Source organism: Ambystoma mexicanum, chromosome 13, assembly GCF_040938575.1.
Source record: "Ambystoma mexicanum isolate Mex_15411 chromosome 13, UKY_AmexF1_1, whole genome shotgun sequence".
NCBI lineage: Eukaryota > Metazoa > Chordata > Amphibia > Caudata > Ambystomatidae > Ambystoma > Ambystoma mexicanum.
The window spans coordinates 255,081,327-255,225,505 of record NC_090938.1 but is presented as its reverse complement, the minus strand read 5'-3'; the positions used below and the strand labels follow the sequence as shown (position 1 = coordinate 255,225,505).

At 46.0% G+C, this 144,179-nt stretch overlaps 1 long non-coding RNA gene across 1 annotated transcript; it reads right to left on the bottom strand.

Moving 5' to 3' along the window:
* Nucleotides 1–66,013: 66,013 nt before the first annotated feature.
* LOC138521158 (uncharacterized) lies at nt 66,014–133,507 on the bottom strand. Its single transcript, XR_011282955.1, has 3 exons — nt 133,424–133,507; nt 132,468–132,509; nt 66,014–69,367 (listed from the first exon to the last, which is right to left on the bottom strand). It is a non-coding gene; the product is annotated as an uncharacterized lncRNA (long non-coding RNA).
* Nucleotides 133,508–144,179: the final 10,672 nt, after the last annotated feature.

Here is a 144,179-nt window from a genome sequence, read left to right as displayed (position 1 = left end):
TGTGGATCTGTTGGAGGTGCATGCAGATCGCTGTGGAGTGGCTGCACATCTTGGATTCTCTCATGTGGAAGTGCACTGGCATGGAGTGCGTGGAATGAAGTGGGTGGATTTGGTAACCTCTCTGTGCTTCTTTGGTGACACAGAGTGACCCAGACATTATTATTAATTGTGAAGGGAACAGTTTAGGACATGTGTCTGGAATCTCTTTGCAATTTGCAATGAAAGAAGGACTTGGGAAAGTCATGGTCATGTATCCAAACTCCAGAGTCATTTGTTCCCGTATTGCGCAGACAAATGTGGCTGCGTTCTTTTTCATTTGGTCCACAAATGGAGAAAGCAAGGCGCAATGTTAACAAGGTTGTTTGTGTCTCTTTGAGAGATATTAGTATGTCCTCTTTTCAGAATGAAAACATTATATTTTGTAGCACACACATTTTTTCGTAGACTTGGAGTACATCTTACTTATACTGGCAATCAGATTTTTCTGCAAAATATACAAAATGCATTGCGACCTTTTTGGAATTACAGTAATCCATTTTGTAGTAGGTGTTGGCCATTTGAAGTTTTTGAAACACAAAAAAACACCACAAAAAGGCACTTTTCAGAGCCACCACTTCCTCCCAGAGAAGAGTGCAATGGTTGTGACAGGGCAGCACTGCACAGATTTTAGATGTCCGCGGACTGTCCACGGAGTTCTAAAAATGCATAGGGCCTTGCACTATTTATTTGTCACTTCTATTTTTAAACTGTGAAAGGCGGCTCTGAAAAGAGCCTTTGTTTTCTTTTTTAATATTTTTTTGTTTTTTTAAACACGACACACAAGGAAAGGAGGGGAAAATTGGGTAAGGAAGGGACACCAACCACAGGGATAAGAAAGGGCAGGCGGAGAGAGGAAGATGTAGGCTAGGCCTTATTCAGGTAGGTCGCAGACCTTCTCATATTCCTTGACCGCAGTCTCGAAAGCAGTCAAAGGTTATCTCCCCTGCAGAGTACTGCGTCGCAGTACATGCACAATATTGTGACCCTCAAAAGGTAAGGTCAACAGCATCATGAATGGCCTGTTAGGCAGCTGGAGGGATGCACTGTCCCACAGGAGTGTCTTTTGTGGTGAGAGGAGCGGAAACAGAGGATGCTGCAGAGGAATTCAACCTACTACGTTTATTGCAAGATGCAACCTTACGAATAGCCCCACCGTGGAATTACTTTAGGTGTCGTTTCATTGATGTAGTACCAAAGCTATACAAACCAGGCTTGCCACGACTCAGCACTATGCCGCACTGAGTGCAGATCACCTTGTTTGCATGAGCTTTTGACTTTCTATCAACAGTGGTAAATAACCACCACACCCAAGAGTCACGATGAGTGCTAGTTTTTTTATTTATTTGTATTTATTTGTTAATATAGCGCTTTACGCCAAAGCGCTGCACAATTGAACAACTTAGTACAAAAATCATAAACAATATAACAGTGGAAGCAAATTACAGTATGAATCAATCAATCAATAAATCAGTAAGAAGAGCAATTAAACTGGAGGGAATAGGGAGAGAAAAGCAGTGGGAATGTGAGGGAGAGGAGAGAAGGGGAGGAGATTCAGGAGAGAGGGGAAAGGGTGAGAGTGGGGTAGTAGGGAGTGGAGGGAGGGAATCAAGGAAAGGAGAAAGAAAGGAGGGGGAGCAAGAAGGAGAGGGAGTTTCAAGGCGGGAGTGGAGAAGGAGAGATTTAAGGGGGTACAAAATGAGGAGAAAGTAGGAATAGAACGAATTGAGAGAGGTAGGGAGTTCCAGTGCAGGGGAGCTAGGAGCTGGAAGGAGGGGGCACAAGGGGACGGAGGCACAGTCAGAAGGAAGTGATCAGGTGACCGAAGGGAGCGGGAGGGAGTGTAGAAAGAGAGGAGGGAGGAGAGGTAGGGGGGAGCGAGTCCATGGAGAGATTTGAAGACAAGGCAGAGAAAGTGAAATTTAAGTTGAGAGTGAAATGGAAGCCATCCAAGGGAGCAGAGGGAAGCTGAGATAGAGTTGCGGGAGGTAAGGAGACAGAGGGTACGGATAGCAGAGTGGTAGATAGACTTGAGGGGATCGAAATGAGAAGTAGGTAGGCCAAAGAGTAAGGAGGAGCAGTAGAAGAGGCGAGAGAAGATAAGAGAGGAGATTAGAAGTTTAATAGCATGAAAGGTGAGAGAAGGGCAGATTTTGCGAATATTAAAGAGGTGGTAGCGACAGGCACGAGAAGTGAGAGAGATATGGTGGGAGAAAGAGAGAGAGGAGTCAAAGTGAACGCCTAAGTTACGAGTGTGGTGAGAGATAGGAAGATTAGTGGGAGGGAAGAGAATGAAAGGGGGGAGAGGGAAGAGAGTTGGAGGGGAAAAAGATGACTTCAGTCTTGTCAGTGTTGAGGGAGAGAAAGCGGGAAGACATCCAGTTCTTTATGGCAGTGAGGCAGGAAGAGAGTTTCAGGTGGAGGTCGGATGAGAAGGAAGAGAAAGACCACAACATCCCTTTAACAACATTTCTTTCACTGAATTTCATAGGTTTTTAGTAGCGCATTTTAACCATAAAGTCCCTTTAACAAAGTTTTTTTCACTGAATATATATATAAACTCTTCATGAAACAATACACTTGAAAAAATCTCAGTTAATTTTAAAAGTTGATCCCCATCCTTAATCCTACAAATAATCTTTGAGAAAATGAGGCAAATGGTAGTTGTTCCAAACCTAAATTCAAAACGATAGGTACTGAGACATATCATTTATATGTTCAGATGTAGTAGTAGAAGATAGTCATATAATTGAATGGGGAAACTCAGAATCTAAAATACACCCATCCAGCTCCTCTATAAATGACCTATATTCAATTTATTTGATACATTACACTCATAGAGAAGTCCATATTTATGTTTCCACAGTGATACAATCAAAACAACATCATAAACATTGTAACACAGGTATACAAAGTGTGGTACATTACATGCCGGTCAAGTGGCACAGCGAGTAGAGCGCTCGCTTTGACATCAGTGCAGAGCCTGCGAACGCAGGTTCGAATCCCGGCAGCGCCAAACTCAGCGTTTCATCCTTCCGAGGTCGATAAATGAGCACCACACACCGTGGGTAATAATAAGCAGCGCTCAGATACCTGAGGGTTCGTAGCGCTATATAAATGCCAAATTATTATTATTAATTATTATTATTTATGTGTGCTCAAAAAATAAAACAGAGTAGGTATCTATGTCTCTAAGCCCTATCACTGAGTCAGAGCTAGCTAAATTTATATGCCTGATTCACTAAGCTATTGACGTACTGCACATCTGACACTACTGGTATTCTTGGTTTGTCGTTGACACATCTCTGTTTCCAGTGGCACAGCACAGAAAATCACAGACACGCCCTGGTTACCAGCACAGGTGTTTGTGGCTGTTAATTACTTGCCCCAAAAATGCATCACACAGCCTGCGGGACCGTACACGCAGATTAAGATATGTGAAAATAAATACACAGTAACAGAAGCCATAGCAGAAATTCTACGGAGCACAGATACAAATGCCTTGCTGCCCAATTAGAAGTGCACATGGTCTAGAGCACTTGCACGACTACAGACAATGAACACAGGAACCCTATCCAAGGGAATTCCATCACTTTTAAGTCCTGATGAAGACCGACTCAACTAGAGAATTTACCAATCACTCCAGAGGTCAAAACACAGATGTGTACAGGTAAAACCGAGAGTACTGGTCCTGTCAGATGTGCACCGTGTCAATAGTCTAGTCAATCAGTCACATACATTTAGCTAGCCCCGACTCAGTGATAGAGGTTAGAGACGTGGATTCCTACTCTGTTTTTTTAACCTATTTTGAGCACACATATAATGTACCACAATTTGTGTACCTGTGTTACAGTGATTGTGATGTTGTTTTGATTGTATCACTGTGAAACATGAATATGGACTTCTCTATGAGTGTAATGTATGAATAAATTGAATACAAGACATTTATAGGGGAGCTAAATGGGTGTATTTTAGATTCATAGCCTCCCTGTTCAATTATATGACTATATAGTATTGATACCTGGACCGAACAGGGAAAAGCCAGGCACCCCTTTTGTATAAAATAGTAGTAGAAGAGCTTGCATTCCCTAAAAGTGACCCTTTACATTGCAAAGCATTTCTGTTTTGTGTGATTGGTACTCTACCTAATGCTGCACACACAGACAATCAATTTTACAATCTTTAAAAAGTGTGACCTTACCCCGAACATTATTTTAATCTGGTTTCATATGAAGAGATTCTGCTCATAGGTGAGAGGACAATTTTATTAGACTTTTGCATGTGCTGCCTGGCCCAGCCGCATGCAAAGTTTATAGTTTTTAGATAATACTAGCCATGTCTCCTACTGTTGACTTACACTTCCAAATTACAGAGGGAATAGATATTACTGTACCAGATTAGGTCCATCATTTTGTGCGCTGTGAGTTTAGCAATATTAGGGTTAAGTATGTCTCTAATATTGTGTCTTAGTTGCTTTTTAGCCGCATTGATCGCATTGTCATATTTTTAACGCTTTTCAGAAGGACAATTCCAACGTTCATGTGCACTTTTGTAGGTTCTGCGTTGTTGGTTAGCTTCTTTTATAACATTTGTTACTAATATAAAGTCTTTACTGATCTCATAGGGGCTGATTAGGGCAGTAAATGTCAGAAATGTAGTTGCAACCACAGTTTTAGCCTTATCTAGGATGACTGCATTCCCTTGGATGTAGTTTTTGCTATTGTTAACATAGATATCGCCATTTTGGGTTTAGGCTCCAGGTCTCATCAGGTCAGGCATAGGAATCCTTGCAACACAAAGTGGCATATGGTCCCTTTCCTCCCAGGTGAGGACAGCCATGTCCTCCACCATCAGCAATGAGGCTGAATTGCCAAAAATATAGTTGATCTTAGAAGCACTTTTCCCACTTATACGTGTGTGGGCTCTATGGGCATCACCTTGACATAGACCTTCAAGCCTGGTCATAGGGTATGAATAAAGCATGGTTGCCCAGGAATTGCCCTGTCTGTCTTGCATTGTGAGCTTAACCGGGGAGGATCCCCTCAGCCCAAGCAGATCTGCATTGGTTGTAGGGATGTTCGCATTAAAATCACCCACAATCCAAAGTGGAGCATGCATATCCAGTCTATCTATTATTGCTTTGATGGTTCAGATATTTTGTCTAGTTGCAGCCATAGTAGGGGATCATAGATATTAATTAGAGTCACATCACACATCATATGACTAACTTTACCCGCTAAAACCATTGAGTTAGAGTTAGGTAGAAGGCTCACCACCCATGGGTGGCGTACAGACACCAAAAGACCACCTTTAGAGCGACCGATAGGCCCTTTGGACCCGGGAAGCTGTATGGTACTCCGACTTTCAAACTCACAAACATCTATCATCCAAGCTTCTTGTAAAGCTATCAGACTAAATATGTGCATGCAGTTCAGCAGACCATCATCGGCCGATAAATGGCCAAAGCCACTCGAATTGCAGGAAAGCATGATATTAATGTCATCGACATATTGTCGAAAAGTGGGTCTTGAAAATCTTAGGTAGCCACTGCCAATAACCATCACCATTTTCATCTTCCTCTCTGTTATTGGCTAACTTGGTTAACCTGCCATGATTACTTATCTGAGTAGACATTGGGCCTCATTACGACCCTGGCGGAAATCGCGGTGCAAAATGCACCATGGAGCACGGCGGAAAGCTGCCGATAGCGCCATGGGGGTTGGCGGATTTTCGGCCCCATTCCGACCTTGGCGGGGCGGTAAATCCCCAATCCCCATTTTACCCTTCCCCATTCCCATTTTTGCCCCATAGGGTATAATGGGAGTGGGGAAGGCGTTAATTACGCCACCGTAAAATACGGTGGCGTAATTAACATCAAGGTCCCGTAGCGCCATGGATTTCTCCGCCCGGAAAAACCAGGCGGAAAACGGCTCCATGGCGCTACGGGAACTCGTAGTAGGGCGGACGGGTCCGCCGCGAATAACGCTGGCGTAAACCCACTCCGCCAGGGTCGTAATGAGGGCCATTGACTTTTTAGCTCCTATTTCAGTCTCAGTTGATTTCACCAAATTATTCTGTGATGCTTTTATCAAGATACTTTGCGTTTTTATGGGTCTATCCGTACATGTAGGCATAGTAGTAATCTTACAGCTGTAACCAATTCTATTCAGTTCGTTTTCATATTTCATGACATACTCGAGTGTAGCTTCGGAAGAGAACCATATGTTTGACACATCATTCAGAGAATGTTGCTTTATCTGTTTGAACATTTCAGTCTGAGATGAAGTACTAACCCTTGCACCGTCACATAATGCACTGGTAGGTACGTTTACATTACTGATAGCAGATACACTGTCAGCCACTATACAACAGTCATTGGGCCTCATTCCGAGTTCGGAGGTAACCACGCCGCTATTTGCGGCATGGCTCCCTACGAACTCGTCCAAACTCCGGCATGGTGTATGGAGTAATTACCGGTCAGTTCTGAGGTCAGAGGAACCGGTAATTCCCCATTCACCAGGGCCATTCCCCATTCCCATTTGAGCCCCCTCAATGGGAAGGCGGCAATAACGGTACTGTAAATTACAGTACCGTTATTGACCCCGGAGTCCCTTTGCAGGTCCCGTCTAAGGAAGGACCCGCAAAGGGAACTCGTATTAGGGCGGTAAGGGTTTAACGGCACCAGTCTCGTTACCGGTGACCATTAACCCTTACCGCCCTACTCGGAATGAGGCCTGGAACACCATGCTTTAATATCTTTCCTAACATATGCCTCACAATCTTCTGAACCTTGGGAGGGTCAATGTACGGGAGGTCAATTATCCCATATTAGGACCACAAAGGCATTTTTAACACTATTGTTCGCTGTTTAGCACATGAGCCATACCCATAAAATGTAATTGACGCATTCATCTGTCATTCATGTTGTATTAGTGTCTGTCACGCGCTCATTGTCTACACGCCTTCCCTAACAGTTCACTTGAAATAGTTAATTATGCCTCGAAGGACAACATAACCATGTCGTGACATGTATCTTCACCCAGCTGGAATGTATGCTCCCATCAGAATACAGTCGAATTACTGAAGGCTTCTGTTGAAGGTGGACGTTTATTTACACATAACATACGTTTGTACAGTAACATGAGTCTCCCTGATACAACCCCCTGCACCAAGTATCATCTAGTAAATCTGTGCTTCGAAGCACTAGGAACACATGATAACAACAATGCCCACCTCAAATGTCTTCTTTTTTTCGGACCACACATTCCCTGTATACGTCTGTGAATTGTGAAGACCTGAGGTTCGTCCATGCACGTCACCTCACTGGCTATGCTGCACAGACCCGTCTATGCCTTAAATACTTTTTTTGTGTGGCCTAGCCTTTGAGAGTAATTAATAAATACTCAAAGGAATAGTTCCCTCTTATGAATTAACAAGAAAATAATCACTCCTTTACGCTTCCAAGGGATAAGGAAATGTATACAGTATTTTGACGGTTCTATGTTCTGTTGACGCCAGGTTTTTTTCTATTCGTTTTTTACGCAAATATTTCATTGAAAAAATCTCATCGACATTTGTTTTTCATATTTGAGGGGGTTCGGGGGTCCCCGACAAGTCCTTCCTTCCCTATTATTTACTACCTATTGCTAACGCCCTCCAACCCCTTTTATCCACTTATGCACCCACTTTTATTTTTTGATGAGTTTTTTTATTAAAAAGCTAATTGAAGAAAACCTGTTGGCAAAACAACTTCATACCGTTTTGAAACCTTTCTCCATCACAAATATACATACTCTAGCATTTGCAGTGTCATGTCATTATATGCTGAGGAGTCACCTCATGCCACTTATTGCCATCAAATGCAAGGTGCACACATCATATGTGTGATACTGCCATTGTGTGCCAGGAATTCCAAGCAGATGCTAGTAACCAATGGTAATCCAGACGTGGACCCCTTGCTCACTGTGCTGTAAAGAGGCTCAGCTTCACCTTACTGAGGAGGCCCAATACGTCTGGAACACGTGTCTGGGGTTGCTGTTGGTACTCTTGTTCAGAGGAGAATTGCCTAGCATTTTGGTGCTGGACTACAATTGTGGGTGGGACAAAGACTGATATGCAAATAGTTATTTCTCCTCTGTGAACGGTGCAATGAGCTAATATGTGGCTGTAGTGAGTGGAAGAAATTCCATAGAACAGGGTATTTGACCCATGTTTGTTCTCAATAGAGGGGCTCCCACACTCCTTTTCAATTCTGAATAAGGACCACTTTGCTGCTAGACACTATATCAGGCATTAGTGTGAGTAATGAAAAGAACCACTGGAGGTGGTGATGGGTGGTGATGTATATCACATGGGTAGGCCATGTGGAATTGTACAGGCCTTTAATGGTGTTGTAAAGGCATGCCCTCCAAGGTCGGTGGATGCTCTGTTAAATGTTTCTTGTTAACATAACTTACTAAATGCTGACGTTTATGTATAAGGCTTTTTGTGAAAAACCCTATAAAAGCCATGAGGTTTATGTGTGCCGCGGCCACATTTTAGGAATGGGATAATATGCCAGTTTCCATAACATTTTCTGCACACCTGTATGGAAATAAATCTTTCTCTACCTGTACTGCCCAAGGTTGCTTGGGTTACTTGGTGATGGACATGGGTTACAACTGTGCAGTGAAGTGGCAGTGTGTATTTAGGATCATTGGATGATTACAGAGGACTAATTTCAATTGTTTGCTATTGTGGCCACAGAATATGCACCTGCAGTGAAAAGATGGATGACTGTTACAAGGCAGCGCATCAGATTAGATAGTACCCTCTATATAGATGAACAGCCATTCATATTATTTTTTGACACAGGCAGTGAGAGACATAATTGAGATTGGGATGGTAGCTCCACATAGCTTAACGACCTTTCCATTTAAGCTGTGCCAATCTCAGTGAGATCTGTTTTTCCGTTATTTGCCAACAGTCCCTATACCACATTGAGGAAAGGTCTTCAATACATGGCAGTTAAAGCCATGACCTGTCTCAGATATGGGTTTGTTCATTTGCCTTGCAACTGGTCATCAGTGATTCTGTAAGATGGAGTAATGAGCAGGTTGACCCTTAACAGAAAAAAGCATATTCAACATTGGGACAAGGATGGTAGCAGTCACTGCCATGCCTGCCACACCATGAGAGGGAATACAATGTTATCAAGTTACCCCTTGTACATGCTACAGGGCTATGACTGGAGTCTTGAAGCTGGAACCTGCGTACCCAGATAGTTTTTGCAATTCTCTGCCCTTTCCCCTTTAAGGTGATACTCAACATCCTGGACAAAGTCCACGCAGGCCATTGTTGAAGCCTGTCACTTGTTCTCCTAGCAGTTCAGATGGATGTATTATACTACCTCAGTGAGACGCCTTGCTTTTTGTTAGTTATTTTGTGGTCAACACTGCTAGTTGCTTAGAACGTAGAGTAACCTAGTGTGTGTGCGTGTGCGTGTGCGTGTGCGTGTGAGTGTGTGTGTGTGTGTGTGTGTGTGTGTGTGTGTGCGTGTGCGTGTGAGTGTGTGTGTGTGTGTGTGTGTGTGTGTGTGTGTGTGACCCACCTTATGCCAATGAAGGGGTTCCCTATATATTCATAAACAGCTAGGACTGTCAACCATACTCCCCTTTTTTGTTTGAATGGCTAATATAACTGGTCCCCTCCACCCTCATGTTTCTGATGCATGGACACTCTCAGCCTGTGTATGATAACCAACTAATGAACTAGGAAGGTGGGGACTTGTTGAGAAAATACATGATCACAGTTACAGCGCATGCATACAGCATTGCCTTCAGAGCATAAGAGTAAATCCAGAGCACAGCATAGAATCCCGTTGCTATCTGCACATTGGAAAATCAATGCAGGCAATGTTACATGATAAAGCAATATTCCAAAGAGATTATGTTAAGCAATGTTGTTTAACATAATGCATCGATCATCCCTACTTTGTACAAATGATAAAAGCCACCATGTGTGAACACTGGTATGACCAAGACACAGTGCACTGTTAAGACTTCTTTGGCAAATACAAATATGTATAACATGTAAACACAGGAAGAATCAAAGCACAGTGCAATCCTGGCTTAAAGCAATGGAAATATGCATACCATGTTAAAACAGGTAAACTCAAAATGGAGTATAATTCTACCCTTTCTTTTATTAAATGCCCCTGAGATTAGAACAGCAATGACAATGATGTTTGGACAATGTAGTACCTCAGGATGAAAATCTGAGTTGTGTGACTTATAACAACAGTTAGACACAGATAAGAGCTACCTTTCTTTCCTTCTTTCTGCCTTTACTCTATGCTCAATCCCATGATCACCTTCAGACATCAAGTAATTGCTGAGAAGGTGTAATGTTGCACACATTATCAGGTGGCCCTTGAGAAATCAATATTCACTCTATGGACTCTGGAAGCTCCACCCCATCAATATCTGATCACCTCTTCGCTTCTACCTTTCAGGAAGGAGCCCAAGACCCTAATCTTCAAGAAATGGCTTCTCCCTAGGATCTAGCTCCATACACCATACACTCACCAGCATAAATGAGACTGGGTGATCTGCTCCCCACTGTTTCCTCCACTGGTTACTTGTACACCCTTTGCTGACAATTGCCCTCCCTCCTGTGTTGTCAGAGCCCCACTCCCTTGTTTCTCTTATTCCTTAACCTTGTTCTTCCCCCTTTGATTGTAAAGCGCTCTGTTGCTTCCTGCGGCTAGGTATGCACTCAATAAATACCCTAATAATAATAATAATAATAATAATGATAATTATAATAATTATAATTATAGTACTCTAAGGGGCGATTCATGGAACAAATGTGCGCCGAAAATCTTGGCGCAAGCGTGAAAAAGCAAGCGCACGTGCACCCGTGCGATTCAAGGAAGGGCCTGTGCGTGTTTTCCCCGGGATGTGCGCCAAATCCGTGCATGGCGCACACGGGCACACACGTCATTGCAACATCCTGAACGCCATGCGCAACGCGCACAGGGAAAGCGCACAACGTCGGTGCACACACCAAAAAGGGGGCGGGACACGGGCATAACACGCGGAATGGGGAACAACGCGTGAAAAAGAAGGCATAACTGGGGAAGTACTGCAGGAAATACACGGAACGCCCACACGCACGCAAAGAACATGTATTAATGGAATGGAATAGGGGAAACCTGAGCATGGCAAAAGACACGCACAGACCAAAACACGTCGACCACATGAAGGCAGGCGGTAGAGCCCCTTCGCATTACAAAAGTGTGCGCAAACAACAAACATGTACATTCAGCTACGATGAATGTCCCATTCTGTGACCCACTAGGAGAAATGACGTGTCATGCAATGCACAGGCATCCCATAAAAGCAAGAAAAAGAGATAAGCAACCCCTGTAGCCCAAGTGCGTGTAAAAATACACACGCAGTACGCTGTGGCAGCCAGGAACCCAAAAAATACGTACGTGATCAACACGCAGGTTAGTATGGGTGGAATAAAAGGGGTACGCGACAAACAGGGACACCCACAGTGGGAAAACTAGCGTGTGTGACTCACCATCTGCCTTGCGTGTAGAAGAAGAACGCGTAGCCAACACCCACCCGCTGTGAAGTAATCGCGTGTGAACCCCAAAGCCTGGAAAACACACGCACCGCTTTCCACGAAAAGCACGTACAGAGTGATGGAAACCCACGTGGACCCCCAACCCGTGTCAGGGAAACGGCCGTGCGTGTTACGTCACATACGCGCTTACGCGCTAAGGGCCTTTCCTCAAATTACACGCTGACGTGCAGTTTTTTCACGTGCCAAATCGCTCCGTATCAAGCTGGCCACACGACAACACACGGAAGACCAAGCTCCTGCCCAGAAAGCCAAATTACTGAGCCCCGAGAAGCCTCCCACAAGCCAACTGCTGCTGCCTGCCTGCCTGCTGCCACCGTGCCGTGCCATTTGGTGCCTGCACATCCACCATCTGCAGGGGTCCAGTTGCTGTGACCACCTCTGCTGGAACAGAAGACTCCCGACTGATGTTCCATCACTCCACAGCCCAGCCCCAGGACCAAGTTGCCCACCCACACCTGCCTCGGGGGTCGCCATGTTGGGGCAAACACCATCAATGACCATTGCAGACCCCCAGCCAGAGAGGCAGAGGACTACCAGCTGCAGTGACAAGGAAGTTGGTATACTGGTGGAGCAAGTTCTGGGCATTATGATGCCCTCTTCACACCATTGCGTGCCGACAAGGAATGATGGGAGAGGATCTGGGAGGACATAGTGGGTGCCATCAACGCAGAGGGGTGGCACCCCGCGACATGAAACACGTCTGGAAGCGCTGGGAGGACTACAAATCCAGGACCCTCAAGAAGGCCCGGTGTCTCTTGGAGGCAGCAGATGCAGTGGGGCACCGGGCCCATCTTACCACCTAGCAGATGAGGGTCCTGGAGTGCATTCGCCCAGTGCTTCACCACCAGATCCTCAGGATGCAGGCCCGTCTGGAGTCGAGCAGTAAGTGCCCATGCATTCATGTTTCAAACATTGCATGTTGAAGCGTGGTGGTAGTTAGCTACTCGGCTGCATGTGTGACATGGGTCATGTATGGATGTGTGTGTGCAGGGAAATGATGGTGCTACATGTGAGTCTAGTCAGGCATGACCCACATGGATGGTGTATGTGTTACAATGCATGATGCTGAGTAGCATGTGGAATGCACACATGTATGCATGCCTGTGTCTGTACCTTGACAGGTGTGTGGTGTGATAGATGTGTGCTGCTGTCATGGACATGCATGATGTACATGTCCATGTGTCAGAGTAGTGTGTGTGCCATGGATGCATGGCACATGTCCGTGACGATGTGTTGAATCACTGATACAGCCTACTCATCCTTGTATCCACTGTGTCTGTGGGCATATGGGGCCAGATGCATGACCCTCTGGTGATGCGTGTGCATGTGATCAGCATGTCCCATGATGCATGTGAGTTTCAGCCCACCATTGGATGTATCTACGGTGTGGTGGACATGGATGCAAATTTTCGTTGCATGTTCCATGCCGGATCCTGCATGTGTGTTGCCTGCACTGACCCATGTGTTGTTGGGAGACATGATGGAAGTGACGTTTGACAGTGCCACTCCTGTGCTATTGCTTTCTGTCTAGGGGACTATTGTACAGTACCCTGATGCTTGTGTTCAATGTCTCCCTTTACACAGCGGCGAGTGAAGAGGAGGGTGGAGACGGCGCTATGGAGGAAAGCGGCAAGGATGCCTCCACCGGCCGGCGACGCAAGGCCCAGTCACCCTCCCAGGAAATTCCATCATCCAGGAGCGATGGGACTGGTGCCGCGTCTGCCAATACGGCTGCAGCGGAAGGGATGGATGAGCCCCCACAGGGGATTGCTACGGCGGAATCAGGTGTGGAGCCATCCAGGTTGGTGGTGTGTATAGAGCAGGAGGAGGCTGCTACAGAGCCGCAAATGTGGCCTGGTGGGGGTGGTACCACTGGTGCAAGTGGTGCAGTCCAGGGGCGGGCAAGAGGCAGCACAGGTCGCTGCAGAGGTGCCTGTGCATGTCTCTATCCCTGACACTGTGACTGCATCGCCATGCACCAGCAGGGATGCCCTGTCCCAGGCCTGTCCCAGGTAGGGGGGAGGTCCACGTCATCTGGCACTCCTCTACCTGCGGACGAGGGGACCTGTAACCGGATGGAGTTTGTCCTGATTGGTGTTGTGTTGCGCACTCATGACATTCGTGATGACGTGCATGGTTCCTGGGGGGACCACGCACGTCATCACGAAGAGCTGTGTGCCATGGTCGGGGGTTTCCTCCATGTGTTGGCCAGTCTTGCGGCCCTCTCCTCCTCTGTGCACACTATACGCCAGTCGTTCTCCGTGCCGTCTTCCAGCCCAGATGCCACCAGGGCCCCCTGTGGATCTACCCCAACCAACGCAGCCAGCCAGGTGGAAATCACATCCCTGCCACAGTCGGGAGTCAGAGGTCCAGCAGGGGTGGCCACCCCACCAACTGGACCCCAGCGGATAGAGGATGTGCCAGCATCATCGGGCAGGGCACGTGCACGACGGCACCAGGGGATTCCATCAGCCCGGATGCCGTCATGGTGGCAGAGGCAGTTGTGTTGGAGGCAGCAGCAGGCTCAGAGTGGGGGGCATCATGGCTCGGGACCATCAACACCCCAGGGGCAGGCATCGGCCGAGGGGCAGGAGGACCCCGGACTGGGAGTGTCTTCCGTGTGGCAGCGGTTGGGCCGGCAAATAGATGTGGAGAGACGTCGGGCAGAGAGGGCACGGCTCAGGATGGTCAGGGTGGAGAACTCCATGCACCGGGCTTTGAGGCAGGCAGAGGGCCTCGAGGAAACTCACAGGGATTTGAGGGATTCCATGGCTACATCCCTGTGAGACCTCGAGTCCAGGGAACAGGCCCGCGTCCGGAACATCGACATGGAGTTCGATGATGCCCTGGGCCGGAACATAGAACAGTGAGCCGTGGGACTAGCCCACCGCCTTTGTAAATAGTTATGTAGTTGTAGATTTCATTTATTATTTTTTTCCTTTGGGGCGCATGGACTATGCTCCACCTTTTTGTTAATAGTTATTCATTAGGTAGGTTTTTTTCTTCGGTTTCCTTTGGATTGTTGGGCACATGGACCTTTGATTTTGACATTGTATACAGTTATGGACCTGATTTGACATATTTTTTTTACCATGGAGGAATGGTTTTGTATTTTTTTTACTTTGGATTTGGTGCTATGGAACGACACTTTGGGGGCATTTTTCTTTGTGTTTTATTCTATTCACCATTAATGATTTTCCTTGATTTCAGACATCCTTTTATTTATAATTTTATTGTTGTGTAATTTTGTTTCATTCATTCATTTTTGTATATAATACATTTTTATTTTTTACTTCATTTGTGTGGTCTTCTCTCATTTGTTTCGTGCATGTCACAATGTGGGTTTTCTCAGTCATGTGTCGCCATTGTGTGCGTCTGACGGACTTGTACTCATGCGCATACTGGTTATTTGGCATCTATCATGACATGGGGATTTCAATTTGGAGTGGATGGAATGCTTGGGTGTTTGGACTGGGGTGGCGTGGGATTTGGGTTGCCATAAGGGCCATGGATCTGGATTGTGATGACATGTTCGGTGGGGGACATAGTTCGGGGCCTGCTGGCAGGTGGCTGTCACTGGGGAGGTGGGGGGCATGAGTCGGGGCCTGCTGGCAGGTGCCCGTCACTGGGGGAGACATGAGTCGGGGCCTGCTGGCAGGTGCCTGTCACTGGGGTGTGTGGGGGACATGAGTCGGGGCTCCCAAGTGCATGGTACCATGTGGCCTGCCTGAGGGGCATGCCCAGGGGTGAAGGGCTGCCTGCGGGGCATGCCCAGGGGTGAAGGGCTGCCTGCGGGGCATGCCCAGGGGTGTGGGGTGGTCACCTGTGGTGTTGGCTGCCTGAGGGGCATGGGGGGTGGGTACAATGGGAGGGAACACACTGCCAAATCACATGTAATACTTCACACGCACCCCTCGGAATACACGTACCCCGCTCGCGCCAGGCCAATAGCGTGTAAAACTTAACACGCACCCCTCGGATTACATGTACCCCGCTCGTGCAAGGCCAATAGCGTGTAAAACTCCCTACGCACCCCTCGGAATACACGTATCCCGCTCGTGCCAGGCCAATAGCGTGTAAAACTTTACACGCACCACTCGGAATACACGCAGACAGCCCATCCACCCTGGGCATGCCCCGTAGGCAGCCCTTCACCCCTGGGCATGCCCTGCAGGCAGCCCTTCACCCCTGGGCATGCCCTGCAGGCAGCCCTTCACCCCTGGGCATGCCCTGCAGACATCCCACTCCACAGGGGATACTTTTTCTACATTTTACATGCGTTTTCGCTGGCGCGAGCAGGGTCTGTGTATTCCGAGGGGTGCGTGTGAAGTTTTACATGCTATTGGCCTAGCACGAGCGGGGTACGTGTATTCCAAGGGGTGCGTGTGAAGTTTTACACGCTATTGGCCTGGCGCGAGTAGGGTACGTGGATTCCGAGGGGTGCATGTGAAGTTTTACATGCTATTGGCCTGGCGCAAGCAGGGTACGTGTATTCTGAGGGGTGCGTGTGAAGTTTTACACGCTATTGGCCTAGCGCGAGCGGGGTACGTGTATTCTGAGGGGTGCGTGTGATGTTTTACACGCTATTGGCCTGGCACGAGCGGGGTACGTGTATTCCGAGGGGTGCGCAGGGATTTTTACACATGATTGGCTTGGCGCGAGTGGGGTAAGTGTATTCTGGGGCATGCGCGGGAAGTTTTACACACGTTTTCACTGGCGCGAGCAGGGTACGTGTGTTCTGGGGCATGCGCAGGGAGTTTTACACACCTTTTTGTGGTTGGGGGCTGTATGCTGGTCCACTGGCCTTTGCGCCTGGTACTGGATTTGTGCGATTTCTTTGGCGCATGGGGTGGGGTTGGGGCGTAACTGGCGCTGCTGCAGGGTCGCTTCGCCACTCTGCACCACGGCTGGTTATGGATGTATAAATCCATGAATACGCTGTGCGCCTAAATGGGATTTTGGCGCACGCCGCTGGCACAGACTGCCGCACGCACACTCTGTGCGCCAGCCGCGTGCTGTGTGCCGAATTCTATGAATTACCCCCATAACGTAGACAAATGAGAACTGTGTCATTCTCCAAATCCTTTGATTCTGTGATATTGAACTTTTGGGAAAACAAAGAGGTAATGGCTGGAAGTTTTAGAATACATCTTAACCTCTGTCATTGCTCTGAGCAACCCTCCAGACCATCGTTCTTCACCTGCCAAGCCGTTACAAAAGGGGTGTGCACTAGGACCCCAACCGGCCCATATAGCTGGTAGGTAGCCAATAGCACTTTAAGATGAGTAGCAGCACCCGTGAGAAGGATGGGGATGCAGATTAATACTGTCGCATCAAATCAATAATGACAACTCAATAGTTTGACAAAGGGAGTCAGTTTAATGACAAGTACAAAAAATGGGGAGTTAATGAACATCAGCAATCACTCAATCTTCCTTCTCGCTTCAACTCCAATTAATTTCACAAAAAACACATCTTTTATACTAAAAACTCATCATCACTGACGTGTAACACTTAAAATGTTGCATGCAATTCTATATGAAGGTAACTTTAATATAGGTACTATATCGGTATATGCTAACGAAGTGAGGGGATTGGATAAACAGTGTTGGGTGGGGCATCTAAGCCCTTCCTTCAAAATGGCTACTGTAGACATCAATAAAAGTATGACGTCTCATTGATTCTACTAACTATAGAACCCTAGATTACTTAGTCCACTATGATTGGGTTGGCAACAACCCCACTCATACGTTTGTCTGCTCCCCCAGCCTCCCTCCAATTATTGCAACAATCAATCATCACTTCAGTGGTCATGTGTCAATTATTTCTTTGTGGTTGGTCCCGAGACTGCTTCTTGGTCTGGAAAAGTTAAGACATCTGTGCATGGCACAGGTCCATGCGCAGGTGTGAAAGTTTCATCCCTTCTCACTCGTCTGGTCACGTGATTCTGACACCGTGAAATCGTCTTAGTCTTCATGCAATTTGTGTATTTGTTTTAATTCTGCCAGCCATCTGCCGCCTGTGGCTTATCTTGACCTTTCAGAATAGGATACTCTGTTCTTCTCTTCATTAATTGTATCCACTGTTGGGCTATTTCAGCTGGTACGACCTTGGCTTCTTGGCATGACTTGCCTTCGTCTGAGTTTCTCTCTGTCCTTAATTCTTGATTTTCCTGCTGGAAGCTCTCCTTTCCTTAAGTAGCCTTTGGTCGGTTCTGCTCTTGTGCATAGTGGAAGTACACTTATATAAAGTTCTTTTCTTGAGGTAGATATGTATAGGTGGCACTTGCCGCAATGTATCTTACTTCTAAGCCTCACGATTTTCTTAGCTTCTTGCAGTTCCATGCATATGTAGACGTGTAAACTAACTGAATATCTTCATCGTGCTCATGGCTAAGCTTCTAACATTTGACATCATTATTTCACCTTAAGGGTCCAAGATGTCCCTTATCCATGTTATTTTGTCTCTTTTCATCATTCGCAGGTCGTCACATCTTTTATCTGTGAGCCAGTCCGGGTTCTTGTGATGTCGCCACTCGTCTTCTTTTAGGACTTTCTTGGCTTCTTCAGGCATTGTGTTTTTGTCAATCGTCATTCTGTCTCACTTATCGATATGGTTTTCTCACTGGATACCTTACTATCCAGGTTTTCCTAGGTGTCGGTACTTCAATAGGTGCTGTCAGTCTGATAGGTACTGGGCAGAGCCCCACTGCGGCTCTATGCTGGTTTATTTGCTCATTATACATCACATATTTCGGCATGAACGTTCCTGGTACTTCAAAATGAGCGGTAGGGGTGCGAATCGTGCTTGGGACCTCCTCTACACTCCCCCTCTGGGCGATTCATCGACCACTTTCACTTCTTCTTTTGTATCCATCATTTCTGCATCCTCTATATTCACTTTTACTTCATTGTCTGGGTCCATACATGAAGGTCTGAAGAAATGTCTCTTTGGGGTCCATATTTTTATGACTCCCTTCAAACTTCCTGCTGTTCTCACGTGTTGGGCTTTATTCCATGTCATTAGTTGACATTGGCCATGTGGGCTACAATAGATCCATCTTCCCACATCGTTTCTGTGTTTCCTTGGATACCGAAACTTGGTTCCTTCTAGTTCATTAATGCTAGCTTTCACAAAGTTTCTTATTTCTTCATCAGTCAGGTCTTTGGGCTTCCATCCCGGTTCAATATCACTCATGATCTTCATCCCTTCACAGTTTTCTGGTACTGAGACATTATTATCTTGATAACACAGAATCTGAGCAATATCATCACTAGTGGGGCTCCTAGGAACTTGAATGCATCTGAAATCCATTGTGCAACCTATGAAAATAGTGATCCGAACCAGCGTCGTCCACTTCGTCAGCTTCATCGATCATCTGATTCTGTAATTTCGTCAGCATACCTATGGCCTCTGTTAAAGTTCCATTTTCTTCGTCGTGAGATGGTATAAATGTGCAACATGATGCTGCAATTTTTGCACAAACTCCTCCATCCATAGCTGTGATCATGTCAAGGACATATCTGTTCTGTAGAGTCATTAGTCGAATTGCCCTCAGTTCTTCTCTGATCGCATTAAATCCTTTTATGGTCGTGTTCATGGTCTACAGTAACTCCCATCTGGTTATCTGCAACCATTTAGTATTTGCACCAACCTGAATTCTTGGCATGAAAATTGTCGTGAACACGCAAGAAGTCTGACTGAACAGTCTATGTTCATATGGGATAGCATCAAAAGCTTCTATGGATTTGGCAGAAAAGTAATTCTCTCGCTTCATTTGGCTCATCAGTTCCACAGATCTTCTTTTCCTCAGGTGAGCATCTGCTTTCGGGAAACTGTCAATATTCAGATCACTTTTTGTGATCACTTGTGCTGGAACATGGACATTCACTATTGTGCATATACCTCCCCAATTCTTCGGCAGTCTGATATATGCTTTGGATCCACATGCCCAATAATGATCCATGATCGCTGCAGTACCGTGTGCCCTTCCTGCAGCGTCAAAGACTCTGCAACAATTCTGATTCTCTCCCATTTTTCTTGTACCATTATTCCTGAAGCAGAATTTTGGATTCTCCAATGGCACTATCTGTAAGGGTCCTCCTCTGTCTTCGACCCATGTCAATAGTTTAGCAAGTTTTGGCCATAATGGCTTGCATCTATTTCGTACTATGTTGATAGTGGGCTCGTAGTGACCGAAGACCATCCATGCTCTGAAGATTACTACTCCTTTTTCCCATCCGGAAAGCACTGTTCCACAAATTTGCATTTGGCCTCTGTTCTTCCACTTTCAAGATTCTTCTGGCATTTTTCCTTGAACGTTCAGTTTGTGATTTGCTTCTCTTCTGATCTCTGCGCCTTTAACGCCAGGCTTCTCATACCTGATCACAATGTGTTTTGTTTTCCCATTGTTTCTTGCCTTTATGTCTTGGACATAATCATCTTCATTTGGATCTGTTGCTTCAGTTGCCCATTTGAGTGAAGCATCACTTCCCATGAACTAGCCTCTGGTCATGCACATTGCTACATGTGATATACAGTGTGCTGTCTGGACATCAATTTCCACAGCTATGAAGATCTTTGACTTCCCCATGCTGTAAGGTAGGAGTGCACAAACAAAGCATTCCCCCTCTGAATTTCGTCGTCCAACTTCTTTCATATGTTGGTACCATATGTTATTTCCCAAGTGTGCTGTGCTGTCCAGGTAGTCGTTTAGTCCATTGTCATCTCCTTGTATGCTTCTCTTTATTTTCAAGGTTTTCATGTAGTTTGCTATTATCACATCCTTGATAGCATCCATGTAGCTTCTTCTCACTGGAGGATTCTCAGGTAGCTCAATCCATGGTGCAGGCCACTTCATCTGTACCAGTGGAGTAGGCAAAAGTCTGGCAATTCTTTCCTCCTCCTCTTGCATCTTTTTTCTTCTGGATATAAATGTCCATATCCATTCTGCCATTGGTCCAGTATATGGCTGTAGGGTAGAGCTTGTACTTGTCCCCTTCATTGGATCATATGTGCTTGTCAATGTGTCTCTGTTGGTTTATTCTCCAACTCATTTTGTCTCTTTAAAGGTTCAGCTTTCTCCATTTGTCTTTTCACTTCACTTGTAGTAGAGCTTCTCATCGTTGGTTGTCCAAACTTCTCCCCTTCTTTGGCCTGTGGTTCTGTAGTTATTGACACTAGACCTGGTGTATGTGTACTCATCATTTGTATGTGTGTGGTTGTCAGTAATCTTTTTTCATTCTTACTCTGCTGACCCTGTCTCCGCTTTTCAACTTGCTTGTCAATACATGTGTGTCATTGCTAATCACATTCATTTCAAGCTCACTCACTCCTTTGTCAGACCTTCTAGGAACTGAAATCACTATAAAGGGTCTGGGTGCTTTTGTGGGTCTCATGTGTGCTTCATTAGGTGGGTGCACTGGAATCGGAATACTTTGTGCACCAATAAAAAATGCAGTTCGAATTGTCAGTGACAGTAGAACAATGATAAATATAATGCATAGATACAGTATGCCTCTGTAGGTTAGGCAGCAGCATTTAGTTCTGGAGAAGTATGATCGCCTCTCCTCTTGAGGGATGACAACGTTACTGTTTAAATTGCCAATCTCTATCATTTAAGGACAACAATTAACAGTTTAATACAATTTAGATAATATTGTTATCTCTGTACTCTGCTGTTTCTGCTCGTAGGTTGCAGGAACTGGAACGATTATTCTTCTTTTGCCTGTCGACTGGATTGTCTCTTTTAAATGTACACAGTTCTCTTTTCTGGATAAGAAAATGTCAATGTATGGTAATAAGCTCAGTAAGTCCCTTAGTGTGCGTGTTCAAAATAAAGAAGCTCCCAATCGATGCCCCTTATCTGTTTCACTCACAAAGACATGTTGTTTCTCTGTCAGTAAAAGTGTTTTCTTTGTCAACCCTTCTTCGATCTGTCCCTCGCTAGAAAATTTACATTCTCCTCCGGAAATTCTGATGATGATTAGAAAGTTAAACCTTCATCACAATACCATGCAGGTGTATGCTCATCTGTGTAGAGTTTGCTGGGTCTCTGATGAAAGTGAGGACGTCAACACCGGCAGGCCGCCCCATAAATTCTGGAAAGTCTTCAATTAGGCGAAAGAAGACATTGCTTGCCAATCTGCTATCTTCTGGTGACAGGGACATTGGTCTTGTCCTTGCTGCACTGTGGGCAGATTCTGTGATTTCGGTGAGCTTCAAGAGCAACCTGGGTTATGATTCATTCAGGATTATGCTGAAACGTTCTGTGTTTGCAGGGTCTCGAAGAAATGTCAAGACGTCGGTTTGTCTCCCGACAAGATCTGGGCAGACTTCAATTAAGCGAAAGAATAGCACGCTGACAAGCCTATTTGCTTCTTCTTCTGCTTAGGACATTTGTCTTGTCCTCCCTGTATTCCGGAAGCAGGAGGAACTGCACAGCGATTCCGATGAGTAGCCTCCTTATTGTCTTTTCGTTTTCAGGGTCTTGAAGAAATTCAGTGATGCTAGTGAACCTTCCCAGTAGTGACGTGTACGACCTCAAGACTAAGTAAAAATAGTTCAGAATGTCTTTAGTGATGTCGCTGCTGTGGGACACCATAAGTGAGTCCAAACAATTCTCCTGTTTGTAACGAGTCTGGATACTGTATTTTCTTCCAATTTGTGTGCCCTCGATCAAAATTTGGCATATCCTTTTCTTATCAAGGCTTCAGTGTGCCTCAGTCCAAAGTTCAAAGTCAACAGAATATGTTGTGGCCTATCCGTGCAATTCTCTTCTTCACCCTGCAACTAGGATGCACAGAGTGTCCGTATTTTTTATGTCCTCATCCCCTTTTTTGCTATGAGGAAATGTCCAATTTTAACCCACAAGTTGCACAAGAGTTCCTTATCTTTGTTTTGCTGGTCATGCGTCCTTCTTCCTCGTCATGGATCTCGTCTGCACGTGTTGTGGTTCTTCCCCGTTGTCTGTAATCTCTACACATTGGGGTGCAGACAGGGGGCCTTCTCCAATATATGGCTTGATGTCACCCAAAAATAGCCAAGCTCTTCTTCCTTCTAGCTTGTCTGCAGAGGGAGTAACGTTCTCCCCTCAGAATGGACCGTTGAACTTTGGCTCGTCCCACTTCTTTCTCGTGTGGTTTCTCACCAGGACCGTGTCCCCAGAAAAAACTGGTGGTAGACATAGACCTTGAATTGGGTCTGTTGTAGTATCCCCTTCTGCGTTCTGTGCTGCCCTGCACCCTTTTCGTCGTCACTGCAGCTGTCCTGAAATTACAGTACGACAAGATGTCATGCAATTCAAATAGTTTTGCATTTCAGACCCAAAGATTTCTCCTGTTGGCTGGGCATCACATCTAGCTCTATATCAGGGTGTCAGTGGGGTGCACATCCTTCTGCTTGTTATGATCTCGTGTGGCGTAAGGTGATGGTCAGAACCAGGCTGGTTTCTGAGTGCATACAGTGCCAGTGGAAGGCAGTGTAGCCATCCCTTCTTAGTGTATGCCCAGCCATGAACTGTTGTCAGATTATACAGTTCACCATAATAAATGCAACATGCTCCGCCAAGTTCGTTATGAACCAGTCTTCAGCGATCGTTGCTGCTAGATTCTCTTTTGTCATAGGTGCTGGATAATGCAACTGTTCCATTGCTATCTTCAATAGGGCTATAGGCATCACCGGTTTACCAGTGCTGTCTTGTCACCACAAGCTCACAGAGGGGTTCAAAGAACACCCTTGCTGTTTCCAGAGGTTCTTTTCCTCCTGTGGTGCTTCCCCTTGGAGTTCCATTAACTGGGTTTGCCCCATGTTACTATACACCTCAGGTTCACTTTGTGCAACAATCATTTTTTCATGTACATCAGTTATTTCTACATCCACTATAACTTCGTCTTTGGTTGACACACGCTTGTCCTCTGTGTCTGCTGCTTGGTTTCCTCGTGAGATACAATCTGTCCTTTCATGTGGACGGCGCATTTCATGATCGCTATGCCCACTGGGAGCTGTAGTGCCTTAATCAGCCTGTCCAATAGGGCTGCTTGCTGCACTGGCGTACCATCCGCTCGGAGGTAGCTCCTCCTTTTCCAGCACGCTAAGCCTGCATGCACTGTTGATGTCAAATAGGCGGAGTCACTGTACACCGTCACTTCCTGGTCTACGTGATTCTCGCCAATAATTCTGCAGCTTGTGCTGAATAATGAGATGGTAATCGTGCACTAATGAGTACTCAAAATTCTCTATTTGACGTGTGCTTCATCACAGACGTGCCTGTATATCTTTGCTCATCATTTTGATCGATTCTTGAAGAACGGTCAACAAAGACAATTTCTCCTTCTGCCAATGCGTTCTCTTTCACTCTGGGAATCTCATCATAGAATTCCTCATAATTTTCACAGTCATGGATCAGCTCTCCTTCAGTGACTGGCTCTGCTATGAACATAGCTGGGTTCACTATTTTGCATCAAACTATCTTAATCGATGGATTCGATATGATCACTTCATATGCAGAAGCTCTCTGAGATGTCAATGTGCCATTTGGTTTCTCTAGAATAGCAAATAGTGCATGCTCGACATACAGTGTCTTTGAGCATCCAATCACAATGGTTGTAGCCTTCTCTATGGCGAACGCTGCGACAGCTAAACTTTGTTCGCAAGGGAAATTACCTCTCATTACTCGGTCCAAATTCCCACTGTAGTACGCCAGGGGCTTGTACCCCAACATGGTTGTCTGTGTGAGTAGTGCCATCATGACACTGCCATTCGTGTGCGAAAACAGGTAGAATTCCTCCACATAATTGGGAATTCCTAAAACTGGTGCCATGCAAATGCCCTTTTTTAGTTCGACAAATCTTTCCTCCATGGTGTCGGTCCATAAAACATGTTCTTACGTCCCCTGTGCCTTCTTTAGGGCTTGTAACAAGGGCTTTGTATATGAGCTGTAGGCAAAGACCCATGCTCTGACATAATTGCACAATCCAAGGAAACTCTGCATCTGTTTTATCGTGTGTGGCTTGGCTGTGTTCAATATGGCTTCAGCCCTTTCAGGGTGACTCTTTTCACCACATGTGAGATTAGCTGGCCTATGTATAGCACTTCTTGCTGACAATATTGTAACTTCTTTTTGTCAACTTTATATTCCTTTTCAGCCAGTATAGTCAATAGCTGGATGAAATCGTGTCTGCACGTTCCTTCTGTTGTGCTGCAAATTACGATGTCGTCCACATATTGCAAGACAACACTCTCTAATGCAATATTGCTTAGGTCCATCTGCAGGACTCTGTTGAAAATGGAAGGAGACTCAAAGTACCCCTGGGGTAACCTCGTGCTTTTCAGATGCATCTTTCTGAATATAAATGACGTCAAATCTTGCGAGTCTTTGTGCAATGGGATTGAGAAAAATGTATTTTTCAAGTTAATCACCATGAAATATTGAGCCTCAACAGGTATGTTACATAGGATCGTGGACGGGTTAGGGACTAGAGAGAACTCGGCCTCTACAATATCATTTATTGGCGTCAAATCCTGAATTAAACACCAAGAGCCTCCCTTTGATTTTTTGATAGGGTGCACCGCAATATTGCATTACGACTCTGACGTTACTAAGATACCTTGCTCCATCATACCAGAAATTGTCTTAAAAATCCCATAATCTGCTTCCCTAGACATGGGATACTGTCGTGCTCTTGGCAAAATTGCTCCTGGTTTCAATTGAATCTTTACTTCTCCTACTCCTTTTAACAAGCCCACGTCATAGGGACCTGTGGTCCGCACTGAGACAGGCACCTGGGCCATGTCGTCATCAAAATATTCAGGACGGTTCTGTGCCAGCATCATTCTCTGGGGCATCTCTGTTGTGATCATTCTCACCCAAAAAATGAGATTTACCTCAGCTGATGTTTCATCTACAGCTGTTTGTTTGTCAAATAGAGTGTCATCAGTGACATCAGTCAATCTGTACCCTTCCTCAATGGCGATTACTGTGCACCATTGTCTGTCTTTGTCATCACAACCATCGATATACGCCATCTTTCCTCGCACTATGGCTGTGTGTATTGCCAATGGAAATACTTGTCCCTTTTCCTCATGCATAGGTATTCTTGGTCTGAATAGAAACTCATTGTGATTTTGCTTGCAAGGCCTGGTAGCCATGCCATTAACACACGTACTCCACACGCGAATATTTCTGGCTCCAATGGGACAGCCCTCATAGTTGTTTGTCCCGCTTATGCTCTGATCATCTCGCATACGTTCAGATAATGCATTCCTGCAGTTGAACCTGCTATGCCCTTCTCTGTGAACGAGATTGTCATGTTTAACTTCATCATTAGGTCCCGTCCCAATATATTTACTGGGGTTAGTCTCAAATATAGCAGTGGCACATTCATGGCACATTCTTCTATAGAGACTGGAAGTTCATTTGTAAAAGGAACACAACTTGTTGCTCCTGTGAAGCCCTGAGTATTCATGGCATCGCCGGACAAGGAAAACTTGCCTTCACGTATACATAAGCGTGTTGCACCTGTGTCAACTAGGAAGGCATATTCTTCATCCCCTATACCGACCTCTACCCTTGGTTCCTCATGAGGGTCTGGTGTCACTGATAGGATAGAACACATCAGGTTTCCCAGTGAGCTGTACTAGTCATATATAACCTGTGCCATGCTGCATGAATGGACTTCCTCCATCACCAGTGTCGGCTCTCATTCCAGAGTTCAATGCCTGTCCTGCACTTGTTGTCTGAGACAGTTTCATCGGCGACTGTTGAGACTGTCCTTGTGGAAAACGTATCAAGTTCTGCGGTTGCAAGCTTTGCTGTGCTCCTGGCGCTTGCTGTTGAACCGTATGATTCTGTGCAACTCCATTTACACCCTGCTGTAAAAATAAAGGTGGATTCACCATTCCTCCTCTGATTCCTTGGTCTGTTTGCACCATGCCTTGACTTCTGCATGTGCACGCTAAATGCTGTGTCATCCCACACACCAAAATATAGGCGGTGATATGATTATTTGCCCATTTGACATATCCTGATTGCCATTTTGCATGTTTTGAAAACCTCCCTGCTTATCTTGGGAACCTCCCTGATTACTCTGCCATCCTCTTCCTCGAAAGCCTCTCCCTCTGGGGTAAAAGCCATTACTGCCCTGATTAACTTGCTGTTGATTATTGACCTCCTGTATGTTTGATCCGTCTCTGCTAGTTATCGTTGCTGCTTCAATGCCATATTTCGACAATTTGTTCAGCACTTGTTTTGCCCCTTCAGCTTTTCATGCAGTCTCTTTCTTGTGATTCTTTTCTTGCAGAAGCCTGCAATAATGAACTATGGTCAATTGTATCTCGGACCATGGCTTGGCCTCGATTTCTACCAATTTCTTGAGCTGCTTCTGTACCTGATCTGGCAGCCCCTGGCATAAGATGTGGTAAAACACAGGTATAGATTTTCCCCAATAGTCCCACGTTTCCAATACCCAAGCGTTTTGGAAATGTTGAATGTAAAGCAAAGGATCCTCTGTCTTCTTCATTTTTCGTGTCATTATGACTCCCATGTCAGATGTATAAGGGTATAGCAATCCTAATGCTTTCCATACCGCAGCTCTGCAATTTTTAAATGGAGTGTTAACTGTAGTCATGCCAGGGTAACCTGCACGTGTCCGCACATCGTCAGTTCGATCACCAAGTATGGCAATTAAAAGACCCTTAATATCCTCAATAGCCAACGTGTTCCCTCCTGTCATTTTTTCCAGTTCATTTATCCATTTTCCAGCTCCCGATGTTAACATTGGAAGTTTATTTTTCAGATTTTCTCGATCCATGTGTGGCCATGGAATATACTGTGGCCTCGTTACTCCTTTCTCGAGCAATGGGAATTTTAATACATGGCACTCCTTTTCCTCTCTCATCATTTTTCAATCCATTGCATGGGTGATAGTCCTGCATCGCTGTCTACCTGGCAATGTCCTTAGTCGGCTCACATAGGGTGGTGGAGACACCCCCTCTGATCGCAAGATACTCCTTCGTGTCAGTCTGACTGTGTGGCTTACTCTGATGCCTTAGGTGCAGACTCGCTAGAATCTAACCATCTTCACCCTTTTCCTCTGGAGAAGCATTTTTCGCATCTTCTCTCTTCTTCCTTTTCCTCATATTCCTCTTTTTCTGCATCTGATATTATCTGTGCCCAACTCGTGCAACTTCTCTTATCCTACTCATTCCTGTTTAGCGTCAGCCTATCTAAGGACAGTTCTCTGTTTATGCTACTTCGAGAGGCATCCTCAGTATCGTACAGCTGAGTGCTCTCAAGCCTCTCGTCTTCTCCGCTTCCTTGAGGCACTTGTTCTAGCCCCATTTCATCATATATTCTATCGATCGTCTCTCCGATGCTTCTGGTGTCGAAGTCATCTTCGATATTTGCCCTAGACGTGCCTGGTACTGAATCATACTCAGGAAAGAATTGTTCTATGTCTTCCCAATCTACTACTGCATCAGGTGTTTTTACCTCTATTTCCAGATATTCAAGATCGATGTCTTTGCTTGCATTCTATGTCATCATCGAATTCTCTGCACTTCCTCGCTTCCTCTCTGACCCTATCTTTTTCCCGTTTCTTTGCATCTCTACGTTCATTTGCCCTTTGTATTTCCTCATCCCTTTGTCTTTTTATTCTCTTCTCCCTTATCTTTTGTTCTTCTATTCTCAGTTGTTCCTTCCTGCTCTGATCATTAGCTATTCTCTGCTTATGATCCTGTTTCCATTCTTGCTCCTCACGATACAACTGCTCTCGTCTCTGTCTATCTTTTTTCTTGATCCTTTCATCTCTCAATCCTTTTTTCTTTTCCTTCTCTTTTCTTAAATCATCTGGCTCTCCCTTTTGTCTCACGTCCTCAATGCCTTTACCATTGAGTTTCAATAGAATCTGACCTCACATCCACTTGTTCTGTGTGAATGCTATCTCATCAGTTCTATCCTCATCTCCTTTCCATCTTTTTCCCTCTCTATTCGTATCTAGAGATGTACTTGCTTGTGCTTGATCTCCTTTTTCTTTCTCGTGCCTCTCCCTGTCCCTCAGGACTTTAGAGGTGATATCTCTATCTCTGTCTTTGTCTGTGTTTTCGTCACTGCTTTGCGTAGGTGACTCATATGCCGGGTTGCTATATCCCATGGCTGCTTTAAGCTCCCTCAACGGGTATAATCCTTCATCTTTAATGGCTTCACTTTTTGTTTCAGACGGGTGGGTGGTGCTGAAGATGTTTCACCCCCCTCTGTGCATATGTTAAGTATCCAATCTAACGGCGGCTCCTCCTCCTTATCCTCTTGGTACATCTTGCAAAGCTCTAAACTAGCTAGGCGTTTAGCAAACTTTTTCCCAGTATATATGCCGTGCAAATATGTCATCATGTGTTGCAGGACTGCTTTAGATAGCGTTCCACCCTGGGGCCATGGCATAAACATTTTGTGGGTAATTCCTTTGACCCATTCTGCACTATACTTTTTGCACTTAGGTTCATGTTTCGGCAAAAGTTTGTAAAAGTGTATTAACGGTGTAATGTCTTCGATACTTTTTTACGTTTTGCGTTACTTAAACAAAATTAGCAATATGAGCGAGCACCAATCGTCGCAAGCTCCAATCCCGTTTTTTCCACAAAAAATAATTTTTATCTTTTCAAACAACAACCGTCAATTCATGCCTTACAACATCCTAGTTATTCAATCGTGTAATTTTCATGCTGTTTCCCCCAAGAATGTCCTATTTTTATGACTTCAGAGAGAGAAAGAAAAAAAAACATAAGACAGACGTCACAGACTGGACAGACTCCAGACGGCTACACAGATCTCCTGCCCCTATGATTTACCCCGACATGGAGTGTAAGCCCATTCCTTTGATAAATGTCTTTAACCGTTTTGGTCTCCTAATGCCCTATTTTATTCAGGACTTTGAATGCAGGCTTCTTCTAACCGCTATATTAAACCGTAGGTATTTGAGAGTATCCTCTCTCTGCTCAGGTATCCTTCTGGTATCCTCTCTCTAGCTCGTGTAACCTCCTGGTATCCTCTATGCTCGGGTATCCTCCCGTTATCCTCTATGCATTGCTCGGTCACCCTCGAGTCAATATTTCCTTCCCCTTATATATATACATTCTACTCTACCTCTGACTTTATGTTTGTCCCGCCTCCCTCCGTTACCTTTCCCTTACTTGTTCTAAGGTACGCAACTTTTTGCCAAAGCATTTAGTCTTTTTCACTCACCGTTCGCATGTTTTCCTTTCTGGATCCTTGGGATCACCGCCTTCGTCACCACCTCTCCTGCCTTTCGCTCGATCGGCTGCTCGTAGAAGTGGGAATGGGTTTGTGGGTGAAAACACAGGTTCCTTCAGACCTCAACCTGCAGGTTTTACAATTTAATCTAGCCACTATCTACGGGGAGCTTCTCGGTCTACTTAGCCAGATGGCAAAGGACTTGTGATATTGCAGAGGACTTAGAGTTACTTTATGTCAACGGTCAATAGGTGTCTTATCTAATCGATAATCGATAAACCAACTTCTCTCTGCTACAAAGTGTGCACTACTACCCCAACCAGCCCATATAGCTGGGGGTTACCCAATAGCACTTTAAGATTAATAGGAGCACCTGTGAGATGGATGGGGATGCAGATTAATACTCTTGCATCAAATCAATAATGACAACTCAATAGTTTGGCAAAGGGTGACTGTTTAATGACAAGTACAAAAAACAGGGAGTTAATGAACATCAGCAATCGCTCGATCTTCTTTCTCGCTTCGACTCCAATTCATTTAACAAAAAACACACCTTTTATACTAAAGAACTCATCATCACTGACGTGTAACGCTTAAAATGTTGCATGCAATTCTATTGGTTATAGGAAGGTAACTTTAATATAGGTACTATATCTGTAAATGGTAACGAAGTTAGGGGATTGGATAAACAGTGTGAGGTGGGGCATCTAAGCCCTTCCTTCAAAATGGCTACTGTAGATGGCACTAAAAGTATGACGTCTCATTGGTTCTACTAACTATAGGACCCTAGATTACTGTGGTCCACTATGATTGGGTTGGCATCAACCCCACTCATACTTGTCCACCAGCCTAGCAGCGTGCATAGTAGTCGCCAGGTGCAGGGAGCTTGTCTGCTCCCCCAGCCTCCCTCCAATTATTGCAACAATTAATCATGTGTCAATTATTTCTTTGTATTTTGGCCGCCAGACTGCTTCTTGGTCTTGAAAAGTGAAGGCGCCTGGGCATGACACAACTCCATGCGTAGGTGTGAAATGTTCATCCCTTCTACTTGCTCGGTCAAGTGATTCCGACACCGTGAAATTGTCTTATTTTTCATGCAATTTGTGTATTTGATTTAATTTTGCCAGCCATCTGCCTCCTGTGGCTTATCCTGACCTTTAAGAATAGGATACTCTGTTGTTCTCTTCATTAATTGTATCCACTGTTGAGCTATTTCAGCTGGTACGACCTTGGCTTCTTGGCATGACTTGCCTTTGTCTGAGTTTCTCTCTGTCCTTAATTCTCGATTTTCCTGCTGCAAAGCTCTCCTCGTGCGACCTTAAGTAACCTTTGGTCGATTCTGCTCTTGTGCATAGTGGAAGTATACTTATATAAAGTTCTTTTCTTAAGGTAGATATGTATAGGTGGCGCTTGCCGCAATTTATCTTACTACTAAGCTTAGCAAGCCTCACAATTTTCTTAGCTTCTTGTGGTTCCATGCATATGTACACGTGTAAACTAACTGAATATCTTCATCATGCTCATAGCATAAGCTTCTAACATTTGACATTGTTATTTCACCTTTAGGTTCAAGATGTCCCTTATCCATATTGTTTCGTCTCTTTTCGTCATTTGCAGGTCGTCATATCTTCTATCTGTGAGTCAGTCTGGGTTCATGTGACATCACCATTCGTCTGCTTTTAGGACTTTCTTGGCTTCTTCAGGCTTTGCGTTTTGACAATTGTCCTTCTGTCTAACTTGTCGAAATGGTTTTCTCAATGGGTACCTTACTGTCCAGCTTTTCTTTGGTATCGTTACTTCAATAGGTGCTGTCAGTCTGATAGGTACTGGGCAGAGCCCCACTGTGGCTCTCTGCTGGTTTATTTGCTCATCATACGCCACATATTTCGGCGTGAACATTCCTGGTACTTCAAAATAAGTGGTAGGGGTGCGAATCGTGCTTGGGACCTCCTCTACAGGGGAAAGGCCATATGGAAATCAGGCTTGGTCCCACCCCCAAAGGGGCAGTGCAGCCCTGACTGCTTGGTCACATCCCTTCTGCACAAGACCACAAGCATCCCAGACATGTTTCGGCGTCATTGGGCATCATCAGTGAGGAGTAGCTTGGGTCTCTAGGCCGAGCAGGCACGGGACATATGTCTGGGTTTATGCCTCCCACTCGGGGTGACAATAGCAAAACAAAAGAGGTGATAGCTGGAAGGTTTAGAATAAATCTTAACCTCTGGCATTGCTCTGGGCAGCCCTCCAGACCATCACCTTCACCTGCCAAGCCATCACAAAAGGGGAAAGAGCATATGCAAATCAGGCTTGGTCCTACCCCCTTAGGGGCAGTCCACCCCGAACTGCTTGGTCCTTGTGTTTCAATTTAACAAATCCTTCTCGTTCTCATTTGTGTTGTGTTGGCGCACTTCTGAAATTGTGATTGAAATTAGATGCCCCCTGGTAACACTTGACTTAGGATCTGATTACAGACTGCCACTACAATCTACCTGCATCGTCCTCTGTCTCTGCTGACTTTTGAATTCCGCATTCACCAGTTCCTCTTCTATAGCCCTGCCAGGGTGTTAGAATGTTTGCTTCAATGTGCTTGAAAGAGCAAAATAATTCTGTGCTCAGACAAAATATGCCTGCGCCCAAAGCAAAAAAACAAAGAAAGATTGAAAAATACGTCAGCAACTCAATCCTAGAGCAGCTTTTGAAAACTACTTGTATGGTACCTCCAAACCTTCAATCTAGACATTCTGCTATATGTTCCAGAGACTACCCACATTTATCATGTGATATCAACACCCCATTCCCCACAACACATTTCCTATGCTCCATGTCTCCCCTTATTTTCCATACACCAGAAGCCTTTGCTCTATGAACAATGCTTACTAACAGACTCAGAAAAGTAACGATACATCTATTCACTACATAGGCTGTTTCTACTGTAAATAATTATGTAAAGATCAGTTACAAACTGCACACTGTAGCCTGAATATTTTTTCTTCTGCCAACACGAACACCACCATAGCTGTTTGTTATGATGTTTCTTACTTGGTAAGGAGGGTGCTGCTGGAAACACTTCATATAGAATGTTCTATATAGAATGTATCATATATTTTGGGTTCCAAGCACAGCAGTTGGTGGAGAGTGGCCAAAGGAGAAGCTGTGCTGGGGGTCTGTTCCAGTTTAACTTGAATAAAGAAGATATAAACCCGCTTACTTGCCTGTGGCTTATATTCTAGCATTGGTGGCAAGGGTCCTGAAGTTTCAGACCCCTGGCATCACCCAAGAGAAACAGCAAGCAGCATCTTCTCCCTTTTGTTTCCAACAAAAAAAAACGTTGCATGCTGATGTCCAGTGAGGCAGCAACAGAGGACCAGCAAGCTCAAGGTGGAAGTATAAACATCCAGTGACAGCTGCTTAACCCACCCGGGTGTGGACGCGGCCAACGAGGGAGCAGTGGGTGTGATCCCACACCTGCCAAAAGCCGCTCTGCCCTCCCAGGCATTGATGTGGCCAGCGTGGGACAATCTGTTGCCTGAGGACCCCTGCCACTTTCCAAGAAAGTGATGTTGACCTACCTCATGCACCGAGATGGCCGCTAACACTGTGACGTGTGCCCACGCCCTGCATTTACCCAGTAAGTGTCCCGAGCAGTAAGGACAGGCAGTTTCGCGCGTGCGCTAAGGAGAATTGCAAGAAAGCAGTCAGCAGCATCACTGTGTGTTTCCTGGACTCTAGTTTGTTAACTGTTAACTGCACAAAATAAAGAGAGAGTGTTAAGGAAGGAGTGCTAGAGAAAAGGGAACAAGAAGGACAAACAAAGGACAAACAAAGGAGAAATTGTTATATTGCAGTAAAGGAAATAAGCAAAATAAACAAGGACAAGTTTTAATTGTTTTCCTATCCTGCAAACAAAACGATAGAAAGAAATAAAAGAAAGAAAGAAAGAAAATGTAGAAGTACAAAATCTTTTTTAAAAGTGCGAAAGGAAAAGATATTTTCAACAAACCTTTTGGCAGGAAACAGAAATGGCGATGCCAGGTGTAGCTGGTCCACCTGTGTTTATGGCATCTCGAGGACCTGCAAAAGTAAAATGGGCACAATGGAAGATAGGATTAATTTACTACATAAAAGCTGCATGTGGAAATTCCTACTCAAATGATAGAAAACATTCACTATTAATGCATTTTTTAGGATATGAGGGTCAATGCATTTTTGACACTTTACCTCCTCTAGCCAATGACGGGAGTGCGGACAGTGCAAACAAACTAGAGAATGCGTTGCTCAAATTGGATTGCATTTTAACCCCAAAACAAGTCCATATTAGAGCGCTATCATTTTGGCGTCCATCTACAAGAGCAGGGCGAGAGTGTTGAGGAGTATGCGATGGCACTACGACATTTAGCACTGTGATGTAAATTCAGAGATGCATTTGATGAACACATACGCAATCAATTTATGATTCACTACAATTGCAATAAAATCAGAGAAGAACTATGGTTAAAAGACAAACCAACATTGGATGAAGTACCAGAAATTGCCAAGCAGGTTGAACATTCATTAGCGTGCGTTGCGAAACTGTCAGAAAAGGAGAGCGCTGAAGTGATAGTGGAGGTGCTGATTGTAGAGGGTGTAAAGCAAAAGAAGAAAACGAAGTAAAAGCCGGTGGCGAAAGGATTCAGTATTACCAAGAACAATAGAGCAAGAGGAGAGACAAGAGAAGAATGCTTATGCTTCCGGTGTGCTAGCAATTCTCACTTTGCCGGATCAATGGCATGCCCTGGAAGAAGGGTTACGTGTGCAAAATGCAAAAGACGTGGACATTTTGCAAACTATTGCAAGAACTTTCAGTTTAATAAAAAGAAAGTGTTATATGTGAATGAAGAAGAAGGGCATAGATTTTCTGAAGAGGAAGAAAGATGCCACGTTCCAAATGTTACTGTTAATATTATTAACATGGTCCAGGGTGTGGATGAAGAGAAGTGTGAGCACCCATATGCGAGTGTGAGGAAGAATGAAAGGGAGATATCAATGATGGTGGATTCAGGTTCAAAAATATCACTCATGTCTAGGTTGGATTTTGTGCAAGATATGGAAGGTGATATTCGGAATTTATTGGAGCCTGATGTATAACCAAGATAAGATAGAGCTTCTTGGTTACTTTGAAGCTAAGTTTGAGTTCAAAGGGAGATGTTCACAAGGGAAAGTGTTTGTGACCAAGAAAGGGTTCACGCTATTGGGATGGCGCGTTCAGAAAAAGCTTATGATATGGTTGGACCCCACTACCGACAACCAAGTTCTTCATATGTGGTCCACGGTGAGCGAGAAATTCAGAAATGTGTTCAAGAAGGGAGTGGGGAAAGTGAGTGGCATGCAACATCAAATTGTGTTAGTTAAAGAAAGGGAGTGTGCCTGTTTCAGCAAAATTACGACCTGTTCCCTTAGCCCTAGGGAAGGTGTAAAAAGAGAGTTAAACAATTAATTATGAATGGGCATCATTGTAAGGGCAGGTGGCTTGAGTGGACACCACGTTTGGTGATGAAAAAGAATCATCGGGTGAACTGCAATTGTGTGTAGATCTTTGTGAATTTAATACATGTGTTATGATAGATCATCACCCGTTGCCCAACATTGGAAAAATGCTGGCTGTGGTGGGTTAAGGGCATGTATTTTCTAAATTGGACATGGCCTCAGCCTATCATCAGGTTGAGCTTGAAGAAGGATGTATAAAGTTGACAGCTTTCATAATGCATGATGGATTACTCCAATTTCTAAGGAGCCCTTTGGACTGGTTTCTGCTTCCTCTGTATTCCAGAAAGTAATGGATAAGCTTTTCAAAGGGGTGAAAGGAGTGTTTTGTTTCCTAGATGACATGTTGGTGTGTGGTGAGTCGGAAGGAGAACACAACAGAATTTTAGATAAAGTACTTAATATTCTGGAAGAAAAGGGAATAAAGGGAATAACATTGAGGCAGGAGAAATGTGAGTTGAAAGTGGAGTATCTTGGTCACAAGATATCAGTGAATGGCGTAAAACCAAAAAGTAGTATGGTGTGTGCCATAAAGGACGTGGAAAGGCCAAAATAGAAAGGAGAACTGCGTTCATTTCTGGGGATGATAGAATTCTATCAGAGGCTTGAGAGGAATTATGCTGACAAAGTTGTTGCAATGAGAAAATTGCTAAAGAAGGGTCAGGGGTTTATTTGGAATGGAAAATGCGAGGAGGAATTTAATACCAAAAAGGAGGAAATTGATTTGGCCCGACCTTTGGGGAGTTTTAATACACATAGAATGAGTATTGTAACTGTAGATGCCAGTGACAATGGCATTAGCGCCGTTTTGTCGCAGGCAAGGAATACTAAAGAGTAGGAGATTATTGCACATGCCTCAAGAGGTTTGAGAGGAGCAGAAAAGAACTAGGAGAAAGAAGCATGAGCATGTCATTGGGCTGTTGAAATGTTCAGACATTTCTTGTGGGGAACTGATTTCATCATAAGAATGGATCACAAACCACTTAAGGTTATATTTCAGAGTAAGGGTTTGGACAAGGTATCTAAGCATGTGGCTAGTTGGGTTACAAGATTACCAAGCCACAGATTTGAAATGTTGGTCATACCAGGGAAAGAGCATGTCCTAGCCAATTGTCTGTCAAGGTTGGGCAGATGTAATGAAGATTTTGAAGAAGAGGTTGTAGCAGAAATGGTTTTTGTCAACCGTAAAGGGATTGTGAGCAAGGAGGAATGGATGGAAGCTATGAATAAGGATTTGGTGCTTATGCGGGTGAAGGTGTAAATGGAATCTGTATAGCTGAAAAGGGTGCAGTTACAACAAAGTGAGAAGGCATACTGGAAGGTGCGTGAAGAATTGAGTGTGGTTGATGATGTCATATTCCGGTGGGACTGTGCTGTTGTTCCCAAGAATATTAGGGACAAAATTGTCGGCTTGGCCCATAGTGGAAATGCGGACCTGGCAAGGACAAAAGCAATTTTGACGTGTGAGTACTGGTGGCAAGGTTTTGATAGAGATGTTGATCGAAGATAGGCCTATTGCATTCAATGTATCAAAGTGGGCAAAGGCGTGGAAGCCAAGGGTCCACCCATTGTGGAGTTTGGCATTCCTGGTAAAGTGTGGGATGAAGTCGCCATGGATATTTTAGGGCCCGGGGAGAGAGGTTATGGGCATGGAAAGTATGTTTTGTTACTAGTGAATCTGTTCTCATGATGGTCTGCATTTAAGATTGTAAGGGATATTTGTGGTGAGAGTATTGTTGAATTCATTCAAGAAATTTTCGCTAGAGAAGGCATTCCAGGAAGTATACTTATAGACAGTCATACACAATTCACAGGTGGATGTGTTGTGGAGTACATGAAGGAGTGTGGGGTGAAGCATAAGAGGTCTGCGTTACATAATACAGACGGGAATAGTATGGTGCAAAGGATGAATAGATGTGTAATGGATGCTAATCGCATTGCTGAAGCATGCAGAACGGACAATAAAGTGGCAATGCAGGAGAGATGATATGCTTTGCGCGTGTTGCCCCACTTCACAATGGGTGTGAGTCCATTTGAACATATGAGAGGGCGCAAAGTGAATACCAAGGTGAGCCTGCCTTGGCTGGGAAGAGAGAGAGAGTCAGATTGTGTGGTGGATGAATTGAGGAGGAGGTTAAAGGAAAAGAAAGAGAAGTGGGGGATGAGAGAGAATATGAGACAGGGAAAGAAAGAATCAAGAGTGGAGTGCTGTGATTGGGCGAGAAAAAAGAAAGGAGTGATTAAGAGGAAGGGAGACTTACCATACTCCGGTTCTGTCCGTGTGGTGGCCATGCTCAAGAGAGTGGTGCATGTGAGTGGTGGACAAGTATGGAACAAGGGTAGGATTGCAGTGGTGAGAAGAGGGTGTGTTGGGTGAACGAAGGGAGACGTGTAATGATGTTTCTTACTCGGTAAGGAGTGTGCTGATGGTCACACTCCATATAGAATGTTCTATATAGAGTGTATCATATGTTTTGGGTTCTAAGCACAGCAGTTGGTGGAGAGTAGCCAAGAGAGAAGCTGTGCTGGGTGTCTGTTCCAGTTTATCTTGAATAATTCCGTCCCCCTCGCCAAGGGAAGAGGGCAGGAGCCCCTTCCTCTTCACAGAATCCAAGTTTACAGCTGTTAGCTGTGCGGCATCATCCGAGGCAAATTACAAGGCCTGCCTGACCTTGTCTCTTCGCCCTGCCTGACACCAGCATGCCGGGCGCTTCGCGGCGCGAAAACGAGGCTGAGCCTCGCATTTGAATCGAATTTCCCGCCGGCAGGCGGATCCGACGGCGGCGCACACGAAGGCCACACAAAGGCCTGTTCCTGCGCCTGTTCTGAGCTTGGGCCAGAGACCCTGCCCCTCACGAGATCCTTCTTGAACACCACCTGAACATTCTGTCCACAACCATATAACTGCCCAGGGCATCCGTCAATTCCTGCATTCACCGATGAGGCGCCAGTGATATTCCATCACAACCATGAACCTGCATATCCAGTCGGCCATGTGAGTAAACTGTCACCCAAACCCAGGCGCTACCTAACGCACGATGCACTACTCTGGACCTAGTTGCTGCCACACTGCATCATGTGCTGCAGTTGATTTGTGTTGTGCCCTAGGGTTACTAATAGACCTCATTTGACCTGTGTTGTGCCCTATGGTCACTAATAGACCCCATTGACCTGTGTTGTGCCCTATGTTCACTAATAGACCTCATTTGACCTGTGTTGTGCCCTATGGTCACTAATAGACCTCATTGACCTGTGTTGTGCCCTATGGTCACTAATAGACCTCATTTGACCTGTGTTGTGTCCTATGGTCGCTAATAGACCTCATTTGACCTGTGTTGTACCCTATGTCCGCTAATAGACCGCACTGACCTGTGTTGTACCCTATGGTCGCTAATAGACCTCATCTGACCTGTGTTGTGCCTTACCTGTAGCCACCTGTAGTCACTACTGCACTCTTGCTAAAAACCTATGAATTTCACTGCCCCCATCATCAGAGCCGAGCCACCTACAATGGCCACATTTAGAGGTGCCACACTAACTATGGCTACCCTCCTCCCGCTGCTCCGCGCTCACACAACCACACCACTTTACCCAGACCTACTATCTCCATTAGAATGGATAAACAGATTTGCCCGCCCACCTTCACCATGCATACCCTGTCCCACACCCCTTAGAAACACAAGACTAGGCTCTCGCCTTGTTATACCCTCTACCACATACCTGAACGCAGCCCCACTGACCATAACTAGAAACGATAGACTCAGCTATCGGACGAATCTTGTCACAAAATTAACTAGAATGCACACCACTCAGACTACGAACCCCAAGCAGCTTACCTCACCTTCTGAACTCCCACCCAGTCACAACCCTACTATACCGCACTCGCCACCACACACGAAAACTAACCCTCCACAGACTTCTATCAAGGGAGCCCTCATCAACGCTCGCTCATTGGTTGCCCACGCGACTGATGTCGCTGACATTATCTCCACTAACCACCTAGACTTTATCGCCATCACAGAGTCATGGCTACACCCAGCAGCCGGTCCCACAATAGCGCTAGCCACTCCAGACAACTACAACATCATCCGAGCTGACAGGAAATGTGGAATAGGCGGAGGAATAGCAATTATTGCAAAATCCACCCTTAACATCAGAGAAGTAACCAGCACTACCCTACCCTCTGCCGAACTACTATCTGTCAAACTCCCATTTTCTGACACACAAACCATCTTGCTCCATATTATATACAGACCCCCAGGACCCCCTTCTACCTTTGAAGAGGATATCTCTCTCCTACTCACTACCAATTTGAAACCGAAATCCCAAATCATCATTCTGGGAGATTTCAACCTGGGACTCAACGACCCTAATGACAACCAAGCCACTTCCCTAAATGACACGATTACTCATCTAGGCTTCACCCAACACATCAACCAACCTACACACATGAAAGGAAGATCCCTGGATTGGCTTGCAGATGCTAATTGCAACCTTTCACTGACCAACATCACACCCTGTGCTTGGACTGACCATCATCTCATTACCTTCTCCTTACCCAGATCCCTACCATCTATTACACAACTCACAAAGCTACCTCAAATAATCTCCAGAAACAACCGCAACATCACTATAGAGAACCTCAAACCTCTTCTCGCGCCTATCAGTAAAGCTAATCTACCCACGCAAAAAAACAACCCAGCAGCCATAGTAGACCTATATAACAAGACTTTAGAACTAGCCCTTAACCAAATAGCTCCTCTCAAACAACGAAAAGCCAAACCCATTGCCCATTCCAACAAATGGTTCTCAGCAGAATTAAAATCTCTCCGCAATATTAAAAGAACTGCAGAAACTAGCTGGAGAAAAGCCCCTTCTCTCTCCACTAAAGACAAATTCGCTTCAGCTGCCTCCACTTATAAATCCGCCATCTTAAATGCTAAGAAAGAGACCTACAATTTGAGAATACAAAATGCCAAATCTGGCACCAAAGAACTTTTCTCTATACTAAGAGAACTTGAATTACCACTGCCCCCTACAGAGGACTGCATCAAAGACAAGGCCTGGTGTAACAATATCCAGCACGCCCTTGCTAACAAAATTGCTCTCCTACAAACTAAGATAAAAGCAAAAAAAGCTTACCTTGCCTCTAAACAGAACCCCAGCAGCAAAATTAACCACACCACCCGTATCTGCCCATCTTTCCACTTCTCACCAGTCACAGAAGAGGAAGTAATCAAGATAATCACCAGCCTCAAACCATCCAACTGCAAAGGTGACATTTGCCCAGCATCCGTCATCAAAGATGGTGCTAATGAGTTAGCCCCTCTCATCACCTCTCTGATCAACTCCTCCTTCAAAAACTCTGTGGTCCCCAATAACCTTAAAGAAGCGTGGGTCCTACCCCTGCTCAAAAAACCTAACCTAGATCCCAACATTCCTACAAATTACAGGCCCATCACCACAGTCCCATTTCTTCTCAAAATCTTGGACAGGGTAGCCTATCTCCAAATACAACAACATTTGGAAGATAACAACCTCCTAGGCCTGCGACAATCCGGATTCAGACCAAGGCACGGGACTGAAACTGCCCTCTTGGATCTAAAAATCCAAATGGATGACGCCAGAGACAAGGGCAAACTGGCCATTTTGCTCTTGTTGGATCTCTCTGCTGCCTTTGATCTGGTTGACCACCAGATCCTCACTCATCACCTCTCCTCGGCTGCTGCATTCTCCCAGAATGCCACTAAGTGGATCCAGTCATTTCTGTCTGACAGGACAACTAGAGTCTTCGCCCCCACTGCGGCTGCGGACCCTATCCCAATCACATCTGGAGTGCCACAAGGCTCCTGCATTTCTCCCACACTTTACAACATCTTCACGAAGCTCCTATTTGACCGTCTTGACGATTTGGGTGTCAGTTACACTAATTATGCTGACGACACCCAGGTCCTCATCACGCTCACTGGTAGCTATGAGGAAGATGTCGCAAAGCTTAACGATATCTACTTAGAAATCCAATCCTGGATGGCCACACACAGCCTTTGCCTTAACGACGATAAGACAGAATTGCTTATCGTAGGCTCCCAGGCGCGCCTCAATAAACTGGACCAAAGGTACCATTCCTTTACTATTGATGGCAACATCATAAAAGTCTCCAAAGAGGTTAAAACGCTAGGTGTATACCTCGACTCTACCCTATCACTAAAGAAACAAATAAACTCTACCATCGCAGCTACCTCATACACCAATAAATTGATCAATGCCCGCAGGCCTTTTCTCTCCACCTCTAGCTGCCTCACCCTATCTAGAGCACTGATATTGTCTAAACTAGACTATTGCAACACACTCTACTTAGGCACTACCACTAAAAATTTGAATAGACTCCAGATCCTGCAAAATAATGCACTAAGATGTGCCCTCAACCTCCCGCGCAAGGCGCACATATCTACGGCTAGAAAAGAAGTCCACTGGCTCCCGATCCGTGACAGAATTAAGCTAAGAACACTGGTCATCACCCACAAGTGCCTATCACACACTGCCCCACGGTACCTTTCTGACAAATTTTCTAGACACTGCCCCATTAGACCCACCAGAACACCTTACCTACACCAACTAAAGATCCCGAATTATAACCTAAAATCAGCAGGGGGCTCCAGTTTTCCAGTGCTCGCAGCACAATATTGGAACACCCTCCCCACTACAATTAGATCGGAAGCCGCATTCTGGCCATTCAGAGCCATGGTAAAATCATGGCTATTAGCCTAAACACCCAGATTCTCACCGTCATGACCTGCTAGCCACCACTCTCCACCTGCAGTAATGTTTATTCTACATACAGTGTAGTCAGGACCAACCTGTAACCCGGTCCGCATTAGCCACTGTAACTTTTATTCCTCACCCCATATTCTCTGTATATACTTTTCTTTTCTTGGTATATTCTACTCTTGTATGTAAGCACTCATAGCCTGAACTAATGTACGCTCTGTCTGTTGTTATATGATGTTCGTGCAACTATATGTAACCCTGCTGTACACATGATTATGCGCCCAGTTACCTGAGGGTTCGGATGCGCTTTATAAATAAACAAACTAAACTAAACTAAACTAAAGAAGATATACACCCACCTAATTGCCTGTGGTTTATATTCTAACACTGTTATTTCTTTTATAGTCATTTTCAAACCAGTAAACCCATGTTGTCTTGCAAGCCAAATGCATTCAAAGCAGAGTACAGGAAATGTAATCCACTTACATTGCCTGTTCTGTAATGTGATTGAAGTAGACTTGCAAGTCCTATTGGGGATCCATCTCATTTGATTACTGCCTTCTGCACACAACTCGTATTTCATGTCTTCCTTCACAGTATCGCTGTGCTTCATGTATGAAGATGTCACTCATTGAGAGGCCAGCACCTTTCTCGTTCAGTGTGTCTTCACTGCAATCCTCTAACAGAGATAAAAGAGAGGTCTGACCTAGATTGTGTGAGGTACATCAGGTATCATTTATAGTCATGGGTTAATCCCTGATTTCTCTGTATTAAGAACACCATGATCTGAATTAATATCATGAACATTCATTCAGAATAGTGTCTCCCTTTCACTTCCCTTATATGGAATCACTGTTGCGTTATTGTATGTGGTTTCACATGTGTCATCTAAAACTAGATTGTTGCTGCTTGGTAACCATAGCCATATTTGCCCATGTTTAGTCACTCAGTACCACTTAATATAGTCAACATATAATTTTGCCTCAATGTGTAAAAATATGGGCTACTATTCCCATATTAATATTGGCATTCCCCCTGTTGTACGTTTGCACATCTCTGCTCCTACATCCCCAATAAAGTAGAACAGACTAAAATACAAAACACCTGGTCACATAGCATTGTATTACAATCTTGCTGCCACATGTTTAGGAACTCGCCTCCCACTTCTCACACGTCACGCAAAGTATATTCCTTTATTTGACGCGATAGCCCCTATTTACTAATCAGAAGCACTTAGCAGATTTTTGGAGATAATCTCCCTCCCGTTCGTAAACACAGCGTACTAAGCGCATCTGCCATTTTGCTTCACCATATATACTCACGTGACGCAGATGGCCCCACCTATTACCTAATTTACTATTTTCAGACCTAGAAATCTAATCCCTGATTTCTCATCCATATGGTGTTCTTTCTGCCAATGTGCAGCCAAGGGTAAATGCGGGTCCTGGCTGTTAATGGAGGAAATGTGTTCCCTTAGTCTTACTCTTACTCTCAATGGCCGTATGGTGCTACCTATGTATATTTTGTTACAAATACATATCAGTGCATATACAACAAACAACGTTTTACAGTTGATGAATTATTTGATCCTTAGTTTTGTCCCACTGGAGTGACAGAATTGCTCTGTATCTGAATGAGCAAATGTACACATTGTACATATCCCACATCTGTGGAAACCTTGTCTTGTCGGATTAAGCCACGTTATTGCTTGTTCTATGGTTCTGCTGGCTAGGGCTTTCACAATGATATGCAGTTAGCCTTTTACTGCACTTTGAAGATCAGGGCATGTAGGTTAGCGCAAGTGTTGCACCTAGAAGATATTGTGTAGGTTAACATACGTGTTGTGGCCTTTAAGGACGACAGGATGCTTCAGTGGGTTCTAACTGTCTTTATTGCAAGACAAACAGGTGAACATAAACGTGTCCTCATGTAGGCAGGGGAATTACTCACAGTTCAGTTCAGGGCCTCTCAGTTACTTCCCTGGGGCTAGGTGTGCACAAGGATGGCACGCTGTAAGCTTCCAGGGCCCCATGTGGCCTCGTGTGGCTTTGGACTTATGCCCTGGAAGCAGGATCATCAGGCTCTTCAGGGCCTTGGTTTGATGGCTCCTTATCAGGAGCAGCGCTATGGGTCGACCGCTTGGTCTGGCGCTTCGCCAAAACTGGCAGGAACATTTTCTCACAGAGCGCAGGTTCGCGAGATCTCGTTATGCCGAGATCTCGCGAGACCACGCTCCTGCGATTATGTGATGTTCCCACATACATGTTGTGCTTTGAAGAAATTGTGTAGGTTAGCAGATGTATTGCACTTGAAGAAATGTGAAAGCCAGCACATGTATTGCTCTCAGATGAAATTGTGAAGGTTAGCAAATGTATTGCACTTAGAAGAAATTGTGAAGGCTAGCACATGTATTGCAAATTAAGAACTGTTAAGGCTAGAACATCTACTGCTCTAGCTAAAGCTTGTGTTGGTACTGCACTCTCTCACCACAGGCACCTTCCAACATACTGTGGGCATGCTTCATGGCGTGTTGCAGCCCATGTTTTCTTATATGTTTACCCAGTTGCTGGATACAGTAATGCAGCCCAGCTTATCTCCCTGCCCATCACCCCAGGACAGGTTAATGCAACTATAGAAGGGTAAACCCAAAACCCGATATGAATAAGCAAGTTTAATGACATGCAAACTGCCAGAAGGGGTTAGTCAGCTTTGTGAAGCTGAAAACTAACAATTCCTTACCATGCTCAACAATGTTACAGTTGGTATACACAAAATTAGATAATTTACATAATTACACATACTGTTACGATGTCATCCCACAATCCCCATTGACTGTACAAGAAATCTAATTATCCCCTACATTCTCTAACCCCATTGGATACAATTACTAGACACAATCCCCTTTCCACATAGTCTCATTACGTAGTCAATCATGACATCCTGAAATATAACTGATGTATTATCTCAAACAATTCAACAGCTGATGTCCCAAAACTACCCCTTCAGCATTTCTTAGCCTCACCTCATGCGACATCCATCTTAAATGCAGGGGTTAGCTCAGGGGCAATGCCTTTGTCTTGGAAGCAAGTCAACGCAGCACGATACAGGTTTGAATCCCGATCCTATGCTTAGAAACAAATCAATCTGTTATTAATTGTGTTATAAAAGAACAATTATAATTATAATCATATGGCCTCCTTAGCATGTATTATGCATATCTTCCTGAGAATCCAGATGGAACCATAAAACACTGTTCAAGCTCTTCTCTCCAGTATCAGTTCAATGCATTTTTTACCTAGCACCAATATGACGCTCGCTGCCTACCCAGACCCCACTGGTCATTCAATAACAAGGCTTTGTGTTTTCAGGAAGTTTTTCCATTGTATTTACATATAGATCTGGCCATAAAACCAAACCTAATGGCAATTCTTTCTGTCCTCGCCGCCAGTGACCATTTGGTCTGCTATCGCCTTCTGCACGACGTTGTTCGCTTCCTCTCCCTCTCTTGACCTGGTCACTCAAACACTCCAGGGATAAGAAAGACTAAGCCACTGCAAACCAGAACCTCTGCAGCCTAAAGCAGACTGCAATCTTCGAAGTGTGTATGTACAGATTGTAGAATTCATAACACCATAATATTCTAACTCGATATTCAATCTAAGTCATTTCAAGTCCCAATATGTTTACTTCATAAGATTTCCACTTTTCTGTTGACAAACCCCTTCTGTTGCAACCCCTCACACTTCCCTCTAGGTGCTACAAAGTTGTTGCAAAGTTGTCAAAAACAAATAACATTGTGATCACATTGTTGCCTGTTATGCTGCTAAGTGATGCAAACTAAAATGTATTCAAAAATATATACAAAGTAACACATATATTGCAAATCTCCTAACGTGTCAATTACAACATTGCGTTTAAACAAGCTGCACCATAGGCTATCCCCTCTGGGGATAAGGATGACCATCTAGGGTACAGCCCTTAAGAGAACATCACACCCCACATATTCTAGCCTCTCCTCCCTCTGCTAACCTCTATGCAGACATTAGGCCTATGTACTGTTATAAGGCATATTTGCTCAAGGTTCTTGACAGTACTGAGATGAAGAAGAATGACGAGAACCTAGGTAATCCAAGCACTGGCTCGATTTAGTCCTGTGGACCCAAAGCAAGAAAGTGAAACGGGTCATCTTGCTCATGACAGTACTTGGCAGAGACGTGAACCAAGTGTGCCAGATTAAAGAAGAAGAGAAGCCAGGGTCGTGGACCCTGCTGAAGAATAGAAGCCAAGGTCATGGACCCTGGGAACATTTAGAATTATTTAGAATTGGGTGTTGTAGTTGTGAAGCCTAATGAAAAGAAGACATGTAGAAGGGAATAATTTCACCTGGTTGTAAGGAACTGATAACAAGATACCAGGAGAAGGAGAGGGGAGTCATTCTCCCAGTAAGCTTGATCGGCAGTAAGGTCCAAATAGTCCGTGGAAGGGAGTTACTCTGCCAGGCTATCTGAGAATGATTTCCTGGCCCACCAAGAAAGTATTCTTTGGAACTTTACCCTCAGGGGAATGGAGCCATTCCCCCTGACATGTGAGAAAGTATTGTTTGGAACTTTGCCATCAGGCAAAGGGAGCCATTGCCCCAGCCCCCCTGACAACGTGTGAGACCCGGGACTGTTCTGGGAATTGTTTCAACAAACCAAGAACTATATCCCAGGAGAAGGGAGTCATTCTGTCAGTCCTGTTTATTCTTTAGTTTCTAGCGTAAGGGACATAAGTAAGGTTTGCTGGACACAGGATGGTGGACACTTTAAAGTTGACAAACATCCTGACAGTCACCTTGAGTTGAGGCAGGGAAACCTCTCTCGGGAATAGGGATATATAGGTTTTCTTTATCTTTTTGATTTTAAAGAGGTCTTTAGTACCAAGCATGCCACCTTTACGTCAGCCTCCTTCTTCTGCACCCTTACACCCTCAGAAATTGGAAGAGGTTTACAGGAACTGGAACTACAACATTCTCTTAATGTAGTTTCCATTTGATGCAGACCTCACCATGACACATTTCTGCACCCTCTTTCCAAAGTCTACCTAAGATGCCATGGTACCACCTAAGATGCCAGTACACTGCCAATATATATGGAGATACACAGAGGGCAACATATCTGGATCCTGGGTAAGTACAATCATCATCATACAACACACATGATCCACAAGTGAAAATGGTCCTGACGATAGGGGTTGAGGGGAAAACACCTATTTTATGTTAATGCAATGCATGCCCTGTCACAGCCCTCTGCATGAAGGACCTACCCTCTGACACAACACATAAGAAGCACCACTCCACCAGACAAGGCCCTGCAGAACTATGCCATCCCATGACAGAAATGCATGATCTACAATGCAATAAGAAATGTACTTGGCATGAACGACAGGCACCACAATGCATAGAGAAACCATACCTACCTAGACAGGCACCAGCACTGTTTTCCTGTACATGATAACAATGCAACACTAACAGGTAATTATGGAATGAATGCTGCAAACCATGAATGTAAGTTCCCAAGAACCAGAACGCTAAGACAAAGTGCACAAGGTTATCAGTGTGCTCATGAGAGCACATGCATAAGAGCCCAGCACAGGACTGCCACAGACAATATGTTCAATGCAAATCCAGTTACAGTGTATGACTTTCACACCTAGTGGTTCAGTGATGTGCGAAATGGTGGATTCCCGGAAGTGACATTTCCCATTTCACCCTGTAAAACATGCAGCATCATTTAATGTAGGGATAGATACCTTAGTGTTCCCAAATTAGCAATATGCATACTAAGAAATTGTTGACCCATATGTCATGACCAACTGTAACCCTTGCTCATATTTCTGTAACTAGCACTTATACCCATTGCCTTCGCAGGTGACTCTGGATATCCTCAGCTCCCATGGCTGATGACATCTGTCCGAAAGCCTTCTACAGCACAGGAGGAGGACTACAATGAGGCACAAATATGGACCATGCTCTGCACATAGGGTACCTTCAGCCTACTGAATGGATCGGTTCTGTTGTCTACATAGGACAGGAGGCCCCCTAATGTACAAGCCAAATGAGGTGGGCAAAATAGCTCTGGTGTGTGACATGCTGCACAACATGTGCATTATGAGACATGTCCCTCTGCTCCAGGAGGATGATGAAACACATGCTGGATACCACTTGCCACCATGCACTGACCGTGCAGAAGGCAGGGATTGAAGTCTTGTGCGGCAAGAACTGATTGACAATTCCTTCTGAGCACGTTTGATTACACATACCTCATACAATTTTATATACTCACATATTACCTTTTGTCACACCCACTCAAAATGACTGTCCTCACATCTGTTCAAGTGTAAATATAATTTAATATGCATACAAAGAAACACCATCCTCTCCAACCTCCCTCAAACCTGAACACACATGCCTATCCACCTCCTTCAATCCCCAACACACATGCCCCCCCCCACCTCCCATGTGCCCAGTATGAGTGCCACATCTATTATAGTCTCATTTGCATGCCCTCTTGGGAATGGCATCTTGCACTGTCTATGCACGTGCCACATTTCTAGTGTTTCCTGGATTTGGGATTTCTTTTTTTGTACTTCCGGGGGTGTTTTGCCAGTGTTCTCAAAAATGTCAGAATCTGTGTTTATCAGTGTTTTCCTGTGTGCCCCCTTCCAAAAATTGTGGATAATTGTTTTTTTTCCAGTGTAAACACACAAATGTGAGCTTTTCAGCACTCAACCTACAAATTGCATTTGCTCGAGCCCTTCCCGCTGTCACTTCCCTTGGGGTATATAGAAGTATTATCACCTTGTCGCCTTTAACACCAGTTTCTCAGCATCAGCCACAAAGAAATATTTTCTACTTCCCCAAAGAGACACACATTTCCACAAGGAGGCCAGCAACTGGCGTTATACTATGCAACAGACACATTATTTAAATATTCATGGAATTCAACTTTTGAAAGAACAAAGAAATATCAAGGCTGAGTACCACAAAGGAAATACACCAATCACGGGCTAAAAGATTCACAGATCTTTTATTACTGTACAGTTAACAAAGCAAAACAGATAGCTATCTGGCTCCCAACACCTCGCAGTGTGTACCAGCTGACAAAGAGAGATGAGAGAGAGCTGAACATCTAAAAACTAGCATATTTATATGTTTCATACAATATTGTCCAGCCTCTCTCCATGTTAATAATTAGTGGTCTAGAGTTTGTGCCTAGTTCACATACAGATTTTACAATATCATGCGAAGGATTACATAAGTTTGTATTTCCATGAAGAGACAATAGTGATGTATGTTCTCGGATCCCGCTGTAAGCCTTATTCCAAGTTTCTTCACAATGTAGTTCAGCTAAAGCATACGCTCGAGGTTTGTTCTTCATTGTCCCAATGTTTATACAAAGATGAGGCTTGTGAGCACAGACAACACTTGAATGACAGTTCATATGAAGTACAAGGTCTCTTAGTTTAAACAGTCTTGGACAACCTAAACATTAACAGAACTCAAAGGTCGGAAGGCTTCGTTGCAAGTCGAAAACATAGTCCACCATTTTAGAATGTAGAACACACGAGTGAAAATCAAAATGGCGGATGAAACTTAAAATGGCGCCGAAGTTAACCCAAAAATCGGAACTTTGCAATGTGGTTTTCCGTGTATGGCGAATAGGCTTAGGCACATATAAATACTAAGGAGGCACTATATAATTACCGTTTAACAAACCCTCCTTTTGGCCTAAGCCAAGAGCCTTACTAAAAATATTTGCTTCACTCGTAACTCCACGTTTCAGAGTCCGTACATCCTGAATCACATTCATCAGAAATATCGATTGCCATCAAATCCTTGACAGTAATATCCTCCATAACAAAAACATTAGTCATCTTCTCGGGTGCGTGTATTTTCGGTCCTGATGTTCCTACAGTTTGCGCACAACATCCTCCTAACATTGAAAATATGACAGAAAGACATTGTATGAAACAACAGAACTACAGAATACCAAGGATTACCATTAAGACTGAAAAGAGTTTCCATCCCCAAGACTGTAAAAAGCCCCAGAACCAAGCACTAAGACCCCAGTTTCCCTCGGGAACATGTACTTCTGTACTTAGGACGTGCAGATTTTGTATTGCCTTGAATATGGTAGGGGAGGAGTCAGGTACAAAAACGCAACAAGCAGATCCCACTAATTTACATACTGCACCACGCTCAGCCAGGATGACGTCTAACACCATCCGGTTCTGTAGAGCCACTAATCTAATTGCTTTCTGTTCTAATGTCATGTTGTAGAGTATATCAGTGGTCTGGTTGATGGTTCTCTCCAATACTATTGCTAGTCTCCTAATATCCACGGAATTCATGATCTGTCCCCAAAATGGCACAAAGGATTTCGCTACATCACCCATGACTTGTGAAGGAGTATCACCGTTCTCGTCCCGCCTTGGACGAGCCCTAGAGACCTCAGAGGTGCTAGCTACATATACCCCTGGTAGCAAGATACCCAATTAACAAGTACTCTGCCAATCCCTAGGTAGCCAAGGATAAGCTTCATTGCCACAAATTAAATAAACAGGATCACCTACATACACGGGTCTGTCCTCACTAGTCAAATTCGCAATATTGGTACAATCCTCAAAAGTACCCATTGACTGAGAACCATTCCTTTGTATGCAGAAGAAAACAGAGTTGGGGCTGTGATTGATAATATAGGAAGGAGGTATGGCAGCCCGGTTGCCTACGGGAGCCATCTTGAAAGAAATTAGCGATTGGAAAGGTCTAGAAAGTCTATCAGAAGGCCTAATAAAAGCAACATTAAGCTTGCTCCTATTTGCGAAAAAAGGGAACATCCCAGAGGCATCAGGACTCGCCTTTCAAATTCATTTAAATTAGTCCTGTCAAAGTTCCCTGAGATGCTGCCTTTCCAACGACCAAAGAATAATGCCCTTAGAGAGGCACAGCATGCAGTAGTTAGAGGTAAAGGATGAATATACCAGCCCAACCCTTTTCCCCGTGTTGTGGCAGATGTGAACATATCCAGCAATTAGTTCTGTTCAAGATCGCATGGATCGCATTCATGATTAACAAAAGCTTATTGTTGTGATAACTCTGTCTCTGTTGGGAATCCCTAGAAGATAGAGTGTGCAGATGCACGAAAGGAGGAGACATAGTGGGAACACTCTCAGTGGGTTTCAAAGTTTCAAGTGGACGCACCCCCTCAATGTACCAAAACCCAAGAGCAATTACTACTGTCAGACCAGTTAACATAATTACAAGAAAACAGTACGTCCTCACGGACCATGGGCCTCATTACAGGTCGGGCGGTCCGGAATTAACAGTGGCGGTAAACCCGCCGCCACTGTTAATTCCGGACTGCCCGAACCCAAGTCCTGCAGGCGGGAGGTGATCTTCCCGCCAGGTCTGACCTGGCGAGTTGAACACTTCCCGCCTGCAGGCAGATGTGGAAACACCAGCACCATCACGAGATGGTGCCGGTGTTTCCACTTCCCCATTCCCATTGAGTCCTACTGGACTCAATGGGAATGGGGATTTACCGAATTCCGCCTCTGGAATTCCCAGGACACCAGGGCTGTAATGCCCTGGTGATTCCGGGAGTCACGGAGGTGGAATGGTAATACGAGTCTGGCGGTAACCAAGTGGATTTACCACCGCGGTTACCGCTGGACTCGTAATGAGGCCCCATGTATTTTTCTGTCCAATGTCTTTGTTAGCCACAAAATCGATCGGTTGCTCCGTACAAGTGGAGATAGCGACAGGCCTTGTTCCTCAAAGCTCTTTTTCAGAAGGTTTCTGCGATAGACTCCGTAAGTTTGTTTTCTGGTGATCTCCTGACCACGTGATTTATCTTGATTGAAGATAACTTTTGCCAGTCACAGCCACTTACGTTTCAGCGCAAAAGTCGCAAAGGACGAGCTATCAGACGCAAAAGCTCTCTTAGAAATATTTAATAATTCTGCGGGACAACAAACCTTTTTCTTTATACATTCATTCTGTAGGTAGTCTACCATTACCTGTAACACTTTCCTCTGCATTTCTGGAGTATACTGACTATACGTATCATATGGTTCTACGGGAGATATCGACATGTCTGAAATCCATCTAAGCACATCCCTTGTGCAAATTTGCGTTTCTTCACTCGTTGACTTACAAGGAGGAAGGAACCGTTTCTGCACGTAAAAAGTGTCCAAACTATCACCATCTATTTCATCATTCTGTAACCGTTCTAACTCCCTTCTAAACTCAAAAACCCTCTCGGCATGCTCATGTACTTTCTCCGCAGTATCCCTTGAATAAGCTAAAACATTCAAATCCCTCAACCCTTGTGGGACATCTGTGTCCGTCAATCTATTCCACATTACAGCCAAATGTATCCCCATCCCCTCAATAAAGACATTCTGATCGGGAATACTTTCTACATTAAGGAGTGTAGCTAAAACAGTAGATTTTTCACCTTTCGCTATACATCGCTTAGCCCATGCATTCAAATCTCTCCTCTTCTCTTTGGAAACTGTGTTCCGCGTTACAACTTTTGATTCAGAAATCACCCCTTTATCAGCTACAAGCAGAGCAGAACCGCTTGAGAAAGAGAGAGTAGACAAATCCTGTACAACAGGTAGTGGAGACACTACTGCTGGCAACAAAGACGGATTTATTGGAACAGTAACAGTCGGTAAAGGTGAAGGTACAGGCGGAGGAACAACAACAGGATGCTGAGCAATCTCTCTTTAACATTGAAATGCAAAGTGGCTCAGATGGAAAATGTTTTTTGTTCAGTAGAAGTAAAACATGCAAGAAGATGCATTTGCTGTTCATTCATTTTGAAAGCGATATTGTCTGTGCAGGAAGCAAAATTGATACATGTAGGCTCAAAAGGGATGGGGCTTGAGGGAGAAAAATGCAATGATTCTAGAAGCTTACTCGGATGACAGGGGATGTCAGGAAAGTGGGCTGGAGGGAGTTTTGAATGATAGGACTATAGTATAATTATAGCTAGAAGACAGGTTGGAGTTAGTATTCTTCATTCTGCAGAGAGAGGAGGTGAAGTGCAGCTGCGAGCTGTGTTGTGCATGGAGAGCACAGCTGAACTGTACTGAAAGAGCGCCAGATCCTCTACGAGCAGTTATCTGAAGGAGGTTGGGAAAGGTTGCTGGTTTTCCCTTGGGCTGCCAACAGCTGCGAAACTGGCAACATCCCGATTGCAGACTTCAGAGTGGGGGCCCTTTTGCGATAAACAAGCAAATATTCTACATAGTAGGAGTACGTTTGGTGGAACTTTGAGGAGGGCGGACGGGTGTATGTGTTTCCTATTAGATAGTCAAGGCCAAATGTTTATTTAATAAAAGTGCTTGCTGTTTTTTTTTTCTCACATTGGGTTTGAGAACACTGTGCCTTAACGGAAAAAAATTTAAAGTGGCTTGTGTCAGATATGTTTATGTCTTTTTTCTTAAAAAGTATGTTCTGTAATCGCATCCTGTTCCAAGTTTGGTAAAAATATGCTTTCACAATGTACAAATCTGGCTCATGCATTTTCTACTAAAGTGTTGATTGTGTAATATATGTATCGCAACATCTATTTCAAAAAGCTACATGCATAAAAGAAAATAATTGCGAAAAACCGAAGCACTGGGGCTGCGATTTTGTGTCTCTGTTGGTTATTCTGAACAAGGGGAATAATAAGGAGGTGTCATAGTACAATTGACGGCGGTAAAATTAAAGTTAATGTCGGAGGACCAGGTAGCAAGCTAGAAAACCTGTGATGCATGTGTGTGTGTGTGTTCAGCTGTGCATGTTGGAAGCTGAACAGAACCGTTAAAGACGGTCGGCCAATGTCGTATATAAGTCATCGGCATAAGTTCCTATAAGTGTAATGTCCGGTAATTTGTACTTACAGTCAACCCTAAAACAAAATACAAACACAAAGGTGGGAAGGTTTGTCTTATCATATAGGGCAGTACAATAAATATGCTCACCTCTGTTATACCACAATACTAAAATACCACCACTTTACCGCCAATTTACCACAAAACTAAAATACTGCCCAAGTTATGTAATAGCCCTATGACAAAACCCCTAGCAATAGCCATTATAGTAAACAGAGTATCACCCATCCCTGAACCGGCGTTCCATGCTCCAGAACAGTCATCACTATGATTTGCTTGACAAGTGTTTTATCATTGGTTCTCAATCCTTCTCTGGATCATGCTGCTCCCACCTTAGACCACTCCAAGGCCACTGGTGGTCCTTCATGGTGTTTTCTTCCTGGAACACACTGTTTATTTGATAGATATTTCCTCAAAGATTAAAATCTTGCATCACATGTCACACCATGCCTTCAATTGCCAAATGCTCTCATTATATGTCAGATTCAGTCAGCAAGGTACTAACATCATATGCCAGTTATTGCCATCGTGTGTTTAGTATTCCAAACACATTTCCAGATAAATTTGCGATGCCTGGCATTCTCCTCAAGTGTCAGATACTTGCATCATTTGACAGGTATTGTATCAAATGTCACATACTCACTTTACATGGCAGGTATTGGCATCATTTGGCAGCTGCTCACATTGCACAACAGGTATCACCATGAAATGCCATGTATTCGTGATATCCTATACATTTCAAATTCTCTTAAGATGTGTGTACATTGCTGAACTGAACATGTACACTGGCATCCATACCCTGAGACCTGGATGAAATTGAAATCAGATACAGGAAACATTTTCTTCGCAATTGAGTCACACCTATGTTTTACTTACATGCAAAACGTCAGGCTGTCGTAATCAGTATGTATGCTTCAATGTTACCATCATTTTAATCATTTTAATGATAGAGCGAGTGGTATGAAACATAAAATGAGCACCAACCCCAATGTGTATTATGTACTTAATGAAGCAAGCATTCAACCCATTTATCACAGGCATATTTGTTAAATATATAGACCTGTGGTCATTCTTATATTGCCAAAATGCTCTTTGAATTTATGCAAAGCAGGCTGGAACCTCACTGGTGCCATTTGTCCCCCTTCAATTCTTAATAGCAGTATTTCTAAGCATAGACTATTAGTGTATCACTGCTGTCCATCTTGGGATCATAACCTTCTATCCGAGAAAAAGGATTGGTTATTCTAGGATTGACTAGTAAGACAAGTGTAGCATTTTTAATATGACTGCAATCTACACAGTGATTATTAGAAATACATATAGTAAAATTTATCAAAATGTCAATTCACATAATAATGAGCCAGTTACTCTGCTCGTGCTACACCATTTAAATATCACCATGTCTCTCTACTCATCAGAACCCATTCCCCCGCTCTCCAGGGATCGTACAACTAAATACCCAAAGCAGCCCGGGACAGTTAACCTGACAAACCTCATCAATATCCCCCATACACCCTTACAACAGGTTCCTACTATGCATGTCTGCCCTGTTATGATGATTATAGCTTGCTCAGTGGTCGCACACGCTGCCGATATTGTCGGCCTTATGATCAACAACGATCTTGATGCCCTTTTCATTACTGAAACATGGTTTACACCCTCCTCCCCCTACATCTTTGATGTCCTCCAACCCCAAAGCTACTGTAGGCAATGTTCTTATTGCGCAGGAAAAAGCTGGTGGTGGGGTAGCTGTCATCCATAAAATTGACAAGCCGTTCATGGTAATCCCAACCCCCACACACAGCTCCTTTGAATCCCTGCCATGCCGGTTCTCCATCTCAAACAATGTTTTATTTACATTCAACTTTATTTACAGTCCATCTCAAGGGAGTGCTGTAGGGATATATGGCATTGATTTGAGATATATGGTATTGATTTGTTATTTAAATGCAGCCAGTCAAATGGGTGCAAATGTGGGGCGTGGCCAACTGCGAGGCAATGCAGACGTGAGTCCACTCTGCTCTGAGGGCTGCCAAAATATCCTGCATTATCCAGCCTGTAATCCATATGGTATCCGAACTATAAGCAGTGCTACCGTAAGCGGATCGTCTGAGGCACAATCCTGTGAAGTATCATGGCTTTGGGGGCCCGCAGAGCTGAATTCTGTCGATCTGAAGAGGGGAGGTGAGGTGAAACGTCGCATTCAAGATGGCCACAGAGCGATCCTCACGCTCGTAGTTCGCGGCTTCCAGAGGTAGCGGATCAGCACCGGCGATTGGAACGCTGCGGGCTAAGATGCGCCAACGGGTTGTGGGACCTGTGTATGCCCTGGGTATGCCTCGCATGATGCTGTGACAGAGGTGCACGGCGCTTGCATGTAAGGAACGGATGAGGGAGCCGACACGCGACCCCGTGGCCAAAACAGTCATGCAGAGCGGAGGGGAGCAGACCAAACGGCCATTGTGGGTGAGCGGAATAAACAATACTGATGATCCCCGTGGACACAGAAGAGAGGCCCATGAGCGATGGCTCTGAGTGCTGAGCATCAGACACACGGGTGCCTAGGAGTAACGGGGGGCCACTGACCTTGTTTCAATAAAGAGGCCCTGGTGCAAGGCGAACTGATGGGGGTGCTGCGGCCCGCAACCTCCGGCACTACCTGCTGCCGATCAACTGCGGCACTGACCAGAGACAGTGACCCCGTTGAGTAAGAGACTATTGGGCAAGAGTGGCTGTCCTAGAGGATCTGTAGCAACATAGCAGTCGTGGCCCGGGGGGGACACACGATATGTGGCCGATCGGCAGGTGAAAACAGCTGTGCCGCCCCACCCTGATAAAGGATTGTGGCAACCAGGGGCTGGAGAAGATGCAGGATCTTGACCGACTGCTTGTGATATGCCTGGCCTAAGGTATAGTGCACCGACGATGAACTCAGGGCTGGTGAGGAGGAAAAGTGACTGCTGTCCAAGGGATTGGAACTAGTAAGATGGGTTGTTCGCAGTATATGACTTACCTGTGCTCCTGGAGGCTCTGTCAATGGGCGAGAGTCGGCAAACCTGGAAGATGTAGGAGCATGATGCAGCGCCAGGTGCAGCGATGAGCGTAAGAGGCAGCTGCGTTCCACACTCTCCCCAGCATTAAGGCTGAAACTTTCAGTGTGCTGCATGGTTTGCTGCGTGCTGGCTCTGCTGGGCTGTTGATTGTGGAGACATTAGTGCAGATCAGATCCAACGGCCGCGGCCTGCACCAGGCTACAAACTGGAGCAGATCAGTCAGCCTGGTATCACCCACAACGAATAGTTGAATCCTAAAGAAAGGCCTGAGCAGCATCACTCTGGAATGCCCTCCTGACAGCAAGTCTGCGGCTACCGGGGGCCAGCGCGGCAGAGGGACTGGAGGAGAAGGAGACCAATCATATGTAACATTGGCAGTGCAACCGGTGGACGAGGGGTGCAGTTGCTTGTGCCTACGCTTGGGTGGTATAGTGGGGAGTGCCAGCTGTACCATGTAGGCGGGGGAGATCGGAAGGTGTGAGTGGTGGTCGTGCCCCTCGTGGGCCTGGTGATCGTTATGGTATTAGAGCATGGAACAGAAAACGAGCATAGCAGCCTAGTCCGGTGATACACGGGGGAAAGAGTCCTGCACCTGTGGAAATGACACAAATTGACATACGGCCGCACTGCACTTCCATGCAGTCATATAAGTAGCTAAATAAGTGTTACGCTCACCTGGTCTCTATGGACGCGTTGGGACACGGTTGCAGCCGTCCGACTTCACCCTCTGCACTTATGTGGTGACTGGTGGTAATAGGTGATGCTGCTCGGCACTGCTCCTGCATGGAGAATAGGGGGCATGAGTATGCCAGCTTGTGCACCTGATCCCCTTCCAGACCCCTTCTCCCAAACCGTGGTACCCATGGGATGCGCTGTCCCTGGAAAGCTCACCTGTTGATTAGTTTTGGCGAGCACTCCGTCCTGCTGCTTCTGGCAGGGGCGCTTGTATGATCTTGATCGAGTTCCTCCAATGGTCCCTTGCACGTGGTAGTCCAGTCCTGCTGCGACTAAGCCACTATTCTTCAGGTAAGTGTTCCTGTTTGCCTTTGTCTTTCCTCGTCTGTTTTTGTTGTATTGTAAAGTTTTTTGTCTTGTATTGCTGTCCGTTCCACTTTTGATGTTTGCTCTTTTTCTTTCTTCCCTTGCAGGTGATGTTGCCGGCCCGGTAGAAGCTGCAGAGCTAAAGGCGGCAGCCGGAGGGAATGAGGAACAAAGCCGCAGTGGTACAGTAGCTGGTAAGTTGTTAACTATGGGGCGCACAGGTTTCAAATGCGGTGCAGCCCTAGGATGGATGTTCTAACCTTGTCTTTCTTCTTCTTCACAGGGTCCGAGTTCGTTGATACGGAGTGCGGTGCTGCAGCGTCGGGATCAAGAACACTGGATGTCAGGAGATGAGTCTGCAGATGAAGCGATGAAGCACTGGTTTCCTGGAGGTGAGTATGCAGGAGAATGGCTGGTTTTGAAGGTAAGTAAACTGGTCCAAGCGGCGGTGACCGTCAAGTTGCACGCGAGTGCACATTAACACAAAGCACCGGCCTTAGGGATGGAGCAGTTTATATAGCTGAGCTTCTGAAGCCACGCCCACCAGGTTCAGCCTGCCTACCACACCCAATGAGTCAGCACATGAAGACTAGGCCTAGGGAGCCACACCCAATGAGTCAGCACATGAGGATGTTCTCTGGAATAAAGGCGTTCAGCTCCTGGAAGGTTCTTGTCAAATAAAAGCACTCCTGCAATGAAATAAAGTAAAAGCGCTCCTGCACTGAAATAAAGTGTTCCTCCACACATCTCTATATGAGCCTGTCGCCCAAAGGCGGCAGGACTGAGTCCAGCCAGGGCCCCTGTGTTTATGTGTCCCAAAGGGACATAAGTGAGTCAAGTGACCCATTGACCCCATTACTAGATGGTGTGGTTTTTGTGTTCTGGGGCCTGTGGCCATGACAACTGGCAAACACATGTGATGATCTTCTCCACCGAATACCTGCAGACCTGTTATTCACCCACGCCCACATTACCCGCTCATCGATTTCAGTAACACAAAATCAAGACCAATGATCAGCATTACCAGACAATTACCTCCGGAATATGAAACATACCAAGATGTTTTCCAGAAGGAGCAGGCCAACACTTTACAACTTCATAGACCCTACGACTGTCGAATAGATTTAGTTCCAAGATCCCAGGTACCATATAGTCGCATTTACGCACTCACAGAGAAAGGGAATCAACACCTACATAACTACCTGGATCAGTATCTGGCAAACGGGTTTTCCCGACCATCGAAGTCTCCTGCCTCGTCAGCTCTCTTTTTCATCCCAAGAAGCAGGGAGACCTCAGGACCTGTATAGACTACAGAGGGCTCAACTAGATCATGATCAAGAACCAGTACCCTCTGCCGTTAAACCCCGTACTTCTGGACCAAGTCAAAAATGCCAATATTTATACCAAACTAGACCTTAGGGGAGCATACCACTCAGTGCATGTACAAGCTGGCGATGAGTGGAAGAGTGTTTTGTACAAAGTTTGGGCTGTTTGAGAACACCGCCACACCCTTTGGCCTATGTAATGCAGCGGCAGCCTTCCAATTCTTTATGAACGATGTCCGGAGAGAGCTCCTAGACGTCTGTGCCATGGCATACATCGACAACATTTTGATCTTTTCTACAACATGAGAAAAACATGTACAACACGTGAGGGCAGTCCTGTTAAAGTTATGACAACACTGGTTGCACGCCAAATTAGAAAACTGCACCTTCATGTTACTGAAGTAGAGTTTCTAGGTTTCATCTTAACTCTGCAAGGAATTCAAATGGACAATCAGAAGGTAGAAGCAATTCTCCAGTGGCCTTCTCCAACCCCGGTGAAAGCAGTGCAGAGCTTCCTGGGTTTTGCCAATTTATATCGGTGGTTCATATCCGATTTTTTGGACATAGTGCACCCAATCACTTCACTGCTTCATAAAAACAAGACCTTTATATGGACTATGGAGTCTGAACAAGCCTTCACTCGACTCAGGTATCAGTTTACAACCATGCCAGAACTTAGGCACCCAGACCCAGAACTTCCAGTCCTGGTGGAGACCGATGCATCTAGTGTTGAAATGGGCACTGTATTGTCTCAACGGGATCCAGAAAGTAACCAGTTATATCCTGCGGCATTCTGGTCCAACAAGTTCTCACTGGCTCAGTTAAATTATACAATAAATGACAAGGAACTCCTCGCTATCAAGGCAGCCTTTAAGGAATGGCGACATCACCTTCTTGGAGCATGCCACACCATCACAGTGCTTACCGATCACTGTAATCTACAATATTTACAAACGGCCAAAGCACAGTCTCCTCGCCAGCTAAGGTGGGCTTGGTTTTTCACGGAATATGACTTTACTGTAACATATCGCCCTGGAGTATGAAACGGGAAAGCTGATGCCTTATCTTGTATAGGCTGGGATACGGAGGGGGAAGACGTTTACGCAGACCCCGCACCAGTGGTGATAATTCCCAAAGACAAACTATTGGGAGTCACAAGCATAGGCTTGTCTCCTTTAGACCTGTTAAAAGATGAGATTAGACAGTCTATGAAGCCTGACCAACTACAGGCTTGGGTCTCCTCAGTGGACAGAAGAGAATGGGCTCCCTTATTTTCAGAAATAAGAAACGCTTGTATTTACCAAGACCCACAATGCATCACAAGGTCCTCCATGTCTACTACCGACAAACTTAGAGCAGGACACCCGGGGATCACAAAAACCATGGCAAAGATCCAACAATACTTCTGGTGGCCTACATGGCAAAAAGATGTTGCACAATATGTCAAAACCGGCGATGTCTGTGCAAGAAACAAAGCGTTGAGAATCAAGCCACAAGGTTTACTCTGTCCATTACCCATACCACCTGCCTCCTAGCACACGATATCCTTAGACTTTATCACTGAATTTCCTCCACGCAACTGTTATAATACTATCCTGGTTGTCGTCAACCTCCTGACCAAGATGGCACATTTTATTGCTCTAAAGGGATTACCGAATGCTGGAACTCTGGCACAAGTATTCGTAACAAATATAGTCAGGCTACATGGGTTCCCATCTGTGGTTAAATCCGACCAAGGAAGTCAATTTGTCTCTAGGTTTTTTCACGAAGTTGCTGTGCCAATGCTCAGATTGAAATTCGTCTATCAACCAGTCAGCATCCGCAGACTGATGGCCAAATTGAACAAACCAATCAGACCCTTGAGCAATACTTGAGGTGTATGTTTACACAGACGGTGAAGATTTGGGCTGATCTTCTTTGGGCAGCAGAATATGCATATAATAATACCATCCATAGTTCTACAGGTTTTTCACCCTTCTTTTTCCTACATGCGAGGGACCTCCATACCATTGCTTTGGATCCACTCACACCATTAGAAATGCCTGCTATCACTTGTTTGCACATGAGCATTAAGGAGACCCTGAAAAAGGCCACCAAGACACTTCATGACACTAAAGCAGCTCACAAACAAAGAACCGAGGCGCTTACTTACCACATAGGGGATAAGGTATGGGTCGCAACAAAACAATTCCAATTAAAAGGCCCAAAGAGATTCCATCCGCAATATATTGGTCCATACCCTATTACTTCTATCATTAATCCTGTTACTGTTAAGATGGAATTACCTTCCTCCTTATGCATACATCCGTTCTTCCATGTATCATTATTGAAACCTATGCAGCCCGGTACTCGGGATTCCACATCCAGACCCCCCCCATGTCCCACCCCCAATGGAAACACAAGGAGATGAAACAGAATATGAGGTCTGGGACATCCTAGATTCCAAAATCATTACAAATAAACTTTATTATCTCATTGACTGGAAGCGGTACAGTTTACTAGACAGGACCTGAGAACCAGCAGCTAACATACATGCACCATGTTCATTAGCTGGCTATCACTGCAATCACCCGAGTCGGCCAGGGCCAGGGCCAAGTATAGCTCTCCTTGGGGGGGGCTTTGGAGGGGAGTGCTGTCATAACCCCCAGCAGAATACAGGGCACACCCTCACATAACAGTAGGGGAAGGCAGAGTAGCATGGTTGGGGTGTGGACACTGAAGGTTGTTGGCTGGCATAGACACCTATTAACAAGCACTGGCAGACCCCACCAAGATGGCCGCTAGGTTGAGACCCAATGCAGAACCCAAGATGGCTCCCAGATGGCCCTTTCATCCAGCATCCCTGGTTGTCTAGTGATGCAGGGTGCAGCCCAGGGCTATAAAACCATGCCCGGGGCCACACCCAGTGCTTAGCATTTCTTCTGCTGACTTGTAAGCAGTGTAATGCTTACTGCTCCGCCTGGTTGGTTTCACGTGCAAGAAGGATTCCTGTTTCTGCACACCAGCTGCTAGCCAGGACCTCCGCTTACCTGAACTCCGCTTAACCAACTTCAAGCTCCAGAGGACTCCTGCAGTTGTGCATTGTCCAGACACCTCGCCGACTCTCAAACTTACCGGATCAGCCTGCGGGATGGAACGCTTCATTGCTCTGGCTTTGCAGCATCACTCTGCTCCTAGAATAAAGAAAAACGCAGTAAGCAAGCATTTCGAGACTCTGAATTGTGTGCCCTCACGCCCCCCTTTAAGACCACTTAACTGTGATTGTAGATTCACAAATTGTTACGCTCCACTCTCAAGCACCCGGTAACTCTCCGCACAGCGGTTCAAGCAGAACACTTTGTTCTGCACCTGTGGAGAAAGCCAAGACAGAGACGAGAACATTATTACATATTGATCGCGCCACACATCGCAGCTGCCTCAGAACAGAGGAGAACATTTGCAGTGCTGTAGAGACACTCACCTGTGCATCTCATACAGCGGAGCACTTACCTGTGCATCTCTTTCACCCCAGCTGGACTGGGCCACCAATACCAGTGACAGAATTGGATCAGATGCACATCTGAAGCCTCGGTGCTCCACTACAATACAAAAGGTGGGCCAGACTGCTTGTTTCGCCAGCCAGAAAACCTTGAGGGCAGAGAGGGAGGTGTGTGAAAAGCAGACACTAATATTCTTCACTTGTTTGCCCATAGGTTGTTATCCAGGCTATCCCATCACTATCCTAGCAGTATGATATGATATGATATGGTATGATATGATATGATATGGCATTTATAACGCGCCTATACACAAGTGTTTCAAGGCGCGACGTGGTAAGGTAGGGGTAACAGGGGAAGACAGATAACGATCCTACTAGGCCAGGTATCATTCAGATCGCGCAAGTGCATGGGAAGGGGGAAAGGGAAAAGTGCGAGGGTGCAGGGGGAGGGGAAAGTGCAGTACATGGGATAGAACTATAGGAATAAATAAACGGCTAGCTAGTGGCAAGTGCAAGGTAAGTGCAGGCATAAGTGCAGGTAGGGGGACTGTAGGGATACAGAAACAGTCTCCAAGTGCGGGGTTGCCAGGAAGGCAGTGCAGTTGAGCAACTGGCAGGCAAAGTACTGAGAACATTACCAAACCACTCGCAACCGATCCGGACACTGGGCAATACCGATTCAGTGGAACAGTGGGAAGGGATTGGCTTGGACTACATATCCATTGCAGAGGGCCATGCTTCCCACGATCCAGGCCAGTTGCTCCTGCAGGCACCAGAGGTAAGCGTTACAACAAGAAGCTGCACAAAAGAAAGAGGGAGGAGAGTGCTGGTTCACAAGGGAGAGATTTGGAAGGGAAGAGGATTAGGTGGCTGGAAAGGTAGGACAGAAGGATGAAAGGCAGAAAAAAGTGTGTAGAAGGAAAGAAGTTAGGTGGCTGAAGCAAGAGGAGAAAGAAATCCCAATTGCAGCCAGGCAAGAAAAGCATTTGCAAATAAATGTTGGAATGAAGGAGATAGAAAGAGGTCAGACGATGGTCAAGAGGAGATTGAGGAAGAGGGTCTGGTCAGGCCATTGGAGACATGACATGCATGATATAATGTGATATGATAGTTTATTTATTTATCGCCTATACACAATCTGTTTCAAAGCACTTCAAGGCAAGGGAGGGAACAAGGGAAAATACAATGACATTCTTAAGAGGCCATGAACAGTAAGGATGCAAAATTAACTATCGTACTCGCCCTGATGACATTTCAGATGCAAGAGTTAAGACATAGATAAGGAAGGGAGGGGGAGAGTGGGAAGGAAAAGGAAACAGACAGACGACTACCATACTAGGCCTAACAACATTTCTGGAAGAGCCGGAGAAGACAAAAGGTGAGGGAGCGGGGTGCAGAAAGGGAGGGGAGGATCAAAACAAGTCACTATTGTACTAGGCTTGACGACATTTCAGATAGTGCTGGAGGGGGGAACAAGTAAGGGGAGGGGAGAGGAGACAGACAAGGTTGCTATCATACTAGGTCCAGGGACAATTCTGATAGAGTAAGTGCATAGGAGATAGGAAAAGGGAGAAAGGGAGAGGAGGAGAGGACAGAGAGTAAGCAGTCAAAAAGAGTGGAGAAGCAAGAGGGGAGAGCGAATACAATTGCAGAAGTCAGTAGTAATACATAATGTTGCAAGCCAGGATACAAGATGAAGATGGGAACAGCATGATTCAGGGCCACCCTAAGTATAAGACATGCATTCAATAGACAGAAAGGAGGGAACAGGGGAGCCGAGGTGAAGGAAGGACAAAGAAGGTAGAAAGAGTATATTGGAATGACGAAGAGGGAAGGGTGGAAATAAGTAAAGGAAGAGTATCTGGAGAGGCAGAGGGAAAAGAAGAATTTGCGTCATAGGGAAGCAAGATGGAAAATAGTTGAGGTCAAGAAGGAAGAATAAAGAGAGCAGCTGGGAAGAAATGAAGCAAGCAATAAGGAAGAAAAACTTAAAAGGGCAGAGCAGAAAGACTAAGAAAAGAGAACGTAAAAAATAAATATCCCAAAACAATGAGTAGGAATAGGGTATACAGCAAGAGAAAGAAAGGAAATGGTGACATAAGCACAGTGGAGTAGGAGGCGTGAGATAAGGAGGAAGAAATTAACATTACAAAGTTCCAAAGTAGTAGTGATACGAAATGAAAGTAGGGGGATGCTGGAGGAAAGTGGAAACATGGGGAGTAGAATAGAAAAGCAGACAAGCCAAAAGAAAAAGGGCCACCACAGAGTTGGCCAGAATCTGTTATTTAGAGAAAGAGTTGGATGTAGTGGGGTCCCTGGCCCCAGAAAGCCTTGTGGATAATATAGAGGGTCTTGAACTCGATCCTCCCAGCCCCGGGAGCCAGTGGAGATATTTTTGGGCTTGAGAGACGTAGTTCCTGTGCTTGAGGCCAAGGACAATTCTCGCAGTCCTATTCTGGATTAGTTGAAGGGGGCGAAGGGAGGATTTAGGCTGATTAAGGAAGAGGCTGCTGCAGTCGTCCAGGTTGGAGAGGACCAGAGCTCTGGAGAAATTGAGTTTCTGTATCTCTGCTGCTCCAATTTTCTTCTTATATTCTTCAACTATTGTGAGTTCATTACAAACAGGGCTCGAAGTTAGGATTGGATAAGGTGGAATTACAAGCAGTGCCTGGGTATCCAGCAGTAACCCATCACCAGGAGCTACCACTATGAGACAAGGAGCTATTTTATAGAGTTACATTAGTTTGTCTGGCAAAGCCAAAAGTAGCCCCCGATGACTGTTGGTTTTACGCTCACCAGTCTCTTCTACATTTGATTTGAGTCACATCCTTGAAATAATCAGACTGATAATTATTGCTCTAATAGAATTCAGATATATTAATGGTAATAAATACACAAATCAAAGAAAACCAGACATTTTAAGGCCCATCTAGTGACATTCACGAACAGTGATTAATTAAAAATAAATTAACAATGACATCTCAAGTGACATACTACTCCATTTATTGTACAATGAAAACTGTTTCCAAACACTGTACAAAAGCATGTTACTGGCTTTGTTAAACGTTGTGAAGAGAGCCACACATCAAAGCTTTTCTCTTCGACCTCTGAGCAGGAGTAAAAAACACAGGTTATATCTTCTCCAGTGAAACTGATGAAAGCCAGTGTTAGGAATTTCAGAACCTGGAAGTTCTGGCACACTTGGAGGCTGCATTAATAGCAATCACCTCTTCAAAGATGGCCACAGCCCAGAGGTATTATTTCAACCGAACATTATCAGACTAGTGCAATTCCACCTTCCTCCCGCAGGAGGAGCAGCAACATAAAACACAGCAGAGACATTGCTCGCTGTGCTGCTACTTTCCTAGCATGCTTCCAAGCTGTTACCTGAGCGACCGTGGACCCAGCCTTCCCGAACCCTGTAGTCACTTTCCCTCTTTTACTCCGCTTGCGGGCGCCCTCACAGCATTTCTTACTCTACCCGTCCATTTCTTTTCCTACTGCCCTTCGGCTCCGCCAATTCCTTTCCCTCTTTGCCTTGCTGCTTGCGCCTTTTAAGCGTGAAAGTACAAACAGCCCCTTCGGCTGCACCAATCATCTCTTTAATCCTCTCAGCCTTCTTGAGCTCATTACTTGCGGGAACGTTCTCTACGACTCCGCCTTACATCTTCATTCTGAAGTGCTTTTCTGCGCTCGTCAGCGCAAAATTGCCACTACTAATCTGCTCTGCCATACCTCATCTTCATTCTGAGTTACTTTCTTTACTGCGCTCGTCTTTGCGAATTTGCCACCATTAATCTGCTCTGCCGGGCCTCTGTTCTTTCTGCATGGCTTGGTCATATCTGTGCTCACTCTTTCCTCATTGATACGTGCAGGCCAGCGCTCCATGTATTTCTTCTCACATCACATAGGCATAATTCCATGCCCATGTTGCATTGCAACAGCTCGCAGACGTGGTTGCCTCATTCGTCCTTTGAGTAATTCCCTTTTCTGAATCCTGGACCTGACATCATATCTTCCTCCTCTTCTGGAACACAGATCTTCCAACCACCATCCCGTCCCTCAGAAGAGAGCCTGGACTACTCATCCGACCGGAGAGGAACCACACCACTCTGGGGGGTTTTTCCCTTCAATTGTGTTTTTCCCCCATTCTTGCAAGACCCTCTGTTATTATCCAGAGGTCTGACAGGAAGAGGGATTGGCTTACTCTCATCCCTAAAACTTCACCTGATACCTAAGGTCAGTGAATTACTAAACCTAACAGGCAGTTAGAACAGTGAGTTCTTCCAACCTGGTCTCAACATTCTATTTTGGAGCTACTCCTGTGAGAACCCCCCACCGGCAGCCAGATGGGGAGCAGGTGCAAGTGGAGCTAGGTCACCTGGCCTAAGTAAACTATCATATCATATCATATCATTTGAATCTTCAGGTTTGGGTGGTCAAATCTCTTTTGCGATTTTCTGTGGCATAGACTGGGTCCTAGAAACAAAGTTTGGATCGATTCCATGCATTTGCATGGCCAGCACATTCAATGTCAGATCTTTCACAAATTCAAAATCTATCTGCTGGAAGATTGGCTTTGCCACCCACTATTAGCTTCTTTTTGTAAACTCCTTGTTGTAACGAGGCATCCCAACAATTCCTGCAGTTTTTGCTTGTTCCCTTCCAACGTTCTTATTGTGTGCAAGTACAGCCAGTCTTGTTCTGGCCTCAATGCCATCTATGCCAAAATGCAACCTTTTAGGCTTGTACTTTAGGCACATATTATGGAATACCTCCAAATCTCCAGTGTTGCAGAGCTCAGAAAGTCCCCTCATGTCTGTTGAAAGTTTTTTGTCATGCACAATCTTCTCAAGTGCTGTGTGAGGAGGGGAACCTAGAACCTACCACCTTTTCTTGTGCTCCTGCTCTTTGCTCAATGGTCCATGTGCACATTCGTTGAAATGCTGTCTTTCTTTCCAAGAGTGTATGTTAAAACAATGGTGCATCAATGAATGCCATTTTTCATGCAGAATATCTACAGATCCATCACAAGTTTTGGAGCTCCACCAAAGATAGTTGCTGATAGACTGTGATCATTTTAAAATGTTTTCTCTGGCCTTTTTTTCCAGGAGCTGTAATTCTTTTCAAAATTGATTTTGCGATGTGTAATCCATCATATTGTTGCTTTATGTCTGGGAGCTGCTCTTGCATGGTCTTGGGTGTTGGAACGTGCTTGTCAGTGGCTATCAGGGTCTATTTACATTACTCTGGATTTCAGAAGTTGAATGGATTAATGAAACCATATTTTGCGATGGCAACAGATGATGTACATTCAGATACATGCACGATGACTGAACTCACTATTGTATTGGCTCCTTTGTCTTGGAATTGGTAAGTGCAGCATTTAGCAGAAAATCACGACTGTCACACTGTCCATCATGAGCAAGCCAGAGCCTTTTGCCAGCAAGAGCATTGTCCATTGACAACTGTTCAAGCGTCCATGACTGGCTAATAGCGGGGAACAAGAAATCCTGATATTTGTAGTACTGTGTTTTTAAAGGGACTCGAGTCCCATAAAGTTAGAAAAACTTGAAATTGTACTGTACCTTGATCCACTAAGCAGCAAAGCAGATGAAAAAAGTACATTTATAGCAGGTGCTTTCCAAAGTATAGGTTGAGCAGACCATGAAAATTATTTATGGTGTTGTACACAGCTACCTTTGATCCTCAGGTTGGTGCCTTTGACTACACGAGTAAACTTCACCAATGGCTCAAATAAATCCTGCTATGCAATTTATGATCACATTTAATCATTTTAATAATCTCTATCAGACAGCAGTCAAACAATGTATTTTGGTTCCTTTAATAACCAATCGTCCAGAAGTACAGTGGTTTGTGCTTCCATGGTGGTGGATAAGTCCTCAACACTCGGAAGAGTGAAGTCCAAATCACGAGCACAATCATCAGTCAGTAACGAAGATGCTTCAGTTATTTCTGTGTGTGATCATTCCAATTTGTCCTCATGTATTGGGGAAACAGGTCACATTTTCTGTTTCTTGCAAAGCATTTTTTTAGAGGGTGTGGATTGTGTGAGCGGGTCTGCAAGCAATTCTGAAACATCTTCTGTGTTGTCTGTTTCTTCTGAAGACGTTGTGTACTGTAACAATGTTCCAGGATTACTTTCCATGGGTCACTGCTGAAATTCCGTGCAGTGGACATATGCATCACGACACTGAATCTTGGGAGGACCATGCTGAGCCTCAAAATCTAGCTGCTCCCAAGTGACAACAGTTTGGCAAGAAACATCATTAGTTTGTGTAGTTGTCTGAATCTTTATTCTCCTCTTCTTCCTAGGCCTCTAATCAAAGAGAAGAAAAATATGCTTAATTTATAGCACACATACAGACTACATGAATTACAATAGGAAAATGTAATATCAATGAAATAACTGATAAACCACTTTTATTTAAAAAAATAATTCTGTTATGTACCCTTGTTTTCCAAATTTTCCTTGAAACAGTCAAATTGGATTTGCCAACCACTAGACCAGGCTGAAAACCGTATTTTGAAATTGTATAAACCTTGAAATGTGCTCTTCAACTTAAAGAATCATATATACATATATACATATATAACAAAATGTCACTATATAAAGCATTAAAACATATTAAATATTACATCACATTTCAAATGGATGATAACTGATATTTTACAATATATTATGTATGCCTCTTGTCCATGTGTCTCTTCAATTTCAACCGCTTCAGTAGTACATTCCTTATACATAAATTCAAAGAACATTGATTAAATTGTTAAATAATTGAATGTAAAAATCTTTGATCTCATAAAGTACATCTTGAGAAAGTTGATTTAATGATTGTCGACCGTACAATATGAGTTAAACTATGTAAAAGATATGGTTAATCATCTCATTAAAATGTTTAAATTAGTACTGACAGAAAGTCTAACACTGTTTACATGTAACATTTTAAAAACACATAATTGAAAACTGTACCTGATAACCTTGAGCTATATATGATAGTTATTTATGACACGCTTAATACACAGAGGTTTCTAAGCGCGGACCCAGGGATTGACCCTGTGTTGCTCCATGTCACCTTGCTTCCAAGGCGAGCACGTTGCCCCTGAGCTATCCTCCTGCAATGACGCAGGGAGTTGGTGAGATATCATCCTGCAAAGCATTTTGATTAAATTGCGGCCACTTTAATGCGCTGTAATGTTATTTTGTTTCACCAATTCAATTTCTCGCTAAGCAGCTAAAGCTTTATAAACAAAGACATACACCATTCATATAGTGAAAGGGTCTATGTTATTCAGTGACAAAATTCATTTTTCTGAAGGCTTACTTTCATTGTTGCATGTGTTTCTGCAATAAATACATCAACGTTGTTGATCTAATGCCTTGCAATTTGCTGACAGTATTGCAAATTATCAAAAAGATAAGTTATCTTACATGTAAAAAAGATATTGTTAATTAATTACTATTAGTATGAATCAATACATTATCACTTCTGATACCTGATCCTCTGGACCGGTTGCTGTAGACCAATAGTATGTTGAAGTTCCAGGCTCGGACTATATAACATTAACTGTAATAATAAAGATGTAGCATAACAACAAAACATTACATTTACAAGTTGATATTGGCAAGGAAGCATACAAGCCAGTTAGAATCAAAAGCTAATATTATACATAACAATATGTACGTAATATTATACATACAAAAAACAATATGTTTTAAGTTGAACTTGAATAAATACATATTTTGTATAGTTGCATCTGAAGGACTATTCTAAATAAATTACTTGAAAGGTGAGTGAGGTTGCTGTTGACTCCGGAAAAGTGGTCGATGTAGCATCACAGTCCGTTAATCGATATATATGCATCCCATTGTTTAATAGAAAATGGACATTAGTATTATAATTTAAACCACAACAAAACGATAAAAAACAGTTTGTTTGCAAGTTGCTTTAACCTCACTGTTAGTATGTTGGATGTGTCAGTGGTTTCCTCCATGGTAAAGGTCTGTAATTCCATCAGTGCGGTCTACGTAAAGACAGATATGGTAATTTAAAAAGAATTACCTATTTTTAAAGGACGCAATATGAGTGTGTGATTGGAAAGGCTCCCATTGCACTGAACTAATCGAGTATCTCTAAAGTAAGGATACACAAAGTAATCTAAAGTTCAAAATTTACACTGTGTCACAAAGGAAACTTGTGTAATAAAATATCAATGGAAATATTCCCTAAAAACTTAAAACCGTTCATTATGTTACCTGTTCACAGAATATTTCGATATATTCAGTGGTCATTTATAAGACATATTATACAGGCACATTTTGAAAATGGTAAAATACATTCCACATTCCACTAATCACCTAGGTCAGCGTGTGCTGAAATTCAGTTGGAACGACATTGGGAGGTAATTTGCGAAGGGATCTGGGGCAATGCTTTTTCGTGTACTGTAAATGTTTGTGCATATCATCTGAGAAGTGTATGCTGCAGACCTGGAATCGACTGCCCCTCACGTCATGCAAGACATCGCCTGCTTTCAATTTCAGCCACTGGAATTCCGCAGCTCAAGAGCCATTTTCATATTAAGTTTGAATTCTTTGGAAATACATGCAGGACTGTACTCTGACTTTTAGCATGGCTCTTATTAGTGCAATCCAAAATGATACAAGAAGGCATTGTTGGATTGTCCCTATGAACTGTTAAAGAATATCATAAATATTACTATTAAAAAAGTATCAGTGAGTAAATCAAACATCATATTGGTTTGATAATTTTAAAAAATGTACTTTATAAAAAATGGCATCTAAAGCAAACATGCATTGAAAACATGCACCATGAAAGATTACATTTGGAAACAATTCTATGTAATTTTACATGGTAATTACAGAGATAAAAATGCATTGGGTGATTGATAATGGTGTAGACCTTTTCAATAAAGTAAAATGAGAACATTGTGTACATTGAGTATAAAGCAATAGAAGGTGGCCTAGCAGAAAACGCTGTCACTACAGAAAACAATAGTAAAAGTTGATTAACCATTACTTGGAAGAACAGGTGAGCTAACTCAGCAAGCAAGGTAAAATGTGGAGAGCTGGTGATATCCGTTGTCGATCTCACAGATGTTTTCTTGTTAACCCCCAGATTGTTTATAAAGGACTAGCTGAACTACCTTGCTTTGCCCATGATTTCAGTTCTCAGATTTTTAAATCTCTGAGTGGTACGTCTCACTTCAGTTTATTCAGCAGTTTCATTGTTTCGTTTTTTAGCAGCACAAATTCGCAGATCAGTAAGTGTCACTTGAGTTTCTTCAGCAGTTTCATTCCTTCGTTGCTCAGCAGGTCATGTTTCTGTTTCTTCAGCAGTTCTGTTGGTTTGTTTTTTAGCAGCACAAATTCTCTGATTAGTAAGTTTGCTTCAGGCTCTTCAGCACATTCATTGTTCTGTCTCAAAGCATGTTGAATTCTATCAGTTTCATGGTCTTGAGATCTTCCTTCTTCAGAATGTGGATGATGTTTCAGCTTCGATGCGCGATGATGAGCACTTTCTACAAATGACCTGTAGATGGCGGTGTAACACCACAAAACATAATGCAGATAAACAAAGCTAAAAACACAAAAGATTAATTGGGCCTGATCACGACTTCGGCGGTAACCCCTAAATCCGGCGGTAGCGCTAATACCGCCGGATTTAAGGGTCCGCCGAATCAGGGCTTCGGCGGATTTCCCCCCAGCTCTGAAATCCGCCGGCGGTAAGAGCGCGAAAATTCCCCATTGAGCCCAATGGGGAATGGGCCATTCCCGAATGGGCTCAATGGGGAATGGGGAATTACTTTACCGCCGAACTCGTGATCCGACGCTATTAGCACCAGGGAGTTCGGCGGTAGGGCTATTACCGCCGGCGGTAACACCGCCGGCGGTAATGGCCAAGTCGTGATCAGGCCCATTATCTGGGGAACTGGATGACCTATTGAGCCAGAAATAGTTGTATTAATTCGGCCATGAAATACAGAATATTCCATGACACCAGACCACACCGTTCATGACGAGCTACGTCACCAAGAACGCCACATACAAACACACAAACCCAAAAACAAACACGACTTTGTTTTATATATATACAGATTACAGAAGTGGGTGTGTGTGTCAGTGTCTGACGTGTTCATTCACACCCCCCAGGATTCTATACCAATGTTTGACATCCTCAATCCTGCCAGTGCAGCCCCCTTGCAAGCGCACGCCAACAGGTGTGAACAGCCATTGATAGAGCAGGGGGATGGATGTGGATAAGGTGAGCACAATAGGCCTGGAAGATAGTCAAAGGGCTCAGAAACATGTTGATTGAAGGGACAGAGTCTTCAAAGGGGAGTCTGGAGACACCGGGTCTGGGGTGGCCATGTGGATAAGGGTACCCTTGCGAAAGAACCCTTTGTGGTATACATGATATTCGGCACTTTGAGCATTCCAATTCCCCCAGCACCCTTACGAGTGCACATCCACAGGTGCGAACTGTCAATTATAACACGCACGGCATAGATGTGGATGAGGCACGCACAATAGGACAAGAAGAAGGACACATACATATGTTGATTGCACGGACAGGGTATTCAAAGGGGAGTTTGGAGACACCGGGTATGGGGTGGCCATGTGTATAAGGGTGCCCTTGCGAAAGACCCCTTTGTGGTGTACATGGTATTCATCACCTTGAGCATTCCCATCCTCCGAGCGCCCTTGTGAGCGCACGCCCATAGGTGCGAACAGTCATTGATAGAGGTGGGGGATGGATGTGGATGAGGTGTACGCAATAGGCCTGGGAGACAGTCAAAGGACACAGACATACGTTGATTGCAGGGATGGAGTCTTCAAAGGGAAGTCTGGAAACAGTGGGTCTGGGGTGGCCATGTGGATAAGGGTACTCTTACGAAAGAACCCTTTGTGATGTGGACTTTGTGATTCAGCACCTTAAGACCGCATCAGTGTGGTCTACGTAAAGACAGACATGGTAATTTATAAAAATGACCTATTTTTAAAGGAAGCGATAAGAGTGTGTGTTTGGAAAGGCTCCCATTGCACTGAACTATTTGAGTATCTCTAAAGTAGGGCTACACAAAGTAATCTAAAGTCCAAAATGTACAAACCACAGTACATCATGTCACAAAGGAAACTTGTGTAAAATACCAATGGAAAAATACCCTAAAACTGTAAAACGTTCATTATGTTACCTGTTCACAAAATATTTCGATATATTGAGTGGTCATTTATAAGACAAATTATACAGGCACATTTTGAAAATGGTAAAATACATTTAAAAATGCACTGTCCACTAATCACCTTGGTTAGCATGTGCTGAAGTTCAGTTGGAACTTTATTGGGAAGTAATTTGCGAAGGGATATGGGGCAACGCTTTTTAGTGTACCGTAATTGTTTGAGGATATCATCTGAGAAGTGCATGATGAAGACACAGAATCTATTGCCCCTCACGTCATCCAAGACAGCCTCTGCTTTCAATTTCAGATAATAGAATTCCGCAGCTGAAGAGCCATTTTCTTACATGCAGGACTGTACTCTGACTTTTAGCATGGCTCTTATTAGTGCAACCCAAAATGATACAAGAAGGCATTGTTGGATTGTCCCTATGATCTGTTAAAGAAATATAATTTTTTTTTTTTTTTTTTTTTTATTTGTTTTGGCTTAAGCCTTTACAAAAGAGGAAGGTAATATAAAACATTTGCGTTAGGTAAAAAAGAGATAAAAGTTTGCGTTAAGGTTTCTTACTATCCACCAACCCTGCCAAGTTTTTTCTGGTCCTATAAATTACCTACTTAGGTACCTCTATCCTTTGGATCGTTGTGTTAGATTGTCAACCCACTTTTTATTAGCACCTGGATTGCTGCAAACGTAAGTGCAGCATTTTTCCCTGAGATTATTCTGTCCCAGAGGAAGTCTGTGACTATGTCTTCCTCCCTCCGTGCCAGATCTCTGAAGAATCTTAATCGCTGAAGCCAGGTGCCTTCGCAATCCATTAGGATATGTTTTAGCGTTTGTTTGGCAGGGTTTACGCAAATTAAGCATAATTTTATTGCCTTGTGCCCTTGGTTACGTCTTGCCAGAACCGCCCCACAGTGGACGAGATTCAGTCTCATTCTGAGGAAGTCTGAGCGCAGTTTTCTGTTTGGAGATTTCAGTAGGTAACATGAGAGTGATCCAAGTTTCTTTTCTCCCTTCAAAAATATATTTTGGGTTGGGTCCTCTCGTATTTTCTCCACTGTTTCAATCCAGTCCCGTTCTTCTAGTCTACATTTAACTTTATGAGGGTTTAGAGCCAAGGTCTCTTCGTTCAGATCCAGTTTTTTTAGTATTTCCAAAGTTTTCCGTTCCAACGAGATGAGGATAGCGGATTTTTTCAATGATGCTTCATGCTTGAGGTCGCCATACAACGTCGAATCCTTGCTAAGTGTTATTTCCCTATACAATGAAATGAGCTTCCAATCAGCCATACAATTTAAAGATTTTAGGCCTAGTTCAAATCTTAGGCTTTTTAGAGTGGCGCAATTTGGAAGACCCAAAACTCTTTTCCAGAGGCGGCCTTCATGGTTGTCCCAGTTTATGGACCAGAGATCCGGTTTTGCTTCTAGACCGTATAGCACGACTGGAACCACATTGGCGAAGTAAAACTTTACCAGAGGCAAAATAGAGAACTTGCAGAATTTATAATTTAGCTTGATCATCTGTGATGTAAATTGTGTTATTTTAACTGCCACTTCATTTTCTACTTTATATGTCGCTGGATGTGCATAGATGTTATAACCCAGATATTTTATGGTTTCTACTGTTTTGATCCGTTCTCCTCCCATGGACCAATTTATGCTTTTTACTTTTGACAATGGATGTTTAAAAATCAAGATGTTTGATTTAAATAAATATTACTATTAAAAAAGAATCAGTGAGTAAATCAAACATCATATCACTTTGATAATTAAAAAAGAATTACTTTATAAGAAATGACACCTAAAGCAAACATGCATTGAAAACATGCACTATGAAAGATTACATTTGGAAATAATACTTTGTAATGTTATGTGCTAATTACATAGATAAAAATGTGTAGGATGGTTCTTAATGGTGTAGACCTTTTCAATAAAGTGAAATGAGTATAGGATGTACATTGAGTATAAAGCGATAGAAAGTGGCCTCGCAGAGAACGTTGTCACTACAGAAAACAATAGTAAAACTTGATTAACGATTCCTTGGAAGAACACATGAGCCGACTCAGCAAGCAAGTTAAAATGTGGAGAGCTGGCGATATCCGTTGTCGATCTCACAGATGTTTTCTTGTTAAACCACACAGTGTTTATAAAGGACTAGCTGAACTACCCAGCTTCGCCCAGGAATTAAATTTGCAGATTTTTAAATCTCTGATCGTTAAGTCTCACTTCAGTTTCTTCAGCAGTTTCATTGCTTTGTTATTTAGCAGCACAAATTCTCAGATCAGTAAGTGTTGCTTGAGTTTCTTCAGCAGTGTCATTCCTTCATTGTTCAGCAGCACTAATTCTCTTCACAGCCATGTTTCAGTTTCTTCAGTTGTTCCGTTGCTTTGTTTTATAAGCAGCACACATTCTCTGATTAGTAAGTCTTGCTTCAGGTTTTCAGCACTTTCATTGTTCTGTCTCAAAGCATGTTCAATTCTGTCAGCTTCATGGTCTTGAGATTTTCCTTCTTCAGAATGTTGATGATGTTTCAGTTTCAATGCGCAATGATGAGCACTTTCTACAAATATAGATGGCGGTGCAACACCAAAAAACGTAATACAGAAAAACAAAGCCGAAAAATAAAAAAGATTAATTATCTTGGGAACTGGATGACTTATCTAGCCAGAAATTGTTGCATTTATTCAGCAATGAAATACACAATATTCCATGCCAAATCCATGACACCAGATCTCATCATTCATGAGGAGTTATGTCCCCAAGAACGCCACATACAAACCCACAAACTCAAAAACACAACTTTGTTTTATATATATAGATTACAGAAGTGGGTGTGCATGTGAATGTCTGAAGTGTTCATTCACACCCACCAGGACTCTATGATAATGTTTGACATCCTCAATCCTGCCAGTGCAGTCCCCTTGCAAGCGCACGCCCACAGGTGCGAATACCATTGATAGCCAAGGGGAATGGATGTGGTAAAGGGGAAAACAATAGGTGCTGAAGACAGACCTAGAACACAGACATATGTTTCTGACATATGTTGCTTGCAGGGGCAGGGTTTCAATGGGGAGTCGGGGACACCAAGTGTGGGGGGGCCATGTGGATAAGGGTGCCCTTGCTTTAGAACCCTTTGTGATATCCATGGTATTCGGCACCTTGGGCATTCCCACCCCCCAGCACCATTATGAGTGCACACCCACAGTTGCAAACTGTCAAGGATAGTGGAGAGGGATGGATGTGGATGAGGCGCACACAATAGGCCCGGAAGACAGTCAAAGGACACAGACATATGTTGATTGCAGGGACGGAGTCTTCAAAGGGGAGTCTAGAGACACAAGGTCTGGGGCGGACATGTGGATAAGGGTGCACTTGTGAAATAACCCTTTGTGGTGTACATGGTATTCAGCACCTTTAGAGTTCCAATCCTGCCAGCCCTCTTGTGAGCGCACACACACGGGTGCGAACACACATTGATAGCGGATGGGTATGGATGTGGATGAGGCGAGCACAATAGGCCCGGAAGACAGTCAAAGGACACAGACATATGGTGATTCCAGGGGCGCAGTCTTCAAAGGCGAGTCGGGAGACACCAGCTCTGGGGTGACTATGTGGATAAAGGTGCCATTGAGAAAGAACCTGTTGTGGTGAACAAGGTATTCAGCACCTTGAGCATTCCCACCCATCCTCCCAGCCCCCTTGTGATCGCACACCACAGGTGCGAACAGCCATTGATAGCAGAGGGGGATGGATGTGGATGAGGCGAGCACAGTAGGCGCAGAAGACAGTTAAAGGACACAGACATATGTTGATTGCAGGGATGGGATCATCAAAGGGGAGTCTGGCAATACCGGGTCTGGCGTGACCATGTGGATAAGGGTGCACTTGCGAAAAAACCTTTTGTGGTGTTCATGGTATTCGGCACCTTGAGCGTTCCCATCTTTCCAGCCCCCTTGCGAGCACACCCCCACTGGTGTGAACTGTCATTGATAGCGGAGGGGGATGGATGTGCATGAGGCGAGCGCAATAGGCCCAGAAGACAGTCAAAGGACACAGACATATGTTGATCACAGGGACAGGGTCTTCAAAGAGGAGTCTGGAGACACTGTGTCTGCAGTTGCCATGTGCATAAGGGTGCCCTTGTGAAAGAACTCTTTGTGGTGTACATGGTATTTGGCACCTTGAGCGTTCCCATCCTTCCAGCCCCCTTGCGAGTGCACGCCCACTGGTGCGAACAGCCACTGATATAGGAGGGGGATGGATGTGGATGAGGTGGGCGCAAAAGGCCCTGCGGACAGTCAAAGGACACAGACATATGTTGATTGCAGGGACGGGGTCTTCAAAGAGGAGTCTGGAGACACCAAATCTGGGATGGCCATGTGGATAAGGGTGCCCTTGTCAAAGAACCCTTTGCGGTGTACATGGTATTCGGCACCTTGAGCGTTCCCATCCTCCCAGCCCACTGGTGAATGCATGCACACAGGTGCAAACTTTCATTTATATCGGTGGGGGATGGATGTGGACGAGGCAAGCGTAATAGTCGTGGAAGCTAGTCAAAGGACACAGGCATATGTTGATTGAAGGGACGCGGTCTCCAAAGGGGAGTCTGAAGACAACAGGTCTGGGGTGGCCATGTGGATAAGGGTGCCCTTGGGAAAGAACCCTTTGTGGTGTACATGGTATTCGAGACTTTGAGCGTTCCCATACTCCCAGCCCCCTTTACAGTGCACGCACAGAGGTGCAAACTGTCATTGATAGCGGAGGAGAGTGGATATGGATGAGGCGAGTGCAATAAGCCTGGAACACTGTCAAGGAACACAGACATGTGTTGATTGCAAGGACGGGGTCTTCAATGGTGAGTCTGGAGACACCGGGTCTAGGGTGGACATGTGCATAAGTGTGCCCTTGTAAAAGTACCCTTTGTGGTGTACATGGTATTCAGCACCTTGAGCCTTCCCATCCTCCCAGCCCCCTTGTGAGTGCCCACACACAGTTGCAAACTGTCATTGATAGCAGAGGGGGATGGATGTGGATGAGACGAGTGCAATAGGTACAGAAGACAGTCAAAAGACACAGTCATATGTTGATCGCAGGGACAGGGTCTACAAAGGGGAGTCTGAAGATACCGGGTCTGCGGTACCTTGAGCATTCTCATCCTTCCAGCCCCCTTGCAAATGCATGTCCACAGGTGTGAACAGCCACTGATAGAGGTGGGGAATGGTTGTGGAGGAGGCGAGCGCAATAGGTCCAGAAGATAGTCAAAGGACACCGTCTGGGGTGGCCATGTGGATAAGGGTGCCCTTGCGAAAGAACCCTTTGTGGTGTACATGGTATTCAGCACTGTAATGCTGGAAATGCATTGGAGGGACAGGGCCTCCATATCCTGGTCCTGTTCTCCCTTAACATGTGTTCTGTGTTGTTTTCTGCACAGGAGTTCAGTTGGGACTCGTGGCAGTGCAGCTCTTCCTCTTTTTGGTTATAGTGAACATAGACCCTTGGGATACCCTTATGGGACGCATGGGTGGGGGTACAACCCTGTTCCCCTAGTGTATGTTTTTGGGTACCTGTGTGTGGCCCACAAAGCAGGGTATGGGCTGGTGACAGCTGCATGCTGAATTTGACAGGTGCTCTGAGTATCCTCCATTTTGGGATACCCAGGCCCTGCCGAAGGAATCAATGGATTCCTGATAGGAGGCAAGATGGCCCCTGTGGCCTCTTGTTTTCTATTACCTGCTAAGTTGTTTTCCCAAAGTCCTGGGAAGCCCTGACTCTGTCCCTTCCCCTGATGGCAGTTGGATGGAAGAACCATATATGGTATTGTAGGTAAGTCCAGGCCAGACTGGCTGAAGCATTGCCAGTGACTGTATGTTGTGAGTACACCCTTGGGGTGGGACCTGGGTGAATGGAGTGTGTGACCAACATGCCTTCCATAGTATGGGTGTCTGGTTTCTGTGTGTGTGACATGAAGAATAAGACAGCCTTGCCAGAAACTTACATGAATGCAGTGTGGTGTACTGAAAGGCTGGGTGCTTGCCCCAATCCACATTCCTTGTTATGGGTGTCTGGTTGAAAGTGAATGGCCTGAATGAACTGTGAGCCTGATTGGCTCCCTGCCTGTATGAATGCCCTTCTGACTGATTGGCTGACTGTGTGTGGCTCAGCAGTGTGAATGAGGGACAGATATGTATATCTGGTGACCTCTCACTTACCAGAACTGTTCAGAAGCTGAAGTTGAACCTTGAAGCTGCTTTTCCTTGAAGCCCATCTGGAAGAAGAAGATTTACTGCTGTTTTCCTTTGACCCGATTTGAAAGCTGTCGAGTCTGTTGAGGACTGATCCGAGAGAGGACCTGGCTAGGAGACCTCTCCCAGAGCTACAAGGGAGCATCATGCAAGAAGCTGATCTTCACCAAGGCATCCTGGAAGCCAGTCCCGAAAGGCTGTCAGCAAGAGACGGGGTCCACACCTGAAGGTTCGGTATGCCCGTGGTGATTAGTAGCAGACTCGGGCAAAAATTAAATTGAAAAGCACAAACGGGGTAGTACTGCTACTAGGAAAGGCTCAACCCAATTTTGTCATTGAATGAGGCAAAACATTTTGGTTATATTGGGGAACCTTTGCCAATTTTACTAATGGAATATATCCCAAAGTTAGTAGCCCATGAAATTGTCCAGGAAGAAAAAAACACACACATAAGGGGCTGTGGATATAATTCATTGTATTAAGACAAAATAAAATTCTCTTATAAACACATGCATATATAACAAAATTCAAAATTACAGACAGAAACATATATTGGTGTCGCAAACAGAACAACATGAAACATATGATCCTTGAATATGTGTGGTTTGAAGGAAAATCAAAAACACAGCATAAAACTTAAACATGAATGTTTTGAGGAAAATCAAAATCACAGCATAAAACGTGAAAGAAACACATATATATTGAGTGCACATGTGAATTAGCACATATGAAAATCTATGAAAACCTATATTTTAAGAAATGCCCAGGTTCAAAGTGTCTGGTGCATGAACTTTTCTACCTTGCATCCTTCATTATTAGTTTTTCAGATACCTAGTTAGTTCCAGCAGTCTTGGATCTGCCTATTCTAGTAGATTCTACCGGAAAAAATGATCCTGATAGCCATTTGCCAACGTAGCAGGGGGTAGAGTAGTGGTCAAACCACCAAATGTGTTTAAATCACATAAACCATGTAAATCAAGAAACCCCAAACAGTAGGTTCATTGTTCACCCTTGCGTGAAATTGATGTTTCGGCAGCAAGAACATCCATCTTGGAACTGCGTCAGAAAGATTTGTATTTGTGCGTGTTAGCCGCCTTCTTCAGGGCGATTAAGCGGCCCCTATAACAGAAAAACCAAGAGAAGAAAGAGAAAAGAAATTATAAATGTATTGTCCTCTTGGTAATGTTGTGTTTCCTTTCTGGACATTTCTAGGCAAATTAGTAGAAAGAAAAATTCTTTATGCGTCTGAAGAATTATTTTTGTAGTCAAGTAATCATTCAATATGGGCTTGTGTGGAGTCAGGGTAAAAAAATAAGAGACGGGGTCTGCAGAGGAATCTCAAAGTGAAGCACCCGGACATCGAGGCCATCGAAGTCCATTGCCATCGACCAGTGTTCGGAGGTTTGCCGCTGGAAGCCAGTTGAGTCGTGTGACGACCAAGGAGAATCCACCAGTGGGTTTCCCACCACCCGAAGTCCACAAAGACGCAGACGAAGTTCCGAGTGCCAGCCGTGGTTGAGTCACGATCATCGACACCAACGCTGACATCGGATGCCTGCTGTCGGGCCTACGTTCTTCATCGAGTCATCTTTGCAGCAAAAAACTCTTTTCATCAAGGACTCTTGAAGCCAAGGTTAACATTCTTCGAGCACTATCGATGCTCTGTGGTTCCTGCTTTAAAGGGAATTCACCCATAAAGGATTCGTTGACGAACCGTCAAAGAAACTCTGCTAAACCAGGTACATTGGGGTAGTAGAACATTTTAGCAGGAAACAAGACTATTTTAAACATTAATGGACTGGGCTTGTTGATACCCTTTATTTACAGATTGCCCAGTTAGGGGATCCTCACCCAGAATTGTGTCTTAGTAGCAAAAGTACTATTCTGCCATTGTTTAACCTAACTTGTCTTCCTTCTTATGTCTGATGTTGATTCACATTTCTATTTGATTTGTATGCCATTGAGACTGTCAGCAGTTGGTGCATTTTCAACCACATATACATTGTACATATTTACCATCAGAGATTTGCCAAAGCACAAAGTGTGTTATTGATTGTGTGTGTGTATATATATATATATATATATATATATATATATCTATATATATATATATATATATATATATATAATACATATTGAACCTTTTTTTGTATAAAGAACTGTGTTATCACATAACATAGTGTGTGGCTATTCCTTTGTGGGGGCTCGGGGACTACACTGTACTTAAGGACCAGCGCGCATCACCTCCGCTCCACACCACCGATCCTGAGAGCTTAAGCCTTGGTTGCTCGTCCATAGCTACCATATAGAGAACCTTGGCTGGGGAGCTCTGTGCTTCTACTCTGCCATATAGAGGGCAGGAGTACAGATACCCCCCTCCAGTCTTTACACTGTTGGCAGCAGTGGGATGCTATTGGTTTTAAGAATCAGTGTGTAACCTTGCCACCTACAAAATATCCACACTTTGTTAATTTAGGGTTTAGGTGTGTACTAGGATAACCACATTACAAACAATTGAGTCTATTGCAAATGATACATTGAATAGGATGAGCCTAGAGGCTCTCCAGAGTGCTTGTGAAGCCGCTGTCATGGTCATGAAGTCAGGGGCACAGGTATGCAGGGGTCGCATGCACAGGAAACCTTGGTGGACACTGTCCTGGCACCTTTGGCGCCAGGCCCCTGAACAAAAGTAAACAAGAACATCCATTTAACACCAAAAAGCTTTTCTTATGGACATAGCACTTCAGACGCATTAACCTTGAACATTCCATCCATTAAGCAGGATGCATTAACCTTGAACATTCCATCCATTAAGCAGCCCCAAGTGTATTCTTGGGTGTTGCTGCTAATGGATTGCCTTCGCATGTGCTCACTCTCTGCAAGGGAGGAGAACAGGGGAGAACAAAACAGCGATCTTACTAGGCCCAGTAACATTGAGAACGCGCAAGTGCATGGGAGAGGGGTAGGGGAAAAGTGCATGTAAGGGGGAGAAGTGGAAAGTGCGAAGCAGAGGAGAAACAGATAAATAACAATAAATAAATAATAAAGGCAACAAACAGTGGTAGTGCAGCCAGCAATTTGCAAGTGCTAGGTTTAAGGCAGCAGACAGGGTAGGTCTGATAAGTGCAGGAAGAAAAAGGGGGGTCTGTAAGGGTACAGATACAGACCCCAGTGCAAGGGGTGGCCCGGAGGCAGTGCGGGAGGGTGTGCGGGGTGAGCAGGTACCTGGGCCCGGAGGACAGAGGGTGGCCATGTGCACAGTGCCAAGAGAGAACAGATCAGCAGGGGAGAGGGGGAGCGAAGGCAGAACAAAAGAGGAAGGTCTTGAGGTGCTTCCGGAACCAGAGATGTTTCTCCTCAAGTTTTAGAGTGGCAGGGAGGCTGTTCCAGAGCGAGGCCCAGCCGAAGACAGAGATCTACCCCCAGCTTGTTTCTTTGAAAAACGACTGACCCTGAGGGAGTTGGAGTTAGAGGAGCAAAGAGCTCGAGAGGGGAGGTATTTGCAGAGGGATAGCTGAAGGTATTTTGGACCCAGGCCCCAGAAAGCCTTGTGGACAATGCAGATGGTTTTGAATTTAACCCTTACATCCACTGGGAGCCAATGGAGAGATTTCAGAGCTGGAGAGATACGATCCCAGGGCTTGAGGCCAAGGACAAGTCTCGCAGTCCTGTTCTGGATTAGTTGCAGAGGGCAGGGAGTAGAGGCAGGTAGATTTAGAAAGAGGCTGTTACAATAGTCCAACCTAGAGAGAACCAGAGCTTGGGATACCATGAGCTTCTGGGGGAAGGAGAGGAAAGGCAGAGTACATCTGAGGAGGTACAGTAGGAAATTTGAGTTTTTAGAGACCTCAGAGATGTGGGCGGAAAAGGAAAGGGTGGAGTCAAAGATGACCGTGAGGTTCTTAGCCTCACAGGTGGGGGTACGAGGAGGGCTAGGGAGGCCGGCCAGAGAGTGAGGGGAAAGGATGGTGAAGGTGTGCCCATGAGGAGCATCTCCGTCTTGCTGGCATTCAGACAAAGATCATTGACGGCACACCAATCTTGGATGGCAGTTAGGCAATCAGAGATGAGAGAGGGAGAGGAGGTGGCAGAAGGCAGCCTGAAAATCAGTTGAGTGTGTTCAGCGTAGCACTGGAAATTTAGGCAGAAAGTGGCAATGCAGTGGGCGAGAGTTGCCAGGTATTGGTTGAAAAGCCAGGGCGAGAGGTTAGACCCCTGAGGAACACCACAGGTAGAGAGGAAGTTAGATGAAAGGAAGGACACAAGTTGGACCTGGGAGGGTCAATCTGAGAGGAAAAAGGTCAGCCAGGCCAGAGCCTGATCAGTGATACCCAGGTTTTCACAGAGACGGTTCAGCAGGATGGTATCGTTGACCGTGTCGAAGGCAGAAGAGAGATCAAGGAGGATGAGGACAGAGGGAATGTTACAGTCAAGGTTGGAGAGCAGATCTTCACGGATGTTCAGGAGAGCAGTTTCCGTGCTTCTGGCAACTCTGAAGCCAGTCTGGTGGTCATGGAGACAGCCAACAGAAGTGGAATGAAGGTTAAGCTGAGAGATGGCCAACCTTTCCAGGCGTTTTCCCAGACAAGGGAGTAATGGAAATTGGGCGATAGTTTGCTGGACAAGAAGTATCAGCTGTGGGTTTCTTGAGAAGAGGATGCACAAGGAAGTGCTTCAGAGGGGAGGGGAAGGATCCTGAGGCAAAGTAATGGTTGCAAAAATCAGCAAAGGCCGGAGCGAGGGTGTCAATGTGGTCCTTGATGGTTTTAGAGGAACAAGGATGAACCTGTTTTGGCGAGGCTTTCATAGATCGGACTTGTCTATCGACCTCATCATGGGAGAAAAGAGCAAAGGACGAGAGGATGATGGGGGGGTGGCTAAAGGAGAGTCAGCTCGCACAGATGGAGAGGGAAGAGGAGGGGTGTGGGTGTAGAGGGTGCACAGGATGTCCTGGGTTTTTGAAATGAAGTGAGAGGCAAGAGCATTGCAAAGAACCTCAGAGGTAACAGGAGGGGTAGAGACTGCAGCAGGGTTGGCCAGCTCCTTTCAGATTTTAAAGAGTTTGGCCGAGTTGTTAGATGCCGCAGAGACACAAGCTTGAATGTGGACTTTTTTTTTTTATTCTTTATTGAATATAGTTGAAGTTACATCAACTTTTTCAATTTACAATTTATCAGAAATAGAAAAATCCATAAACATCAAATCCAAATAACACAAGTATTCATAAAGGTTTAAAAGATGCTAAAATATCAACATACACTTTTTTTTTTTTTTTTCTTTCAAAGAGGGATAAGCAAGGCAAAGCAAAGAACTCCTAATTTCATTCCATGTTCAAGGCTTTTAAAAAGTTGATGGTTGCAATTCTTATACTCATACATTCAGTGGCTGCCATGGCGATCCATCTATTTCTTGGGTCAATTTGTGCAAAGTACGCAAAGTGGTTAGCAAAGTGCAGTTTTCTTAAAGTACATAGCGCAGGACAGTTCAGTAATAAATGTTGTAAAGTTTCAACGATCGTTATATTTTTGCAAAACCTACACCAGTTAAGGTCAGAGGGAATTTGCTTTCTTTTTGTTTTAACCTCCCGAGTGGGCCAGATGTTGAACCGCAACCGAAGAATGGCCGTTCTTATAGCAGCAGATGGTGCCAAACGTAAATACGCAGCTATGTCTTTATAACGCTTGGGACCAAAGATTGCAGGATCAAAGTCTTTGTAGGTTAAACACTGAGTTCTTGTATCAATCCAGTCTATCATGTATCAGTCACATCAGACGACTTGACTCTCACACTGCCTTTCGCAAGGCCATCAAGACTAGTCTCTTCAAATAATGTGCCTGTTCTTTGTTTCGCTACCCAGGACCTATGTATCTGTAACTCTGTATGTATATTCTAAGAACTCCTCTGGGGTGGCTTTTTTGTAACCCTTAATCAAGCCTTCTTATGTACCACTTATCAGCGCCTCTATGCCTTAGGGCTGCAGTGCGCTTTACAAATGTAAAAAAATAAAAAATAAAAAAATGTACACCTTCTTCTTGGCTTGCTCTGGGTGAAGTACCAGAAATTCAAGTGATATATCAGCGTTCACCATAATAGATAATATTTTAGAAGACCAATGTCTCGGAAATGTTTCTGCAGAGCTAAGCAAATAGCTAGAAATGGAAGATAATGTGGAGTTATCACATGGGGCTAATAAACATTTGCGAAATAGGGCACATAGGCGCCAGTTATATATGGCAGTTAGAGAGGTTAATCCCAATTCATAGCGTATCAGCACTCCAGGGATACACTGTGGAAGATGTAAAGTTGCACGCCAAAACTTGGCTTCTAGTACATTGAGAAAACCTGAGGGAACAATTAATGTTTCTAAACCATAAAGGATAGTTGCTACAACATTCTGATTCCAATATGTAATGGCAGCTTTGATAGAGAATTTGCCATATTTAGAAACAATTACTCGAGTTTGACAGATTGCCGTGACTAGCTTATGTTTAATTTTATTCAAATGTGAGTCTAGCGTTGGACAACCATCAAAAATTAGGCCCAAGTACACGTAATTTGGTACTATCATTATGGGTATTCCCTCAATTTGCCATTCTAACAAGTGTTTACGTAACCCTTTCGGGACATACGTGACAATTTGTGTTTTTCCAGTGTTTACTACTAGTTCATTTTCTTTAAAATATGAGCATAGTGCTGCCAAAAGGTTACGTAAACCACTGGGAGTTTTAGACACTAAAACAAGATCATCTGCATACCACAAGGCACAAATTTTTACACCATTCAATTTGGGAGCATCAGTTGTTATTTTGCTAAAGATCCAGCGTACGTCGTTAATGAAAAAATTAAACAGGGCGGATGCTAGAATGCACCCCTGTTTCAATCCTCTAGATATTGGAATTGGGGATGAGAGCAGGCCCTCAAAATTCAATCTCACATAGACCTTAGTGTATGAATGGAGGGCAAAAATAATATCAATAAGAGTTGGAGGACACTCCGCTTTGAGTAACTTATCTATGAGTTTTGGTCTTGAGACCGAGTCAAAAGCGGAGTGGAGATCTATAAACGCAAAATATCTGGCTTGTCTCTTATTAACTGCTTGTTGTCTTATAGCATTTAAAGTAATTAAATTAATGCCAGTACCTAGTCCTGCAACGAAACCAGTTTGTGCTGGGTCACTTTGATTTGCTTTATTTGACCAAGCATTAAAATCTCTTAATACCAACCTAGAGAATATTTTGCCTGGAACATCCAGTAACGTTATTGGACGATAGCTCTTCGGGTCCATTCGATCACCCTTTTTATAGATCGGAATGATCACAGAAGAGCGCCATGAATCAGGAATATTTTTGGTTTGTATGATGTGGTGGAAAGTATTGTTCAAAATTAGTGCCCATTCTGTTATATTTTGTTTGAGCATTAAATTAGTAAGGCCATCCAGACCCGCTGCTCTAGATGAAGAAGATGATTTGATAAAATCTTGAATAATAGATCTTGTGCAGTACAGAGCCCACCCATTTATAGAGCTATTGTTGTACCTATAACCAGTCACCTTGTAATCATCATATAGAGCAGCAAAATGTGTGACCCACACCGATTCAGATACTCCATTGAGTTGTATATGCCCTTGAGGTGATGTATTACATTTGTTCAACAAATCCCAAACCAGTGCAGAGTTTTTGCTACGACAGGCTACCAAGAAGTGTTCGCTGTCTATTTGATACATAGTTGCTCGCCTCATGCGCACCCAATTTCTATATCTCGATGCAGCAACTTTAACTGCCTTAATTTGATCAATCATGGGGAGTTTACGACATTTTCTGATCTCTCTTCTGTAAGCCTTTTTTCTTTCACAGAGAGCTATGTCAAACCCATGCACATGACTTTTAGGAGATTTACTATGAGTGGGATAAAGATTCGCAAAGGTGCTTAACACGTCTATATACGAACCAGTCTTATATAGTCGGTGGTTATCTAGTATAGCACTATTCAGGGCTAGTAATTTATTAACCGACCATTTGAAGCGATTTTTACCTCTATTAACAGATACAGATTGATTATAATAAGATGCAGTTTTTGAATGATTTTCAATTTTGGTCACCCAAAATAGTGCTAAAAGATGGTGATCACTGGATGGCTGTTTTACTATGATAAATGTGGTGGTATTCATGAAAATGCTATTCGACATACAGATGTAGTCAATTATAGATTTTGAGTTGCCTCTCTCCCAGGTGTTCATTGGGGGAATATCACCTATAATTGCACCATTTGCCATCTTTAAATCGTGATCTTCCACATAGGAGATCCATTTTGCACCCTCACGATTCAACTTTCTAGTGTGCGAATCAAAACAAGAAAGGTTCAGATCACCCATAAGTAGGATTCCAGAGATATTTTTTTGTGCGGAAATATACTCGAAGAAAAGAGAAAGCGTATCATAGAAACAGTCATCATTGATTTCTGCCGGATTTCTGTAAAGATTAATAAGTGCGTATGTGTGTGAATTAAGGGAGATTTTAACCAATTGCATACATTTTTTTGGGGCTTTCCAAGGAGATATCTTTAAACCTCTACTCACTTTCACTGCAACCAACAGTCCAGCTGTAGGTCTACCTTTATCAGCTTGAACTGCTGGTAGCAGAATAATCTCATGGTCATCCCATATAGGGGGATTTACTAGCCACGTTTCTTGCAATGCCACTATATCATAAGTGTTTAATTCATTGTTTATAGTCCACTGCAAATGAGAATGGCCTCTAGTATTCCAGCTAGCAAGCGAAAGATCAGTAGTGGGCATGACTGCTCGTGGTTATGAAGGAGAATTACAAGATGCTCTGGGGTCTGATGAAGAGTCTTTAGTGCAAAAATTGCAGGCACAAGATGGTGCAAGGCTGGTACCTACGACAGATTTGTTATCATCAATCTCCTTAGATTGCTGACGTGCTGGATCAAGGGCTAATAAAAAGCCAAGATTGAATAGATCCATTCTAGCGTTCCACAAGGTATTACGAACAAGTCCAGACTTTATCCATAATCTAACAATGTGGACTCTCTTCTTGGTGAGGACAGAGAGTCGGTATTGCCTTTGTAGCAGGCGACAGGCCAGTTTGTCAGAGGATGAACAGAAAGTCCTCCATTTCCTCTCAGCCGCCATACACTTACGTTTAAGTGTAGCTGGTCAGAGTCATACCAGGAATTGCACTTGGCTTTGGACTTCAAACGGATCCTCAGGACAGGGGCAAGAGCATCAAGAGTATCAGAAATTGAAGAGTAGAGCAGAGACAGTGTTCCAGTTTGTATCCTCTTCTCTTCGCTTTCAGAGACAGGGCTGTGTCAGGATGTGAGACAGCCAAAGGTGGAGGGGGGAGAGAAAGTGGCGGCAAAAGCCTCAACTGACACACGCTTCATGGGCCGGATGTCTGAGAAGGTAGGTGGCAGTGTTGGGGTAGGCTTGGCCTGGGGGGAAGAGAGGGAGAGATAAGAGGAGGTGAGGGAGTGATCGCTCCAGGAGAGAGGAGTGGTCAGAGGGATGGAGAGGGGGAAGTCAGAGAAGATCAAGACATTGGGCCTCATTACGAGTCTGGCGGTAACCAAGGCGGTAAAACCACCTGTTTACCGCCGGACTCGTATTACCATTCCGCCTCCGTGACTCCCGGAAATACCAGGGCATTATGACCCTGGTGTCCCGGGAATTCCGGAGGCGGAATTCGGTAAATCCCCATTCCCATTGAGTCCCATAGGACTCAATGGGAATGGGGAAGTGGAAACACCGGCACCATCTCGTGATGGTGCTGGTGTTTCCACGTCCGCCCGCAGGCGGGCGGTGTTAAACCCACCAGGTCAGACCTGGCGGGAACATCACCTCCCACCTGCAGTACTCGGGATCGTGGGGTCCGGAATTAACAGTGGCGGTGGGTTTACCGCCACTGTTATTTCCAGACCGCCTGACATGTAATGAGGCCCATTGAGCGTGTGCCCTGCAGAGTGAGTTGGGCCAGAGGGGAGGATTGACAGGGAGAGGGAGTCGCAGAGGTCACAGAAGAGTACAGAGGAGGAGCAAGGAGAGTCTAAATGTATATTGAGGTCACTGAGGAGGAGGACTTGAGTGGTAGAGGCCAGGAATGAGAAGGAGAGGTCCGCCCACTCAGAGAGAAATTAGGTAATTTGACCAGGAGGCCGGTAGATGCTAGCCACAGTAAGAGAATGGGTAGGCGAGAGAGAAAGCCTACAGACAAGGCATTCAAAAGAGGAGTAGGTCTGAGTGGGAATGATAGAGGCAGGAATCCACTCAGGAAAGTTCAGGGCTACCCCCCCCACCCACCGTACCAGGAGGATCTGGGTGCTGAGAGGATCTTGTAGCCATCAGGGAGGAGAGTGTCAAAGCTTGTGACAAAGCTGGCCGTGAACCATGTCTCAGTAAGACCAAGAACATCAAGGTCTAGTTCTTCATGGAGGTAGCAGATGTCAGAGGAGTGTTTGACAGTAGAGCGAGAGTTGAGAGTGGCAATATGAAGAAGGTTGCCAGCATTAAAGACCTTCTGGGGAGGGGTATAGATCAGAGGTACACCCTGCGGAGGAGAAAGAGCCCTAGGAGGGGCAGAGGAGGAGGAGGAGAGGGCAAGGTAGCCAAGGAGGGAGAGGAGGGGACAGCAGGAGATGAGAGGATATTGAAGAGGCGAGGGAAGCGCCTATCAAAGAGGAGGAGATTGGCCTTAGAGCCTTGGACCATGACAGTGCCATTTAGGTAGACATTAATGATGATTTTAGAGGAGTCGAAGGAAGCCATGAAAACTTCCCAGCGAGTGCCACCATTAATGGGAGAGGAGGAGATAGGGCAGGTCACAGAGACCATATGAGGAGTCCATAGATCTGGCGAAGGAACGACGAAGAGGATGTCGGTGAGGGTCTGTCTGGAGGAAGCATTGGTGTAGGTGTCGGCGATAGGAAGACCAGGGTTAGAGGCCAAGATATCCTTTTTGAACTTCTTGCTACTAGACTTAGTGAGAAGGGAAGGATAGTCAATGGAGAAGCAGTTGGAAAAGATAGGAGAAACAGAAAGCGCCATGGGGGTGGAAGAGGGGAGAGGATGGAGATACTGGGGGGCTAAGGCAGGTAGGTGTGATACAAAAGAGAGTGGTGAGGTCTCTGGGCTGGCAAGTTACAGAGAAGCAACAGTATACAAGCAAAATACAGAGAATTTCACAATGGGCAGCAAGATTTGACTTTTTAGCACAACGCAAAAACAGCAAGATTTGACTTTTTAGAACAAAGCAAAAACAGCAATATTTGACTTTTTAGCACAAAGCAAAAACAACAAGATTTGACTTTTCAATCTTGGAATCAGATGTTAGCAAAGGGTTTTAGGAAGCCCTTCACATCAGGATGACAACATGGGAGTAACAAGCAGAAAGAACAGTGATAGCCAAAGGCGGTAGGAGTGAGTCCATAAGGAGGGAACTAACCCATAGTTCTGGAGGAGGCAAAGTGAAGGCAGTCCGGATTTGAATATGCCAACCCTAGGTATCTCTGGCAAAGTGGACGCTAATTACCTCATGAACAAGGCTACCTATTGCAGAAGGAATGTGTGTGACATCCCCTTAACAAGGGGACAAGCCAAGAGCTATTAATGGCAACCTGTTCTTCCTGGGTGGGCAATGGTGAGAAATGTCTTCCAGATTACTGCTTAACCGTCCCCTAGAATAATCCCACCAAGGTTTTCGAGATACTATGGAAGGGTTCACACAGTCGCATGGCCTAATCAAATATTCAATTTCTTCCTTTGGGATTTTTCCACAGGCCTGCTGAAATTAGTGTGAGTCAGGGCTGCGGATAACTCTAGGGCACTCAGGACCCAGCGTGAGCACTATCCTGAGGTTAGGAGGAACATCACGAGCAGCCTTGCGACCATGAATAATGTTGGGATGCATATTCAGATTGCAGTCCCTCCCAAACGATTTAGATTGCAGAAAATATACTAATACATGGGAAACAAACATGCACGATACAGGGGGTGTGAGGGGAGTCCTGTGGGCATAGGTGAGTAGTGCAAGGTGTATTGCTTGTAGAAATTTAGATGAGCTCACTGTACACTAAAACTAGCCCTATAGAGTGTTGATTAGAAATACTGTGCATGTACACCACACAAGTCCCTGCCCATTGATGAGAAATATATAAGTGTCACCATATACGAATTTAGGCCTGGGTCCTCGCAGGCCATGTTGAGAACACAAAACAACAAGGCCTTGTGTTCGAACATTTCACCCGCACCTCACACGAAGTAAGGAACACATACACACACATATAAATGTATCATGTTAAAGCTTTGCAAAATTAGAAAGATATGTGAACAGCCCACTACGGTAGGGCTGCAGCCGGTCATGAAGGGCAAACCCAGGGCAGAGGTCTTGAGCTGCCAAAACACAATCTGAGATTTAGGACACCAGCGCACCCCAGGATAATGGCCATCCTATTTGAACTGCCAGATGCTTGTGAGTAAAACACCTAAATCCTTCCCCAATTAGATTGATTAATGGGACCTGGAGGAGAACTAGACCTGCTCCCGGGAGGGGCAGCTGATAAGGGGGGAGCAGAGGACGACTTGGCCCATGATTTGTACCATGGTAAGAAAAGGGTCATACAATACATACAAGATTGTGATGGGGAAGCATGGTGGGGGCGCCTGTGCGTCTTGGATGAGAAAAGAGTTACTTTATTCGAAAGGACCAGACTGACCTTGAAGTTATCCACTGAGTTCATCTTGATGACCAGTTGAATATCACGTGATTAGGCCTCACGGCAGGGCAATGATTTTAGTAACCCAACCAATCACCTACCAGCAACCCGAGGTGAAGAGATCCAAACCCATGTGTGAAGAAGTTGGGTTCGAAGAGGATGTGGCCAATGAACCGGGGGTTCATAAATAATCAGTAGTGTGTATATAGGTGGGGGATGAACATTGTATATCGTGTGCATCAGAGATGACGATTTTTGCAGTTATAAAGTGTGCTGTTTGCTTTGAAGAAGAGAAAGAGCTCCGTGGCAGTGGATTTATTTTAGCCATTTCCTTTTTATATACAAATAAAGCTCTTGTTCTGCTCACAAAAGGGTGCATCGGGCCTTTTTCCTTAAAGTATTGTTATTCATCTGTCTGGTTGTTGGGGGTTTACCCTAAAACAATTGGTGACCCCGACGTGTTCCCAGACTCTCCCGCAAGGACGGAGGATTCCTGGCCACACATCCGGTGGAGACACGTCCACCTGCAGCGACCAGTCCCCCTTGCGCGCACCTTGGTGAGGTTTGCAAGAGCTGTGTTATCAGAATTCCTGTCTCTTCTTTGGAGCGGGGCTCTGTCCCCGGATTGTGCAGGCCGTTGATGGAACCCCATGACAGAGGATTTCGGGAGAGCATGTGGATGTAAGTGCACCTCTTTGCAGAGAAAAACAAGAGGGGTAAGGTAGGGGAGTGTGAGGGTTTTAAGGCGTGAGGAATGGTGTAAGTGTAGTGAGCGAGGAATGGGTGGCATGTGTGGAAGACCACTTGGCGGTGTATATAGGTTGGTTTGGCTACAATATAGAGGATTGTGGTGTAACAGGACCCTTCCTATTATAAGGGAGGAAGACATCGCTGTGTAATAGAGAAAAAGGTAAGGATGATGTGATAATGATAATGATGTGTTATTTATATAGCGGCGTAATCCAAAGCGATATAGAGGGTCTGTATATTTAGTGGGTCTGGGATCTTTCTGCCGGTATAAGGAAGGTGTGAGAATGAGTAGTAGTTGTGGTAGAGGCCCTGTGTGGACCTCGGATCTCCCAACCTGATATACAGGAGGTGTGGGAACGGAAAAGTAGTTGTTATTGTAATGTTATTGTTGTTTATTTTATTGTGACAATGACAGACTGAGGTAGGGCCTGATTTTGTTGTGTGAGAGGTGGTTAGTGGGTGGTGTGAGGACGTGCATGAGAGGAGTGTGGGCGGTTGTGAGTAATTGGAAGGGTGAGGTATTGGTATCAGAAGGGCAAGAGTGGTGACAGGTGTGTATAGCCCTGCCCTTATGGGGTGTGGATAGGTGAAATATTGTATATGGGTGGTAGAGGGGCAGCTGCGATGAAGCCAGCAACCCCATTGGAGTATATGTGTAAGGCTCTTCCCTTGTACTGAGAGAAGTACCTCAAATATCATAAAGAATGGCTAGCAGAGACCAAATGAGGGATGTATGAGCAATGGTCGGAACACAGCACAAATAATAAAGATATTTTTAGCTACATGTGTGTGTTTTTAGCAGTCAGATACAGAGAAAAAAAAGTTGAAAAACAGAAAGGAAGTGTTAGAATTGTGGCGAATGGGGGGCGTGCTGTTGCGCTCAATGGAACTGGCAGCATAGGTGCCGAGCTCTGGACTGGGGCGACCCTTTTCTTTAATATAACCGGCTTTAAACTACACTTTCTTTCTCCACTGCCCTGCAAAACGCGGACCGACATCCAGACCCTGATCAGGCTATTCTGCGGTCACCGGGAGCCTACAGCTGCGGAGATACAGCACAGCCAATACTAGCGGGGGAGCTCGACGACTCTCCCCGCAATAGGGGCGGCACTACCCTCGCTGCTCGTGGCCTGCTGGTGGCGGCAGGAAATACCCATTCTGGGCTGGAGCTGCCCCTGTGGGCCTGCGGCAGAGGTGCTCGGACGCCCACAGGCCCACGAACTCCTGCACCTAATCCTGCTCCCTCGCTGGCGGCCCGGAGGACGGGCTCGTTGCTGGTCTGTGGCACCGTGGGGGACCCGTGACACATCGCTGGGGCCCGCGCCGACCTCCCGCTCATCGCCCCCCCTCCTGCTGACAGGCGGAGCACACTAAACTTGAAGACACGGTAGGGGGCTGGGGGGATTGCTGGACTCGACCCTCACGGGGGCACCACTCACAACTACCGCCATTTTACCATGATGAATGGCTTTTGACTTTTTAAGCAGATAATACTGGTGACCATAGCTCGCTTCCGTGCACACCTTTGAGAGTGTCCAATCTTCTCTTTTGGGGGGCCCGATCAGTGGAAGCCCTCCCCCCTGCCACTAAATATCCACTGGCACCGGGAGTGGATTGCCCTCTGGGGGTGTACTCGGACACTCTGATTGAATACCTCTGCTGATGAAAGAGCCAAGATTTAGCAGTTTGAAATACATTAAATCGGACCCTCAGACCCGATACTCTACAGGAGACCTGCTCTGCTTGTGCCCTACCCACGGCCCCAGCCCGCTATTGGATCAGGTGCCTAGCCTGCACACAGCCAAACAAGACTTTCTAACCCCTACAATTGGCACAAGACCCTCAGCGGTTAGCACGTGGGCACAATATCGTCTGCAAAACACCTACAACTCCCTTGAAGAGCTAGGGTCATAGCGCACTCGGGGGAACCCAACATAGCTCTCCTAGCTGGTCAACCAGAGTGTCTTTGGATCTCCTGCTACACTCTGATTGGCAATAACTTTGACATCTCCAGCCCCCCACTCTGACCCGTGTCCCCGGAGACCCCCCCACTGACACCATGACCAAAGGAAAGGGCGCGGGAAAGAAGCAGAGCTCCCTGAACATGTTCACAAAACCTCAGCCAAATCAACAGCCGAAACACTGGATGAGACACCAGCAACATCGTCCGCGCCGGCCACTGATGACTCGCAGAAGATGCTAGAATATATTTGCGAGGGGTTCACCACTGTACACTCAAAACTGGATGATATGAATGGCACCATCTCATCTATAAAGGCACATATCGAGAAGACTGATGGCCGGGTGGCGGAGATAGAGACCAGGGTGGGAGCCACTGAAGATGAGCTGGGTTCCCTATGGGCCACGGTATCCTCACTCTCCACTCGGATGCTAGCAGTGCAGAAAAAGAACGATGATTTAGAATCCCGCTCGAGACGCAATAATCTACGCATTGTCGGTGTACCCCAGGACAATATCAACAAGCCCATGGAAGACTTTGTGGAGCACATGTTGATGTCACTCTTAGACTCTCCGGAACTGTCCCCGCAGTTCGCAGTGGAAAGAGCCCACCGCTCCTTAACTGCAAAACCAAGGCCTGGTGGGGGTGCAACAGGTACGCAAAACCTTTTGGCAGTAAAAAGAAGGCTCAGAGATCAAGGGGTTAAATACTCCATGCTATTCTCCGCCAAACTAAGAATCGAGCACTTGAATCAGACATTCTTCTTTACGATCCCAGAGGAGGCCTCAAAATTCATTGACGAACATTTCCCAGGCTGATTCTCTGCCGCCGCGATGGTACTGACGAGGCCCGTTCATTGCACCCCGAGTCCATGCCTGGAAGCGGGCCCATCCCCCCTGCATTCACGGTTGAAGCTATGTTCCACTGAAATCCACTAACAGTTTGTTCTTGTTTTCCTTCTGAACTGCTGATCCGGTCACGCTGCCCATGCTAATTATACTGGTTAATTGTATGGTATTGAAAATCTCCTAATGCTCTCCCCAGTCGGGTGCGTCACCGCTAGGCCAGCTAACAGGCCCCCAGGCGTTGATGCCTATGAGTTTACGGTTGTTATGGTTGTGGTGGGTTATCATTCCTCAGTTTGGAGGAGAGATGTGGGAGGGGGGGATCGGGAGTTATGTTAAAAAAGACTTGACAACCACAAGAGATGCCACACAAGCCACAATATTATTTCACAGGCATACTGTTGCGACGAAGTGCCTGCCCCAACTGGGCTGGCATTGGTTACTGCCACTCCGCGGACCAGAACTCAACCAACACCTCCACATAGATGGTGGATAGTAGCATAGCATTCATGAGCTGGAATGTGAGCAATCTGGGTAACCACAAAAAGATGCGGCAGATACAACTTTATGCTGAACACCACGGCATTAAAATCCTATGCTTACAAGAGACCCATGCACGCTCTGAACAATGCAAAAAGTTTGCTAAACAGTGGGGGCCCCAAAGGTACTACACCAATTACTCCACCCAAAGTCGAGGTGTCCTCACTCTGATATACAGAAGCCTTAGATTCTCATGCTGTCACTCACGGATGGACCCGCAGGGGAGATATATTCTAATCCACGTCAAACTGCAAAATCAAGAGGTAGCCATCTTAAATATCTATGGCCCGAACATTGATGACCCAGATTTCTACCTGCACCTAGCCTCTGTGCTGGAGAGTTATCCCCTAGTTCCTATTTTATGGGGTGGTGACTTTAATACAATCCTAGACATCAACCTGGACATATCTGGCTCTAGACCTCGCCAGCTTTCCAGGGCAGCCCATACTTTTCTGACAACACTCCCTCGGCTGGCGGTTGTGGGCGCTTGGTGCCTCATGTACCCTGATTCCCGCTCATATTCCTACTATTCCTCAGTGCAAGACTCACATTCTAGGATAGATAGGTGGCTTATATCAGACATATGGGTCAGGTGCTTATCCCACCTGGCGATCCTCCCTAGAACTTTATCCGACCACTCGCCAGTGACTATCTCGTTGAACTGGGGTCACGACTACAATAGAACGAGGCAGTGGAGGATGAGCCCCCATGCGCTACTTGATCAGGTCTTCACCTCTGAACTTGAATCTTCCATCGAGGAATTCTTTGAGGTCAATACTAACTCTGTGTCATCACAAGCCACCCTCTGGGAATCCTTTAAAGCATATATTAGGGGCATTGCCATCTTCAAAGGTAGTGGTATCCTAAAAGGAATCCGCTCGGATATTGCTAGCAGCGAGTCGTCCCTAGCCACCCTAGAATCCCAATATGCCTTGGATCGATCCCCTGAAACATTAGCACGCCTCGGGTCGGAACTAGACGCTTTCCGCAACCTAGCTGAGCCAGAGGTCAAGTTCCTGGACAGCCCTCAGGCGGTAAGGAAGTACAGTGAGTGAGAGCAGCCGGCCGCGTACTGGCCAGGCTGATACGCCGAGAATTCAGAGCCCCCAATATTCTGGCGATAAAGAGACCCGATGGTACGTTGGCCACTTCACCATAAGATATAAACTCAGAATTTCTGGCATTCTATTCCTCCCTATACTCGAAAGTTGATATGATGATATGATATGATAAGGCATTTGTAACGCGCCTATACACAAGTGTTTCAAGGCGCGACGGGGCAGGGGGGGGAACAAGGGGAGACAGACAACGATCTTACTAGGCCGGGTGTCATTCAGATCGCGCAAGTGCAAGGGTAGAGGGTAGAGGGGAAGGGAAAAAGTGCATGGGGGAAAGGGAGAGGGGAAAGTGCAGTACAGGGTTATTAGCATACAGCATAAAGGATAAATAACAAGGGCCAGCTGGTGGCAAGTGCGAAGTAAGTGCAGACAAGTGCTGGGAAGGGGGGGCTGTATGGATACAAACACAGTCCCGTAGTGCAGGAGTTGCCGTGGAGGCAGTGCAGGAGAGAGTGGCTGGACCGAGAACGGTGAATGGCCCATTTGCAGATTCAGTGCAGTTTCAGTAATATTAGCAGGGGAGAGAGGGAGAGAAATCGGAGGCAAAGAGGAAGGTTTTGAGGTGCTTCCGGAACCAGAGGTGGTTCTCCTCAAGTTTCAGGGAGGTAGGAAGGCTGTTCCAGAGGGAGGCCCCTGCAGTGGAAAGAGATCTGCCCCCAACTCGTTGTTTGGAGAAGTGGCTGACCCTGAGGGAGTTGGAGGCGGATGAGCGAAGAGCTCGAGAAGGAAGATATTTAGGAAGAGAGAGTTGAAGGTATTTTGGCCCAAGGCCCCAGACGGCCTTGTGGACAATGCAGAGGGTTTTGAACTTGATCCTTGCAGTCACTGGGAGCCAGTGTAGTGATTTCAGTCCTGGAGAGATACGGTCCCTGGGCTTGAGGCCAAGGACAAGTCTTGCAGTCCTGTTTTGGATGAGTTGCAAAGGGCGGAGAGTATATGCAGGCAGATTAAGATAGAGGCTGTTACAGTAGTCCAGCTTAGAGAGAACCAGGGCTCTAGAGACAGTGAGCTTCTGGGGGAAGGAGAGGAAAGGAAGGATACCTCTGAGGAGGTGTAGCTGGTAGTGTGACTTCTTAGATACGTTGGATATGTGAGGAGAGAAGGAGAGTGTGGAGTCGAAGATGACCCCAAGGTTTTTTGCCTTGCATGTAGGAGCAGGAAGAGGGCCCAGAGAGGCCGGCCAGAGAGCAGCAGGGAAGGAGGGAGTGGGAGTGCCGATGAGTAGAATCTCAGTCTTACTGGCATTAAGGCAGAGGTCGTTGGCGGCACACCATTCCTGGATAGCAGAAAAACAGTCAGAGATGAGGGAAGGAGAAGAGGAGGCCGAGGGTAGCCTGAAAATGAGTTGGGTATCATCCGCATAGCACTGAAAAATGGACCCCAGACATCAGAAATCGACTCCTACCTAGAAAACCTCCCTCTCTCGGTCTTTTCCTCCGATGCCAGCATTTCCCTTGAGAGACCGCTCACTCCTGAAGAACTTATGGAAGATATTGAATCGTTGGCATCGGGTAAGGCCCCAGGCCCTGATGGCCTCCCCATTGACTTTTATGAAAGATGTAAATCTCTCCTTGTTCCACACCTACTGGCCCTATGGGAGGAGGCATGTGAGAGGGGCATACTCCCCGCCTCACTCCGTGAGGCGATGATAACAGTCCTCCTTAAACCTGGCAAACCCCCCACCCAATGTGGCTCATACCGCCCCCTTTCTCTAATTAACTGCGATGTCAAGATATATGCCAAATTACTAGCTACCCGATTAGCCTCATTCATGCCCCACATCATTCACCCTGATCAAGCAGGATTTGTCCCCGGCAAATCCACTTCCCTGAACTTGAGAAGACTCTTCAATGTGATCAATAGGATCGGTTCAGAGGTACAGGCAGTGGCGGCCACCTTAGACATGCAGAAGGCATTTGACTCAGTGTTGTGGGAATATCTGTGGCGAGTTCTGGAGAAGTGCAAATTTGGTCCCAACATTCTTACCTGGGTTAAAGTGCTATACACCAGCCCATCGGCCAGGGTCCGCACTGAGGATAGGTGCTCCGCCCCCTTCCAGATAGCCAGAGGAACACAACAGGGCTACCCCTTTTCCCCGCTAATATTCGCAATAGCCATTGAACCTTTTGCTGATATGATGCGTCAGTCTCACTCTCATAGAGGTTTGCGTACTGCGGGCCATTCTGATATTGTCTCCCTGTATGCTGACGACGCCCTCCTTTATATTCGTTCCCCAGAAACCAACCTTGCCCCTATCCTGGAGGATGTGGTACGTTTCGGACACATATCCGGACCGAAGGTAAATTGTTCTAAATCTGTCCTATTCCCACTTACAGATTGCACACAACCCCCCACTAACCTGGGGGGATTAACTTGGTCCCAATTACTGCATCACTTATCTGGGGGTGCTGGTCTCCCAACACACGGAGCAGCTGCATGAGGACAACTACCGGAAATACCTCACAAACCTAGCTACCAAAACTGCTAGCTGGACTAGACTTCCTATCTCCTTAGCGGGTCAGATAGGAATACTTAAAATGGTGGTGCTACCCCAACTCCTTTACCGATTCAGTAATCTCCCCCTGTGGCCAGGCGATGACTTCTTTCATTCGCTACGCCATATAACCAACACCTTCCTATGGCACTCCGGCACAGTCCGACTCAAATTATCAACACTGACCGCCCCTATGGAATTAGGCAGGTTTTACGCCCCTGACTTTATCAGTTATTGGCTGGTAGCTCGGTCCCAATTTGCTTCCCACTGGTTTAGCACCACAGACCCCCCCTCATGTCCGGCTAGAGAAGCTAACGGTCAGCGATCGAGTAATTGGCTCCCTTATTCTCAAACCCGTCCCAGCTGACCTGGACCAGGAGGACCCAGTTGCTAGCACAACCCTTGCCCTCACCAAGATCTGGAAACTGGTGGACACGCCACACCCCTTCCACAGGGACCTTCCGCTCTGGAACTTCTTCCCTGATGTCCCACACATTCCACAATCCATTGTATCCCGATGGGCTGACGCAGGCTTCTTGACACTCCGCAATTTCTTTGAACAGGGCAACTTTCTTGAATGGGCAGACCTCCCACCGCCCCTCAAACGGAAGCCATCAGCATGGCTACAATACTCCTCGCTCTGGGAAAATCTCAAAGCCAGATACCCCAACTTCCCTACAATCCCACATGACGAGCCCATAATTGTGGAGCTGTGCCCCTTCGATTCCTTTAGGGGGAAAATATCAAAGCTCTACACTCTACTGCAGACCAGAGCAGCCCCCTCGTTCACTAAACTGAGACAAAGGTGGGGAGAGGACCTCGAAGTCGAGATCACTGATAAGCACTGGTCCCGAATGTGCGCGTGTACCCACAACGTTTCCTATAACTATCGCTTTAAACTAATACAATTTAAAGTGTTGGACAGGTATCATCACACTCCAGACACACTACACCATATGTTCAGTGAGCTCCCTTCCAGCTGCCCTAGATGTGGTTCTGACCATGCTCCTTACATTCATATGATCTGGTCAAGCCCGCAGCTGACGCAATTCTGGACCGAAATATGCTCCACATTATCGGCCATATTGGATCACACGATAGACCCATCCCCAGCGCGATGGATCTTTCACGACTTCCCACAGTTGGGATGCGATTCAAGGAAGCTAGCTGGACTCTGTATGCTACTGGTGGTACGCTGCATCTTGATGAACTGGCTTCAGCCCAGAACACCCACATATGCACAGTGGCTAAGGACAGTCACATGGGCGCACGATACAGAGGAGGCCTGGGGTATATTGCAACATCCGCACTCGAGAACGAGGGACATTTGGCGGACATTTCGTACTTATATGTCCGCCATGACTTCGAATTCAGACTCTGAACCCTCCTCCCCTGCCCTTTCCCCCCACTAGTGCCTTCCTGTGAATTGTAACTCTCAGACCCTCTTACTGGGTCATCACCCAGAACCCACCCCCTCTTTGTGTAAATGAAATGCCAGCACTGTACTGTAATGTATGCATTGTGTTAAGGTATATTTTGTCGAGTACGTTGTGATCATCTCTGTTCTTCCGTGTGTTGTCAAGTCAAATAAATAAAGGTTTAAAAAAAAAGAATTGTGGCAAATGGTGGAAGACATAATCTGTGTCCCAACCACCACCACACCTACGGCCTGAGCATTCCAGTATCTCCTGCCTCAGTGTCTCCTGTAGAAGCAGGCCCGTCCTGTCCGCTAGGGTGTTATCCCACACATGCTGCATCAGGATACACAAATCCTACTTATGTCCCTTTGCCCACTAGCGCTCCCCCACCACTGACACTGGCCCAGTATCAACACCTCCCTAATCCTATAGCATCTGCAGCTGCAAGAGCTGTAGCACAAGAAGAAACAGATAGAAAGTCACAGAAGTCACTCTCCCTCTGTTCTCCTTCTTCTTGACTGTGATGCTGGAAATGCATCAGAGGGACAGGGTCTCCGTATCCTTGTCCTTTACTGCTTTTTATCGTGTGTTCTGTCGTGATTTCCGTGCAGGAGTTCATGTGGGACTCCTGGCAGTGCAGCTCTCTCTTTCGGTTTGGTGAACAGACCCATGGGATACCCTTATGGCACCCATGGGTAGGGGTGCAACCCTGTGCTCCTAGTGTATGTTTTTGGGCACCAGTGTGCGACTGGTAGCAGCTCCGTGCTGAAATGACTGGTGCCCTGAGCGTCCTCCATTTTGTGATGCCCAGGTCCTGTCATTGGAATCGGTAGATTCCTGATGGAGACAAGATGGCCCCCGTGGCCTCTTGTCTTCATCGCCTGTTACCTTGATCTTCCCGAAGTCCCGGGAAGCCCTGACTCTGTCCCTTCCCCCTGACTGGCTGTTGGGTAGAAGTTCCATATATGGTAGTGTGGGGAAGTGCTGACCAGACTGGCTGGAGCCTTCTCAACGACCGTATGTTGTGGGTACGCCTGTGGGTGGGACCTGGGTGAATGGAGTGTGTGACGAATACGCATTCTGTGTTGTGGGTGTCTAGTATCTGGTGTTTGACACAATGACTGAGACAGCCCTGCCCGAAACCGGTATGAATGCAGTGTGGAGTGTTGAATGGCTGGGTACTTGTCCAAATACACATAACTTGTTGTGGGTGTCTGGAGAGAAGTGAAGGGCCTGAATGCACTGTGTGCCTGATTGGCTGCCGGCCTGCATGAATGCCCTTATTCATGATTGGATGCTTGAGTATGACCCTGCGGAATGAATGGGAGAGCAACAGTATATCTGGGGACCTCTCACTGCTAGGAATCGTGTTCAGAAGCTGAAGTCCACTACGACGAGTAACTGGAGTAACTGAAGCTTGATCTTGAAGCCCTGCTGGACGAGAAGAATTGCTGTTGCTCTCCTTCACAATCTGAAAGCGGCTGTGTCTCCAAGGACTGGCCCAGAGAGGACCTGGTAAGGCGCCCTCTTCCCGAGCTACGAGGGACCATCGTGCACCAGCTGATCTTTGCCAAAGCTCCCTGGCTGCCGACCCGATACGGGGACTGCTGCGGAACTCCAAGGAGAAGCGCCCGGACTGTTGTCTGCCACCGTCGACGACCGCCATCGCCAACCGGAGCCGCTGTGCTCCCGCTTTGCCTAAGAACTCTCGAATCCAAGGACACTCTCGTCCGCATCGTCGCCGCTGTATCCTGCTGGAGAAGGCCTGACCGTCGACACGCCGAGGAGCATCTGCCGGTGGGTTTCCCGCCACCTAAAAACCACAGAGACGCTAACGACTCGACGCCCTTGCTGGGCCACAGTTCTTCAAACTCTTTGTGGTCCAGAACTATCGACACAGAGGTGCCCTGCACGCCCCTTCCTTGCAGGACGTTTACGCTTCCCCGTCAATGAGCACCGCTAGGAACAAAGCTGCCACTTCACCGTCGTAGCTCGAACTGTTCTATGTCAGACGTTCAACGACCCGTGACTCCTGCATTAAAGAGAGGGCACTCAAGAAGGGCCTTCGATTCCCCGACGAGGAACGCTACAACGCCAGGTACTTTGGGGTTGCAGAACTATTGGGAAGTCTCTTGTGAACAATATATGGACTGGGCTTTCTTCTACAGGTTGCCCAGGTGGGGGGATCTCCACACAGAGCTGTGTTTAACGGTAGTGACCAGTATTTCTGCCAATTGTTCTTATCAACTGCCTTCCTCTTTTCTCTAACGTTGGTTACCTTTACGACTTGATTTGTGTGCCATTTTAACCGTACAGTTGATGCACTTTAAAGAGATCTAATAGTAATTGTGGTACCACGTAGAACTGTATATTTGCCATTATAGATAACCGAGTACAAAGTGCGTTATCGTGATATTGTATATAACCTGGAATATTAATTATATAAAGACTGTGTTTTAACCGATACAGTGTGCAGACATTCCTTTGTGGGCGCTTGCCTGCATCACCTCCTGAGAAGCTAGGCCTTGATTGCTCGACCACTTACCAATAATAGAGAATCTTGGCTGGGGTCCTCTGTGCCTCTCCTCTGCCATATAGGGAGTAGAAGCACAGACACCACCCTCCAGTCTTTACATTGACCTCTCTTCTGCTTTCGATACGGTCAACCACAACATCCTGATCTCCCATCCCCATGATACCCAGGGCATCACTGATCAGGACCTGGCATGGTTTACCTCCTTTCTCTCTGACCGTCCTTCGTGGGTTGAACTTGGACCCTTTTCTCTCCGCTATCACTCTCTCTACTTGTGGTGTGGATCTAACACCTAACCTATCCCCCCAGGTTCTTCAATGTCTACATGGCCTCTCTGGCCCACAGGATCTCTGCATTCACCTCCAACTTTCAGTGTTATGCAGATGACACACAGCTCTCTTGCAGGCTACCTTCGACCTCCTCCTCGCTCATTCCTGACTGTCTGTCCGCAATTGGTGTGCTGCAAACAATCTCTGCCTTAATGCCAGCCAGACAGAGATCATCCTCATACGGACCCCTGCTCCCACTTCCCTCTGGCCGGCCTCCCTTGGCCCTGTGCCCTCACCCACCAGTGAGGCAAACAAATCTGGGGGTCATCTTTGACTCCACTCTCTCCTTCTCCTTTCACATCTCGGAAATCTCTAAAAAAAATCCCACTACCAGCTGCACCTCCTCAGATGTATTCTACCTTTTCTCACTTTCCCCCAGAGGTTTATCATCACCGGATGCTTAGTTCTCTCCAGACTAGACCACTGCAACAGTCTCTTTCTCAATCTTCCTACCTCTACTAGCCTACCGTTACAGCTCATCCAGATCAGAACCGCAAGACTTATCCTTGGCCTCAAGTCCAGGGACCTCAACTTTCCGGTGCTGTAATGCCTCCACTGGCTCCCTGTTGTGGCAAGGATCAAGTTCAAGACCGTCTGCATAGTCCACAAGGCTTTCTGGGGCCGGGGACGGCACAATCTACAACTCTCTATCCCTAAATACTCTCCCCCTACAGCCCTCCCTCGTCCTCTTCCAACTCTCTGCGGGTGAGCTGTTTTTCCAAACTGAGATTTGGGGGTACATCTTTATCCTCTGCAGGTGCTTCCCTCTGGAACGACCTCCCTGCCCCACTCCATCTTGAGCCTGATCTCCTTAAATTCAGGAAATCCTCAAGACCTTCCTCTTTTCTTCCTCTTTCTCTCTCCCTCTCCCTTGCTAACCTCTTCCCGCCTATTTCCCTCCTCCTTCTCTTCCCTAACTCCACTCCGTTTTTGCCAGCTGGTCGCCTGGTGCACTTCCAGAGCCACACTGTTCCCGGGCTCCCCTGCCAGTCCTTGTGCTTGCCTCTGGCGCTCTACACTCTGCTCATCACTACTGCCCTTCTAGAATTCGTTCTGTGAGAAGGGTGACCTCCCTGCACTTAACCCAGAGCCCTACTGGACTGGGCGCACGTGTTCCCCTCCCCCTCCCTTTCACCTCCTGTCTGCGCACTTACATTACCAGTTTGCACTAGGCCTAGTTCTCCAGGCCTAGTATGGTAGTTTTTTGTTGCTGTATGTTTTCTCCTTACCCCCTTTCTCGCCTTCCTTCTTGTCATGCACTTGCACTAGTGGCAATGCCGTCAGGCCTGGTATGCTAGTAATTTTTTATTAGATCATTCTCGAAACTTCAAGGTATAAGAATGACTCTGTATTCCCCTCTATTCCCTTTTTCCCTTCCCACCTCGAAGTGCTTTGAAGCACTTCACTTGTGTATAAGCACTTTACAAATAAACAATTACAATTACAACAAGGAGTTGAAAGAGGTGCTGAGAAAGGCAGAGGAAGAGCTAGCAAGGTTAAAATTGGATAGATTAGATGGACGGCAAGCACCTGTTGGGATCGATGAATGGAGAGCGGGAGATAATTTGTTTAGAATTGCCAGCACTGCGGCAGAGGGGGCGCTGCTGCGCAACAAGATGGCCGCTTGAGTGAGGAGCTCCTCTCCGGCATGAATCCTGATTGAATTATCCCCTGTTTCCGGATCGCATCGAACCTCCTAAGCTACCTGTGATGTTCCCAGAGAATATCCTGACCTTGCAAGCGAAATCCCGACTGAAATCGGACTTCCCTGGTCTGGGAACCCTGGTGGACCTTGAGGTCACAGGCCTGTGCCACTTCGCAGTTCCACGAGAACCTACGAGGGCGCCACGGCTCCCTCTTATGCCGGGCCTCGCAGTGGGCGGAGCGGGACCGGCGGACTGCGGCCACGACACTTCGCGCCACTCGTTCTCTGGGCATACTGTGCCCGTCCCTCCCTCGGTGGAAGGTGCTCGTGCCGCAGCCTCTCGGACCATTGTTGCTGGATTGGACGTTCCCGACCCCTTCCTTTGTTCCCGAGGTGAGAGCTACGTGAGACTGGGCTGACGCGGCGGCTGGGCGCGGTGCACGTGTGGGACTCTCTGACCCGAATCAAACATATCCTGTGCCCCCCCCAATCTGGCTCGGTGCTTCTACCATCAAATTACACCGTGAAAATTCACGCCTGTCAGCGCCCGTGGTCATTGCACCGCTCACGCCACGAAACACGCCATCTTGGAACAATCGCCGTCTCGGGCGTCCCGGGATCTCTGCGGGCATTGCGCTCTCCTGAGCCCTCCTCCACCGCACTTTAACACTCTGCCCTCTCATCCAACCAGGCCGTTTCTCCACCTCCACAATGCCTGGAAAAAACGCGGCCCAGTCCAGGAAGACGGGACCGATGGACTCCTTTACAAGATCACAATCATCTCCTGAACGCCCGGACCCTCAATCTCTGGCCTCACCCCTAAATGCAGAAGATACGAAATTTGATCACCTGCTGACAACAGTTCAAAATGGATTCCTGGTCATTAACGTCAAACTTGACATTGTTTCCACGATAGGCTCCCTAAAAACTCGCTTAGACAAGGAAAGTGCCAGAATCACAGAGGCTGAAAACAGAATTGGCACGAATGAGGACTCTACTTGGCAAAACACCCAGGACATCGCACTCCTCACAGGGGAAAGGAATAAACTCTGTGATAAATGCGACGATTTGGAATCCCGATCCAGACGGAACAACATCTGCATAGTCGGCCTAGCAAAGACCTTCTGCAAAGGCCCAATGGAGTCCCGAATCGAAGACCTTTTGAAATCTCTCCTCGGGGAGGAGGCACTCTCACCCCAGTTCCTCGTCGAGCGGGCACATCGTACCCTCGCTCCACCACCCAGACCAGGCGCTCCTCCCCGCACAGTGATTGCCAAACTGTTGAACTACAGGTACAGGGACGCCATCCTCAGACTGGCAATAGAGAAAGGACCCCTTAGGTTTGGTAATGACAACATCCATTTATATCCGGACTTCTCTGCAGGGGTCCAGACTCAAAGACGATCCTACGAAACTGTCAAGCGCCAGCTACGTCTGAGACAGGTCCCCTACGCCCTTCTCTTTCCAGCGAAACTTTGTACACAACATGCTGGAAGAGCACACTTTTTCGAATCTCCTGCCTCAGCTTTGGTCTACATGGAAGCCTCGATACCCCTCCTGCCTGGGAGACAGGAACTTGATCAGAACGACTTGCAACAACCCGTATAACCTGTTTTCCTACTCATTGATCCCAGCCGCAGTCAGGACTGGTCTATACTGGCCACTGTGAACGCTGGAAACAGGATGCAGCAGGGAGAACTCCCCTGCCCTCCATTCTATAGCAACGCTGGATGAGATGCGCTCGACCTCGAAGCAGAGTTGCTGCACTCGTCCCCTTCTTTGGGAACGTCCACAAGTTAGTTAAAAGGGTTCATCATCAAGTTGGGTACGATGGTGTGGGAGGGGGTGGGTACGGGCAACAGGGGACTGTTTCACTGTTCGAACACTACGTTAATGCTGCAGGCAGCCCCTGTTGGGCACCAGGCACAATGTTCGGTTTGGCTTAAACATTGGTAAAATTGCACTCACGGTTTCACTTACTGTCCTCCACTACGAGAAAATCCACTTCCCCACGCTCTTATATGGCACACGGAAATGGTGCAGAAAACTAATGCACTCTGGGGGCTTAAACTAAAACTGCTCACCTGGAATATCCGGGGGTTAAACAACAGGGCGAAAGCCAGCAAAGTAGGCGCCTACATTAACAGACACCACCCACATATCGCTATGCTCCAAGAGACTCATGCATTAAAATCCACCAACAAACAACAGTGGGGAAACAATAGGTATTACACGAAATACTCCTCCCAAAACAGAGGCGTCATCACGCTAATACACCCCTCCCTAGGGTTCTCCACCGAGAAAACTATAATTGATCCACATGGCAGATATGTTGTGGTCTGGGGCACCGTGGCTGGCAGAAAATGTATATTGGTCAATACATACGGACCGAACCTGGATGAGCCAGAATTCTACACACACCTCCTTGCAAAGATTTGCCCTACAACGGAAGCCTGGGTATTGTGGGGAGGAGATTTTAACACTATCCTTGACACTACGTTAGATAGGTCCTCAAATAAGCCTAGAGCTCTTACTAAAACAGCCAACATTATACACCAAGCCCAGGAGGAACTAGCTTTGTCCGATGCGTGGAGAGGGACACACCCCACAGATAGAAAATACACCTTCTATTCCTCGGTCCATGATTCTGAATCCAGAATAGATTACTAGCTCATCTCCTCCGCCCTCATTAACTCCATCGAATGCTGTGCTATTCTTCCACGCACACTCTCGGACCATTCCCCGTCATTCTAAATATACTGCTCTCTGACATCCGTCGCCCTGCACAGCGATGGAGGATGCCCCCCAATATACTGAAGGACCCGAATGTGAAGGAGGCTCTATACACTGAGACGGAGGAGTTCTTGCAACTGAATAAGGGCTCTCTGGGCAGCTGGGCTTCCATCTGGGAAACATTTAAGGTGTGGGTACAAGGCAACCTTATGTCCAAGACGTCTGGTCTCCTCAGAACCGTTAGAACCAACTTGGGCAACACAGAATCAATCCTGCAATCGCTCGAATCTGCCTATAGTAGGACCCATGACAAACGTATTTTGGCGGACATTAGTCTAAACCTCCAAACCTTTAACGATCTGGCTACCAAAGAACAACAATACATGGCCATCCCGTCCAGGGCACGCAAATACGGGGAGGGCAACAGGGCGGGCCACCATCTGGCCCGTATATTTTGCAATGACCATACCCACACCCCTATTGTGAGTATTCTAACAGATGGGGGACGGCTGTGCATGGGGAGGATGAAATAAACTCTGAGTTCACGGACTATTACATCAATCTTTACGCCAACCACGATAGATCCACACGGGACGACGTGAAGTCGTACTTAAGTAAGATTTCCCTCCCTAGCTTAACATTAGAAGATAACTGGTCCCTTGAACAACCCATGACGGCCGAGGAAATAGCTGAAGCGATCAAGACACTAGCAGCGGGTAAAACTCCAGGGCCAGACGGCTTAAACGCTGATCTGTATAAGGCATGCTCTCTGATACTCGCCCCAATATTGTCCCTTGTTTGGGAGGAGGCTATGAACGCTGGTTCACTCCCTGAGTCCATGTGAGACGCATCATTACGGTGCTCTTCAAACCTAGACGCCCGGCATACGAACACTCCGCCTACCGTCCCTTGTCCCTGATTAACACGGACGCCAAGATTTACGCAAAGGTGCTGGCCACTAGACTGCTCCCCAAAATGACCACCTTAATCCACCCCGACCAATGCGGATTTATCCCTACGAGATCCACAGCCCTGAATCTGCGCAGACTGTTCAGTGTTCTAGCACAGATCAAACCAGAGGCACAAGCAGCAGCCATTTCACTTGACGCCGAAAAAGTGTTCGATTCGGTATCGTGGCTTTACATGTTTGAGGTTCTTCATAAATTCGGATTCGGCCCTTACCTGATAGGTTGTGTCAAACTACTCTACTCCTCTCCCAAGGCCAGAGTTCTAACCAACTGTACCCTATCCAATCAATTTACACTATGCAGGGGTACGAGGCAGGGATGCCCCTTTTCACCCATCCTTTTTGCCCTCACCATTGAACCAGTGGCGGCTGCAGTTAGAGCTGAACAAGACCTTAGGGGTATAAAAATGGCCGGGGGTTACCAAGCAATCTCATTGTATGTAGACGATGCACTACTACATGTTCGGGAACCAGAAAAGAACCTGTCCCCCATTTTAGCGGTGATTGCCGAATTCACTACACACTCAGGCTACAAGATCAATACATCCAAATCCGAGATCTTTCCGTTCACACGTGACACTACTTGCCCCACAAACACTCATGGCCTGTCGTGGGCTCCCGATCACATTCGATACCTGGGGATCCTGGTCTCCCACGATAACTATGAATCCACGCTACAAACCATACACTCTAAGCTTCAAATTTGGTCCAGACTCCCCATATCTCTAGCTGGCCGGATAGCGGTCCTCAAGATGACGGTACTCCCTAAGCTCCTATACATCTTCTGTAATGTACCTATATGGCCGGGCAAACTCTTCTTCGACAAACTGCGTTCCATGGCCACCACTTTCGTATGGAATGGTGGCACGAATAGAATGAAATGGAACAAATTGGTCGAACCCTATGATATGGGAGGCATTGCCGCCCCTGATTTCGAATTGTACTACTATGTGGCACAGGCACACTATGCAAAGTTCTGGCAGGACCCCTCGGATAACACACTACATATACCCATCGAGCGTCATTCGGTCCGCCCGACCGATTTGAGATCCATCATATTTACGAAGTCACATAAATACGATTGCAAGTTTGACCCTGCATCTTGCACAGTTGTGGCATGGGCTGCAATAAGCAAGCGTCTGCACATAGACTGCCCTTATGATTCCCAAGCCCCGCTCTGGCTAACCGAATATGAATTCACGAGGAAAACCATGTTCCCCAATGGTAAATTTGTAACTCCTGAAGACTTCGCAAACTCAGTGGGGTGCAGTCAACTAGCCACCCTACAGTTCCACCGTATGAAAGCCGCGTTCAAAGAAAGGTGGCCATCATTCCCAGACGAACCCCCGAGCATGCATGCTACCAGTCATTGAATTCTCAGGCAGGCACTGGGGTGTCCAAATTATACAATATTGTGCAGGCTCATACGAAATCATCGAACACCATCAAAGCATCGTGGGAAAAAGATTACGACCCTGGCGGAAAGGGGAAAACGATGGCGGAAATGCAATACCGCCATCGAAAAGCGCTCGGTGCGACTATGACCCGTCACCGCAAAGTACGAAGCCATTAGCGACACCGTAGTGAACGCCAACGCTAACTGCACTAAGCACGCGCGCGCGCACCATGCCAAACCGCAAACACCACCATGGTGCAACGGTACGGCAATTCCGACCCTAGCGGACATGTACCTAACGCCATCAGGCATGGCGGAATGGACCATTCCGCCATGGCTAGAAATACGGCATCGTGAACCAACCGTAAATGGCCCACTGAGTGCCTGTACTCCACTCCCTGGCCACATTGCACAACTCCTGGCAGGCGCAATGTACTCACACCATGCAACCAGTGAAATCTACAATTCACCCATGCATGCCAACGTAGAAATGCATGCAGGTGTTCGAAGCGCCCCGTGAGTGGGCATCCATGTACGGCATTTCACCATAGCCGTACTGATGCAGCACAGGCATGTGAAGGTACAAGACATCAAAATGGAAATCAAGAACACATGACACAAAACAACAGTAGTCCCCCATCGCTTGCCACCAGCGCAAGGCAACATCCAAAACAGCATCCTGAGGGGGATTGCACCAGACCTGTACTCTTGCCAGTAAACAAACCAACCATCAGCAGAAGCATGTACCACACAAGTTGGCAGAGTGACTGAGCAGCCAGGCACATCCCAAGAGGGGCCGATGGGAGCTGCAGGGCACAGATGGCATGAATACAGAAGCTATTCCAATGGACATGACCCCAGTCCCCCTCCAACAAACGCACGCAAACACAGGCACCTGTGACCAGCCACATTCTGAACATCCCATCATACCATCAATCGACCTGGCTGACAGGCACCAGTCGGCCAAAAGCCAATCCCCCGCCCCTGAACAGCACATCATGTAAACAGTCACAATGGCAGCCCCTATCCGTGACCACACTGTGCTACGTAGGCAAAAGCGGCCAGTACTGTACCACACAACTCAACTCAGAAGGCGGAACACAATGCAGATCATCTCGCAATACATACCGCCACAAATCGAAAATCGCCACATCACCTGCAAAGAATAACGCAACACGCCAAATATCGGAATACAATTTAAATGCACATCCAAATGACAAAGGCCTCACAGCAATTTGTAAAATAACACCAAAACATCCATCATCACCGAGGGCTGCATCTGCAATAATTGACCAGCTTCCACTTGTGTGACGCCCTGTACCATCATGGCACACAGGGCCAACATCAACGTTCCAAAAGGCAACATGGAAGCGGCAAGAACCGCAGGTCCGTCCCATGAGGCAGGCACTAGTCCAGCTGAAAGGCCGAAATGTTGCACCTAGCCACCAGAACAGCGTAAGGGCATGTGGCCCATTGGCGATCGTCCCATAAGATCGTAATGCTGCTCCACTGATTCACCCGAAGCTGCAGGTGTCGAGAGTAAAAACCATCTGGAGGAGTGGCGTACAGATGGCATCTGCAATAGGGCAGGAGATACCTGTCACCAAAATGAAACACAAATTAACCGATTGCACTACATGACACATGATGCATCACTATCTTCATTCAACACACCAAATCCACACCCATATGCATGCTAGGCCACTCCAAAGGAATATACACACCCCTAAATCAGTATCGATACATAACGAAACCAATCGAGGTTAATACACCATTGGCAACGTCGGTTACTGTGCATGCGTCCGTCAAGATAGAACCCATGACATGGGATTAGTAACGTGCCTAGACACAAGTGTATGAAGGCGCGTCGAGACAGGGAGGATCCGACAAGGGCAGATAGACGTAAGTCCCACTATGGCAGCCTTGCATCACATAGCGCAGGGGAAGGGGATTGAATCAAAAAACACATGTACATGGCAGACCCTAAATGGAATCATCTGTCCATGCATCCATTCATCATTCCCTCATCCCGCAATGAAAACGCATGAACATTCACTCACATAATATGTGAAACTTCCATCGCGTCTGTGCGTAATGCAGTCTGCAAAAACCACTGTGCTCCTGGCCGGATCTGTAGTGTCGTGAAGCTAGATGGACTTGGGAACGTCCTGCCTTATCGTCCACTACGCTATTGCGCATCCCATTCAATTCATGTCATTCATTGCTTGCTCGTTATGGGCCCTGTCCCAAGGACATTCAACAATAGAACGTTACATTTCCAGGCAGACCTGTGGGCGTCTCCTCACCGCTACTTCGCAACCAAAAATCCTGGCCTTCGAATTCCTCACTTGCAACATTACGTCGAAAAGGCTTCTGTGAACGCTTGCATTCACAATTACATCAATGTAGTGCGGCTGTGTGTCATAATGCTAACTGGCTGCAATCACAAATGGGACGCCACGCCCGTCGGTGAAGTACGATACTGTGCTGCATGAGGGTCGGCCATCGATCGAGCCCTACATACCACTGACTCTTCACAGGTATGTAAGCGGCTGCAATCATAGCATGTGTAACAATGGGAGCATAGCATGAAAATCAGTCAAAGTACATCACACTGCCATCGGGATTTGATACATGATTCCAACCCCAAGATGCCATGCGGCCAAATGCAGCCTTACGTGCGGGACGTGCTCGGCCAGAAGGGATTGCATCTGCCACAGATTCATTCAATCAGCACAGGTGGAGGCCATACAGGCCGACAGCACATATATAGCAGACCCAAACCCCTCCCACAACCACTCCCACTCCAAAATGCTACCGGCAGGACTAGCGATGTTGGGCCTGGGGCACCAGATAGCACTGCAAGTGCTACAACTACAAGAAGACGACGAACAACAACAGGTACAACAACCGGGCGCACAGGGGAGACGGAGGAGAAGGAGGAGGAGGAGGGCAAGGCAGGGTCAGCAAGGCCCACAAGCACTGCCACTACCACCACGCAGGCGGCCCGCAATCCCACGCCTCCGAGCTGATCCGTTCAACCTCACTGCTGAGCAGATCCACACCCTCTACCGTTTGGACCGGGACACCATAATCGCCATTGTGGACATGACACATGCTGACCTCGTGAGCATGATAGATAGCCCAACCGCCATCCCACCCCTACTGAAGGTGGTGTCTGTACTCCACTTCCTGGCCACAGGCACCTACCAGCACACAGTGGGACAGTTGCATGGCATTTCACAGCCACTGTTCTCACGGACACTCTCCCAAGTGCACGATGCCCTCCTGAAGCACGCCGACGACCACATCACACTACCACGCACGTACCAGGAGATTACCAACGCAAAGGTGGGATTCCATGCACTTGGCGGCATCCCGGGTTGCATTGGTGCCATCGACTGCACCCATGTTGAATTGGTTGTCCCACATGCCATGGAGGTCCAGTACCGCAACCGGAAACAATTTCATTCAATCAATGTGCAAATGGTGTGTGACTCCAACAAGATCTTTACGCATTGTTGTGCCAGATTTCCAGGATCTACCCATGATTCTATGGTCCTGAGGAACACAAGAATACCACGCTACATGGAGCGACACGCAGGGCACAGATCCTGGCTACTCGGTGAGTCTCATTCCATGCATGACATCGTGGCCCATTTGATGCGTCAATGACCTTGCAGGAGGGGGGGGGGGCTACTTAGCACTATCATTCCACTGACACCCTTTATTCGTCCCATACAGGTGATGCCGGGTATCCACTGAAGAGATGGCTCCTTACACCAATCCGGAACCCACAGAACCAGCATGAGGAGGACTACAACCATGCCCACTCACGTAGCCGTGTGGTCATTGAACAGGCATTCGGCCTACTGAAGGCTCGTTTCCGCAGCCTCAGCAGGTCTGGCGGGGCACTCATGTACAGCCATGAGAGGGTTTCTAAGATGGTCATGGCATGTGTCATGCTGCACAACATGTGCATACGTAGGAATGTGCCCATGCCCCCTGACGCTGTACTGCATGCACCTGAAGATGATGATGATGAGGGTGGGGATGTGGAGGGACGCCAGGGAGTCCATGAGGCACAGGATGCACGTGCAATCCGACAGAGCATCATAGATGCATGCTTCTAGCAACCACGCATGGTGCCTATTACACGGAAAGGGGACCTGTGGCACTGTGTGTGTGTAGTACAGGCACATAGTGGACTGTACGCCTATGAAGGCCTCGTACGCAAATATCAATGTCCACACATGTCATTGGATGATAATGAAGTGCTGTATTGTTAATGTGATTTGATTCATACACCCTATGGACCCGCCACCCAGTGAAGCCCAACACACCCCCTCCACCCTACTTCCTCCCCCCCCAACACCAGTGTCCAGATATGCATGCTGCCCGTGGGTAGACGCTATTGCAAGCCCCCTCTACGGGTATCAGGGGCACCCCTGCCCGTGGAGCGCAGGTTCCTGCCAGATCTGCGTTGGGGGCTGCCCTGGACGGAACTTGCCACGGATGACGTCTCTGCCTGCTCGCGTCCATGCATGTCTCTGAGGGTTTGTGAGAGCTCCGAGAGCACACGGCGCACAGCAGCAAGTTCAGCACAAACGTCTTTGGACGTCGCATGCAGTTCCCCCCTCAGGCTCTCGGTGCTTCTCTCCATTTGTGCTCTCAGGCTCTCGGTGCTTCTCTCCATTTCTCCCCTGAGGCTCTCACTACTTTTCTCTATTTGTGCCCTGAGTGTCTCGGTGGATGTTTCCATGGCTGCCCTGGAACCCCCGCATTCATTTGCATGGTCCTTGAGTAGCGTGGACGCTTCCTGCTGTTGCTCGATCAGCAGGTCGAGGGACTGTTGCCTCTGCTGGGCCATGGACATTTGCGGTGGTGTGACAGGGGGGCTGCTCAACACATGTTGCCTTGGCACAGGACTTGTGGGGGTTGGCCAGTCGTCGTCTTCAGGGTGCCCCTGCGTGGTTTCGTCATGGTGTAGGGGATGGAACATGCAGGGGGATTGGGAAAGGTCATGGATGGTACCTACGTCGCCAGCACTGTTTTCCGTGTCGGAGCATGCTGGCATGACAGCTGTGTCACCTATGGTGCTGCTACCACCAGAGGCAGTGCCATCAGATACGTTCTTTGGGGGGACCTGTGGTGCTGGGGTTGTGGACTTGCTGGCTGCTGGGGTGCCTGTTGCAGTCCCCTCCAGTGTGCTGGCACTTGATTCCTGCTGCTGCCGTGTCTTGATCCTTGCACCTGAGGTGGAGGCTCTTGGGACGTTGGTCCTGGCCCTCTTTGCAGGCGTGCTGGTAGGGGTGTCCTGCAGCTCGTCGTTGGTATCGGACCCTGTGGTGGAGTAAAGAGGGGCGAGCGTTAGTTATGGGTCTGTCGGATTTGGAATGGCAACGTGTCAAATGCATTGGGGTGGTACATGAGGCTGATATGGGACTGGGCCTTGGAGGTGGTCTCATTTTCGTGTGGATTGAGGATGCATTCATTTGGCTGCCTGCAGTTAGGGGGTGCATGCTGCACATGTAGGGGTTGTTTATGGCATCTTGATTAATTTGTTTATTCATTCTGACTTTTAGAGGGCGCTGTCAGGGCAAAGTATGTATTGCACTATGGGGTCACATGGTACTGCACATGTTCGTGGTTTGTGGATTTCGCATTGTTTCTCTTGGCAAACCTACCTGATTCTCCGGATGTCGGCACTCCTTTCTCCATCCCTCCGACTCCCTCTATGCTCTCCATTCCTATGGTGGAGGCGCAGATCTCCTCCCAGGGGGTCAACTTGATGGGCGACTCTGATCCCCCCCCGGTAGCTGTGGCGATGTTCCTGTTCGCAGAAAGTATGCTGCGTACGCGGATCCGCAGGTCGTCCCACCGCTTGCGACATTGCTGTGGCGTGCGGGGTGTTGTCCCCACCGCACTTACGCGCTGTGCCACAAGGGCCCATATGGCCTTCTTGTTGGCAAGGGCCGTCCTGGTCATTTGACTGGAGAAGACGACGGCGGCATTTTCCTGCAGGGTCTCGGTCAGCACGGTCAGTTCCTCTCGGGAGAAGTGGACCTGCCGCTTGCGATCACACGCTTTCTTGGCTACCTTTCCCATATTTATTTTTTGAACTGGGGTTGCTAACGGGTTGGGATGTGTGTCAGGGTCGGATTTTTAATGGTTGTGTTGGGATTCGGATTTTATAGTTGTGCGGCGTGCTGTTTCCCGTTCCGGCCACATGCTTTTACTTCCGTTTCCGTATATTTACGGTGCCCGTAATTTGCGGTGCCCGCTCATTACGGTGCCCGCTCATTACGGTGACCGCTAAGATGGGTGGCGGTATTGCACCTGGTGCAGCGTACGGCGGCGGTAAGGGCCGTTTTGGGGTCATTTCCGCCATCGCAGCCTTTCGGATTCCGCCATGGCGTAATGCTCGTGCCCGATGGGTCGTAATTAGCCGCACTTTGCTCCTTCGTGCAATGGCGGAAACGCTATTTACGCTGTTGCGGTCCGGTCAGTCAATTTCCGCAAGGGTCGTAATGAGGGCCATGGATATTATAATCGAAGAGGGGATTGGGCCAGATATTGCCTCCTATCTAAGAAAATCTCACTCAATGCAGGCCTGAGATTGATACAATTCAAGGTTCTGAACAAACTACATTACACGCCAGCCAAAATGGCAAAGTTCTACAAGACCACCCCCGACAATTGCCCGAAATACCACGCCCCTAGTCCAACATCCTTGAAGAAATAACACAAATCCCTGCACACCTCAATCCACCTAAATACCTGTTTGGAGACATTGGCAAGGCCCCGGAAAAAACGAGGAGACTATTCAACATAACCTGCGCAGTAGCAAAGAAATGCATCCTCCAAAAATGGAAGAGCGGCCACGCTCCAACAACAGAACAGTTCCTTGCGACCCTCACTTACGTGAATGAATGTGAGAAAAACGATGTTAATATGATATCTGCTCCATGTAAACCAAAAGACATTTGGGCCCCGTTCAGGGCATACTTAGACGAAACCTCCACAGACACTGAAAACTCGCACAATGATAGCGTGGATGATGGGCCATGCGACACAGCTAGGTGTATGTAACCTCTTTCTATGGGTATATACGCGGACATGCACCTGATGTAAAAGTTTACAAGGGGAACTGGGTTGTCAATTTTGTAATGCGAATCTGTATTATGTAGATGCGAGATAAGCAAAGTGTACTGTGACATGCAAGCCAAAAATAAAGTTCTTAAAAAAAAAGAATTGACAGCACTGCGATTAAGCATGTGCACATAGAGAAAGAGATGGATGAGAGAAGGCGAAGGCAGGCAGATAGTTTGGATTGTGGAATCGTACGGTCTGATGATGACTATGAATGGATGTGAGCAGGGGACGAGGAGTGGGATACTGTGGACGATTTGGAGGATGAAGAAGAGCCACCCGCCATATTGCCTATGGCAGTGGCGAAAAGAATGCAGGCGGGGAAGAACAAAGTGACCAAGACAGTGGGGGTACTGTTTCCATTACTGCATAAGGGGCTGGGCAGGGCCCAGTACATACCATGGGTATGTATGGATACAAATAATCTAATAAAGGCAATCCAGTCTGTAGCAGGCAAGTGGATATATGCCTTTGAGAAGCAGACAGCTGGTACCACCTTGGCAGTGGGAGATCTGAAAAGTGTATTTTTTTGCAATACTGGGGGATATGGCAGATGTCATTTGGGTTAAAGCAGGGTATCCGGGAGTGAAGTTAAGGGAATGATAGCCATGATGGAGCACATTTTAATTACATTAGGCCCCAAGTATGTGCCGCGCTGCAGCGTACATATCCAGATATGCCAGATCTTCAATCAATAATGTAGCGGACAATGCAGGATGATGAAGACCCTGCTCAGTACATTTTGCAAATTCAGGAGATGTGGAGGGTGGAAACAGGAGATTTGTGCGACAAAGCAAATCCATTCGTTTATATTGTAGTGAAAAGAGGACTCCCGAAGGTAGTACAGAAGACTCTTGATAAGATAGTGGGGTGTGAGGAACCTAAGGGCATACTTACTTCTTTCTCCCCAATATCCTCTGTTCAGGTAGCCAGGGAAGAGCGCTGCTTTTGGATCCTAACCCTGGGGGTGGATATGCTCACCTGGGTAGAGGAGACTTGGGGAATGGAAGGGGGATGTCCTTGGGTAAGTATCCCCCATTTCCATTCCATGATGAACCTTCGGTCCTAGAAGCCTTTATGGGATATTGTCATCCTTTTCCCTTTTCTTCCTTCAAGAATGACACTGGGAAATGCCATCAAGGTAGTGACACTAGGAAGAGGTTGAATAGGACGATGTCTTTAGGGAAAGCAGAGTTCCCCCTTTCCCTTGTAATAACAAACCCTGCCCTCCCCCTACCTTTATAGGTTGTTGCCAGTCACTTCCTTTTATTTCACCTAAGTCACACCACTCTAGTAATGGGACGAGAAAGCAGTGACTAGGAATTGTGCGTACTAACATTCAGTTACACCACTCTGGTACTGAGACGAAAAAGAGGCATGGAAACTATTGCAAGGGTCAGGCATGTACCAAGAACATAAGCAATTGGACTCAGGCAATTGAGATGAAGGGCTCACACCTGCAACCTTTTAACAGGTCACAGGTGCATAAAAGGTCGAGCCACCAGTTGAGAGGGGGGAGACCAGCAGGAGAGAAGACGGGCTGGGTGGGGTGGGCGTGAGAGGTGAAAAATCCTGCTTGAAGGAGGCTGCTGAGGATGGTCCTTCCCCGGAGTTCAGGATACCATGAATTGGCAAGGAGAGACTGCGATGCCGGGGCCCGAGGGGGCTGTGAGAGAGTCAAAGCTGTCAGATCCTCCTTAATCGGGTACCCACAGCCAGAGCTGTGAAGCACGGAAGAGACCCCAATGCTGTAAGCCACAGGTAGTGTCTGCAAGTGACAGGCAGAGCTACCAGCACCCACAGCGAGATTTCCAAAGGGCGGGCGCTGCTCGCATAGCTACAGAGATGTGTGCACAGAGCCGAGAACAAAGAGAGAAGCCACCCGGAGGAGTCACAAAGGACCAGTGAGTGAAGCAGAGGGAAGACTCGTACCAGGGCGCTCCTGAGGCTACTTCATGGCAGATATGAATGCCAGATTAACAGAAATATATGTGCAATTGTAAGTGAACCCAAAGTAAGGGGCTTTATTGAACAATATGAGCAAGTTGAACTATAAGTAAATGAAAATAAATCAAGCATTATTGAATACCGACCCAAAGGGAAGCTTTGATGAGCCTACGAATGGAATGCAAGCATGTGCAAAACACACAAAGTAAATACTGAAAGACAAAGAAGAAAGGTTACTGAGTAAAGTGGAAAACAAGTAATGAACATTGCTAAAGATTGTGAAAGTAAGGTGGTAAAAGAGATTGAGCAATATAGAGTGAATTGTGTGGAAGAACACATTGTGGCAGAGCCAAGAGACTGGCAAGGAGAAACCAAAGTGAATGTGAACCAGAGCACAGGTGCAGTGACAGAGAAACCTGTGTGGGGAAGAAAGCCTAGGGTTATCGGTAGCGTGACCTGTCATGGGTGGACCGTGTGGTCCGGAAACTGTGCCTGGACTGAGGATACCCTGTCTGATAAAGCCAAGGAAAATGCAGGTAACAAATCTTCACGTATGAAATAGATTGCTGAAGTGAATACAGAAGATGGCAATCTGTGTAAACTATTGAAGAGTCTGAAGGAGTGCAAAGTTGAACTGGAACTGGTTTTGAGTATTAAGAGATTGGAACTGATTGTGAGTTGGCAAGCTGGTCAAGCTGACTTCTTGGCAAAGGGAAACCTCAGACATTGTGAACTGTGTTGGTGACTTGGGGAAGGGAACCCTGAGACCTTTTTGGAACTGTATTATCTTCTTGGGGAAGGGTACCCAGAGGTCTTTTTGAACTGCTTTGAACTTGGGGAAAGGGAGCTGTAAAGTAGGCCTGAAGCTGAAAGAAGCTCAGAACTTTATTTGGAACACTATTTATTTTGTTGCTGCTATCCCTACACATTGTTTAGCTTTAGTTGTGATGGCAGGTAAAGATTTTGGACACAGACAGACGTTTAAGTTGAACTTACTGACTCAGACTATCCTTAGTTTCTTTAGGTAGGGAAATCCCATCTTAGTATAGGGCAAGATAGGCCTTGTCACATCCTGACATTCATATTTTGTTTGAACTTTAATCTGCTGTTTGTGTCTTGCTTCATGATGCCTTCACAGGGGATTGAAGCTAAGGGGTGGGCGGAAATACAGTCTATTATTGTACACCATTGCAAACGGTTAAAAGAGAAAGAGAAGGAAATGGTTCAGAGGGCACAAATAGAAAAGGTTAAACTGGTGCAGAAGAGATTGGCAACGTTGCATTGGATGGGGCAGTAACGGTGATACAGACAGAAGGACAGACAGAGCCCAGAATGATTCAGGCAGATGTACGAGCAGCATCTGGTTGGTGAGGTGATTACAATTGTAACAGTGGGTAGCCACCTCAGTACAAAGGAGGGTTTACAGGGGGTATCAGCGAGGAAAAGGGGGGTTCTCAGGGGCCTGGGGAGGATGAGATGGATTTGGAGGAATGGGACCATGGGGAGGATGAGCGGGGTAGTGTTGGACGGATGGGTCATTTTTCAAGAGAATGTAGGAGTAGACAAATAATTGCATACCCACAGCAGCAGATGCCCCGTACCCTCAGGCAGGACCCACCTCATACACCCAGCCTTATTTTTAATCACCCCAAGCAGTTCCATATGGTGTGCCATTTCCCACAGCAGCGCTTGCTCCCCCACTGTCATTTTCGCAGCTGCCAGTCCCAGTTTCTGGTGGTGCACCAACATATGCGGTGGGCCCTGGCCAGCAGCCAGGCCCTTAAGTGCAGAACAGTAATGCAGTGCCCAACGGCACAGTGACGCATTATCAAGGGGCCACTGTCGCTGGAGGCAATCCATTTTTTTTTCCAGGAACAAACACGTATCCAGACTAGGACAGCCCACAGTGCGTTAGCATGCCCAGTTCTATCGGTCACTGACAACCCAGAAGCGAAACCCTTGGTGGGCGTGGAGATAGGCAATAAGCCATTCATTTTTATGGCAGATACAGGTACAACAAAGTCATGTATTAGTGAGGGAGGATCACCTTGACAGGCAAGGTAATGGACACACTGGGCTTCTCTGGGGCAGTACATTTGGTTCTGTTTACAAAAGAATTATCCATTAAGATAGGGGGCATGGTGATCAGGGCCCCAGGTTGTTTTCCACCAAAACCCTTTCAATCTATTGGGTAGAGACATCCTGAGTAAGCTCAACTTGACCATCTCGTTTACTGAAAGGGGAGTGGTGTGTTTGAATCCCGGAATTTGTTACATGAGGGTTATGCTGATCATACATGCGTTGGGAAATAAAGCAGTGGCGAGAGGAATACTAGTGGCCCCTGATTTGATTGTATATGGGATCACAGTGCTTCTTAACACACTCCGGCAGGTGGACTACCAGTACTGGCAGATGCCCTCTGAATTTCTGTTCAGACCAGCCCTGCCCCAGTAACTCGTTGCAGGGACTATTATCAGGCTAGATATAGAAGGAGGGTTTGTGTCAAAGGAAAGGATTGTGTTAATAGCAACCGACAATGATAGGGGGGAGTGGCACACAATTTTATGTATAGATCCAACCCAGCCCCTGAGAGACATAACAGATGAGGATATTTTTGAGAATAAGGACAATGATGGGGAGATAATATTAGAAGTATGTGTCCCTTGTGAAATAATGACACAGTAACAACACGTCCCATGTCCCATATTATTGGTAGTGAGTGTGCATTAATTTGCTCAAGAAGACATGTCTCAAGTATCTGATAAATTGTGGACCAGTAACCCTCACGATGTAGGGCTTTTGCACAGTGTCGCTCCAATACGCATCAAATTGAAGCAAGGTGCAGTGTTACCCAGAGTGAAACAGTACCCTCTGTCTAAAGCAGCTGAAGAAGGCATATACACTACTTTTATGGCCCTCCTACACCAAGGCATCATAGTACCATTAAATTCCCCATGTAATATGGCCATTTATCCAGTGAAAAAAATGAAAGGGTTCCAGTTGGAGAATGATTCAGGATTTGCACCCTCTGAATAATATAGTATAGGCAGAGTTTTCCGTGGTTCCTAACCCCACAATAGTTTGTTATAGACCCTCTTCAGCCACACATTTCACTGTTATAGACCTCAAGAATGCTTTCTTTACTGTCCCACTACACCCAGATTCTCAAAACCTAACCGCATTTTGCCGGGAGGCGTTTCCAACATGCTAGTCTCCCGCAGGAGTACTGCAAATCCCCAAGTATTTTTAACAGGGTTCTGCATGAAGACTTAGGTAACATCCAAGTTCCAAGTACCGTCATTCAGTATGTGGATGACTTGTTGGTGTGTTGCACTGCTGAGCAACAGTGCAGGGAAGATTCCATTGTTTTGTTACAGGTGTTGGCTGGCATAGGGTATAATGTGGATAGAGCAAAACTACAACATTTTCAACAGGCAATGTTTTATCTAGGCCAATTGATCTCAGTACATGTTAAGAGCGTGACTCCAGAACACGCAGCAGCGGTGCATGGCGCACTCCAGCCAGTAACTGTAAAGGACATACTGATATTTATGGGGTTGTATAATTATTGTAGGGAGTGGATCTTTGATTACTCATCATACACCCGGCCACTGCTGCAGACCCTTAAAGAGGCCCAATGGACCAAAAGTATCATTACTTGGACTGATGAGATGGTCACTAGTTTTCAGGAATTAAAAGATGGATGTTATCACCACTGCCCCATCTTAGCAACACCCGACCACACCAAAGAGTTCTATCTTTTCTCACACTCTGATGTTCAGATTATGGCGGCAGTTTTAACACAATGGGTCACAAACCTCAAGCCTTTAACAGTGATATGTTAGATTCAGTCATGCAAGGACAGTACCCCTGTGGACGAGCATTAGCCTCAGCTGCTTTTGCCATTGAGAAGTCTGCCAAGTTTACTATGGGGTGTACAGTAACTCTGTAAATAGAACATGCATTGTTTGCAATAATTGAAAGATCCAAGTCTACGTTGACAACGCAGAGCATCTGCATGTGAAGTTATTCTTTCCATTCCATCGGTCCACATTGTTCATTGTCCAACTGTAAACCCTGCCGCCTACTTGACAGAACCCATTACTGATTCTGATGACATTCATGACTGTGCCACATGCGAGGACCCAGACGATGATATACCCAAAGCATGTGATTGCGCACTAGATGTTGGGGAAGTGTTCTTTGTTGATGTGTCAGCGACTATTGACCAAAAGACAGGTCAGCGACAAACAGGGGCAGCAGTCGCCAGGTTGGTTGATAGAGAGTATGAGGTTTTTATCCAACAAAGACTACCTGTGCATTATTCTTCTCAGGCGGCCAAACTCATTGCTCTTCTTGATGCGCTAGAGACAGCCCAGGGATGTCGAGTGATTATTTATTCGGGCTTGGCCTATGTAACTGTGATGCTGGAAATGCATCAGAGGGACAGGGCCTCCGTATCCTTGTCCTTTACTGCTTTTTATCGTGTGTTCTGTCATGTTTTCTGCGCAGGAGTTCATGTGGGACTCCTGCCGGTGCAGCTCTCTTTCTTTTGGTTTGGTGAACGGACCCGTGGGATACCCTTATGGCACCCATGGGTGGGGGTACAACCCTGTGCCCCTAGTGTATGTTTTTGGGCACCTGTGGGTGGCCCACAGAGCAGGGTATGGGCTGGTGGCAGCTCCATGCTGAATTTGACAGGTGCGCGGAGTATCCTCCATTTTCGGATACCCCGGCCCTGCCATTGGGATCAGTTGATCCCTGATGGAAAACAAGATGGCCCCGGTGGCCTCTTGCTTTCTTTTACCCATTACCTTGTTTTCCCAAAGTCCTGGGAAGCCCTGACTCTGTCCCTTCCCCCTGACTGGCTGTTGGATGGAAGTGCCATATATGGTGTTGTTGTGAAGGCCCAGTCAGACTAGCTGGAGCCTTCCCGGTGATGTATGTTGTGGGTACCTCCTGTGGGTGGGACCTGGGTGAATAGAGTGTGTGACGAATATGCATTCTGTGTTGTGGGTGTCTAGTATCTGGTGGTTGACACAATGACCGAGACAACCCTGCCCGAAACCGGTATGAATGCAGCTTGGAGTGTTGAATGGCTCAGTACTTGTCCCAATACACATAACTTGTTGTGAGTGTCTGGAGAGAAGTGAATGGCCTGAATACCTCGTGTGCCTGATTGGCTGCCTGCCTGCATGAATGCCCGTAGTCGTGATTGGATGCTTGAGTGTGACCCAGCGGAATGAATGGGAGATCAACAGTATATCTGGGGACCTCTCACTGGTAGGAATCGTGTTCAGAAGCTGAAGTCCACTACGACGAGTAACTGGATTAACTGACGCTTGACCTTGAAGCCCTGCTGGACGAGAAGAATTGCTGTTGCCCTCCTTCACAATCTGAAAGCTGCTGTGCCTCCAAGGACTGACCCAGAGAGGACCTGGTAAGGCACCCTCTTCCCGAGCTACGAGGGACCATCGTGCAGAGCTGATCTTTGCCAACGCTCCCTGGTAGACAGACCTTCGACAGGCTGCCGACCCGATACGGGGACTGCTGCGGAACTCCAAGGAGAAGCACTCGGACTGTTGGCCGCCACTGTCGACGACCGCCGTCGCCGACCGGAGCTGCCGTGCCCCCGTTTGCCTAAGAACTTCATTGATCATCAGACGCTCTCGTCTGCATCGTCATCCGCTTGTCTCCCGCTGGAGAAGGCTCGACCGTCGACGCGCCGAGGAGCATCCACCGGTGGGTTTCCAGCCACCTACAGACCGCAGAGACGCCGACGACTCGACGCCCTTGTAGGGCCACAGTTCTTCATCATCACTTTGCGGTCCAGAACTATTGTCACACAGGTGCCCTGCACGCCTCTTCCTTGCAGGACGCCAACGCTCTGTCGTCGACGAGCACCGCTAGGAACGAAGCTGCCACTTCCCTGCCATAGTTCACCCTGTTCACCATCGGACGTTCGACGACCCGTGACTCCTGCCTTAAAGGGAGGGCACTCAAGAAGGGCCGTCTATTCCCCGACAATGAACGCCAAGTTCCCCGACACCTCTCGACGATCCGTGGCTCCCGCCTGAAAGGGAGGCACTCAAGAAGGATCGGTCGGTGCATCGTCGGAGAACTCTACTCCACCAGGTACATTGGGGGGGTAAAACCTTAATAGTAAGAAGTAAGACTATCGAACATTATATGGACTGGGCTTGTGCTATATATCTTTATCTACAGGTTGCCCAGGTGGGGGGGATCTCCACACAGAACTGTGTCTAGGTAACGGGGCCAGTATTCTGCCTATTGTTTCAACCATCTTACGTTCCTGCCTATCTCTATTGCTGGTCTCCTCGTTATTAATCTGTGTGACATTTTAACCGTACAGTTGATGCACTTTAATGAGATTCGATAACATTAGTGGTACCACTTTAGAACTGTATATATTTGTCATTATTGACTTCCAAGTACAAAGTGCGTTATTGTGATCGTTTGAATATTAATTATATAAAGACTGTGTTTTCAGTAATACAGTGTGTGGACATTCCTTTGTGGGGGTTTAGGGACTACACTGTACAAAGGAACCAGCTTGCATCACCTCCTGAGAAGCTAGGCCTTGATTGCTCGACCACGTACCAATAATAGAGAATCTTGGCTGGGGTCCTCTGTGCCTCTCCTCTACCATATAGAGAGCGGAAGTACAGACACCCCCTACCAGTTTTTACAGTAACAACAACTGTGCTCTATGGATTGTCGAGGTGGAAGAGGAGAGGGTTTCAAAGAGTAAATGGGTCCCCAGTACAGCATTCAGCCCTCTGACTGATTCCTGCTCTTTTACAGCCAACACTTGTCGCAATTGTCCAGTGTGCAGCCCATAATAAAGGTGGTGACCTTGTTTCTCTTGGTAACAAAGCAGCAGACAGAGCAGTTAAATTGGCAGCATATTTACCAGTGCTAGATATCCCTGAGCACCCAGCCCTTGCCAGTATGCAGTTGCAAATACAGTTTGCATACACAGCATTACCCATTACTGAAGCTATATAATTGCATGACAAAGCACTGCAGAGTGAGAAGTTGTTGTGGCAGAGGAGGGTGTGTGTGCATTCTCCCAAAGACCTAGTTTGTAGACAGGTCAGCATAGGGAGAGTAGTGATGCCCCAAAAACTGGTCCTGGTCGCATTCAACCAACTGCACTACCCCACGCATGTGTCTAAGCAGCATATTGCCTCTGATATATACAGGAGGATTGGTATGTGCCGAGCATACAAGATTTCTTTAATATGTTCACATCCAACTGTACTGTCTGTCAGACTTCAAACACTGGGCACACATTGAGGACCCTTGGGGGCACATTGCCCCGTTCAAGCTGTCCATTTTGAGACCTCCATATTGATTTTGCAGATATGGAAGAATGGTACAACACCTCTCGCTGTCTTATAGTAGTGGTGTGCCCATTCTCCTGTTGGATTGAGGCTGGCCCATTTGCACATCCTGATGGCAAATCGGCAGGTACATTGTTAGTGAGAAAAGTGTTTCCCTGATGGGGAGGGTGCGAGAATCTGAAGAGTGATAATGGCACCCTCTTCTTTTTTGTTTGAATAGATTGCGGCTCTCCTAAGCATTAAACACAAGATGTGCTCAATTCACCACCCCCAGGCCAATGGCCTTGTTGAAAAAATGAATTCCCTCTTATTGGCTAAACTGTCCAAACTGTGCATTACTCTCAAAAAGAATTGGGTGCATTGCTTGCCTCTGCCCATCTTCAGTTTGAGGACTCAACCTTATAAGGACCATATAGAGTCAGGGAGATGTATGCACATGCCGTTATCACCTGTGCAGAGTGCTGCGCCAATTCTAGGAGATTAGTTTAAGTTCTATTTGGCCAAATTAACAAAGTTAATAAAATGACTTTCTCAACAGATAGGGCCACGACGAGCGGAAGAAGAGACAAGTGCTGACTCAGATCCTGTGAGCTTGCTGCCTCTCCAATTACATCCACGGGGTGCTGTTTATGTCTGTAACTTTGTCCGCAGGTGGAGTGAGCCGTGCTATGACGGACCTTACATGGTAGTGCATACTCCTCCATTTGCAGTCAAAATGAAGGAACTGCGGTATTGGGTGCACCTCTATCTTGTAAGCAGGGTGCTGCATGTATTACCTCCTTCTATAAATATATTGGCCCTCATTATGGGTCCAGCAGGTAACCCTGCCGTTGCTACAGGTGGGTTGCTGGCGGACCCGTAATAATTTACTGGCACCTGACCACCCGGTGCCACCGGCTCATTACCGGTCTGGCAGCTGGAAAGTCAGGCGCCAGCACATTTGTTAATCCACATTCCCATAGAGTCCTATTGTGCCGGTGCTCCCGAGAAGAGTCTGCCTACTGTGCCGGTGCACCCAGCAGGGTCAGACCTGTCGGGCACAGCGGCCTCGGCAGTCAGACTCGTAGTTTGCCGGTCTGCAAACAAGGGTGCCGGGGAGCTTACCAGCACCCTTGTTTCCGGATTGGCAAATTTAGAATGAGGCCCATTGTCTGAGTGTTTCTTGTAAATTACTATATTGCATAACGACTTTTGGTGTTCTTTTGGTGTTCTGAAGTTTTTTTTGTTCATTTGATTACAGTAGAATATTTTTCATATCTACATCATCGGACCACAGATCCAATATATGTGTATACTTGTATTTTGTTATATCGCTACGCTGCTATTGTTGTGTTACTTTCATAGCAAAAAAAATCTTTTCCCATTGATATTACACAATTTACCCTTCCATTTTACTGTACATATAAGTTGTTCTATAAGTGTTGCACTAGGTTTCTTTTTTATCTTTTCTGTGGGTTTCTTTTGGGTATCTTCTTGTATTTGTCTAGAGAGTTTATATGGTTAGATCATATAAAGAGGGAGCATAGTAGGCGGGAGTGTAAATAGGGAATTGTTTGATTCTGCAACACCCAATGATGATTTTAAGACTATTATAGTGAATTTTAGGAGAATCCATATACAGGACACAGTATCATAGCAATGGAAGTTGCGCATGAAATGGGTAATAGATGAGGAAAATGCATATGCTCAATATAAAGGAGTTGTTTTTGACACAATGTCTGATGTGTACCATCCAGAATTGAGTAACATGTGGTACAATCACATGTGCTCAGCGGGGAAACAGAGGTATAACAGGAGCTGTTATATCTGCTCCATCATCCCATATGCATCAGAGGCACCCAAGAAATGTCATCCTTGGAAGCCCAGTGTTTGGTTCATCTGGCTCCATGTCGGGTTTGCGGTTTGTTCCAGGGGCACACGGTACAAGCTGTATTAATGGACAAGGATGAAGAAAAATGTGCCACAGAAGATAACGGTGCTCAATGTAAACCATGACCACCTGCTGAAACTGGACAGAGTACCGTTTGTGCATAACAGATGGCAAGAAGCAGTGGAGAGTTGCGTGGCAGGGGGGGTTGGAAGGGTTTGGAGATGAAGTGATATGGAACATCAATAAAAACTGCTTTACAATATGGGCCACTTATTTATCGAAACTAACAAGAGTTGAGACACGGGAAGTTCAAGTGAATGTTCAAGCAGCTGAAGAATATGAGTTGTGCTTTCGAGGACATGGGACAGTTCCCATTGGAACTAACATCAAATGCAATAAAACATTGTTCATTCCAGATCTTGCTAAAGGAACAGCAGCCCTCATGGATATGTACTAGGTATGTGGTCAGCAAGCATACCTGCATCTTCCACCAACCTGGTCAGGCACCAGTGCATTGACAACATTGCACTCAGCTATTCTCATGGTGCCTGAAGCTCATCTAACAATTGCATCTAAACCTGGCATACTGCAACGGAACCAACCACCACAGACCAAAAAAACGAAGTGCTCACTGAAAATACGAAAAAAGGATATCAAATTATTTGTCTGAAGATTCATCCAGCTACTTAAAGCAATCCCAGATAAATACTGCCTGTATACCAAGACAGAGGTTTTCTTTGCCTCCCTTCTGAGGTCAGGGGTTCAGGCCATAGCGATTGCTAAGTGGTTACAGATTGTGAGGTGGGAGATGATCCAGCTGGAAAAATTATACAGAACAAGGCCTGAATGCTATCAAGAGTGAATTGCGAGTGATCTGGTTGATGACTCTCCAAAACCAGTACATTCTGGACCTTTTGAGAGTGATGGAAGGGGGCATTTGCAAAAAGATTGGACTGTCATGTTGCAAATACGTCCCCCCAAATGATGCAGGAAATGGGACCCTATCACACATTATAGAGGCCTTACACAAGTTCAAGACATACATGGAAAGTGAAGCAGGGGTGCAGGCTGAAGATTGGTTTGACACAATGTTCTAGTCACTGTGGGCACCAACATGGCTCGGAGCAATGGTGAAGATATTGGTTCCCATCATGGTGCTTTTGCTGGTGATGTTCTGTACATAATTACCCAAAGGGCACTGAAGGTACAGTGAACAGGGTGAAGCCCTAACAGGCTACATATGTAACACAGTAAAGCAGGGCATCACACAACTGTATGCTATTAGTAAAGACAGTATGGGAATCCCATTACGAACATACCAGAGGCGCTACACGAAAATTAGTGGCCGAGGAGATGCAGGGTCAATTTCGAAAGACAGCAGGATAGTGGGCAATAACTGTATATCCCTAATAAATCCCTCTAATTAGGGAAAACTTTCCTTAAAAAGTGCTGATGTGCCGCTTACAAAAACGAGGACAGTAAAAGAAATGCAAGAGAAATCGTTTTTGAAAAACAGTAACAACATCAAGGTTGTTAAACTCCTGCATGTCCTGGGTCACTATAAATCCCCCAGAGGGGATAAAGGCAAAAAATGTGTAAAGGTAAAAGTAAAGTTTACACCTTCGACTGGAAACACATATACACAATCACTAGTCTAGGCTGTCTATTGTGGGTACATATTACTTTTACTATCCCATAGACAGCACAGTACTTCCCAGGGTGACTTTACATTTAAAATCAAAACCAAGAACAAAAGTTATTTTAAAAAAAGGAAAAGACTTGGCCCAATGCTGTTGTACTGCCGTAATGTAGGTTTTTAGATACAGCAGATTCTCCCGAGTAGGGATAGGCCAACTTTCCAAAAAGACACATGACAATTTAACATGTAACCAACATCGCCCTGTCCAGTAGAGTGTTAAATGATAGGGCCGGGCATGAGGCTACAAAGCAAAATATATAAAAGACATATATGGGCTTGTTCATAGTGAGGTAGAAAATGTTTTAGTTCTCCATCATGTGACAACCACTGTCTACCGGTTTCAGTGGTGTATTTTTGGTGTAACCACTTTCATCAGGACAGTCTTCTAAAACAGGGGGGAGGGGAATGAAAAGAGGGAAGGAACAATATACGGTGATCCTTGTTGATTGTAACCGTATTGCTGCCACAGGGTTAATACTTTACCCCGTTTTCTAGCGCCGATGCAGGATGGTTCACAAGAGAGACCTATGGAGAAACAAATTCATAAACCAAGGTCAAACCCACATCACTGCCATGTGCTCTAGTGCTAGGAGACAGCCAGCTTTGATCACTGCGTCTCCTAAAAGAACCTCAAAAACAACGGAGGTGATCCATTTATACCAAATGTAGATACATAAAGTTGCAGATTTTAGTAGGCATCAAACAACACACAGAGATATGGAATAGTTGTAATTTTGTTCTTAGATGACAAGGCATTCTTAGATGTTAATATACTACTAACAGAACTAATCAAAGTCTAGGACGTCCACAGGTGAGGTAAAAAGAAGCAATATGGCAAAGCTAGTCATTCGAATGGTTTTTGAAATACATGCAAGGCTACACGCCATGCATTGTTTGGTATGGCAAACTGTCCACTCACATGATTTATACTGACGGTATTCCCTGCAAAGGGATTTCTCAATTGTAGGTTATGTTGAGGGCATACAAACCATATTCATCCCCGGCAGGAGCCACTGTAAGAAGTGATGTGCTGTAAAGATTGAAACAGCGGCCATCACTCAAAAGTGTGTGGTAGGTGAATCAAAGTACATGCTGCTCTCCTTTAAATCAGTAACAACGAAATATGAAAGGGTTGTGTGCAACATTCAGCCGATGGAAAAGGGCCATTAGGGCACTATATATGTTAAAGTGCATAGGGCAAGCATGAATCCAGACGCCTACTGAGGCTCTGACAAAGCACGTGGAGCCGGCAAATAAACAAACCGGCAAAGTGCAATGCAAGAAAAAGGAAAAGGAAGAAAGGACGCGCACGCATCCATGATGTGATAGCAAAAAATGAATAAAAGAAAGATGCAAAGAAAAGGCGTGCGCGCCCTCGAGGCAACATATGGCCATTGTCTACCTCCAAAAACGTGAAAGGCATGGTTCCGTTAACTTACTTTCACTTGCAGGCTCCAGGAAGCCACTGATACCCCCGACTCAACGAATCGTTAGAGTTGGGTCGGAAGCTTCATGCTATTGCTTCACAGAGTCACGTTCAGCAAGTCACGTGTGCGTTTTTTCTTTTTTTCTATTTGTCGAGCGTGCCGAGGACGGAAGTACACGTCCCCCAGCTCCCCAGCCTGATACATGGACTGCAAGGTCAGGCAGCAAGTCACGTGTGCGTTTTTTTCTTTTTTTCCATTTGTCGAACGTGCCGAGGACGGAAGTACACGTCCCTCAGCTCCCCAGTCTGATGCATGGACTGCAAGGTCAGGCAGAGGGCAGGCACCACATAAACACAGATCATATGGAGTGCTTAAGGCTTGATTGGAGTACATATTTCTAACCGTGCAGGTAACGTGACCATTATACACAGGATAGTAAATCTCCAGATTAGTTGTTTTGTGATTCAAAAAGGATAATGTTATTTAAATTGAAAACACGGGGATAGATGGAAAAATACAGTTGCCCATAATGTGGAGGTATACAGTTGCCCATAATGTGAATGTTCTCAACTCAGATAGAGTTGTGGTTGCTAGTATTGACAACAACAGAGGTTGTGATCACCTGAGTAGGAGGTGTATTCCTTAACAAAATTAAAAGGTTCCCTTTCTTTGTGCTTTGACACCCTGGGTTAAGCTCCTATATATGTAAGGCTACGGACAAACGTGGTGTCCAAAGTGGCCAGTATAGTATGCTTATTTTGCACCAACAAGGGTACATGAAGAGCCAGGCAATACTGGAGATATGTATGCCGAGGTGGCTGACCAATAATACAAAGTGGCAGGGCCGGGACCTCGCTCAAACACTGCTGAGTAGTCATATTGTGACCGAAAGGGCTTGCCAGGGAATGGATTCATTGAGGCCCCTTGTGTCGGTTTTAAGGCGAAAGATCCAGGTTTGCTCTCGTTTGAGAAGCATACTGGTAATATCGCCTCCTCTTCTGGGGCATTTAACCCTTTCCAAAATGTTCCATTTGATGTCCTCGGGTTTGTGTTTTAGATGCAAAAAATGGGCTACAAACGGTGCATTTTCCCGTCTCGTTCGGATACACGACATGTGTTCCTGTATCCGTTTTTTTATAGGTCGACTAGTCATCCCTATTAACATCAAGTTACAGGGACACATGATCATGTAGATAGCATTTGCAGTATTACAGTTTGTCAGGGTGTTTTGTTTCCAGGGGGTGCGAAGGCCCAGTTCTAGAGTTTTTGTACGTGTTGTCAAATTACACACATTACATTGGCCGCAAGGTGTATGTCCTGTCGCCGGTGTGGTGTTCCATAAAGTGGTGGATGTTTCATTAGCTTGTTCACTATAAGAGTGAACTAGGACGTCTCTGATGTTTTTTCTTTTTTTAATAGAAAAGCAAGGGGGAGGGAGGTCTACCGTACCTACGTTGAGAATGGGCCAAAGTTTGAGGATTTCCCTTTTGATTTGATTGATTTTAGAGGAATATCAAAAATCGCTGTTATCGTTTGTCGGCCCACTGGGCGTTTAGTCTGTTGTAAAGTAACTTCACGAGGAATATTTCTTGCCCGTTTTCTGGCTTGCCTGATGATTTTCTTAGGGTAACCTCTTTCCAACAGACGTTCTTTCAAAATGAATGATTGGGTGTCATACTCTTGTACACTGGAGCAGTTCCTCCTATATCTGAGAAACTGCCCGAAGGGCAAATTGTCCCGCAGGCTTTTCGGGTGAAAGCTTGAATATTGTAACAGAGAGTTACGGTCTGTCGGTTTCCTAAACCCACTGGTGGTCAAAGATCCCAGATTGGCATTTATTTCCACATCGAGGAATTGAGTGGTCTTTTTAGCTGAACTATGAGTGAATTTTAGATATCTATTTTTCAAGTTAATCCACTCCATAAAGGCATGAAGGGGTACTTCATCCCCTGTAAAGACTAAAAAAATATTATCTATATAGCGAGCCCACACTGTAATGTTATTCAGGTATGGGTTTGTATGGGGATATATGTGTGTTTCCTCAAAATCGGCCACATATAAATTGGCCAGGGACGGGGCAAAAGTCGCTCCCATAGCAGTTCCTGAGCATTGTTGGAAAAATGTTTCCCCATAAAGGAAAAAATTCCTTGTTAGTGCGATTTCTGTCAGTTGTAAAATGAACTCGACCGGCATATCTAGGTTGGACCCCATTCCACGTAAGATTTTTTCCACAATATGCAGGGTCTCCATCTGTGGAATGTTGGTATATAGTGCCTCTATGTCGAGGGTCACAAAATATTGTGTGGCAGGATCAAATGGTAAGTCATCCACCAATTTCAGAATGCTGGTAGTGTCCTTGAGATAGGACCTCATCTTGGGAATTTCTGGTCTTAAAAAGAAATCCACGAATTCGGAAAGGGGTTCAAGGATGGATTGTATTCCTGCCACAATGGGGTGGCCTAGTGGAGGTGAAATACCTTTATGCACCGTGGGTAATGCATAGAAAGCTGGAAGAATAGGAAATCTAGGGCACAGGAATGCTGCTTCTTGTGAGCTAATATGGCCTTCACAGGCTGCCTCTTCTACAATCCCTGTAATCAAAATGCGCAACTCCTCAGTGGGGTCCCGGGGCAGCATCTGGTAATGGGTTCTGTTGTCTAATAGTTTATCCACCATCTGTCTGTAATCAGTGCTATTAAGAATGACAATCGAGCCCCCCTTATCTGCTGGTTTTATCGTGATTGCTTGATTCAAGCTTAGATCCCGGAGTGCATGGCGTTCTACCTTGGAGATGTTCTGGAAATTGGTTTCTTCTTTGGCTTCAATTGCTTCCAATTTCTTAAGGATCGCCTTCTCAAAAGTGATTGATTCTGCCGAGATATTATGCGGATTGAAACTGGATCTTGGATGAAGACCGGTTGTATCGTTTCTTGGATCGGGATCCTGTGCCGTAGCTTGTTCTCCAAAATGTTGTTTAAGGCAAATTTTTCTCATTAGTTTTGCTAGATCTACCCATGTTTGGAATGCATCATGTCGTGCCGTAGGTACGAAACGAAGTCCTTTTTGGAGGACCTTAGTTTCGCTGGCAGTGAGTGCATGCACTCACTGCCAGCGAAACTAAGGTCCTCCAAAAAGGGCTTAGTTTCGTACCTATGGCACGACATGATCCTTAAGAAATTGGAAGCAATTGAAGCCAAAGAAGAAACCAATTTCCAGAACATCTCCACAATACTACACAATATTTGGTGACCCTCGACATAGAGGCACTATATACCAACATTCCACAGATGGAGACCCTGCATATTGTGGAAAAAATCTTACGTGGAATTGGGTCCAACCTAGATATGCTGGTCGAGTTCATTTTACAACTGACAGAAATCGCACTAACAAGGAATTTTTTCCTTTATGGGGAAACTTTTTTCCAACAATGCTCAGGAACTGCTATGGGAGCGACTTTTGCCCCGTCCCTGGCCAAGTTATATGTGGCTGATTTTGAGGAAACACACATATATCCCCATACAAACCCATACCTGAATAACATTACAGTGTGGGCTCGCTATATAGATGATATTTTTTTAGTCTTTACAGGGGATGAAGTACCCCTTCATGCCTTTATGGAGTGGATTAACTTGAAAACTAGATATCTAAAATTCACTCATAGTTCAGCTAAAAAGACCACTCAATTCCTCGATGTGGAAATAAATGCCAATCTGGGATCTTTGACCACCAGTGTGTTTAGGAAACCGACAGACCGTAACTCTCTGTTACAATATTCAAGCTTTCACCCGAAAAGCCTGCGGGACAATTTGCCCTTCGGGCAGTTTCTCAGATATAGGAGGAACTGCTCCAGTGTACAAGAGTATGACACCCAATCATTCATTTTGAAAGAACGTCTGTTGGAAAGAGGTTACCCTAAGAAAATCATCAGGCAAGCCAGAAAACGGGCAAGAAATATTCCTCGTGAAGTTACTTTACAACAGGCTAAATGCCCAGAGGGCCGACAAACGATAACAGCGACTTTTGGATATTCCTCTAAAATCAATCAAATCAAAAGGGAAATCCTCAAACTTTGGCCCATTCTCAACATAGGTACGGTAGACCTCCCTCCCCCTCGCTTTGCTATTAAAAAAAGAAAAAACATCAGAGACGTCCTAGTTCACTCTTATAGTGAACAAGCTAATGAAACATCCACCACTTTATGGAACACCACACCGGCGACAGGACATACACCTTGCGGCCAATGTAATGTGTGTAATTTGACAACACGTACAAAAACTCTAGAACTGGGCCTTCGCACCCCCTGGAAACAAAACACCCTGACGAACTGTAATACTGCAAATGCTATCTACATGATCATGTGTCCCTGTAACTTGATGTACATAGGGATGACTAGCAGATCTCTAAAAAAACGGATACAGGAACACATGTCGTGTATCCGAACGAGACGGGAAAATGCACCGTTGGTAGCCCATTTTTTGGCTCTAAAACACAAACCCGAGGACATCAAATGGAACATTTTGGAAAGGGTTAAATGCCCCAGAAGAGGAGGCGATATTGCCAGTATGCTTCTCAAACGAGAGCAAACCTGGATCTTTCGCCTTAAAACCGATACAAGGGGCCTCAATGAATCCATTCCCTGGCAAGCCCTTTTGGTCACAATATGACTATTCAGCAGTGTTTGAGCGAGGTCCCAGCCCTGACACTTTGTAGTATTGGTCAGCCACCTCGGCATACATATCTCCAGTATTGCCTGGCTCTTAATGTACCCTTGTTGGTGCAAAATAAGCATACTATACTGGCCACTTTGGACACCACGTTTGTCCGTAGCCTTACATATATAGGAGCTTTACCCAGGGTGTCAGAGCCCAAAGAAAGGGAACCTTGGAATTTTGTTAAGGAATACACCTCCTACTCAGGTGATCACAACCTCTGTTGTTGTCAATACTAGCAACCACAACTCTATCTGAGTTGAGAACATTCACATTATGGGCAACTGTATACCTCCACATTATGGGCAACTGTATTTTTCCATCTATCCCCGTGTTTTCAATTTAAATAACATTATCCTTTTTGAATCACAAAACAACTAATCTGGAGATTTACTATCCTGTGTATAATGGTCACGTTACCTGCACGGTTAGAAATATGTACTCCAATCAAGCCTTAAGCACTCCATATGATTTGTGTTTATGTGGTGCCTGCCCTCTGCCTGACCTTGCAGTCCATGCATCAGGCTGGGGAGCTGAGGGACGTGTACTTCCGTCCTCGGCACGTTCGACAAATAGAAAAAAAAGAAAAAAACGCACACGTGACTTGCTGCATGTGACTCCGTGAAGCAATAGCATGAAGCTTCCGACCCAACTCTAACGATTCGTTGAGTCGGGGGTATCAGTGGCTTCCTGGAGCCTGCAAGTGAAAGTAAGTTAACGGAACCATGCCTTTCACGTTTTCGGGGGGAGACAATGGCCATATGTTGCCTCGAGGGCGCGCACGCATTTTCTTTGCATCTTTCTTTTATTCATTTTTTGCTATCACATCATGGATGCGTGCGCGTCCTTTCTTCCTTTTCCTTTTTCTTGCATTGCACTTTGCCGGTTTGTTTATTTGCCGGCTCCAAGTGCTTTGTCAGAGCCTCAGTAGGCGTCTGGATTCATGCCTGCCCTATGCACTTTAACATATATAGTGCCCTAATGGCCCTTTTCCATCGGCTGAATGTTGCACACAGCTCTTTCATATTTCGTTGTTACTGATTAAAAGGAGAGCAGCATGTACTTTGATTCACCTACCACACACTTTTGAGTGATGGCCGCTGTTTCAATCTTTACAGCACATCACTTCTGGCTAGCTTTGCCATATTGCTTCTTTTTATCTCACCTGTGAACGTCCTAGACTTTGATTAGTTCTGTTAGTAGTATATTAACATCTAAGAATGCCTTGTCATCTAAGAACAAAATTACAACTATTCCATATCTCTGTGTGTTGTTTGATGCCTACTAAAATCTGCAACTTTATGTATCTACATTTGGTATAAATGGATCACCTCTGTTGTTTTTGAGGTTCTTTTAGGAGACGCAGTGACCAAAGCTGGCTGTCTCCTAGCACTCGAGCACAAGGCAGTGATGTGGGTTTGACCTTGGTTTATGAATTTGTTTCTCCATAGGTCTCTCTTGTGAACCATCCTGCATCGGCGCTAGAAAACGGGGTAAAGTATTAACCCTGTGGCAGAAATACGGTTACAATCAACAAGGATCACCGTATATTGTTCCTTCCCTCTTTTCATTCCCCTCCCACCTGTTTTTGAAGACTGTCCTGATGAAAGTGGTTACACCAAAAATACACCACTGAAACCGGTAGACAGTGGTTGTCACATGATGGAGAACTAAAACATTTTCTACCTCACCATGAACAACCCCATATATGTCTTTTATATATTTTGCTTTGTAGCCTCATGCCCGGCCCTATCATTTAACACTCTACTGGACAGAGCGATGTTGGTTACATGTTAAATGTTCATGTCTTCTTTGGAAAGTTGGCCTATCCCTACTCGGGAGAATCTGCTGTATCTAAAAACCTACATTACGGCAGTACAACAGCATTGGGCCAAGTCTTTTCCTTTTTTAAAAATAACTTTTGTTCTTGGTTTTGATTTTAAATGTAAAATCACCCTGGGAAGTACTGTGCTGTCTATGGGATAGTAAAAGTAATATGTACCCACAATAGACAGCCTAGACTAGTGATTTTGTATATGTGTTTCCAGTCCAAGGTGTAAACTTTACTTTTACCTTTACACATTTTTTGCCTTTATCCCCTCTAGGCGATTTATAGTGACCCAGGACATGCAGGAGTTTAACAACCTTGATGTTGTTACTGTTTTTCAAAAACGATTTCTCTTGCATTTCTTTTACTGTCCTCGTTTTTGTAAGCGGCACATCAGCGCTTTTCCCTAATTAGAGGGATTTATTAGGGATATACAGTTATTCCCCACTATCCTGCTGTCTTTCGAAATTGACCCTGCATCTCCCCGGCCACTAATTTTCGTGTAGCGCCTCTGGTATGTTCGTAATGGGATTCCCATACTGTCTTTACTAATAGCATACCGATGTTCTGTACATGCCAGATGATACTTCCATGTTGTGCAAAGACAATCTGGAAGAGTGCAATGATGATGGTTACGATCTGGGCAGGAATGGCTCTCTCTGCTACAAAGGATGGGCAGGCTCAAACGTAGGACCCAAATAAGCCACGTATGGTTGTTTTGTTTTTATTTATTGGATATTTGTAAGGCGCCTATACAACAAGTGGTGTTTCAAGGCACCACAAGACAAAAAGGAGTGGGGGAACAAGGGAGAGAGATACAATAACGGTCCTACTCGGCCTTGTGACATTTGGATCGTGCAAATGCAGAAGAAGTGCGAGGGAGAAGGGGGTGCTGGTCTGCGCAATAAGCTAAGTGCTAGAATGGGAAGGGATACGCAGGGTAAACAGAAGCAGGTGCAAGTGCTCAGGGGAGGCTAGCAAGGCAAGTGCCAGGGATTGCGGTGGTGTGGGTCCACGTGCTAAGTGTGAAGACGAAGCGTGGACTGGGCAGGGATCTACCCCCCCACTCTCTGCTTAGAGAAGCATCTGACCTGCAGAGTGTTAGAGCTAGAGGACAGAAGGACTCTAGCAGGGAGGTATTTAGGGAGAGAGAGTTGGGTGTAGCGAGGTCCTAAGCCCCAGAAAGCCTTGTGGATGATGCAAAGGGTCTTGAATTAGATCCTAGCAGCAAACGGGAGCCAGTGGAGAGACATAAGAGCTGGAGAGATGCAGTCACTGGGCTTAAGGCCAAGGAAATGTCTTGCAGTCCTATTCTGGATTAGTTGAAGGGGTGTAGGGAGGATAAAGGAAGAGGCTGTTGCAGTATCCAAGCCTAGAGAGGACCGGAGCACTGGAGACATTTAATTTCTGGGGCAAGGTGACAAAAGGGAGAATGCCTTTAAGGAGGTGAAGCTGATAGTGGGCCTTCTAGGCAAGGTCTGCGATGTGAGGAGAGCAGGAGAGAGAGGAATCAAAAATTACACCAAGGTTTTTTGCCTCACAAGAGAGTGAGGGGAGGGGACCCATAGAGGGTGGCCAGAGGGTGGGAGGGAAGGTGGGAGCTGGGGTACCGATGAGAATGATCTCAGTCTTACTAGCATTAAGGCAGAGATCATTGGAAGCACACCATGACTGAATAGCAGTCAAGGATGAGGGAGGAGAAAGAGGAGAAAGAGGAGGCAGTAGACGGAAGCTTGAAGGAGAGTTGTGTGCCATCTGCATAACACTGGAAGTGAGGAGAGAAGGAGGAGAGCAGGTGGGCCAAAGGGGCAAGATAGATGTTGAAAGGCCAAGCCTAAAGGATAGTGCATTGGTGGACACTGCAGGTGGAGAGAGTGATAGGGAAAATGAAAGGGCTCCGTTGAAGTTGGGAGGGATAGTTGGAGAGGAAGGAGGTCAACCAGTCCAGTGCAAGGCCTGTGATGCCAAGGGTGTCACAGAGGTGATTAGTCGAGGCGGCATGATTGACCATGTTGAAGGCAGAGGAAAGATACAGAACGATAAGAACGGAAGGAGAGTTGGAATCAAGATTTGAGAGCAAGTCTTTACGGGTGTTGAGTAGAGCAGTTTCCATGCCCCTAATTTTTCTGGAGTTAGACTGGTGGTCGTGGAGACAACCGACCGATTCAGTGTGCTGGATCAGTTGGTAGATGGCCAGCTTCTCCAGGAGCTTGCCCAGGAAGGGAGAAGTGGAGATAGGGCAGTAGTTAGCAGGGCAATAAGAGGTCTTTTTGAGGATAGGTTGCACAATGGAATGCTTGAGGGATAGCAGGAAAGAGCTGGTGGCAAAGGAGTGATTACAGAAATCGGCCAGGGATGGCGCAAGGGAGGCAATGTTGTCCTCCATAATTCTGGAGCAGCAGGGAGCCACCTGTTTGGAGGAGTCTATGATACAGCAGACTTGTCTAGAGACCTCATCCGGTGGTATAGGTGAGAAAGAGGAGGGTAGAAAGGAAGGTGAGAGGGGAGCCAAGGGTGGCCTGAGAGATGAGGGGTAGGAGGAAGGGGAGTAGAAGAGAGTGACGACAGAATGTCCTTAGTTTTGGTTAGGATGTTGGAGGCCAGTGAGGTGCAGAGGGTCAGGGATGGAAGGGGAGAAGTGGAGACTGCAGTAGGATTGTCAAGTTCCTTGCTGATTTTAAACATTTCGGCAGTGTTGTTATTGACCCTAGAGATGCAGGCTTGGATATGAACCCTCTTCTTCAATCGGATGGAGAGTCTGTATTGCCTTTGGAGCAGGCGGCAGGCCAGTCTGTCAGAGGATGTGCCCGATGCCCGCAATTTCCTCTCATCCACTCTCCACTTTTGTTTCAGGGTGGCTAGGTCAGAGTCATGACAGGTGTTGTGCTTGGAGGCAGGCTTCATTCGGATCCTCATGACAGAGGCAAGGATGTCAAGGGTGTTAGTGATCGACAGGTGAAGATTAGCAAGGGCAGAGTTAGAATGGGAGTCAGTGGAAGGAGTGGGAGGGGGAATGAAAATGGTGGCAAAGGCAGCAACTGACACTCGCTTCATTGGTCGAATGACAGAGATGGTGACAGGCAGTGAAGGCAGAGGCTTAGCCGGGGGACCTAAGAGATCCAAATGAGAAGACAGAAGAGCATGGAGAGAGGAGTACTGAGAGGGTTGGAGATAGGGATGTCTGAAGAGATGAGAGCATCCAAGGTATGTCTGCAGAGTGTGTCGGACCAGAAGGATGAATGGTTAGGGAAAGAGCATCACAGAGACTGCAGAAGGGACTAGTGGCTGACTCGGGTGAATCAAGGTGGATATTGAAGTCCCCAAGAGCAGGAGCTTGGAGGTGGAAGCAAGAAGAGAAGAGGTGAGGTCAGACCACTCCAAGGGGAAGAGGGAGACTGGACCAGGGGTCCTGTAGATGATGATGAGAGTCAGTAAGTGTGAAGGAGAGATGCCGAGTCTGCAGAAGAGGCATTTGAAGTAAGAGTAGGTCTGAGTGGAAATGATAGTAGCAGGGATACAATCAGGGAAGATCAAGGCAACTCCACCTCTGGAACGGTTAGGACTGGGCTTAGAGAAGATTTTGTAACCATCAGGGAGGAGAGTGTCAAAAGCAGTGACAGAGCTGGCACTGAACCATGTCTCAGTGAGAGTGAGAACATCAAGGGCAAAGTCTTCAAGAAGGAGACAGATATTGAAAGAGTGTTTAACAGCAGAGCGAAAGTTGTGGGTAGCTAAATGTAGCTGGTTGTCACCTTTGAAGGTCTTGCACATGGTGTTGTACACCCATCGGTGGTGGAGAAGGGGCAAGAGGATATGAATAAGGAGGAGAGGAGGGAGAAGGTAGGAAGTTAATGAGAGATGGAAGACGCATATCAAGAAGGAGACGTTTGGGCTGAGAGCCCTGTGCCATGACAGTGCCATTCTGATTGACATGAATGATGCAACTAGAGGATGAGAAGCCTGCCAAGAGCACTTCCCATCTGGTGCCACCATTAATGTGTGATGAAGAGAAAGGAGGACAGAGACCATATGGGGAGTCCATAGGTCAGGGGAAGGATAGGTCAGTAGTTTGCCTGGAGGAAGCATTGACGTAGGTGTTAGCAATGGGCAAACCTGGTTTGAAGACCAACAGATCTTCTTTGAATTTTTTCTTTCAAGGCTTCGAGAGAGAGTAGGATAGGTGATAGAGTAGCAGTTTGAATAGATAGGAGAGATCAAGAGCACATGGAAA